The sequence below is a fragment of the Panicum hallii genome, chromosome 6 (assembly GCF_002211085.1).
Source record: "Panicum hallii strain FIL2 chromosome 6, PHallii_v3.1, whole genome shotgun sequence".
Taxonomy (NCBI): domain Eukaryota; kingdom Viridiplantae; phylum Streptophyta; class Magnoliopsida; order Poales; family Poaceae; genus Panicum; species Panicum hallii.
In genome coordinates, this window is record NC_038047.1 from 32,975,070 (window position 1) to 33,118,726 (window position 143,657).

The window sequence follows — 143,657 nt, forward strand, 5'->3', positions numbered from 1 at the left end:
GCCCTCGGGGGGCACGGCACTGGTGAACTTGAACGATGCCATCGAGTTCGCCGGTGGATCTTCGATGCGCACCCCTACCTGGCGCGCAAGCTGTCGGTGTTTTACCGCCTGCCCACCGAGGGATATACCCGAGCTGGTAAGTTTTAGGTAGGGTGTCGCCGAGATCAGGAACTTGAAGGTGCAAGCAACACAAGGTTTAGACAGGTTTGGGCCGCGAGATACGTAATACCCTACGTCCTGTTTGGTGGTTTGTATTGCCTTGGATGTTGATGTGTTTTGAGGGGGTCCTTGCCCGCCCTTATATATCTGGGAGGACAGGGTTACATGAATCCTAGTCCGACACTAGCCTAGGAATCGTACTCGAGTACAACTTGAGTAGCTTCCTTCTGTATCGGCTAGTTCTACTTCGCATGCGAGTAGAGTACAATATAAATAAGGTATAGGACATGTCCTATCCCCTAATCCTGTATGAACTACGTTATGTATCCAGTCCCATAGTTCCGGGTCTGACACATAGTGCTTCCCCGTGGAAATTTACTATACCCTGAAATACTCCAAGGTGAAGTGCTACAACGGTGATTCTGTGCGCTTGCGCAATATCAATTCTATTGGGCATAAGAAACGCCAACAATGAGGCAGGCATTAATGTAGATGACAAGGAGCCAACAGAGCTAATATATTGGGATAGGAACAACCCAGTTATGAGTGTTTGCACAGTGTATCCTAGTATGTTTGATTTCAGACTAGCAGTTAGACAACATGCTATAGTTCATGAGTTTTAACTTGGGACAGAAAAATCTGACAAAACAAGATTCAAGGGATTTTGCAAAGCCACTGGATGTCTATGGATAATTAGAGCTAGGACTCAAGCTGATGGTTGTGTGAGGGTGCGTTTGCTAACTAACTTATTCATTTCATAACTAACTTTCATATATTTTATGCAATGTCTGAACTCACCTTATGCAAATCCAAATAAACTCAAATACTCACAATTGTGGTTCTAGGGGCAGAGTGGTGGGCACAATGGCAAATCAAGCCTGGATTGCTGAGAGGTCCATTGCATTGCTGAAGGGAAAGCTTGGGCCGGGAGCCAAGGATGTAAAGGAAGCATTGGAGGACAAGTACTAGACAAAGATCAATTATCAGATAGTTTGGTATGGTAGATAGAGGGTAGAAGACTAATTATTTGGTAAGTGGGATGATTCGTTTGATTGGTTGTACAGGTTTAAGACAAAGGTTGAGTTGAGATCCCCTGGTAGTGTAGTTAATATTGACACAGTTAGGATTGGGGATATGGAGCATTTTTGCAAATTATTTTGTGGGCGGTTGCAGGCCATATATTAGTATAGATTCCACTACACTCAATGATCAATGGAATGATCACATGCCTGCAGCACTAGCTTTAGAAGGCCACAATTGGATGTTCCATCTAGCTTTTGGCATTTTTGACTCAGAGACAAAGGAAATTAGATTTGGTTCATTGAGCAGCTAGGGAAGGCTATAGGGGTACTTCTAAGGTTGGCAATATGTGCGGATGCTTGCAAGGGATTAGAAGCTGCAGTCAAGCAAGTGTTTCCCTGGACAGAACAAAGAGAGCATTTTAGGCATTTGATGGAGAACATAAAGAAGTTCACAGGAGATGTTTATGCTTCAAACATGTGGCCTGCAGCAGCTAGATCCTACTCCCCTAGAAAACACAAGAATTTTCTAAATAAGGTGTTTGCAGCTAGCCCTGAAGTGGAGAAATGGCTCCAAGACTATCACAACCTTTTATGGGCCACATCAATGTTCTTGACTGATATCAAATGTGACTATATTAACAACAATTTGGCTGACTCATGGAATGCTTGGATAAAAGAATTTAAAGATTTGCCACTTCACTATGTGGTAGATGTTGTAAGAGAGAATGGTGCGGTCATGTTTGAGAAGAGGAGAAGGATATCTAGAGCTCTGCATGGAGTCATCCCGCTAGCTGTGATACATCAGTTGAATGCTTCCTCAAAAGGCATAGGACACTTAAGAGTCACCAAGGGCCTTCCATATCAAGCTGAGGTCACTGAGATTTACAAACATGAGGAAGTAAGAAGGCATATTGTTTATCTGAATGAACAAAATTGTACTTCCATGGAATGGCAGGTTATAGGTAAACCTTGCCCATATGCCTTGGTTGTGATCACTTGTGAAAGGCAACCTGAATATGATAAGTATTCGTACAAGGCTTATTCAGTGCTAAGGTTCAAACAAGCATATGAAGTTGGATGGCCAAACATTACAGACAGGAACCAATGGCCAGAAGACCAAAAGGGTTTCAAAGTGTATACTCGTGAAGCTAATAAGAGAGGAGTTGGTAGAAATAGGAAAAACAGGATACCCTCATACTTGGAAACGATAGGCAAAGCTACAAGACACATCAATGTGATGGTTGTGGTGAAAAAGGACATAGGAAAGGAAATTGGAGGTGTGGGCTAACTAGGACAAAAAAGGAAGAGGACTGAAACAAAATCTGGAAGGAAGAAGGCCAGGAAAGATAATATAGATGAAGTTCAGTTTATAGGATCAACTCCAGGACTCTCAGCTTCTCAGGACTACAGCAGTAGCCAGAGAAGAAGCAGCAGCAGGAAGGGAAGCAACTCAAGCAGCAGCAGCTGAATCAGTGGAAGCAGGTCAACCACCACCACCAGCGGCATCTGAATCAGCAGCAACATCAACCACTAAGAGGTACTAACTAATTTTTTTTCTTCTTTTGAAAATTAAGGCATAAAACCATACTGAATCATGTCTCATTGTTCAGGAGACTTGCTTTTAGAAGGTGGTTGACTTGCTTTAGAAGCACCACCTGACCTCCAGTTAGAGGCACCAATACCTTTGGAGGTCCAGGTTCCAAAGAAGTTAACACCAAGAAAGAAGCAGCTGGCCTCTAAGGCTAAGAAGGCATCACCCAAGAAGTTGCAGAAGCCTTGAACAAGACTCGCAGTCATATTAGGCCAAATTTATTGCATCATGATGTAGTGGCCATGTTTATTTTGTCATGATGCTAAGAATAATGTGATGTAATGGCCAAAAACATTGCCTGTGATGGCCTTTTACTATGTCCCGCTATGGCCAATATTATTTTGACGACATGTATGTCAGGTCCGGGGCCACGGGACTGTATATATGGCGAATATATTCTAGCATAAGGGATGGGATATGGCCCACACCCTACACCACTTGTAACTACTCGTACAGAAGTAGGACTAGTCGGAACAGAAGGAAACTACACGAGTAGTACTCGGGTAGGACTCCTAAGCTAGTATTTGGCTAGAACTTCCATATAACCCTGTACCCCCAGACTATATAAGGGTGGGCAGAGACCCTCTCCAAATATTACATCACCTAAGGTAATACAAACCACCACACAGGACGTAGGGTATTACGCATACTGCGGTCTGAACCTGTCTAAAGTTTCGTATTCCTTGCACCTTCGAGTTCCTGATCTCAGTGATACCCCACCTACAATCTACCACCTCAGGATTATCCCTCAGTGGGTTTGGAGGTTAAACACCGACAACTGGCATGCTAGGTAGGGGTGTTCATCGAGCATCCACCAGAGAACTCGATGGCATTTTTCGACTTCACCAGCGCTGAGCTCGACGAGGGCACAACTTTCATCTTCGCCTTGTGAGTCTGCGTCGCTGACGGCGTGGGTAGCTTTCATCGGCACCTCATCAATGAGACGAAGCTTGAGGCATCTGTGGCAAGCCAACGTAGCGGCCTCGATGAGTTCATCGACGATCTCGATGAGACGCTGCTCCCTGATCTCGCTAGGGAGATCGAGGAGGAGTCAGTTTTCAACGTGACTTCAACTCGTGCTGCACCCGGACTCCTCAGATCAGATATGATTCAGTCTGAGGATCTGTGTACCCTATTCCCTTTCGGGCTACGCAACACGGCCACTGTTTATCAGAAGGCCATGCGATTCGAGACCCTCTTCGCATTGGAGGAGGACTTGGATCGCCTACTCAAGATCGGAGACGACCGCTCTAACTATTACACGGAAGCTACCAGCAAGGATCATGCTACAACTACTTCGACTTCATGAGGACGCTCGGTGACCCACCAACGACTAATTCAACTACTCGTCTCGACTACAAAACTAGTCGGGAGTAGACTTACACCGTCAATGACTAATCGGAAGCGACTTCGACTAGTCGGGCTTCATCAACAAACCGTCGCGGCTCCATCGATGAGCGCTACGGCTTCATCGACAAATCGCCCATGAATCAAGCTAAGTCATGCTTTAATATTTTTCTAAATATTTTTTTATATCTCTAGATATTAACCATGTGCCACCGCGGCCATACCATAATTGCATTCCTGACTACTCATGCAGCTCCGGGCTTGTAGTTAGGACTACACCTAACGGGTGTATAATATGCGCTCCACGAGCGTTCTCTTTTTTCACGCAGCACCGACTGCTGTATTTTTCTCTTAATGGTGGCTAAAATACCCGGGTAGCACACGCTTTAATCCGTGAGACCTCGACTCTTATGTATGCCTATATTCCTACGCGTGCATGCGACCATGCTCCCTGCACTATGGGCTACGGCTATTAGGAATCAGGTGCTTAAACGTAATAGGCTACCTACCCGGGGAAATTATGTGGCCTAGTAAGAGCGTGCTAGCGGCGACTCGGCTGATCTCCAGGCTCGGGGGCTGGCGCCGCCGACCATGTGGCATATCTCCTTTGACTCGGCTGGTACCTACGCTACTCGATGTACCTTCGGTGGCTCGTCTAGCTCACATGCTCGGGGGCTAAGCGCAACAAGGCACTCGGCGTACCTTCGGCGGCTTGTCTAGCCCCCGTGCTCGGGGGCTGGGTGCAATAGGGCACTCAGCGTGCTTTTGGTGGCTCATCTAGCCATGAACAATTGTATGGACAATGTTTCCCATTATGTCATTCAGTGAATCACTGCAACCTTCTTGGAGTTCATTAGTTCAAACAAAAGATAGTTTTGCATTCATCATGCTCACAAAACCAATTACATGGTTCACATCTTGAGCTCCACTAAAAGCTAACAGCTAACACAACAAACTAACACTCCACCAAACGCTAACAACTAACACAACCTCGATTTTGTTCTACTTCAACACATAACCAACTAACACACCACCTAAAGCTACAGCCAACAATATCAGAAGCCTCACAGCCTTGGTCAAGTTCTCCAGCCTTGCATCCATGTCTTTGCTCAGCAACATGCTAGCGGGATTCGAAATGTGATCAAGCTCCATGCTCTACAGTTCTTCCTCAACCTCCAACTTATTTTCGAAATCAAACAACCGAACAAACTTACCCTCCACTAAATCATCTAGATATTGCCTTTGCCACCTATAGTACCCGCAGCTCTGTGACACCTGTTCAAACAACCACAAGCTAGCCAAGCATTCAAAACCTAGAATCCAAATGCCTAGGTCAAATAACAAATAAAAGCAAAAAACCACTCATCCATGGATTATCCCTTAGGCATTTGATGAACACCTGGTTGTAGTTCTCGTTCTCCTTTGAACGAAGCTCAAGCTCCCTAGCCATCTTGCACATTGGGCACTGGATCAAGCGTAAGCCCATCTCCAATCCGATAGCGGAGGACTCTCCCGCATGCGACATTCCCGGCCGGTGGCCGGCCCGCAGCGAGCAGTAGACAGGGGGAGAGGATGGAGCTCGGGTGAGAGAGGGGTGCAAGAGGTGGTTCGAAGGAGGAGTCGGGCCTTAAAAGGATAAGAAAGGGGTACGGAGGTCTTTTCTCGTGCTCTCCTCACGCTGGTGGGGTGACTTGGCATGCCACGTCCGCAAAATTGACAAATAATTGTACTCACGCAAAGAGGAGATGGATTGCTGAGGGATTCATTCACAGGAAAAGCGGAAAGACCAGGTATGAACTAGGAGAGAGGTGCTTCAATGAGCTTATCAATATGAGTTTGATCCAACCATCACATATAAGTAAGTCTGGAGAGGTGGAGTTTTGTCAAGTCCATGACACCATTCTTGATTTCATTGTCTGCATGTCTGTTGAACATGGTGTCCCAAATGCACCTTTTAAGCATATGGAATTCATCATTTTAAGCATCTATATTTGCTTAAATAAAAAAAAGCAAAACTGGTGCAACTATTTTGGTGACTATTTTCTACCATATACACAATCTATGTTGTGGCAATGATCCTTGAACCGTTTTTGCGCACAAGAATAGAGTTGAAAACACTAGCAGAGACTTCTGTCGCATTAATTGTAGAATGGTCCAATTTATGATCAAATATCACCTTGATTAAAAAAATTGCAAAAAAAATATTTTATGCTATAAAATTTACTATTATAATAAATTCTGAAAATACATGATCAAATCATGTTGGGCATGACTAATGTTTTTGCAATAGAATGTTTCCAAACTCGTACTGGATGAGATTAAAAAAATCTAATATGGAAACAAGGTAGATATCGATAATATCATTAGGAGGCTCACGGCACCACTGCAATTGAAGCTCTATCCCAACCAAAGTGCCGATCTCATTCCTGACACTACCACGGAGTACCACATATGCACCTCAAAGCACCTCGGCTCAAACTTCTAATAGCTACTATTAAAAGGAACAAAATCCACATATCCCCTTTTGTCAATATTTCGTCCTTTGTTGACGAAAAGCATACATGTTAATCTACTCATTAGTTTATCAAGACTTCAAGTTGATGGCTATTTACAACACAATGGGTATAAAAAAAATGACATTTCTACACAAGTTTTTTTTTTAGAGTTTCAGGGCCAAGCCCCAGCCTTAACTGAATAGAAAAGACCGTTTAAGCGGTTTACAACACTGAGAGTATTAAGAGAGCGTCAGCTCACATAACCAGCAAGAAACTTCTACTTTTCTATTACAAGGGTATTTCACCCTGAGCAGCACATCAGTTCTCGGTAGTGGTCTGAGCTCCCAGGCAAGCGCGCTTGATCTCCACTCTTCAGCGGTCCAGGGGGAGTCGTTGCTGAACAGTGGTGCCCACTTCTTCAGCCAGCGATTCTCCCTGGGTTTTTTGCCTAGCTTCTCAGCCTGGACAGCTTCATCTCCCACTCTTGTTGGTGAGATTTTGGACAGAGGATCTCCCAGTTCTGGAGCAAGGAGACAATCCTCTGCAGAACATCTGTTACACTTCTCCAGCGGCCATTCTCTGTACAGAACAGACAAGAGCTATCCTCAACATGTTTTCTTTTAGCTACATTGTCTCTAGTAAGGACTTTGTTCTGGGACAAAAGCCAAATGAAAAAAGTTGATCTTGGGAGGTATTTTCAAGCTCCACACGGCTGGCAGATAAACTGGCCTGATCCCTCTGAAGTTAACAATCTTATATAAGGATTGAGAGGAGTAAGTACCATTAGAGGTAAATCTCCACACCATCTCATCAGGGTTACCAGTGAAAGTAATGGTGGAGGCTAGCCGAATAACCTCTTCTCATTGTCTAAACAGGGTATTACCCAAAATTCTCCTATAGGTACATCTAAGATTCTGACCATCCCAAAGTTCATGAACAGTTTTATTTTTTTAATTCACCAGCACATAGGAATTGAATAGCGAGACTAGAGCTACCAAGCCAGATGTCTTCCTAGAACTTGACCTTCCTACCATCACCTATTTTCCATCTAAACCCCATCTTTGCAGCTTTTGCTGCCCACATCACACCTTTAAAAAACTGAGAGGCTCCCCTATTAGAGCTATAGAAAATATTGGGGGTTCATAGTATCATATTTGAAGTCGATTATTTGTTTCCACAACTTACCATCATCCTGCTGGTACCTTCTAATCCAAGAACCTAGTAAACAAATATTAAGATCTCTCAAGTCTGGAACTCTTAATCCACCATATTCCTTACACATGCTAATACTCCCCCAAAATTTGTGATTGTTTTTAGAGTCATTCCACAGGCAGTTTGCCATGTGGGTAATGAGCATTTTGATAGCCCACTTAGGGAATTTAATAAAGGAAAGCAGGTAAACTGGGATGGAGGCTAGGCAAGTTTTAATGAGAACAAGCTTTCCTGCATGGGACAACAGTCTCCCCCTCCATTCCGCAATTCTTGAGAGGATCTTGTCTACTAGGGTCTGAATATCAGGTCTTGTCAGTTTCTCAAAGTGCAAAGGCACACCCAGGTATTTTAGCGGAAAGCTACCAATGGGACATCCAAACAGATGGGCTATCCTATTCCCCTCCTCTTCATCTAGATTCATGGGAATGATTTCACTCTTGTGAAAAATTAATCCTCATGCCGGAGATTTGTTCAAAGCAAGCTAGCGTGCATTTGAGATTTCTTAGGCAATTGTCATCTACACTAGAGAAGAGGATTGTATCATCTGCATATTGCAGAGAGATCACCCATGATTCTACAAAGTCGACCCTTAATCAACCCCCCATCAGCTACTTTGATCAGCATCCTAGTCAGCACATCCCCTACTAGGTTGAAAAGAATAGGTGATAAAGGGTCTCCCTGCTTGAGCCCTTTACCAGTCTTAAAGAAGCTACTACTATCCTGGCCATTCAAGGTTACACCTACTGAGCCCCCTCTAACAACAGACTCAATCAACCTGATCCATATATGGTGGAAACCCCTAGAAGCTAGGATTTCGAAGAGAAAATCTAGATTTACCCTATCATACGCTTTTTCGTAGTCTAGTTTGAGCACCACTCCTGGTTGGTTACTCTTATGAACACCATGCACTATTTCATTAGCCACCACTACACTCTCCAGAATGTATCTCAGTCTAATAAAAGCACTTTGGTTGGGGGAGATCAACCTGTGGGCCAATGTACCTAGTCTAATGGTTAGCACTTTGGTGAAGATTTTAAAACTACAATTACAGAGACTAATGGGTCTGAATTTCTTCATATCACTAGCTCCTATCTTTTTGGGAATGAGGGTTAGGAGGGCACCTATATAAATCTAGAGTTCCAGTATGAAAATCATTAAACATTCTAACAATGTCATCCTTAACTAGGTCCCAGAACTTCTGATAGAATAAAAAAGGAATCCCATCAGGAACCAGGAGCTCCCTCAGGGTAACAGCTCCAAATTGCATCTCTTATCTCCTTCTCAGAGAAAGGAGCGGTTAAGAAATCATTTTCCTCACTAGTTACTTTATCATCCTCATCCCAAAAGGAACCAGCTAGCCTAATACCCCCCTATCTTCCTTGCAGAAGAGGTTCTTATAAAAAATCAACAGCTATCTTTAACATGCCTACATCATCCTCCCTTATTCCTAGAGGCCCCATTAACATATCTACTCTTTTCTTTCTGCTATGCTGGTTAGCTACAGCCTGGAAGTAGGCGGTGTTCCTGTCTCCCTCAAGAATGTCTCTCTCTAGATCTCTATCTGCTCTTAATTTCCTCGAACGCCCAAATTTCATTCAACTTGTTTGTTACTACTTTTAATATCTCTTTCTCTATCGAGGTGAGGTCAGAAAGCTCGGCTTTCCTATCTAGAGAATTAAACTCCTCAGCAAGACTAACCTTTTGTTTATTCATCTTAGCTACATTGGAGGCCCAGCCTCTGGTCAACCTTCTGAAGGTTCTCATCCTAAACTGCCAAATATCCAAACTATTGGTTTCACTACAAGGGATGGACCAAGCTTTTTGAACTACAGCTTTAAAGCTATCTTTTCTAGCCACCACTTCTCGAACCTGAAATTTTTCTTACCGAAACTCATGTTAATCCCTGCATCTAGCAGAAGAGCATTATGGTCGCTGGGGATTCTACTCAGCGATCATAATGAGAATCCCAGTCTGTAGAGACAAACACTATCTATTTTGGCTCTAATGAGATCATCTTGGTTGTTAGTCCAAGTGAACACTCTATTATTAGTTGGGTTTAGCTCTATTAGCCCCCATTTACCTACCCACTCATTAAAAGCATCAGCCAATCTGTGATATATGACACCATTACTCTTATCTTGCGTAAATCTAACCAAATTAAAGTCTCCACCAATCAGGGATGAGCCACTCCATCCTTCCATGACAGAGTGAAGTTCATCTATAAATCTTTGTTTGCCCTCCTCATAAGGGCTTCCATAAACAGCAATGAATCTCCAGCTAAAGTTAGACTTCTTCTCTAGAACCAAAATAGACAAAAAGTACTCACCTGCTGCTCCTCTAGTTATACAAAAGATATCTGAGTTAAAACCTATCAGAATTCCACCAGCCGAGCCAGTGGTTGGGAGAAATTCCCAAGTAAAAGGAGTATTTCCTGTAAAGGATCTAAGCAGACCATGATTCCTACGAAGTCAACATGATTACTTCTAATTTTATCAACTAAAGCGGGGATTCTTGCTATCTTGCCCAGTCCTCTGATATTCCAAAGGAGACCTATCATTTAATTTTCTTTTTTGTTTTTTCCTAACAGCTACCTTATTCCACTCATCTACTTATCTTTCTCCCTACAACAGGAACTTTGATTTTACTAAGACTATCAGAAGGGGTAACAACGTCTTCTCCTTGTTCCTCAACATCAGCTACCCCAACAGGGCAATGGGATCTACTATTACCACTACAGGACTGGATGAAACTTTCACATCTATTTCTATCAAGCTCCTGTATCATATTAATCACATCAGATTGCTCCTGCTGGCAATTGATGTCTACACCTATCACAGAAGCTACAACAGATATCTCAGGATTAGATAAAACTGTAGAAACATAGCTTTTCATACCTTTTGGTTCCTCCAGGTTTACTTTTCTCTTCAAGGCTTGAGCTTTCTCAGCAGCAATCCTACCATCATCTATCACCCTTTTGCTTTTCCTCTGAGCTTGGATTGGGATCCACTTATTTTCTGGGCCACCACCTTTGACATTCCTGCCCTTGGCATTGTCTTCAGCGCCCTCTGTGACTTCCACTGCCCCCCATCATGCTGAGAGAATCTTCCAACCTGGGTGTTTTCATCCACAAAGGCGTTGACATATGACCATTCTTCGGGCAATGTGGATGTTCTTCCTCTGGTTCATCTAACTGTACAGGCTCTTCTAAGTCAGACTCATCTTCTTCTAAGTCCATGGCTTGGAGTAGGTTAACACAGAGCTGACCCTCCTGTTTGTTTAATCCAACCTCATACCAGTTGTTCTTTTCATAGGTCAACAAAGCTTGCTTGATAGACTGAGCTTGTTTTGAGCCACTCCCACTTGCTTTAGAGGTTCCTGCACCACTGCTCTTGCCGGATGGGTATGTTTTACCACCACCCGCTTTGTCTTTTTTCCCATGTTGTCATCGAGCTCTTCACCCAGCAGGTCATCTTCCTCAACGCCATCAGCTTGATCATCCCTGTCACCATCCTCTCCATCTTCATCAGGTTTGCCACCATCTTTACCGTCATCATCCTTGGGGCCACCATCTTCAAAATCTTTTGTGGTGTACCTGATAGAGTATAACTCATCACTGAATTCAAACACTCTCTTCAAGAGAATTTTTATTGGTTCTTATCAGACCCGGGGCCACGGGACTGCGCACATGGCGTACATGTTCTAGAATAAAGGGGTGGGACATGGCCCACACCCTACACCAATTATGACTAATCGAACAGGAGTAGAACTAGTCGGAACAGAAGGAACCTACCCGAGTAGTACTTGCGTAGGACTCCTAAGCTTGTATTTGGCTAGGACTTTCATGTAACACTGTCCCGCCAGACTATATAAGGGCGGGTAGGGACCCCCTCAAAAAGATACATCATCTAAGGCAATATAAACCACCACGCAAGACGTAGGGTATTACGCTCTCGGCGGCCTGAACTGGTCTAAAATTTCATGTTTCTTGCACCTTCGAGTTCCTGATCTCGGCGACACCCCACCTACAATATACCACCTCAAGGGTATCCCTTGGTGGGCTTGGAGGTTAAACACCGACAGCTGGCGCGCCAGGTAGGAGTGTTCATCGAGCATCCACCGGAGAATTCGATGGCATCTTTCCACTTCACCAGCGCTGTGCTTGACGAGGGCACAACCTTCATTTTTGGCTCTTGGATTTGCATCGCCAACAGGTTGGGTGGCTTCAACATCCATCTAGCTAACTCCAGGGAGTCAGAGACACTTGCAGCAGCTCAACACAGCGATCTTGATGAGTTCGTCGACAACCTCGATGAGACGCTGCTTCCTGACCTAGCCAGGGAGATCGAGGAGGAGTCCCCTGTCGACGCAACTTCGACTCATGCTGTACCAGGACTTCTCGAGTCGGATTCAATCCGATTAGAGGAAGATCTTATTGGACTCCTATTCGGGCTATGCAATGCGGCTTCTGTCTACCAGGAGTTCATTCAATCCGAGTTCCTCTCCGCATTGGAAAAGGACTTGGATAATCTACTCAAGCTCAAAGACGCGGGAGCCATCGCCTGTTGGGAGGCCCCCGTTTTCGACAAGTACTCTGACTCGGATGATGACTCTGAAACCTTTCCAGGTTGTCATGAGCCTGACTATAACCTCAATGCCACAGGGCCGGTTTGTGTACTTGAAGGGCATGGAGCCCTCTGAGCTACTCGAATACGACTCCCGCCTTGTGGCCTTCACACAAGAACTGCCTTTTTAGGAAGGCAAGCCCCTCGCTCCCATCATCGAGGAGGGAGAGGGCAGGACAGTGTGACATTCAGGTACTTAGGATTAAAACAAACTAGATTCTAGTATAAAGTGTGTGTGTTTGATCTTTTGTATGTATGCTAAAACTTTAATGCAAAGGCAAAAGGATCTTTTTATAATTTTGGAAAATTTAGGTCCTTTGGTGTAAAATGGGTGAGAATGGGAGGTAAAAATCAAAACATGTGAAGGTTGTTTTGCAAAAAGGTCAGAACTTACTTTTAAACCACAAATAGAGGTGAAACTACCCTAAGGATTCAAGTGGAGTGTAGATTTTAAATAGGATTTCTGTGAAGTTTGAAATTTTGCCAAGTTTTAAGTTAGATTCAAATCCTTAACTCTTTTGAAACTGAACCTTAAAGCAAAGTTGTAGATCTTGCTGAGCTCTACACTTTTACTTTTGAGCACATTTTCATTTGAGCTATGGTTTGAATGTTAACCTGACTTTACAATGGAGTCCCTGCACTTTTGAAAAATTGCAGCTAGGTCCCCATCATCTACCTCCAGCTCCCTCCTCTCTCTGTTTCTCTCTGCGCCGACCTCGCCGCCCTCGCCGGTTGATTTCCCGAGCTCCAGCTGCCCCGCGTCGCTCTTCCCTGCGCCACGTGCCGCTCCAGCACCGCGCCCGCCGCTCCCCACCCCGCGCTGGGCCTCTCCCTGCTCCTCCACGTCGCGCCGCCGCCGCCCGAGCCGCCACGCGCGCCGCCGAGCTTGCCAGCACCTGCTCTCGCTCGCCGTGCCTCCTCCTCGACTTGAAGCATGTCCCTGAGCATCCTGTGACCTCACTCTTGCCTTCACGCACTCACATTTCCGTTGCCTTTCTTCTTCCCGAGCGCGACGCCTTGCCGGAGCTCCGCCGTAGCTCCTGCTCACCGTCGTCAGCCGCCTCTGCCGCCTCCCACCCCCGATCCAATGCTCCAGTAGCACTGCCGCCGCCCACTGATGCTCACAAGCCCACCCAATTTCACTCTCCCACGCTAGAACAGCCGAACCACCGCGCCGGTGAGCTCGAGCTCCGCCGCCGCTCGGTCTCGCCGTCGTCCCGACGCTCCGCCGCCTCTCAGCCCCTACCAAGCACACCATCAGCACCACATCATCGCGAGGAAGCTTCCTAGTTACTTCCCCGCCGCCCTCTGGCACTCCGGCCACCAGAATGCCATCGCCATCCCTCGGAGTCCCGCCGTCCGCCCCTGTTCGCCGTCGACTCGCCGTCTCAGCCCCTCTCGTCCTCAACACCGGCCACCCCCGTGACCGCCGTGAGCTCCTGAACCTTTTTCCCACTTCCCCCTCACCGCCGATGAGCCCCCTCACCGGAATTTGGTCGCCACCAATCGGTTTCTCTGTGTAGCCCGGCCAAGGACCCAATTGCAAGGATTTAAAACTTTCCAGGGGCCTTTCTGTGGAAAAATCAGTACCCCCCATTTCAAATCAGCCAACTTTGAAAATCCATAGGAAATTGTAGAAAAATCCAAAAATTGTCAAACCAGTTTTATTGTGCTCCAGAAGTTTAGATCTACAACTTTGGTTATTAGGATCTGGTTTGAAATCAAATGCTTTATGAGTTACTTTAAAGTTTAGCAAAAAGGTATCTTGAGTATAACTTTTGCATGCTAGCTCTATTGCTTGTGATTTTTGGTATGTAGTCTGTTTAGGGTATGAGTAAGTTTTTGTGCAAATCTCATTTGTAGTACTAAACCCTATCTTGAAATAGATTAAACTTATGCAAATCAAGCTTGAATTGGTTAAAATTTATTCCAGCATGTTACTGAGGTTTTCATGCTTAGATCTTTTTACCATGTGATGTTCTATAGTTGAGTAGTTCATAATAAATCTTTCAAGAATTTATGGCACTGTTTTGCCTAAGGTTTAAATTTAAACTTGAACTTTAAACTTAATTCAAATACTTAGTTTCTGTTTTCAAAAATTATGAAAAATTCATAGTAAACTCCTCTGTTAGAAATAAGACTACCCACAAAAATTCAAAACCATAGCCTTTGTGAATTTCAAAATAAAAATCAACCTTGTTAACCTAATTCAATTAATTCCATTAATTACGATAATTGAATCAAACTGCAAATAGTAGGCTTGAATTCAAATTTCTTGTTTTATGAAATTGAGTATATCAATTTGTTAGATTGCAACTTTATCGTGAAGTAGAATTCTTAACTCAAGAACCATCTAATTCATATCACTGCATATTATGTAGAGTCAGCAACACTCGACGACGGAGTCTACGACCTAGTCCCGGAACCCGAGCAAGGGTTTTCTGAAGCCCAGGTGAACGTCATCAAGGATTTAACTAAAGCCCCGAGCGAAGGTTCGGAAGTCCTTGACATCCCTGACCCCAGCCCCGCTCAAGAAGGCAAGCCCCGATGCATAACCCAGTATTTCAAATTATTACACTTATAGAGTTTATTATTTATATATCTATATTATGCATTAAGTCTAGGAGTTGAAATGGAACCCTAGATGCATGAATCCTAATAACCAATGTATTGAGCCTGAGTCCATATCGAATAGATGCTCTGCTAATAGGACCGGCAGAAATCGAGTGATTTCCTATCACTCGCGCGGTATAGGAGTTGAATGTTTACTATTCTGCAATCACTATAAGGATAATGGACGGGGTCATGTGCAGTATCATGACATGAATGGTTACCCCATCTGTGTTGATAAAAGTTGATAAGGTCGCAGTGTGTGGTAGCTGTGGTTAAGCGTTTGAAAGTACTAGCCACATGCCGTGAAATATGGAAAGCGGTAAGCCTAGTAACCAATCGGCCCAAGGAGTGGACATACCTCCCACCACTCGTAATTTGGTTTTTTGCACACGCACCGACGTGCAGGAATACATTCCGCATAGTGGACAGGAGTACGTGTGACACCCTAGGTGTCAAATAGATCAAACTAATAGAAATAATGTTTGGTGTGTGTGAAATTGTGTGAAAATCTAATAAAGTTATGAGAAGAAGGGTATTTGTGTAAATTTATGAAAATACAAACCCTTTTATGTAAAATTAATTGGAGTATAAAGTAACTTTCCAAAATTTACCAAGGGTCAAAGTGAAAAAGGTGAATGTCATCATGACCAGCCTTAAATGCTTACAAATAAGCCCAAGAGTTCATAAAAATTACTTTATTAAAACAAAACTTATGTAAAGTTTGATTTGAGTGTAATTTGGTAAAGTAACACAGTGTGCTTTAGGTTTCTGAACTTAAGCCCTAAAGCAAAGTTATAGGTTTTGAAAAGTTCTACAACTTTCATTTTGACCATTTTCTCATTAGAGCTCTGGATCAGTGGGGAATTTCTGTTTATAGTGAAGTCCCTGAGGTTTTTGCAATTTCCAACTAAGTCCCTCGGACCTCCTCCTCTCTTCTTCCTCCTCTGGCAACTCCTCTGCTTCGCCCGCTGCTCCTCTGCCGCCGGTGTCAGCGCCGCTTCCCCGGCCATGTGCTGCGTCTCGGCCGCTCCCCGGCGCCACCTCCAGCTCCTAGCTGCTCCACGCGTCGACCCCAACCCGAGCGCCGCTCTAGCTTTCCCTCCCTGGCCTTCTCGCGCGCATGCCACGCCGTTCTGCGGCTCTGCCGCCGCCAGCTCGCCGTCACCGTGGCATTGCTCGTGCACGCCCCCTCGCCCTCTCTTCTCTGGTTCAAGAGTACCACTGGCTTCCCCTCTTTCCATTCCATCCTTGCTCCTGCTCTCTTCTTGCCCAGGACCCCGAACACCACCGCCGCCATCTCCTCCAACTCCGGCACCCTTCTGCTTGCCGTGGGCAGCCCACTGCAGCTCTCCCCGCACCACCACAACCCCTTAGGACGTTTCCCCGTACACCACTAACGCTCACCAGCCACTTACTAAGGCCGGACCTCCACCGGAGCTACCTCACCGCCGTTCGCCCTTTCGCCGGTAAGCTTTTGCCGCCGTCGAGCTCTTGTCTCCGCCCCTCCTCCGCCCAATTCAGCTACTCCAATAGTTTCCCCACATCTTCCTGCAGCTGTTGAGCCCAAGCTTTGCCCTCCTCCTCGCCGGGAACCTCCTCGCCGACGAGCGCCCCTCCACTGCCGCCTCAGCCACCGTGGGAAAGCTCCTTCCGGTCATCTCCTCCTCTTCCCAAGACCTCCAAAAGGTGTGCCTTGACCTCCTGGTGCTCGCTAACCACTCCTCCTCCCATCCCCATTTTTTCCCTCGCCGGAATTTGGCTGGCAACCTCACGGCCCTTCTTCCCCGACGAGCCAAGGGCATCCCTGTAAGGATTTCAAAAGTTCTAAGGGCGTCCTTGTAAATTTCAAAGCCCTCCAATTCAAAAGCTGTGAACTTCAAAAATTCATAGAAACTCATAGAAAATTCAGAAAAATTCCAAACCAGTTTTGTTGGAATCCTTGTTTTAAATTCGACTACTTTTGTGTAATGAACTTGAGCTATATATGTATATTTTCTGTTGTAGATTAAATGCTAGAAAATAAGTGTTTTATTTGTATCTCATGTTGTAGACATGTGTTACAGCTGAAATTTGGAACTTAGATTGTATGTGCGATATATAGCTCTGTGTAAAAAGTTCGAGTACTTTACTATTCATTTGCTTAGATTTCGAGTACTTTTTGTTATATGTTGATGAAATGCTTAGATTTTTAATTAAGGGTGTTTCTGTTGATGTTTGTATTTGAAAGTTTTACCATAACTTCCTTTTTGGATGTGTAATCCATGGTAAAAATATTAGGATTAATAAAAGGTCATACCCCAAGTTATGAATTTTTGGTTTGTTTTTAAAGATAATTCTTTATACTAGCTTTTATTCCTGGAAAATTATGAAAATATTCTAAGATGTTGTTCCTAAGTAGTGTAGCATAACTACAAAATTTCAACCTATGATTAGGTGTAAAATAAGTAAAATAAATAAAACTTGATTAGTAGATCTATATTAAATAATAACTTAGGGTTTTTCAAGGAGATTAGCTAGTTAATTAAATAAAAATGTTAAGTGTAATTAATTTAGTAGTCAACCATGTTACTTCATGTAGTTAACTAAATGTTTGGGGTAGATGACCCTGTTGCTTAATGTAACTAAGTAAATTATTTAATACTCGATAAATGACTGCCCAGTAAGGGGCAATTGTGTTGTTTGCTATTATATGATGATATGTTCTTGGTTTGTAATTCTGTCATGAAGTAGAATGACAATCTACGCATTTTCTTAATTGCATCTTTTTCATCACATGTAGACTCGACGTTTCTTGCCGACGGTGATTATCAGATCTTTCCGGAGTCCGAAAAAGAAGTCTCTGAAGACGCCGGGAATATCGTCGGAGAATCAACTGAAGCCCCGAATCCGAGTTCGGAAGAAATTATTAACATTTCTGACCCCAGCCCCGCCAGTGAAGGCAAGCCCCGGACATAAACCCACTATCTTATTTACACTGCAATTTACCTTTATATACATAATTGTGCATTAAGTTCTTAGGAGTTGTCTGGAAACCGTAGATGCATCTCCCTAGGAACCAATATACTGAATATTAGAAACTGAGTCCGACTAGTGCTATGCTAATAGGACTGGTAGAAGTCGAGTGATTTCCTGTCACTCGCGCGATATAGGAATTGATTGATTACAATTCTGCAATCACTATAAGGATGACGGACGGGGCTGTGTATAGTATCTTGGAAAGAAATGGTACCCCGTCTGTGTTGATGAATTTGGTTAAGGTCGCAGTGTGTGGTAGTGGCAGTTAAGCGTTTGAAAGTACTAGCCACATGCCGCGAAATATGGTAAGTGGTAAGCCTAGTAACCAATCGGCCCGGCAAGTGGACTCGTCCCCCACCACTCGACTTTTATTTATGTTTACACACACCGACTGTGAGAGTATGTTCTGCAAAGCAGACAGGCATACGGTCATGTAGTCACGCTACAGACGTATGTCCTGCACATTGGATGTGTGTATGGTCCAGCAGTCGCTTGTGGTGGCTTTGTTCCACGACCCGGAATGAAAGGCAAACGGTTGCTTCGGAACGACCTGTTGGTGTTCCAAGCGTGTGAGTTAGGTTTACCTTGCAAGGGTTGAAATTCGATTCTGAATCGTCCGTTTCTCACGAAGATTGAGACTGCTTAACTCTTTTGCCACAGAGTAATAAGAGTAATGTTGTTGATGAGAAATACTGGTGTATGTTTAAAAGACTCTACCTTGCTTGAGTAGTTACAGGTGCTTACTTAGAATGGTTAAAAAAACTAGAATCTGAAAGCTAAAATATGAAAGTAAGGACCTACTCTTTATTGCTTTACAGCTGAAACAAAACCCAAAAACCCTTACAAAGCCTTCATGGTCTAGTTATAGGCTATGTATACCCAAATTTCCGGGTAAGCCTTGCTGAGTATTAGAGTACTCAGCCTTGCTATATGTGTTTATTTCAGGTAATGTCTCTGAAGACCTTACTTACCCCATGCCTTGGCCTTATGCTTTGCCTGATGGTTGGTCCGTGGAGTGGGATCCGTCCCCGGCCAACCCCGATCATAACGAGTGATGTTATGCCATGGCTTAGCATGACGTCCTTACTGGCGACGTGTATAGTTATCGTACTTTAAATTCCGCTGCTAGAACTTGAACTTTAAAACTGGTTTGTAATAATAACTCCTAGTTTGAACCTTTGCTGTTTCTGCAAACTTTGTAATAACGTTGCTAAGTGTGGAACTTTGTATTACTTGTGGAAACTTGTGTAAAATAATTTCCCTGTGATGTAAAATATGATGGTGACTGTATCTTTGGACTCACCTTCGTGTGAGATAACCTTATTTGATCCTGTATCGGTGGTTTATCGGGACGCTACCCGACAGACCAAGGGATTATACCGTTTGAAGTACGTTGGAGCCCTCTAGAGTGGACTCGCGTGCTTGAGCCGGTATAATTCAGGTTGGTTCTGCCACAGTACGGTCATGTAGTCATGCTACAGACGTACATCCTGCACATTGGATGTGCGTATAGTCCTACAGTCGCTTGTGGTGGCCCTGATCCACGAGTCGGAATGAAAGGCAAACGGTTACTTCGGAACAATCATTGGATGTTCCAAGCGTGTGAGTTAGGTTTACCCTTGCAAGGTTATGAAACTCAATTCAGAATCATCCGTTTCTTGCGGAGATTGAGACTGCTTATTCCTTCTACCACATAGAGTAAGAACAGTAACGATTGTTGGAGTAATCTAGATGGATGCTAATCTCTACCTTGCTTGTCTAGTATAGGTGCTTACCTAGAATGGTTAATGAAACTAGAATCTGAAAGCTAAAATATGAAAGTTAGATCATACTCTTTGTTGCTTTTCAGTAAAAAGAAAACCAGAACTTCTCAATCCTCCATGGTCTAGTTTTGGGCTAAATATACCCAATCTCGGTTAAGTCTTGCTGAGTATTAGCATACTCAGTATTGCTAGTCTGTTTTTCAGGTATGGCCTGTGAGAACCAAATGGTTAGTCCAGCCTGGCCATTCTCTGTTCCGTTTGGCTGGTCCGTGGAATGGGGTCCGTCCCCAGCTAGCAATGACCCTCCGGAATGACGCCATGTTTCGGGCTGAGCGTGGTGTCAACCTTTGCGATGTGTAGTCGCGATGTTAATAACTTTCTTCCGCTATGACTCTGGGCAAGCTGCTTAACTTGTTGTTTTAAACAATGTTTGTATAAAATTTACTTTAAGTTCGAAACCGTTTTGTAATAATGTTTAATTACCTGGTGGTCTAAAAGCTTGTGAGCTGTGGTGTGATTGTAAACTCGCCTTTGTGCGAGGTAAACCTACTTCGATCCTGTTGAACCGTGGTTGTATCGGGCGGAGACCCGACAGATCAATGGGTTGTTCCATTTGAAGTGCGTTGAGTTAATATCGTCTGTATAGCGATGACTAGCGCACTTGAGCCGGAATAATTCAAGTGGATTGGTTCTGCCACAGACAGTACTCATTGACTATAGCTCCAGCAGAGAGTTTTCCCCATAACGGCATGTCTACATGGCCTCCCTCCACAAGCATGATGATGATGGCGAACCTGGAAGAGAGTACGATGACTAACTACTCGCAGATGTCTCCACCGACGAGTGCAGGGTGGACGCTGCTCAAGATGAAGATGAGGAGCATAGAAGAATCTGGAGGATCAAGAATGCCAAACATGCCAAGCATAGGTGGAACGCAGAAGCCCGCGCATGGAACCCACCTCACCGCAGAAACCTCAACGGTGCCTTCGCTGCAGCCGACGATCGCCAATACAACACACCAATCGGTAACATCGCTGAAGCAGCTTTATTAATTTAGCGGTTACCCTAAAACCCAAAGACCGAGAGGCTCCTGCATCTGGCGCAGCGCACCATCATTCAACTGGACCAACGGGACACCATGCCATCGCTGCAGCGCACACGCTCAAGATCGGAGCGTCCCGCGAGCTCCATCCCCCAGGTTAGTCGTACCCGAGGAGGAGGACCCAACCCTCGAGGGAATGACAACCCCCACCACAACCAAGACAATCGGGGTGGCCACGGACACCAGCATGCCCAGCAATCCGCACACGGCTATGCTGACCAAGAAGTCCAACAGCCTCCACGACAGTCAGGCAACCACCAGGTCGAAGGCCCCAACCCGGCGATCATTCTGCGGGAGGCCACGGCTACCATGGAAACCTCCGCGACTTGCCTATAGTTGACCTAAGGCAGAAGATCAACGAAGGCCGTGATGCTCGAGATATCATCGACTTGAGACACCGCGAGCACGCCGCTAATCCATGCGATGTCGATGACTGTGATCGCTTCCCAGCTTTCACTCGCAACATCACCTCCCGCAACTGCCCAAGGGAGTTCAGGTCAGTCGGCATCACCAAGTATGATGGCAAACAAGACCCACGTCAGTGGATTCGTTGCTACTCCACCAGCATTGAAGTGTCAAGCGGCTCCAACACGACCAAGGTTATCTACTTCCAGATGGCGTTGGAATCCGCACCGCTCACCTGGCTCGAAAGCCTCAAATCAGACTCCATCGACTCCTGGGAGGACCTGAAGAAAACCTTCATTGACAACTTCTCGGGCTCCATGCTCCGCGTAGGTACTCGTCATGAGTTGTCACAAGTCAAGCAGGAGGAGAACTAGTCCCTGAGGTCCTACACCAGGCACTTCTTCGAGATCCGCACCACCATCGCCAACATCACCGATGACATCATCCACTGCTGCCAAAATGGCCTCACTCGAAGAACATCTACCACAACTTCGGCCGCAACCACTCCAAGATTGTGATGGAGCTCCGCAACATGATGCAGCGATGGGCCGACCCAGAGGACGAGTAGAACGAGTGCTTCCCCAAGCGCAACAACGGCAACCGCTCTGACAAAAGCCAGCGGAACTACTCGGAACCCTCCTGAAAGCGCAAGCCAAACCATGAAGTCACGGCTGTAGAGTGCAACTCGCATGCCAAGAAGTTGGGAAACCAGCAGCATCAATTTGAGAAAATCTTGCATAAGCAATGCCCGATGCACCCAAAGTCCAAGCACACACTCTTCCAGTGCATCAGCCTCCGCAAGTGTCTCATCGCACCTCTCCCTAATTAGGATGAAAAGGGGAAGGATAAGGATGATGAGGAGGGAGACAAGTCGGGGGCCTAGGGATATCAAGATCCCAAGAACGTCCTCAATGTTATCTTCGGCGGCGACGGCGGCTTCCCAACCAAATGTGCGCAGAAGCTTACTCTGCGTGAGATCTTATCTCTCAAGCCAGCCATACAACAACCCTTGAGATACGGCGAGGTCCCAATTTCTTTCTCTCGAAAGGATCAGTGGACTAGCTTCTTCGAGCCGGGAAAATTCCTGCTTGTTCTAGATCCTGTAGTGGCCAGCTCACAGCTCACCCGAGTACTCATCGACGGCGGGAGCAGCCTCAACCAACTCTTCGCGAGTACTTTGAAGAAGATGGGGCTGGACATCTCCAAGATCCTCACCCCAAGCAAGGCTCTGTTCTACGGCATCGTTGAAGGAAACACGGTTACACCGATTGGTTCGGTAACACTACCAATTACCTTTGGGACAAAAGAAAACTACCGTATGGAGTACATCAAGTTCGAGGTGGAAAACTTCGAGTCCTCGTATCATGCCATCCTCGGCAGACCTGCTCTGGCCAAATTCACGGCCGTACCCCATTACATCTACGTGGTCCTCAAGATGCTAGGCAAGACAGGGGTCCTTACCTTCCGTGGTGACTTGAAGAAGTCCTACGTCTGCCATCAAGAGGCAATCGAGTACGCCTCAACTACACGCGTACCAGAACCTTCATCTGAAGGATTCACGACCGCATAGTAGCTCTCCCAGTTGGAGATGGTGATTCCAGCTATACCTCCATAGAAGAAGTTGGGCTAGTCGATGGTAAAGCCCAACACCAACAATGTCGGTGTGAAAACCATCCAACTGCAGGAGGGCGACTCGTCTAAGACGGCACTCATCAATGCCGGGCTGGATGGCAAATAGGAATTCATTCTCGTGGACTCCCTTAGGGCTAATCAAGATATATTTGCGTGGAAACCAGTAGATATGCTAGGGGTGGCCAAGGAGTTGATTGAGCATTGCCTAAAAGTCGATCTGAAAGCGACCCCCAAGAAGCAACGACTACGCCGGTTCTCCCCGACATGAATCCAGATCCCCAAGGTTTGGAAAAAAGGATCCAAAGAATCATGGAATGCAATATATGACGATAAAGATTTGATGGTTAAGATAGGTAAATTGGTTCAGAAATTCAAAAACTGCTTTTTTCGGAATGAATTCCCTAAAAAAATGGTTAAACAAATAACTTCTCCAAAAAGTGCCCTAAATTACCGCTCAAATCAAACATTTTTCTTTGAGTCAATGGCTAGATAAGACCTCTGGGTTAAAAATTTGAAGAAACCCTTATTTCTAGATAAAATCTCTAAAATAATGGTTAAACAATTATCTTCCTGAGATAAATCTTGAAAAGCCTCTTAAATCAGGTTTGTTCTGAGTAGTTTTGCAGCATCCAGCCTCCAAGCATGAGAGCTTAAATGATCTGCCATAAGCACGGTAAGTGCCCTGTCGAGCCTAGCCCCCAAGCATGGGAGCTAGAGGAGTTGAGGTTGCTGACAATGCGTAAAACTAGTCAAGAACTAGTAAACACAGTGTAATGGGAGCAAGGCCCCTTCAGTAAACTACACATAGTACTAGTCGAGAACTAGTAAACAGAGTAGTACTGGAAGTATGGGAGCGAGTTCCCTTCAATAAACTGCACGTAGTACTAGTCGAGAACTAGTAAATGGAGTAGTACTGGAAGTATGGGAGTGAATCCCCTTCAGTAAACTCCACGTAGTACTAGTCAAGAACTAGTAAATATAGTAGTACTGTAAGTATGGGAGTGAGTCCCCGTCGGTAAACTCCAAATAGTACTAGTCGCGAACTAGCAAACGGAGTAAATGGAGTAGTACTTGAAGTATGGGAGTGAGTCCCCTTCAGTAAACTCCATGTAGTACTAGTCGAGAACTAGTAAACGGAGTAGTACTGAAAGTTTGGGAGCGATTAAACTCCATGTAGTACTAGTCAAGAACTAGTAAACAGAGTAGTACCGGAAGTATGGGAGTGAGTTCCCTTCAGTAAACTACACGTAGTACTAGTCGAGAACTAGTAAATGGAGTGTTAATGGAAGTATGGGAGCAAGTCCCTTCAGTAAACTGCACATAGTACTAGTTGAGAACTAGTAAACAAAGTAGTACTGGAAGTGTAGGAGTGATGCCCCTTCAGTAAACTGCATGTAGTACTAGTCGTGAATCAGTAAACAGAGTAATAATAGAAGTATGGGAGCGATGCCCCTTGAGTAAACTACACATAGTACTAGTCGTAAACCAATAAACGAAGTAGTATTGGAAGTGTGTGAGCGATGCCCCGTTAGTAACCATGCTGCGCTGCAGCTGACAACTCAGGATACAAGTTGGCTAAGGGTGAAAACGGTGTAGATGCTCGATATTCCAGGAGTTTGGGACCTCCTGGCCATCAGGGTACTGTAAGCGATACGATCGTGGTCCTGTAACCTTGAGCACGATGAAGGGTCCCTCCCATCGTGAATTAAGCTTGTGCAGCCCGGTCTCATCCTGGATGCGGCGAAGGACCATACCACCAACATTGAAAGATCGTTGTCGAACATTTCGGTCATGGTAACGACAGACGTCTTGTAAGTAGCGGGCCAACTGGAGCAAAACATTGCATTTGACTTCTTCTGCCGAATCAAGTTTGAGATGTCTTGCATCATTATCCTCGCCTTCCTTGTACATCTCCAGTTGAAGAGATTTCCACATGACATCAGCCGGTAGTATAGCTTCGGACCCGTAGACGAGGAAGAAAGGTGACTGCCCTATGGCTTTGCTTGGTTGTGTATGAAGCCCCCAGACTACTGATAAGATCTCATTGATCCACTTGCCACTCTTTTTGCTATTCTCATCGTAGAGTCTTTTCTTCAGGCCATCAAGGATCATGCCATTGGCACGCTCAACCTAGCCGTTGGCCCGCGGATGAGCCACTGAAACATACTTGACCTCAATAGCACTGCGTTCGTAGAAAATCCAAAAACTGATGCGTGTGGAAATTGGATCCCAGATCCGTGATGATAGTGTTGGGAAAGCCGAATTGGTGCAAGATGTCACAAATGAAGCTAACCACTCAATCTGCAGAGAGCTTTGTAATTGGCTTGTACTCGATCCACTTCATGAACTTGTTGATGGCTACCAACACGTGGGTAAAACCTCTAGATGCAATTGTCAAGGGCTCTATCATGTCCAAGCCCCAAATTGGAAATGGCCATGAAGGTAGTATGGTAATGAGATTGTGGGCCAGGACGTGGGGCTGCTTGCTAAAGAACTGGCAGTTTGTGCACTGGCGAACGAGTGCTTCGGCGTCTACCAAAGTAGTCGGCCACTAGAACCCGGATCTGAATGCTTTCCCAACTAGCGTGCGAGAAGCAGCATGGTTTTCGCAAGCGCCTTCATGAATCTCCTGGAGTATTTCTCCGCCTTCCTCCGTGCGGACACACGTCATGAGTATGCCTGATGCTAATCCACGCTTGTATAATTTGTCCCCGACTAGAACGTACCCTTTGCTACGCCTTAGGATGTGTCCAGCCTCATCGCTTTTTGGGTCAACACCGGGGGGTAGTTTGTACTCCTTTATGAAGTCGAGAAATGTCACCCAATAGTCAACCTCAATCATCAAGACCTCTCAGTCGGGTTCTATTGGACCCTGAGTGATGGTGTTTTGATCTGGTGTCTTGATGGATGGGTGATGCAACTCGCGGATGAAAAGCTCCTGGTGGGATGTGAGCTCGATCAGAACCCAGCTTTGAAAGCACATCCGCTCCCACATTGTTTGTCACACCCTAAAAAACTTAATTTTAGGATGTGAATGTCTTTTACAATGTGTTCATATATCAATAGGATTTTTTGAGAATTTTAAAGATTTTCCTAGCAATTATTCTATTTATCCTAGAGCTAGATCCATTTTTATTTGGAAGGCTCTAAAATTCTTTTTCATAAGTCCCAAATATTTTATTTGGAATCCTCGTGTCCCAAATTACCTCCCGAGTTTCCTTGGAAATTTTTGGGATTCTTCCAGAAATAGTTTTCGTGGGTTAAAATATTTATTTGGACTTTTCTAGATTTATTTTAAGCTTAAAAATATGTTCTGGAAAATATTTCTATTTTGATTTTCATCGTAGCTGGACCGAGCCGTATCTTTCTTGTATATCCTTTTAACCTTATCCTCTCCGAATCTTAGGATGTCCCATCGAGCTCCCGATTCTCTAACCTTTCTCCCCGATCAAGTCATGCTTAAAAACGACGCCTCGTGGCTCGTCTTCAGTGTTTTTTCGACGAATGTTCGATCACCGTCAGCTCCGACGGCTCGGCCTGATTTCCCTCTTTGATATTTTCATGTTTTCGAATAGCCCATTCCTGTTTAACCAGTTCGGTCAGCGCGTTTTCACGTTCGGTCCTTACCTAAACCTGTTTCAGCCCATAACCAAACTCGCTCCGCCATTCTTGTTTCCTCTTTCCGTTACCTCTTCTATCCTCTCTTTGCTCATTAAATTGTGGGACCTGCTGGTCAGCCCAATCTCGTCTCCCGTGGGCCATCGGGACTCAAGAATGAGTCCCAGCCTGAAGCGTCGCCGTGTCCTTCTCCTCGTCCGAGTTTGAGCCAAGCCCGATATCTCCAGGTCTATTTAAACATGCCCTGCACCTTTCCTTCCCCGTAGCCTCTGCATCGCGTCCCTGCTGCACACGTAGCCGGCCCTAGCCTCCCCCATGACTCCCTGCTGCTTGCACCCCTGCGACCTCTTTCTAAATCGCCCCGAGTTCCTGCAGCCAGTCGCTCCATTCCCCTGATCCTTCTCTATGACATCACAGCCCCACCTGTCATTTCCTTTTCCCCTTTTTCATTTTCTGTTCTGTTCAGGCCCAACCCGTGCACAGGGAGAACTCGGACTCCCCGCACAGCACCCCTATAAAGGGCGAGCCAAAACCCTCAGGCCACAGCATGACCTCCTGCTTGTAATCTTTTTCCTATGCAACGCCGCCGCATCCTTCTCCTCGAGTCCCCGCTGCCGCGCATCATCTTCGCGTGCGCTCCTGCAGTACCGCTGCCCATGGCCTCCCCGAGCGCCTAGGCCCCTCCCATTCTTCTCCTCCAGGCGCCTGAACCCCTGCCCTACCACCGTCCCTAGCTTCCTCCTGTTACCGTGCAACATCGCCGCGACGCACCTACCCAGGACGCCGCCGCCCCTGAGCCATGGGCACCACCAGGAGGACCGCAGCCATCGCGCCCTTCTCCTCCTACACCGAGCTCCGCGCCCTCCTACCTTCTGCCCAACACCATGCCCTTGCTGTGCACGAATAGCAGGCCGGCCCTGCCCGAGCTCGTGCACCACAGGATGCTGCCGTCCCTGCCCGTGCTGCATACTCCTGTTGCCGCGCCACAGGATGCCGCCGGCCTTGCCCAGCACCCTGCGCCCCCCTGTCAAGCCTGCAGTGCCGCCGACACACAGCAGGAGCGCTGCCACCATAAATAGAAGCCCAGAACAGATGAACAGAACAGCCGCCGCATCTTCCTCCGCAAAATTCGATCACCACGATGCGTCCCCGCGGTAAGTAGGTATGGAATGGAATCCCCTCATCATCCTTTTTCATTTGCCCCGCTTCCCGCAATCTCCCGTGCTCGAAATCGACGGCAATTTGAGGAACAGTGGCCGCCACCACCATTGTTGTTTTGTTCCAAGCTTTTCATGATTTAGTCCCTGGAAGATTCTGTAATTACTGCGTAAATTTCTGTGTCTTGCGAAATTTGCAGAAAACCCCCTAGATCTATTACATCTTCTCAATCCAGCCCCACCATAGAATTTTTCAGATCTAACCCTGAACTTTTCTGCAAGCACTATTTTCTGAGTCTAGTATTTCTTTTCTGCTAACCCCTAAAGCTATAGTTAACTACATATAGGTCCCTGCAGCACTGTTTCATGCGTAGTTTCTGCTTTAGATCCGTTTCGATCCGTTCTTTTGCGTTAGTCTTCTAAAACCCTAAGCTATCAATTAGTAGTACTATTGTACCATAATTCCTATTTTTAAAATTAGATATCAATTTGATTTGAATAATATCCTCTCATCTAGTTTTCCGAAATAGAATCCAATTAAGTCTTTGCTCCGATTTTCATAATTAATGTTAATTGGATTAATACAACTTAAATGTGTTTGTAATTTAATTTGTTTACTGCAACACGAATCATAAAGTTTGACGTTTAGATGCTCTCACCGGTTTCTTTCTAATTAATTGTTTAGTTCAGATAATTGGTACATAGACAATTATATGTAAAATTTGATTAAGTTGTACCTTGCCTTTATAAATGCAAACATATTATGAGTTAATACTAATTAGAGATATTCTCTTTTATATCTTTTACATCAGTTTTCTAAATTAAAATAAATGAAAGCCTATAGTTCTTTTATTTCTTTTATAATATAAATCTTTCGATAGCTGTATCTTTTAAACCCTAGCTCCGTTTTCCGCGTTCCTTTCGCTCTCGTGACCGTAGCAACGAGCCTTATCCTTTTGTATGCTCTTTCAAAGCTTTCCTTTTGTTTGGCGTACCCGTTCTTAGTTATTCTTATTTGTTTGCTTGCTTGTATGATTTTGGCCCAATGCTTGTGTGACGTTAGAAGGAGCGTGATCCAAGAGTTTTGAAGATTTAGAGTTTCAAGAACAAGAGTTGAAGACTCTGAGCAGCTATTCTCTAAAAGAAAGGCAAGTGTTTCCTTGATCATGCTTTTGTCCTAATAATTATAATAAATATAACATTTCCTTTATATGCATGCATGTGTCCTAATTTTGATGGATCCTAATTAAGGATATTCCTAGTCTTTATGATCATCCCTTGTCAACCTGGGTTTTACCTTTATTGTTGGTAGCTATTGCTTAGTTGCTATAACTGGTTATGGTTCGGGAATAATATATAACCCTGATGATAGCGATGATGATGCTACACATGTTTTATCCATGTTCATGCTCTTTGTGTTGTTAATCACAAGATTATATGTTTAATCGGAACATCAAGAACCACCCAGGAAAATAGTGCAACCACAATACTATATGGCTTTGGTCTTGGCTAATTAATTAGAGACTCTAGTTTATGATAATCTTATCGAAAGGGCAAGAGGGGTTGCATCGTCGGGGTATAGCTCGGTCCTCTTGAGGGTATGATATGGTCCTGGTTAAGGCGTCTGGCTCATTAGGGAGAGTTATGACCGCTTTGACTTGAAACCTTAGCGGATTGTCATAAGTTAGGGAATCTTTGTAAAGGCCTCATAGTGAATCCCTTGCCACTCACCTCGGAAGTGTTTAAGAGGCTAGCTACCTCGGGCAAATTGGGAGACACGAATTGTGGGTAAAGTGTACAACCTCTGCAGAGTGAAAACTGATATATCAGCCGTGCTCACGGTTAAGAGCGGCTTGGACCCTCACATGATTAATTAAACTTGAAGATGAATTAAATCGTGGACCATGGTTATGGTTATGGTTATGGTTATCGTGGACCATGTTTATGGTTATGGCTATCGTGGACCATGTTAATGGTTGTGGTTATGCTTATGCTATATCTCTTCTATTTCTTTTAAAGTGGGTTTTGGTATGAACTTATATCTTAGTAATCAGGTGCTAATAAAACTTGACCAATTAAAATTGCTTATCGCAGTAAGCTAGTCAGCCATTCCTTGATCTTGGCCTTCATGTCATATAATTCCCAATACTTGCTGAGTACCAACCATAAGTGTACTCATACTTATTATAATTACTGCTCAAAGGAGAAAGTGGTGTGAAGCTTTTTGAAGATAATGCTGAGTTCTAGGCTTGCACAACCCCCGGTCGATTGCCTGTGAAGTTTGGAGTCTTCATTTCCAGGATAAGCTGTATAACTCTGATAATCTTTATAGTCTTTTAATTCTCTTTTCGTAATACTGTTGCTGATTATTCACTGATGAAGTCACTACATGTATGGAACTTGATCCTGGCATACATATAGTTATGCATTCGGTTTGTCCTTTAAAAACCGGGTGTGACATTGTTGTCGCGAATCACATGATGAATTTCTAGGCTCGAGAACTTGTTCTCGAGCTTTCATATTTCTACGATGTACGTGTCCATGGTGTCCTTGTTGATACCCCACTCTTTGTTGACTTGTTGGATCACCAGCAAGGAGTCACCGTAAACAAGTAGCCGCTTGATGTCCAGAGAGACTGCTAGGCGTAGCTCATGCAGTAGTGCCTCGTACTTAGCTTTGTTGTTTGAGACCTCATAGTATTTGGAATACATATTTGAGTTGTTCTTCTTTTGGACTGATGAAGAGTACTCCTATGCCACCGCCTCCGAGCTTGATTGAGCCGTCGAAGTATATCACCCAATGCTCTGGCAGGTTGGCTGGGGCTTCCACTTGGTTTTCCCGCCATTCTGCCATAAAGTTGACTAGTGCCTACGACTTGATGGTCATTTGAGGCTTGAAGTCGAGAGTAAGAGCCTCCAGTTCGAGATGCGCCTAGTGGCGTCCCGATTGTTGAGAATATCCGCCAATAGGAAATCAGTGATCACCGAGTTGTTGTATGCGTCGAAATAGTGGCGAATCTTCCTCGAGGTGATGAGTATAGCGTAGAGTAGTTTCTAAATTGTTGGGTAATGAACCTTGGATTCTGAAAGAACTTCGCTGACAAAGTAGACTGGCCACTGCACATCGAAGGCATGGCTATCCTCCTGGTGTTCCACCACGATTGCCGTGCTGATGACGTGAGTAGTCGCGGTGATGTAGAGTAATAGGTTCTCGCTTGGTTGTGGAGCCGTCAAGATGGGGGGTGACTGCAGGTGATGCTTGAGATTTTCTAACGTCTGCTTCACCTCCTCGGTCCATTGAAACTTGTCATGTCATTTGAGCAATTTGAAGAAGGGTAATCCCCGTTCTCCAAGTTGCGAGATAAATCTATTCAGGGCCACCATACAGCCTATGTGCTTCTGGACATCCTTGATCATCCGTCGGGCATCCAAGTCTGTAATGGCAGTGATCTTCTGTGGGTTAGCTTTAATTCCTCAGTGACTAACGATGAACCCGAGTAGTTTCCCTTGTGATACACCGAAGACACACTTGGTTGGGTTGAGCTTCCACCAAAATTTGCGTAAGCTGTTGAAGGTTTCCTCGAGATTACGGATGAACTCGTCGTGGGCTCTGGTCTTGATGACCACGTCATCCATGTAGGCTTCAACATTGCGATGTAGCTGATCAGCAAGGCATAATTGGATAGCCGGCTGATAGGTGGCTATTGCGTTCTTCAACCGAAGGACATAGTTGTGTAGGCATATGCTCCAAAAGGGGTGATGAATGCAATCTTGATTTGATCTTCTTCCTTGAGAGCAATTTGATGGTAACCCAAGTAGCAATCAAGGAAAGAAAGCAAGACGCAGCCAGCCATAGAGTCAATGACTTGGTTGATGCATGGGAGCGCGAAGGGATCCTTCGGGCAGTGTTTGTTGAGATCAGTGTAATCCACACACATCCTCCATTCATTATTATTCTTTTTCAGAACTAATACAGGGTTGACTAACCACTCGGGGTGGTAGACTTCTTTAATGAAACCAGCCGTGAGTAGTTTTGCTAACTTGTTCTTGATGGCCTCATTCTTGTTTGGGCGAAGCGCTGTAGTCGCTGCTTCTTCGGAGTGGCTTTAGGGTCGACTTTTAGGCAATGCTCAATCAACTCCTTGGGCAGGCCCGGCATATCCGCTGGTTTCCACACGAATATGTCATAGTTGGCCTGAAGGAAGCTAATGAGTGCGCTTTCCTATTTGTCATTCAAGCCACCTCCAATCAAAGCAGTCTTGGACGAGTCGCTTTTTTGCAGCTAGATGGCCTTGATGCCGACGTTGCTAGGGTTGGGTTTTACCATGGACTGGCTAGGCCTCTGATTAGAGATCTCCATCTCTAAGTCCGTGAGCTTTTGCGCAGCTGTGAAGACTTCCGCGGAAGGTTCTGGCATCCGTGATGTCACAGCATACTCGATCACCTCTTGGTCGCAGTCATACGACTTCTTCAAGTCGCCACGGAATGTGAGTATGCCTGCTTTGCCTGGCATCTTGAGTAGTAAGTAGACGTAGTGAGGCACGACCATGAATTTGGCCAAAGCTGGTCTGCCGAGGATGGCGTGGTATGACGACTCGAAGTCAGCCACCTCAAACTTGATGTACTCCGTGCGGTAGTTATCTTTCATCCTAAAGGTGACTAGCAGGACCACTGAACTAAGTGATGTAGCCACATTTTTCAGGACGATGCCGTAGAATGGAGCTCTGCTAGGATAAGCATCTTGGAGATGTTCAACCCCATCTTCTTCAATGTACTCGCAAAGAGTAGGTTGAGGCCGCTCCCGCCGTCGATGAGTACTCGAGTCAACTGTGAGCCTGCCACGATAAGATCTAGGACGAGCGGGAATTTTCTTGGCTCAGAGAAGCTGGTCCACTGATCATCCCTAGAGAAGGAGATCAGGACCTCGCTGCATCTCAGAGGTTTCTTTATGGTGGGCTCGACAAAGAGGATTTCACGCAGGATCAACTTTTTCACGCGCTTCGAGTGGAAGCCACCGTCTTCGCCGAAGATGACATTGATGACATTCTTCGGGTCTTGGAAATCTTGATCCCCCCAACTTGTCACCTTTGTCTTCATCGTCCTGATCCTTCCACTTTACATCTTGAGGAAGGAGTGGAGCGTTGAATGATTTGCGGAGGCTGACACACTCGAAGAGCGTTTGCTGTGACTTCGGGTGCATCGGGCATCGTTTGTGCAGGACTTTCTCAAGCTGTGCTTGATTGCTCCCCAACTTCTTGCCCCGCCGATTGGGCCCAACGGCCGCGACTTCTTGGTCTAGCTTGCGTTTTCAGAGATTCCCCAAGTTGTTCCGCTGGCCCTTGTTGAAGTGGTTGTTGCTATTGCTCTACTTGTCATTGTTGCGCTTAGGGATGCGATCGTTGTCCTCATCCTTCTGGTCAGCCCACCGTGCCATCATATCGCGCAGCTCCACGGCAGTGGTCGGGCAGTTGCGTTCGAAATTGTGGTATGTGTGTGTCAGACCCAGGGCCATGGGACTATGTACATAACGTAGTTTAAACAGGCTTAAGAGATTAAGTCCATCTTATCTCTTATTTATCTCATTTATCTCTTATTTATCTCCTATGAATAGGAGATAAAGCTAGTCGGTACAGAGGGAATCTACTGGAGATATATTCTGGTACGATTCCTTGGCTAGTATCGGTTAGGATTCATGTAACCCTGACCTCCCGAATATATAAGGTGGGACAGGGACCCCCTCAAAACAGATGATCCTAAGATCATTCTACACTCAAGGCAATACAAATCACCACACAGGATGTAGGGTATTACGCACCTTGCGGCGCGAACCTGTCTAAGTTTTGTGTTCCTTGAACCTTCGAGTTCCTGATCTTGGTGTCTCCTCACCTAAAACTTACCACCTTGGGCATATCCCTCGGTGGGCAGCCGGTTAAACAGCGACAACTGGCATGCCAAGTAGGGGAGCGCATCGAAGATCCACCAGCAAACTCGATGGCATCTTTCCAGTTCACCAGAAGGCCGTGCTGGCGCCCACCGTGGGGCACCTTGACTTCACAAGGACGATCGGCGGCCCACCACCGACTACTTTGACTACTCGCCTCGACTTGAAAACTAGTCGGAATCGACTCCGACTAGTCAAGCTTCATCAACAAATCATCACAGCTCGATCAACAAGCTCCACGGCTTCATCGACATTCGTCCACGAATCAAGCTAAGTGACTTATACCTTTTCCGACTTGTTTTTCCCAGGATCGGCTACCTTTTTGGGTACGCCTCTCGATGGGCATGAAACCCTCGGGGGCTACACCATGATCGGCTACCTTTTTGGGTACGCCTCTCGACGGGTATGAAACCCTCGGGGGCTACACCATGATCGACTACTTATCTGTCTACGTCTCTCGACGGGCATTGAAACCCTCCAGAGCTACACTTCGTCGACTACTTTTGCGCACTGCGCATCCTCTTTGTCGCATGACGACTACTTTCTGCTCGTTGTCTCCTCTTAACGGTCGCTAATCTACTCGAGTAGCACATATCTTAATCCGTGAAACCTCGGCTCTTTTGTCACACCTAACGCCTCTACGCGTACACGAGACAAAGATCTCATACACGCTATGAGCAACGGCTAAAACAAGACCAGGTGCTTAAACGTAATAGGTGGACTGCTCGGGAGATTTAAATGGCCTAAAAAAGAGCTCGACACAGCAATTTTTATACTGAATAAATTTTGGTGTCTTCATATTATTACTGAGTACTACTCGGTATCTTTGCATTATGCTACATAATGTATGCATTGTCTTTTTTAGATCAAGCTTCGGCAACAACTCTCCAGGCAGCACGGCGTGCCATCACAGCTCCACTAGTCCCTAGGCTCGGGGGCTAGGCGATGTACACTACTCAACATGGCTCCTTCGGCTCTCCTGGCTCGTAAGCTCGGGGGCTGGACGCCGCAAAACTACTCGAAGATGACTCATATGAAGACAGAGAGTGCAGAAGAAACTCTAAGTCACCGCGCGGTTAAATAAACTAGCGGGAGGCTCAATTTGATTGTGCAGAAGGTGAAGAGTTTTTCTCGGAATTTCAGAGTAACACCAATGCCACGGTTCTTGGATCCTTATTTCCAAACCTGAGAGATTTGGATTCAAGGCTCGGGGGCTGCGGGATACGTGGCATCGAGTACTTATTTTTTCGAATCTATTTGAAAAAGTAAGTAAGGAGGATTCAAGTTTAATGCGACCCTCAGCCTGATTCTCCGATTCAACCTAAGGCTCGGGGGCTACTCCATATGGAGTGCGATTTTTCAATCGCACACCATATCAAGGATATAATTCGGGGCATGAGCACCTCATAGCTTCGATATAGCCAAGTAAGTATTCGAAGAAGAACTTCAGGATGGAGCTTCAGAAGAAGCCGAAGACTACTTCAAAAGTACTCGAGAAGCCTGCAGTACTCAGCTACGAAGAGCTCGGGGGCTTGTCAGACCCGGGGCCACGGGACTGTGTACATAACGTAGTTTAAACAGGCTTAAGAGATTAAGTCCGTCTTATCTCTTATTTATCTCATTTATCTCTTATTTATCTCGTATGAATAGGAGATAAAGCTAGTCGGTACAGAGGGAATCTACTGGAGATATGTTCTAGTACGATTCTTTGGCTAGTATCAGTTAGGATTCATGTAACCCTGACCTCCCGGATATATAAGGGGGGGACAGGGACCCCCTCAAAACAGATGATCCTAAGATCATTCTACACCCAAGGCAATATAAATCACCACACGGGACGTAGGGTATTACGCACCTTGCGGCCTGAACTTGTCTAAGTTTTGTGTTCCTTGCACCTCCGAGTTCCTGATCTTGGCGTCTCCTCACCTAAAACTTACCACCTTGGGCATATCCCTCAGTGGGCAGCCGGTTAAACACCAACAGTGTGCTTTGAGAAGAGGCTGTTCTGGAAGTAGCGGATGACGTCTCCATCGGTAATGTTAGCGATGGTGGCTTGCGTCTTGAAGAAACACCGAGTGTAGGACCTTAGGGTCTCATTCAGCTCCTACTTAACCTAGGACAGATCATGACGAGTACCTGCTCAGATCATGGATCCCTGGAAGTTGTCGATGAAGGCCCTCTTGAGGTCCTCCCAGGAGTTGATGGAGTTTGGTTTAAGGCTTTCGAGCCAAGTGAGGGTTGCGGATTCCAAGGCAACTAGGAAGTAGAGCGCCTTGGTGGAGTTGGATCCGCCAAATACCTCGATGGCGGCGGAGTAGCAACAAATCCACTGGCGGGGGTCTTGCTTGCCGTCGTACTTGGGGATTCCGACTGGTTTGAAGTCCTTGGGGTAAGATTTCTAGGTGATGTTGGAGGTGAACGCGGGGAAGCGGTCACTATCATTAGCGTCGGGATACTTGTCAGGTTGGTCCCTTCTCCTTGCCTCTATGAGGCGCCGCACATCTCGGCCGTCGTTGATCTTCTGCCTTAGATCAATTGTAGGGGCGTTCTGGAGTCTGGCCTCGGGTGGAGCTTCGCCTTGAGGCCTTGCATTGTGCCAGTTGTGGGGTGGGCATATCGATTGTTGCACCTCTTGTTCGACATGGCCACGCGTGGACTGCTAGCCCTGGGGATTGCCGTGGCCGACTGGATTGTCCTGGTTGTGATGGCGATTATCGTTCACCCGATATCCGGGACATCCTCCAGGGGTGCGACTAATCTATGCAAAGTCACCATGACGCTCAGATCTCCAGAGCATGTTCCAAGTTGAGGACATTGGGTGTTGCCCATCGAGTTGCATGAGCGCGCGCTGGGTTAGATATTGCAGCCTTTATATCTAGGGGTTGTTGAGCTAGAAGTGCTGCTTCTGCAATGGCGCCGATCGGTGTGCGATACTCCCAATCTGCAGCTGCTGCGAAAGCGTTGTTGAGGTTCCTTTGGTATATTGGGTTGTGTGCGTGGTTTTCCATGTTCCGCCTACGCTTGGCACGCTTGGCGTTCTTTGACCGTCGGATCCTTCTGTACTCCTCGTTGTCGTCCTGAGGGGCATCCGCCTTACGCTCGTCAGCAGACACGTCTGCGAGTAGTTCGGCGTCGTACTCAGGACCCAGCTTGTTGTCATCCGCATTGCGAAGGGAAGCCATGTAGACTTGATGATCTGGTGAGCTCTCAGCAGTATGGCTGTACTAGATTAGCTCTGTGCTACCCTCTCCCTCTTCAGAGATGCGAGAGAGGGGTTTGCCTTCCTGAAAAGGCAGTTTCTGCGTGAAGGCCACAAGGCAGGAGTCGTATTCGAGTAGCTCAGAGGGTTCTAAGCCCTTCCAGTACACGAACCGGCCTTGTGGCGTAGACGTTACGGTCAAACCAGGTGACTACCCGAAAATGATTCGGGGTTGTCATCTAAGTCCGAGTTGTTGTCGAAAACAGGGGCCTCTAGACAGGCGGTGGCTCTCTCGTCTCCAAGTTTGAGTAGACGATCTAAGTCCTCCTCCAAGTCAGACAGGGACTCAGACCGTGCGACCTCCTCGTTGACCGAAGCAGAATTGCCTAAGTCTGATCCGAGAAGTCCTGCTGCAGCATGAGTTGAAGTCGCATCAAAAACGGACATCCTCTCGGTCTCCCCGGCGAGATCGGGGAGTAACAACTCATCGAGGTTGTCAACGAACTCGTCGAGGTCGCTGCATCGACTTGCTGCAAAGGCCTCCGGCTTTCTGGAGTTGGCTAGGTGGCCGCTGAAACCACCCGAGCCATTGGCAACGTAGATCCAGGAGCCGAAGACGAACGTTGTGCCCTCATCGAGCACGGTGCTAGTGAAGCTGAAAGATGCCATCGGGTTCTTCGGTGGATGCTCGATGAACACCCCTACCTGGCGCGCCAGCTGTCGGTGTTGTACCGCTACGCCCACTAAGGGATACGCCCAAGGTGGTGAGTTTGTAGGTAGGATGTCGCCGAGATCAGGAACTCGAAAGTGCAAGTAACACAAAGTTTAGATAGGTTCGGGCCGCCGAGAGCGTAATACCCTACGTCCTGTGTGTGGTTTGTATTGCCTTAGTCGGTGATCGGGGTGATCTTGTTTGGAGGGGATCCCTTCCCGCCCTTATATAGTTTGCGAGGATAGGGTTACATAGAAATACTAGCCGGATACGAGCTCAGAAGTCCTACCCGAGTACTTTTTGGGTAGTTTCCTTATGTTCCGACTAGTTCTACTACGGTATAAGTAGTTACAATTGGTGTAGGGTGTGGGCCATACCCATCCCCTATCCTAGAATATGTACGCCATGTGCGCAGTCCCATGGCCCCGGGTCTGCACGCGTGCTTCTGCGATGGAGTGACGGTCGGCAGCCGCGGTGCAGACGCGAAAGGCGAGGGAATGGTTGCCGGCGTGCAGGCAGTGCGGTGCAGGCGTGCGGGGCCGAGGTAGCGGCGGTCAGCATGGAAGCGGCCAGCCGGAGGTGGGGTGCCAAGCAGAGCCAGCTCAGGGGCAGGCGGGTGGCGCAGGGACAAGCAGAGACCGGAGGCAGGACGCGAGCCGGGCTAGGGTGAGCGGTCAGCAAGCGCAGGCGAGCGGCGGCCATGGACGACGCAAGCGAGCGGGTGGCCAGTGCAGGCGAGCGGGGCCGCGGACGAGTTCCTGCAGAAGCAGACCAGGGGCGGGCGGCTGGCGCTCAAGTGAGCTTGAAACTCCTCCATCCACCCTCCGATATGATGTGAGGAAAGGATAAGGCTCATGAATAAAAAAAATAAAAAGAAAAATAAAAGAGGATGACAAATGGACCCCACAAATGATAGGTGGGCTCCAAAAATAACGGTTTCTAAGGTGGTGAAAAGATCATCCAACCCACACTTCTCAACCCCTAAACCAAACAGAAAATAGGGATGCACCCATTCCTTTCAATCAAACATGAGATGGATTCATCCTAACCAAGAAAAGTAGGATGGAGCCAACCCATCCTCTTTGGTCCCTAAACCAATTACATGCTTAAAGCGACAACTCCACATGTCCATACAATGCGGGGTTCCCATATCGTGGAGTTGTACATATATGAATAACAAATTTGAGTAACACATTTGACTAGAACATGTCTTTGTGCTTTTCTTAATTCATTGTTAATTTGGCGTTATCCGCATGAGTTGCTCCCTTATCAAGAAAGTCAAACTTAGTCACTACTAGAGAGCACCTCAAGTGTGAAGCTACTAACTCTCATCCAGTTGGTTATGGAATCAGCCAATGGGCCTCATGATTGATATGGGCGGTGGATCGGTTCAAATGGCCTATGCTATCTCTGCAAATGCAGTTGGAAATGCTCCATGCGTTCTTGATGGGACGGATCCCTACTTTACAAAGGAGTACCACAAAGGAAAAGATTACAACATATATGTTCACAGGTTTATCTCCACATGAGTAACAATGAAAAGCAATTAATTGCTTTTGTTATAGTGAATGATCATTCATTCGGTAAAGAACCAGAATGATCATCCAGCACATTATTTTTCTTGCAGTTACTTGCGCTTCGGTTGTTATGCAGCCCGTGCAGAGATTTTGAAAGCAAAGAATGGACCATTCAGCTACTGCGTGCAACGTGGATTTAGTGGTACGAATCAAAGATGTTGATGACATAAGTATAGACGCTCCCTTTAAATTTTCAAAAATCATGAGCATCATGCATAATTAGGTTTTTCCCTTTGCTTATCTTTTTTCCATTTCGTGAAAGTAAATACACTTACAATGGGCAGAGCTATGATGCAACTGCTACACAAGAAGAAAAAACAGTGTATGTATAGTTGGCCATTCGGGCCGCCCAGCACGGCCCGGCCCCCCGATTAGGCCCAGCACGATTGGCCCGATTACTTATTCGTGCCAGGCCAGGCCAGCCCACGTGCCGAGGCCTCAGCCCAGGCACGGCATGGAGGACTTTTAGCCATGCTGGGCCAGCCCGATGGCCCGATTAGCCCAAGCAGGCCCATGGCACGAGACGGTTGGCTGCGCTGCCGCGCAGCAAGCGGAGGGGAGGCCGGACGCGGGCTGCATCGCCGATCATCCGTGCGGGGAGGGGAGGAAGTGCCGCTGGCCGCGCTGCTGGCGGGGAGGGGAGGAGGTGCTGCTGCAGGCCGCGCTGCCATGGGGAGGAGGGGAGGAGATGCCACCGCGCGAGGAGGGGAGCAGGTGCCGCCGGCCGCGCCGCTGGCGGGAGGGGAGGAGGTGTTGGTGCGGGCCGCGCTGCCGCGGGAGAGCAGGACGCGCCGCCGTGGGGAGAGCAGGCCATGGGGGAGGGGAGGAGATGCCGGCTGCCGCCGCACAGGATGGAAAGCGGTCGGGCGGCACCACAGTGGGGTGGAGGGGAGCAGGTGGGGTGGGAGTTAGGGTTCCGAGGATAAAAATATGTGTATATATGTGGGCTCGTGGTGGAGTTTCATTTGGTGGGCTGAAATTATAGGCCCTATCGGGCTAGGTTAGTTAACCGCACCGGGCTGGGCCGGCCCACATGCCGAGACTTTGGGCCAGGCACGGCAGAGGCTCGAATCGGGCTGGCCTGAACCCGATTAACTTCATGTCGAGCTAGGCCCGTGCCGGGCCAAATAGCCTCGGGCCAGATGGAAAACTATAAGTGTATGCCAAGTGCAAGAAGGAATTAGTAAGGAAGGCACTAAATATTAATGCCCCATGCAATTGAAGAACAACAGTTTCGATGGAGTGTGGAATGGGGCCGGGGTGGTGGTGCTGGTCAGTATAACCTATATGTTAGAGATCCAGCTTCCACTATGTTGCTACCGAGGTTGTAACTTCTAGTTTTGAAGCAATTTGGAATCTTTTCTCATTTGTCACATGCAAGTAACAATTGGAATTTTCTCTCTAAAGGTCGGGATCATCAATAATAATATATAAAACCCCCAGCGCAAAGGCGACCCCTGCAGCATTCGGAGATTCAACAGAGAAGGTTTGCCAATTGAGCGTCGAAGAACTCAAAGCAGCACATCCCAATGCCAAGGATGTCGATATTCCGTACCTATATATTCATGGATCTCACCTACCAGTACACGTTACTAGCTCGTGGATGGCCTTGGTAAGTATATTAGACTGGTGATGAATATATTGTTAACCTAGCAGCATTACTGACCTGTATCACATACGCCCAGTCATTGATGACTGAACCGACTGAGATGACGCTTTCCGAGCCGTCTCTGATGTGCATAGTAGTGGAACATCACATTTTGAAAATGATAATTTTGGATATGGAAAAAAAAGTAATTGTAGCAACGAGTATTTGGGACAGTATTATTTATGTTCGACAACCAACAGCACCGACAAAAAACAAGAGAAGGAGCGCATAACAATTCGATGCTAAGGCATTGCGTAACCTGTATGGATGGTTGTGTGAACTGCAGGTGTCGGTCCAACAAAAGAGAGCACGCTGGTGGATGAGGCGGTGAAGCATGGAGAGCACTACGTTGAAGCCGCATGGCCTCTCGGTGATGCTATCGAGGCCGCCTTGTCTCCCAAAAAGGGGCTTGCAGGTGCATGGTTTGCCTGAATTATCTTCATTGTGACGTGATCGATCTCTACATTGCTCTATGTGAGTTAGCCTTAATTTGTCACACGAAGAAACAACGTTTGCGCCTTAATTCCACGGCTGTATTGTTATCCTAAGATTCTCAAGTCTCTAATAATAAAGCAATTTTTTGAGTAACATTTCACTCCCATACCATTAAAGAATAAATGGCACTAGGATGTTTGAAAGAGTCGAATTGATCTAGAAGTCTGATGGGTTAGTTTGGCTCAAATTTAAACTGAATTTATTGCATTTGAATCTCAACCTGTCTTTTTCGGACATATATTTTGTTTCTGCGAGGATTTTTAGGACATATATTGACTGGACAGGATGGTTAGAAGAAGTACACGCACACGTACCTTCCTGACTGAAAAATGGCTTTGTACAGAAAAAAAAATCCAGAAGTGAGAACGATAAAAAAAAATCCCACATGTATGAAAAATAGACTTGCCCAAGCACCTCCATCATTCGGAAGGGACAAGGACAGCACGCTGAGGCCGAACTGGTCCTCTTTACACGGCTGCGTCTGCTAAGCCAGGTTGACCGCCCGGGTCCTCTGTGGTCGCGGTCACCACCACCTTGTCACAGCAACTGGCCGTGCCATTGAGGAAGGAAAGAAGTTAATTGGTGCCCCCCTGCCGAAGTTGCCAAGATCATGCCACAATCACTGAACCTTGATGATAACCGCCACCACCTGCTCATCCGGCCGGGCTAGCGCTTTGCGCAGATCATGCATCTTGTAGGCATAATCAACAGCACTAGTGCATGCTAGGCGTGGACCTATGGCCCGGTCTCGCTATCGCCTGATCCAAAAACGGACTCTCCTATTTTTTAGGGAATTTTTTCTTGAGGTCATTGAGTGGGACAGAGTTGAGAATCATGTAGCAGGCAAAAAGAAAGGGGGAGGCATGCTTCCAAGTAATGATCACCTCAACATTTCACTCTAGGATGTTCATGATGCCCTGAGCACTAAGCCTTACTGACACTCGTGCTGGTTCAGAAACTAAGTCATCAATAGGTGCCAAAACATAAACAAGAAGAAGCGGCAGTAAACGGTATTCATCAACTGCATATGTCATTCCAAAACAGAGTATAGAAGTGTTTTCTGGGTTTTGCTATTTATGATTGTCTGAAAAAGGGAAAATCGAAGTCAATAAAGAAAAGGACACACAAAAAAATGAATGATGTGGTTTATAGCAGCAGCTATCCTACCATACCATCGTCAAGAAGCCAAGCACAGCCAGTACGAGGACGGCAGGCGCCGGGACTCCGGCCGTGTCCGCCGCCCGTGAGATCGCCCTGCTTAACGGCGTCCCGTCGCCGCTACCGTCACCGGAGCTGGATGGGCCGCCGGCGGGCGCCGGAGCGCTCGCCGCAGCCCCGTCGGAGAGGACGAGCTTGCCCTTGGAAGCGAGGTTGTCGGGGTCCATGGCGTGCATGTCGGGCGCTCCCCTGGTCACGGAGGACCCGACCTGCCACACGTGGTTCACCACCTTCTTAACCCCCTTGTTGTCCAGCCGCAGCGTCGCGTACAGCCGGACCTTCCCGCCGCCACCAACGTCGGCAGCGAGGCCGGTGGCCGGGAACGCGATGGGCGTCGGGGCTACGCCGAGCGGCGCGTAGCCGGTGATGTTGTAGGTCCTGACGACGGCCTGCACGGATGAGTTGGCGGTGCCGCCCGCGAGCGCCACAAGCGCCTGCGCGCCCACCATGCCGGTGCCGGCGGGGTTGATGCCCCACGCCACCCACCCGCCGGGCGCAGCCGGCGCGGCCACGAACGCCAGCGACAGCGAGGGCCCGGACGCGTCGTAGGTCCAGTGCAGCGACGCGCCGAGGTAGGGAAGGTCCTCGCACGTCACGTAACTCCTCCCGGACGGGAAGTCCTCGCCGGCGCACGAGGACATGGCCGCCGGCAGGGCCGCGACGAGCAGGAGCAGCGCGAGCCGGTGCGGCGCCGTTGAAGCCATGTACAATTGGAGACGAAGCTTTCACTCCTCCGTCTGCCGCCGCCGATGCTCTGTTTTGGTGTGGACGACTTATGATAGGGAGTGGAGTAGTGGACTAAGCTTAATTATTTTCTGGGAGGTGGATGAATAATTTGATTGACTTTGGGGTGACGAAGGTGTGGCGACAAAAATAGGAACACGAGTGAGGATTCGATCGCAGCAGTTGGACCTTGTAAATTCCTATCAAGAATTAATGGTTGATTCATGTGGAGGAGATATGGCCAAATTGGCAAATTTCCATGGAAAACCAACCGGGACATTGACACAAAGCTCAAAAAAGAACAGATGATGCGCGCTGCATCGTTGTAGTGGATGTAGAAATCAGCGTGTCCTCTCAACGACAGGCTGAGAAGAGAAGACGAATTGTCTGCTTTGATGGATACTACTTCCGTTGTTCCAAATTATAGGTGCTTTTAGCTTTTTCTAATGCATAAATTTTGTTATGCAATTAGATATACACTATATCTAGATATATAATAAAATCTAGAAAAGCTAAAACGATCTGTAATTTTGAATGGAGAGCGTATGTGCCGACGAGTTGTTGAAAACATGAGTATTACATTGAAGACACTTTTGACCTACACTCCTACTTTCCAAATTTATCTTCGTTATTAATATATCGGTTCCTAGTTCATTACATGGAATATTGTGACATATCGGATTTATGATTAAAATGGTCAAAACATATGCTGCGCACAGAAATGTTTCTCCAATTAATAAAACCAGGACTTGATCGATTAGAAAGATCTCAGGACAAACAGAGTCATGGTGAGGCGACAAGATGTAATAAATAATACAAAATGAGGGTACATTACTTAGTTAGATTTCCTATATTTGATCATGTCCATCCGAGTTCGAGTATCTACTCGTGATGAGTGGTTATGTTATTAGCTAATTATTCTTTGTGTGTGTTAACAGTGAGGTACCATTTGCAGTTATTTCATCAATCTCAACATCTATCAGAAATCGGAAGCACTCATGGGTTAGGGTACCCATAGATTCACGTAAAGGATGCACACAATACCCTATGAGAACCTCAAAAAGACTAGGCTAGTAGAGCTTGAGCCTGGTGATGAACACATCACATGCATCTCGTTGTATACTGACACATACTCTAATGTTGAAAGAATATGGTAGTTAAGAACATACATGCCTGAGTAAAGGGCTCGAATTGAGATAAATGTATTTCATCGTAAGAAACACTTAACTTTTTAGGTAAAGAACAAACCAGTCTCTATACCCATATGGTGGATATATACAACCAAGGGTTACAGGACCTCCTAGACTCTAAACCTCAAATAGGGGTCTCAAAAATATAAGAAAAAGAAACTCTAAAATAAAGAAAGAAATTTAGAAGACTAAGCTTCAATTTTTTTCTCTGTTCACATTTCATCCTTGTAAAGTCTTTACGCAGTAGCAAACTATCACCTCTCATCTTTTTAGAATCTTGAAGTCCGAAACGTCCATTGCTGTGGAGTAACAAAGCTAAACTAAAGGAACTCCAAGGCGACGCTCCAAGAAAAAAAATAACATCGAAACGTCGTCGCTGCCTCATCCGACATGCCAGAAATGGGTTTTTACCCGAAGATCCATGACAAAAAAACAAAATATTAATAAATCATTATAATTTAGAAATGTCAAATTTTTCTAGAGGTTAATCTGGATAGCTGTCTCTGTCACCCCGTTGGTAGCCACCTCAATTACACTGTGTTTAAAAATGACGTGAGTAAATAAAGGCAGAAAACAAGTTGGAAAAAAATCCAAACACATCAGTTACCTCATCATAAATGGCATAAATCAAAATACTTAGCATACAATAATATATTAAAAATAATTTAAATGAATAATCTAATCTTCATTCTTCAATTAAAGATGTCATATTGGTTTGATTATATTTCTGAATTTCAAGAGTGTAATTGTGTAGGTAGAATAAATAATATTTCAAAGATGAGCAAAACCAGGATCATGTTTCCTGGCCTTCTCCCAAGATCAAGGACGTGAACTAATAAGCATGAACACTGGTTAAGTCCTGCATGGGGGAAACAAAAGAGAAAGAGCAACAGTTCTAAACAATGCTATCTAAATATTAACTATTAAGGTTATGGACAGAAAAGCAGGTTTATGAGAATATATTGGCGATCATCCTTGTAGCTCCAACATATGTTAAATTTACGAAACGGACAGCAGAATTGAACATACTAGTGAAGCAGATTTAAAATACGTCCCATGTTTACGGTAACCTGTGTTCAGAGAAATAGACGTCTAACTTAATTGCAGAAATAATGTGGTGGCCAGAATGATGAGCATTGTTTTTCAGTACTGAGGCTACACTAATTGTGAACTGAGAAGTAGAATAGTCAGAAATAAGCTCACGAGCACAAATGCACGAGATTACTTATCTATAAATACTGCAGTAACAAAAAAATGATTGACATAGTTTTCTGACTGTGAGTTACAAGAATTAAATTCTTGATAAGTGATAGTTTTAATCCATGAATTTACTGAAAAATATCTACGAGGTTCAGCCATAGTTTGAGATTTTAGATTGGTGCTACTAAGAATCCAGATCTAGATAAATCAACCACAACTATAGAACCAGGTGAAATCAACTACAAAAGTATGCAGCCTGCTTGTAACAAGTTATGCAACCTACATCAATCTATATTTGAATGAATCAAACAAAACTATGGATGCAGTGACCCCTAAACCAATTGCAATCGGAAGACTAGACCAATTGTAACTGTACGAATCTAACTGCAACTAGAACTAAACCAGTTGCAACTGTACGAATCTAACTGCAACCGGGACTAAACCAGTTGCAATTGGTTCACATCCAATTACATTTGGTTGAAACTAGATATGATGAGTTGCAACTCCAAGATGAAACCAATCACAACTTGGGTGGACGCACTCTGTATACAAAATACACCCTAGTGCCTTGTAGATATACAGTATATACATATATGAAAGAGAGAAAAAACATCCAAACTACGTTGAGACATGTGGGGCTTGGGTTCTTGTTTATAATCAAGCTACCCTAAGATTCTTGATGGCTGTTAGAAAAAGACCCGTCGGGATATTAATACCAAAGAGCTTTAATCTTATCATCTTAATTATCAAACACCTTGCAACGAAGAATATTGGAATACAAATTAAACAACGTTACTGATTCTGAAAAACGTTAACAAACACTTTAGTAATAATGGGAAAATAAAGAACTATTTGTTTCTGTTGTTCAGACCATACTGCGAAAGAACCATATGCTTTTTTACATTATACTAGATGGTTGTCCTCATTTTTAGTAACATGAGTAGTTTGCTGTGTTTTTATCATGCAGGCTTCGATAAAACATCAGCTAATATGCATATAGCAGATACATTTTTGTCAGCATTTGCAATATGGTTTCCATCGTTTGGTGTTTGGGTTTGACAATGGGAGTTAAGCAGCATCATTACTACTTTGCCCTTGCCCCTATTTACTTGCATTTTTCCAACCAAAACAACACAAGCAGCGCATTTCTTCTTCTTCTCTAGCCTGAGTTAACAGGGGCTACTTATAATGAAATGACCAAATTTGATGGTAACAGAACAATGGTAAAAAAACAAGAAAAATGTCCATATTGCTGGATCAGTTATTTTGGATAATGAAGTGATAAAGCAAATGTTAATTTGATGAATCCAAAATCTCCCAACATATACTATCATTGTTGATATAAATTTTCTAAGCATCCTTCAATTTCCTTTTTGCTGCATCAAGATCAGGTTTAACAAATATGACTTCGTAACCATCCTTCATTTTAAGAAAAAAGATTTGTATCATCAGGATCGCGACCAATGACGCGAACAGTCATTACAACTTGATCATCATCAAGTTTTTAGTAGATTCTTGATCAGTTCAAACAACTTGCCATCACAATTTACGATTGCGTGACATGTTATGATGTGAATAGTCATCACAACTTGATCAATAACTGAGCTAAAATTTGGGTTAATTGCGAATAACCTGCATAAACACGATCTGCATGCCTTACACTAATAGCACATGAAAATAATTCTGCATGGCACTAAACACTTATATACATTAAACAGTCCTTACTTTTGCTGTTATTCAGTTAAACTGACACTAGCAGACGCTTAAACTTGATTGGTTCACTTAAATCAAATGTCATGCGTCTACAAAATATCAGGACCCCCCTGGAAAGATATCGGTGGGAATTCCTCCCGTCAACTCCCTTTCCCATCCCAATGTAACTCGCAATCTCATGAAACAAACAAGAAACTTTAATTTGAATCTCCGCTTAAACTAACTCTCATTCTCTCTCATCAATCCCCACAACCAAACGAGCCATAGGACTCTGAATCTTTGCAAGTGACCTGCAACTTGAAAGAGCATGATGGCTACTTGTTCCTCTGACCGAGCTATATATGAACGTTGTTTCTCAACAATCGACTGGCCGCAAGCAGTCATTCTAAGCTCTTTGTTTTTCAAGTAAACCAATGTGTTAATTGCTTAGGGAGTACAATACAATTGCGCAATAAAAGTGGGCGCTTGCCTCAACCTAAATGCAGCATAAACAATGCTCGCTCCAAACGGATTTGCTCAAATTTTATTATCTCACTCATCTCCACATTCTGCAAGAGCTGCATCCGCACCTTCACCTCCTGGATCACCAAACCAATTTTCGATCCATCGACACCTCACTTACAGAGGGCACGCACTACTCTGCAAGCACAATCTGATCCCTCAACGTACGCTGGAGCCTATCTGCTTCAGCTGGACCTGCACAACGGGACAGCATCTGCCAGGGCACGCCCAGAAACGGTACGGTGCTGTCTCGTGCAAGAAAACACCAACACCACCCTGACGCCCCTGACCCGTTTGCTCCAATAAAGCAGCCGTTCTAATCCAATCTGCTCTCCGGCTGCAAATTAATTGTTGTCAGCAACCGTTGTAAAAAAGAATGAGCCCAAGTCTATCGTCTTTGCTAGTTTCTATCTCTTATGACAAGTAAAAAAAGCCCAGGTCTCGGCGCCTAGGACTCTAGGCGACTCGAGGGGGTCTTAGGCGATTAGGGTTTCTACGCTTCTCTTCCTTCCTCACCCTGGCTGTCTCCGATCTTCCCATCCTGGCCGAGATCTGAGACAGCTTCCACATCCCTAGTGCACCCGGTGTCCACTAAAATCTGCTGTGCAGCCATAACCTTCTTTTGCTAGCCATAAACCCTAGTCGTCAACGTCAAGTGTGTGGTCCTGACTAGGCGAGATGGAGGACATGGAAGGCATGCTGAGGAGGATGAGGCTGTCGGAGGCGAAGAAGAAGGGGATCCGGATAGGAGAACGTGATGATCATGGCAAGGGAAAGGAGATGAAATTGCAGGCGATAGGGAAACTGTTGACAGAAAAACTGGTGTCGGCGGACGTGGTGGAGCAGGCGTTGGGGAGAGTTTGGTGCCCGACCAAGGGCATGGAAGTGAAGGCGCTGGGGGAGAATCACTTCTTGTTCACTTTTCTTCAGGATTCAGGGAAACGCAAGGCAATGGAGGAGGGTCCGTGGATGGTGGCGAGGGACGTGATGGTACGGTGGTGTCTGAGTTTGATGGATCAAAAACCCTAGATGAGATCGATTTCTCGTTCATCCCGATCTGGGTGCGTGTGATGAAATTACCTTTGGGGATGCTGGATAGGGAGACGGCGGAGATCATAGGAGATGAGATTGGGGTTTTCATGGACATGGATTTGGAGGATAATCACTCGGATGTGGGATGCTTCTTGAGGTGAAAGTTCATCTGGATATTAGACAGCCACTGACAGTAACGGTGGATGAGAAGGATCGGTGGTGTCCAGTGGCGTACGAATTTCTGCCTGATTTTTGCTATGTATGTGGTATAATTGGGCACATTGATAAATCTTGTGAGAAGAAGGTGGCGAAGGGTGAGCTGCCGCAGTTTGACAAGAAGCTCAGATATATCCCACAGAAGCAACGTGGCGACTGAGGGACGAGCCGTTCCTCTGAAAATCGAAGCTTTTGGAGATTGGGTTCTAGGGGGGATGGTGTGAACAGATGGGGTTCTGGTCGTACTGGAAGTGACGCCCCATCCTGGCGTAGGAGCACGCAGAGTACGGGTGAGGGGAAGAGAGGAGGGCAAGGAGAAGAAGATGATGTCACCATCCCGGTTAAATTGGGACAGAATCTGAAAGGGGGTGCTGAAAAAATTAAAAAGATTATGAATTTGGAGGTGAATGTGGTGCAGAAGGATCCAAAGGAGCCGATTTCCAATGCAGAAGAAGGAGAAGGGGTGGAGGGAGATTCTCCCGGTAACAGGATGATTGTCGATCATCAGGACGGAGGGGGAATGAAGCTTTGAATGAGGTAAGGAAAAATAAAGGCGAGAAGGTGGAAAAAAGAAGAACGTATAAGAAAATTCAGAGAGAGGGGACCAAAAATGGAGGGGTGGTGCAGGAAGGAAAAAGAGTGAATTCCCTCGATGCTATTGAAAATTGTATGAATCCCTTCAGTGCTATTAAAATTCTTAGATTCCCACTGAATGCCACTAGATAAAATTTGAAATCCCTCCTATACCATTTCGGTTAGCTCAGTTAGGAAAGGGTTAACTGGCGAGTAATATAGCTATTTTGCCCTGCTCCGCATGCTGTAGGTCCTGTTCTCTGCTCGCTGCTTCTAGAGCCACCGCCAGCCCACCATTTTCCGCTGTTTCTTCACGCTCGGCTCCACACCAGCTGAGAATAACGACCCACGGGATGCTGCGAGGACACAAGGTTCGCTCTAGTGTTGGTTGCTTAGGCGGCAGCGTCGCGAAGAACTTCATGGCGCTTAATGGCCAGCAGCTCTAACTCTTCCGTTTCCAACATCAAATCCTCAATTTGAGTTGCAACTACACATGCAATTGGTTGAAATTGACAACTGCGTTGAGGCTTATTGACTCCTTGCTTGCTTGCTGCACGCGTTCAAGCCCCTGCGTCATGCTGTACCACGTCGCGCGCGGGGGAGCAAGAGGCGCTGGATTGCTGGAAGCCGGCCGCGCGGCACAACAGCTGAGCAGCGGCGGAGCGCGTCGCACAGAACCAAGCCCGGGGGGCGCCGTCGCCCGATGCCACTCCGGCATGCATCAAAGGTTGCTGCCACTGCGCCCCGCCCGGTGCGCTCGCCGCCGCTGTGCATGGAGGCCAGCCTATGCGCATGCATGGCAAGCAAGCAAGCGAGAGCCCGTGCTTGGAAGCAAGCATGCTGCAGGCAGCATGAGCTTGCTGCAGCAGCTCGCCCGTAGGAGTGAAGTCAGCCGAAAGTTGAAATTGAAGTCGCCGTCGAGCAGGTGCTTATGCTTGACGGTGTTTAGTTGTGGACCCATATAATCAGTGGAACAAAACTAACGGCGATGGCATTGAAGGGAACATGAATTTCAAACAATGGCAGTCAAGGGAAATGAAAATTTTTGATGGCACCGAGGGGATCAATACAACTTTCAATGGCATTGAGGAAATTCACTTAAGGAAAAAAGGCAAAGAAGAGGGAATTGGAGCAGGAGGTGGAAGCTGCAGCAAAGGAGACAAAAAGAAAATTAGAAAAGAAGGAAGCGAGACCGTGGCAACACCAAACATGAATGAAGCGGGGCTGATGGATCAGCCCTGCAGTGACCAATGAAAATAATAGCTTGGAAATGCCGGGAGTTGGGAAACCACCCGACAGTTCGGGGCCTTCTGGGTCTCTAGAGGGCGGAGCAGGCAGATGTTCTTTTTTTTTTTGTCCGAGAGAAGAATGGACGAGAAGGGAATGCAAAAGTTCAGGTGGATGCTCGAGCTACCGAATATGCTAGTGCATGAGGGGGAAGGAAAAGGGTAGAGGGGGATTACAGTATTGTGGAGTAGGGGAGTTGACGTGAGCCTCAAGCACATGTCGAAGTACTACATCTACGTTGATGTGAAAGGTGCTTATTAGATATGTATAGCATTAACCAACTATATGTTGCAGTTGACTTATAACTCAAGTATGTACATGGCTATATATATTATATGAAAGTCACCCCCCAATTATGGGTGTGCAGTGTTCCCCAATCTCTCTACATGGTATCACGAGTTCAGGTTAAAACCATAATTCTTCCGCTGCCCTAACTCTCCTCCCCTCGCGCCGCGAATCCCCGTTGCACACCCACCATCGCCGCGTGCCTGCCTGCGCGCGCCCTGCAACGCCGCCTCGCAACGCCTGCCCTCGTGCGTCCGCAGCCCCAGCGTCGTGCGTCTTCCGCACGGGCGCAACCCCCCTGCTGCTTTGCCCGGCAGATCGCATCTAGGACCGGCCGTGCACGTCTCCCATTGATCTCATCTACTGATCAACCACGTGCCCCTCTACGCCGCTCGTATCTGCAGATCGTCGTACTCCCTCACCATGTTGACTTCCTCGACACTATCATCCACGACCTTGTCATCTTTGTCCTCGTCATTGACCGCCGACTCCTCCGGGCACATCTTCATCAACCCCTACGCCACAATCGCCTTCAAGTCGCATGTCCCCATGACTCTCGACTTGGCAACTCTGAACTACACGAAGTGGTCTTCGTTCTTCAGCATCATGTGCGGCAAGTTCGGCTAGATGTCGCACATCGACGGTTCGGAGCCCCGCACCGACCCCCCCCCCCCCCCCCGGCACAGGTGATATGCTGCCTCCGTAGCTAGCTGTATGGCTCAGTCTCTGATAGCATCCTCGACCACACTATGGAGCCCAACCAGACTGCACGTTACCTTTGGCTGGCCATCGAGGCCATCGAGAATCTCTTCCTGAGTCATGAGTTTCACTCAATGACCCAGGGAGACCTCTCCATCACCGAGTACTGCCATCGGATGAAGACTGCCGCCGATGACGTTGGCCACCCCGTCCCCGAGACCACCCTCATCCTCAACCTACTCCGCGGACTCAACAAGCGCTTCAGCACCACCGGCGACCACATCGCAGGGCTTCCGAACAATACTTTCGCTATGGCACGGGACCAGCTCGTTCTGAAAGAGCTGCGCCTTGCCAACGAAGAGAAAGTTTTGGCCTCCACCACCCTGATCGCCGCTGGCTCTTCTGCGGATCTACCAGCTGTCGCTCCACGTCGACTCCCTCTGACGGTAGCACCTCTGGTGGCTAGCAACCATGCTCCGACAGCAACAGGCGCAACTGGCGTAGCGGGAACTAGCAGCCCAGCACCTTCGGGGCCCCGGCCCAGCCACCTCGTGGCCCATCTCCAGCAACCGGCCTCCCAGCGGCTAGCCCATGGCTTTGTTTGAATCCATGGACCGGCCAGCAGAGGGCCAACACGGCCTGGGGTGGCACTGGCGGCACGGGCTAGCGCGGCCAAGCCCCCGGCCTCCTGGGTCCACACCCGCAGGCCCATACTGCCTTCGCGCCAGCCCAGTTCTCCCTGCTGCATCTTGGGACCAAGCAGGCCTGATTGCCGCACCACAGCAGATGGCACTGCAGGCCGGCTCTCTCTGGGTGGTTGATTTCGGAGCTTCCTCGCACATGTCTTCAACGGATGGTATACTCCACTCTCGCCTCCCCTCCTCGCATGCATCTACTACTGTAGGCAATGGTACAAATATTCCCATCACATCTCAAGGCCACTCCACCTTGCATACCCCTACGTCTGATTTTATCCTAAACAATGTCCTTGTTGTTCTGTCTATCATTAGAAATCTTCTTTCTATTAGACAGTTCACTCGTGATAATAGTTGTTCCATTGAATTTGACACTTTTAGTTTTTCTGTCAAGGACCTCAAGACCTGACATGTGATTCTTCATTGCAATAGCGATGGAGACCTCCACATGTTACCATCCACCACCACCCCTGCCACTCCACAGGCTCACCTCGTCATGTCTGCTTCCCTCTGGCACCAACGTCTTGGCCATCCCGGGCATGCTGACCTAGATAGTTTAAAACATTTGAATTCTATCTCTTGTAATAAAGTATCCCGCTCCATTTGCCATTCTTGTCAGCTTGGCAAACATGCGCGTCTACCCTTTAGCTCTTCGGTCTCGAACACTAGTGCTCCTTTTGAGATTGTTCATTGCGATGTTTGGACTTCACCTGCTCCTAGTATTTCTGGCTATTCATACTATCTTGTCATTCTTGATGACTTCACACATAATTGTTGGACGTTTCCTCTTAAGTGCAAATTGGAAGTTCACCAGCTCATGGTTGACTTCATCTCTTTTGCTAACACTCAGTCCCGGGCTCAAACTCGGTCGAGACAAATGTAAAAGATGAATGAGGGTATCTGTAGTAGTGTACCTACACACTTTAATTTACACTTTTACAGGAATAAGCATCGGTATAGGAGTTGGAAGTGCAGCAGGATTTATGATTCTGGTTTTCGTTGTGATCTTTGTGGCCCAAAGGTTTAAACATAAGAGGCAGATAATGTTGAAAAATAAGTTTTTCAAGCAAAATCGTGGACAATTATTACAACAATTGGTATCCCCAAGGGCAGACATTGCAGAAAGGATGATCATACCAATAGATGAGCTTGCAAAGGCAACAAAAACTTTGACAAAGCTCGTGAACTTGGAGGTGGTGGCCATGGTACTGTATACAAAGGAATTTTATAGACCTACATGCTATAGCTATCAAGAAGTCCAAGATAACCACCCAGAAAGAAATAGATGAGTTTGTAAATGAAGTAACCATTCTCTCACAGATCAATCATAGGAATGTAGTAAACCTTCTTGGATGTTGCAGCTAGAGACAGAAGTCCCATTGTTGGTTTATGAGTTTATTTCTAATGGAACCCTTTATGATCATCTTCATTTTGAAGGTCCCAAGTCACTACCGTGGGTAACTAGGTTAAGGGTTGCAACAGAAATTGCTGGTGCTCTTGCCTATCTTCACTCGTCAGTTTCAATTCCAATAATACATAGAGATATCAAGTCTAGTAACATACTTCTTGACGATACTATGACATCGAGGGTCTCGGGTTTTGGAGCTTCAAGGTACATACCAATGGATAAAACAGGATTAACAACAATGGTTCAAGGAACAGTAGGATACTTGGATCCTATATAGTTTTACACAGGTCACCTCACTGAGAAAAGTGATGTATATAGCTTTGGTGTCATTATTGTAGAATTGCTAACCAGGAAGAAACCTTTTTCATATTTCTTCTCCAATGGAGATGGCCTTGTTTCCCATTTTGTCAAGTTGCTTGCTGAGCAGAATCTGGTACAAATATTTTGGAGAAGAAGTAGATGGACTCCACCTTACTTTGTAACATTAGGATAGGGAGCATGTGAGAAGGACTGGAGAAGAGCCGGACTTGTCGGCCTCTCTTCTACCTTGTACCTCGATACGTACGAATCTTTTGAGTAAGTACCTGAGTTTATCTAAGTGCTAAAGTTCTTGGTAAAGTTATTCTTTTATTTTTATTCATTTAGGGTATCATCATCCGTTCTTGTAGCTGATACTCCTGTAGGGGGCCCTTGATAAAGACAGGATAACCCTACGCGACGCTAGAGTAGTAATCGACGGTATAAACATGGTGTTTAGGCCCTAGATTACTTTTGTTTGCCTCGAGCCCCACAGTGTTGTAGGGGTAGGCGGCAGGTGGTGATAGCCCTATCCGTCCGCCATGTTCCGGCGTGGTTTGTGCATCCCCCACGTTCGGGTTTCGGCATAGAGCTGTTGGCCGAAGTCACTTGGCAGATCAGGTGTGAGCCGGTGCCCAAAGTAAACGAATAGCATAGCAGTATAGTGTATCCTTCCTCAACCCTTTCCTTAGATAAACCACGGTACCCAAGACCACTATATCTCTTGTTCTTCAAGGTAAACTAGCTAGAAAACCGTTGCACCTCCATTTCCTGAGAAAATATGATGCCCTGAATACTTTATCGATGAAGTGCTACAGTGGTATATCCATGTGCTTGCGGATTTATTCGTAATTGTTAAGAAATACCAACAAATATTTAGTATTAAATTAGCATGAAGTTGCGAGGAAATGTAACTAATATCTAGAGGAAGAAAGGGAGTTGCTTTTGTTGCGGTAGATGTTGGTCGTAGACCATGACCCTAGCTCCGGCTTTTTCATGACATCTCAGCTATAAAATGTTGAAGAAAATGAGTTGTCAGTTATTCCGTATGAGATACTTGTGTTGCTGAAGGTTTTTGCCTATCACTATCATCTATAGTGATCTCCATTTTATGAAATGGAGTGCCTAATTCATAGTTGCTCCTAAGCGATTCAAATGGGTACCATCTGGTAAGTTGTAAAGTAAACAGAACAATCCTACTATAGATTGTTGCTGTCAAATTGATCACCGTAATTACTGCTCCAAATAATGATGATGTATTGAGTCTCACTTAATATGGGAAGCTCTAAGCATTGTAGGAGAAAGAAATCACTACAGCTGCCGAAGGGGAAGAGTTCCTGAGATTTTTGGAGCTGAGCGACTCGAGTAACGCGCCGTGGGAATGGAAAATTTTTCTAAGATTAATGGTGCCACATGACAGCTCGAGACTGGAGTAACTCAGCGCATATTCTAGAAGGACCTGGAACTGGAATTGAATCCTTGCGATAGCTTTCTTGGCATCCGATTAAACAAGTTGGTCAGATATGGACTAATGTGCACTCGATTTCGGTCTGATAGCAGGGCCAGGTTTCGTCTTTTAAAGATGCTAGAATAGTAAAGGTACTAACCAAGCAATAAACTGGCCTCATCTTCTCACAACCAGGATCATACTTCCTATTTGTCGAAGACACATGATGATTGATGAGGACTGAATAAATGAATGTCTTCTTATTTGATAAGCCAATGTACCAAACAAAAAAGTGTTAAATTTAAACAATACAATAATTCTATTATGCTTAACAAACAATGTAGGAAAAATTGAAGAGTAGATCAAAACTCAGAAGATGGAACATGTAAATGCAGCAGCGCGTCATAAGGGAAAAGCAAGCTGCGTGCCAGCCGAACATTATTTAAAAAAACGAAAAAAAAAGACACTGCAAGCCGAAAGGGACAGTATGGCTGGCCCCTGCTGACCGGCTGTGCTCCTGTGCTGATGGTTCGTTGCCCTTTTTATTGCAGCTCCAAACACTGTATGGGCTTCATTCCAGTCTTCCAGACTTTTTTTTTATAAGCTTCATTCCTGACTTGTATGGGCGTTAGTGGGTCTTTTCTTTTTTTTCTATAACTAGCTTAACTTAATTACAGGATTTGGGGGCCTGTGCACGCTGGTGCCCACCCTGCTCCTGCCTACGTACGGCCCTGGTCACAATGCCAATGGAACCAAGGTCCTATTTGGATGAGGTTGTGCATTTTGAAAATCTAGATTTTAGATGGAATTTTCAAAATCTGAACGGTACTTTTTGGATCTCTGGCCGTTTCTTCCTTTCCGCCCATACAACCAGTCAGGAATCAATGAAGCCCACACACCGCATGTTCACCCATAAAAGCAAAGGTATAAAAGAGATGAATTTTCAAAAATCTGGATTATGGATAGAATGTGAATGGTGATTTTGAAAATCAAGATTTTAGATGATTTTTCAAAATCTTCGTACCACCTTGACTGGTGAGCTATCCATGCCAACGATGAATGCTTTAGCGCAGCATTTACCTCATGTTTTAATCAAAACTTTGCAAAAATCTTCATAGTACCGTGACAGGTGAGCTATCCGTGTCGCTAACTAGAAGCTTTATTTAGCTCATGTTTTAATCAAAACGCATTCTTGTGGGACCCTAGACTTGCTAGTCAGAGACCCAGAAGCCAGAATCCTATCATAGCACAGGAGAAACAAAAAGCAGTGTTCCGCGAGCTAGGCCGGCTGGCTGTTGTGCGACGACGGAGACAGAATAAGAACAGCAGGGTAAGCACATGAGACGGTGGCTATCTCGCGGGAGTGTTCACTGGTCAGTTTGACCACTGGTAGTCTGGTTGGCTACTTCAATGGAGGAACCTAGAGGCTGGTCGGAAAGTCCAGGGAATTTTCGGGTGAGGTTTTGGTTTTTAGTAGAATACATTTCAAGGGCCCCTTTAATTTGCTTGTTCCTGGAGACTTAGATTTTCTTTAATTTTCAGCCTGGAGTTGGGTTTTGACTGTTACGTGGCCAAGCCCTCTCATGAATCAACATTATTTTATTTATTTATCATGATTATCTAGTGTTTAGAAAAATATAATTGGGATGCTTTTTCTTTGGATTTGTTTTGTGATAAGGTCAGTTCACTACCGGATTTGGATTTGTAGCATTTTAATTTCCAAAAAATATATAAAATTTATCAGGTGCATCAATAGGTGATAACTGAAGAGCTACATGACTAAAGTAGTGGAAGAAATGCATCCGAGAAAGAATTTAACAATTTAATACAGTAACACATAAACCCATTTATAGTGCAACGAGATACGTGCCCTCGCGCAAATAATGCTGCGAGTAACACGACGATGTACATAATTTCTGTTTCAACATGATAACATCACTAAAGATCTCATGTACGATACTCACAGAGAAACTAGACCGCGAGAACAGCAGCCTGGCATTCCGCATGCACAGGAGTCAGGAAACGGCGGTGTTCTCAAAGGAGACCAAAGAGCATTGGCTTTCTTCTACTAGTTAGGCTTGTTGCAAAATTCTTGGAATTTTGGTTTGCCTTGGATTGTAGTACAATAATACATTTTTCTAGTTGAAGCTATCCGAGAGTCACGGATGGTTCACTGCTAGAAGTAATTTAGATTCTTATGGGCCTAGAGTTCGGTTTTTAGCATTTTCATGGTCGGGGCATCTTCGCAAAATTAACATAATTTATACTTCTTAGTTATTCTAGTTTTCAAGAAAATTTTAACCAGGATATACTTTTCTTTGGATTTGATCCGTGATGCAGTGTTAAGGAAAAAGTTAATTTTACTACCCTCACCAATCCACTTTGTCGGCTGCTTAGCCTCTGAGCAAAATCAATGATGAATCTAACTATATAAGTCAATTTAAAATTTTGGATGCCGCACTGTAAACTTGTAGTGAAAATATGACTCAATTCATAGTACAATGCGATTGGAACCCTCGCGCAACTGCACCGAGTTTAGATAATCTCATTTTATTTCAATGTGATATGTAATAACGTTCCTACATACAGATCACATGTAATAAAATACTCTCACGTACTAAAAGAAAAAAAAAGACAGGAACATTGTAAGGCTGCGGAGATCGAGCAGCTCATCAGACATGCATGGACCAAAACTTTCAGTTTACCGGCCGGGCGAAACGATCGAGCCATGGAGAGAAGTCGAAGTCGATCATATCTCCTTGGGTATGGCCGTGAGGGGGTTGACGAGAGACAGCACCACCCCACACTTCTCCTTCATGTCGATCCCGCTCTCTCTGACCTCGGCTGGGAGCTCCCACTCGAAGCGATGGATCAGCGTGCCAAGGATCAGCGGTATCAGCTTCTGCGCGAGCGGCATCCCGGGGCAGATGCGGCGGCCGAGGCCGAACGGGATCATCTCGAAGTCCTGGCCCAGGTAGCTCCTGGTCTCGCCGCCGAGGAACCTCTCCGGGACGAACCTGTCGGCGTCCGGCCACGCGGCGGCGCTCCGGTTGATCGCCCACGCGTTCAGGATCACGTTGGTGCCCTTGGGGATCCGGTAGCCGTTCACCTCGATGTCGACCTCCGCCTTGCGGGGCACCAGCGGCACCACCATCCGTAGGCGGAGGATCTCCTTGACGACGGCCTGGAGGTACGGCAGCCGGGCGATGTCGGACTCCTCCATCAGCGGCTTGTCGCCGAGGACGCTGGTGAGCTCCTCCCTGACCTTGCGCATCACGTCCGGGTTCTGGAGCAGGTCCACCATGCCCCACTCGATGAGAGCCGCCGTCGTGCTCGCTCCGGCGCCGTACAAATCGGAGAGGAGGACTCTCATGACGTCATGGCTGAGCAGGGACCCCTCCTGCTTCCACTCGCCCTCCTCCTTGTCGAGGACCGTGTCGAGCACGTCGTTCTTGCGCGGCTCCCCGGCGTCGCGGCTGCGGCGGCGCAGGGCGACCTGCTCGTCGAAGTGGCGGTACATGATGGTGAGGAGGTTGGTCATCCGGCGGCGCAGGCCCTGGAGGTCGAGGGCGGTGAGTGGCGGGAACACGTCGGAGACGTTGGCCGTGCCGAGCATCCCGACGATCTCCTCGATGAGGTCCCGGAACACGGCCCGCTCCTTGGCCTCGAGGTCCGTGGAGTAGAGCACGCTCAGCAGCAGGCTCAGGATGTTGTCGAGCACGGCGTGCCGGAACACCACCGGGGTGCCGCGTGCCGCGTGGCCGGACACGTCCCGGTGGAGCGCCTCCACGATCTTGGTCTGCAGCTGCGCGCCGGCGCCCGAGGAGATCCGGCGCGGCGCGAGCATCTCGGCGGCGGCGAACTTGCGGAGCGCGCGCCACTTGCCGTCCTGGCTCGGGAGCGCGAAGATGGTGTGCGCGCTGTGGCCCATGGCGCTGAGCACGTCGAGGCTCGGGAGCCCCGCGATGCCGTCGGCCTTCTTGCCGCCCTCCCCGGCGTGGAAGACCGCGCGGAGCGCCTCCGGCGTGGAGATGATCACGTGCGGCACCATGCCGAAGCGGAGGCACATCAGGCCGCCGTAGCGCTCGGACAGGCGCAGGAAGGTCCGGTGCTGCTGCCCGTCCTCGCCGAGGTCGAGGAGGTCGCCGACGAGCGGCTTCGGCGGCCAGGGGCCCGGGGGGAGGCGCCGCCGAGCATCGCGGAGCAGCTGGAAGATGTACAGGGAGAAGAGGCCGACGACGAGCCACCCCAGGCACTCGACGACGAAGGAGGCCATCTTGCAGCTATCTAGCTGCTCGATCGATCTCTAGCTGGAAGAAGAAGAAGAAGCAGAAGCTTGGGAGTGAGTTGGGGCATACACTGCTCTGACACGTATTTATAGGGCAAGTAAATGCACCACGTGGAGGAGCTGCCTGTGTTATCTTAGGCAACTACCTGGAGGGTCTCTTCTGATCACTTGGAGGCCGCCCCGCCGCCATAGGAAGTCTTGGAGGCCATATGAAAAGCTATAAAAGTCTGTGTGTAAATAAAAATAATGCAGCAGCTTATCATGGACGTACGGAGGAAAGTTGTTGGAGTCCAAGCCGGCATGGGTCAGGATAGAAAAGTCCTTACGCATTGAGCCAAGTGTATCAACATGTACGCGATCAACGCAAGGCACGACCGCACGAGGAGAAAAGAAACAAGGCGACCAATAAGTTAGCAGGCAGAATTATTTACCTCAAAGAAAGAAATTCAGTAAAAAAGTAACAGTGCAAGGAGTAGGTCACAAGACATGCAAAAGTTTGTACATATGGAAGATTGAAAAAGTGTTTTAAGTATGAAAAGTAAGTAACTAACTTAAAGTGTGAAAAAGGAATTATTTACATTATGCGGTCTTCAAAGCATAAATAAATTGTCTGTGTCAAAAATTTTGTAAAGGGCTTGTTCGGATGGCAGCCTGGCCTGAGGGCTCTCTCCTGGGCAGGCGCATCTAGCCCCAGGCATCGAACGCCTGGGAGCACTGCCTGGTGCATGCAAGTTTCCTAAGTTGCAAAGTCGCAATCCAAAAAAAATCCTAAATTACACTTGGAAAATGAAACCATTTGCATGTGCCAATTACAATTTATTTATCTAAGTACTAACTTATTTAGGTTTACAAATATTCTTTTATGCAAACAGAATTCTTTAAAAATCATTCTTTTTAAAAAGTGATAACCATTTCCTTGGCGTTTGGATTCTTCACTAATTCTAGAAATTGGCAGTTGTGCATAGGTGTGTTTAAAACTCGAATCAATTTGTGCTGAAGCAAAAACACTTTATTATGGGCCCATGTGAAATTGTTTTATTGAGTTCTGTACTACACTATTTGCATGTCATCACACTCCATTCAATATAAGCCTTGGGTTACATCACGTCATTACCACATCACCTAGAACTAATAGCATTCATTCCAACGTTGAAAACTTAATGGTTTTAATAATTGAGAGTGGAAAAGTACACACTTTAGACAATGTTTGGGCACAAATTCAGAAAAAAGCCATCAAATGAATGAAGGATCTGAGGTCAAGCTGTATTGGTCTGAGGAATAAGTCTGTCCATAAATCATATACCCTCCAAATATATAAATAAAAGGTAGCAGACAGAATTAGTCAGCGGGTTTATTGAACCAAAAATCAGGAAAGACCATTGAATGATTGGCTAACCCAACCTATTGTATTGAGGTGGCTTCTAAGGTAACCGGTGCTGTTGTTGGCGTCGTTTTTAGTGAAACATAAAAGACACGCACGTATGTTCAGTGCAGATATGTGTAATGGTAGCTAGCTCAGTGGGCTAGGTACTTAGTCCAGCAAGCAGTATGACTAGTGTTCTAACTTTTAAATAGCAGGCTATAACGGAGCAATAGCGGTTTATAACAACTGCTACCACAACAATTTTGCACTAAATAGCGGATTATAGCGGCCAAGCAGTACCCTCCGCTAAATACTATATAGCCCACTATTAAAATTGGGTATGACCCATGCCTACTCTCGATGATTGGTATTTATTCACCGTGTTTTTTCGCATGGTTTCATCTATTGGGGATTGGCTAAGCCAACTTTTACAGGAGTGGACTCATGAAGTCTATGATAGAGAACATTCCAGCGGTCAGCGGATTATTAGGTGTAGATTTGATACGAAACTCTGGAGAGAGGTACACTCACAGTGTGGTGCCAGTGCCATGGATTTGGCTGGAAATTTTCATGCACTTCTCTATGGCAGGGATTGCATTGCAGGGTGTGCCAGGAGAACACAGTTGCTGCAGGAGCAGTAGAGCATTAGATATTTGTCCTCTATGACAGAGTGTAGACCATGCTGCATTTTGTTTATGCTCTTAATGGACTTGGACGCTTGCGATCCTATTCGTCCACCGACGACCATTACAATAAGTTATCCAAAATGTTCAGCGCTGGCCAATTCTAAGTCAGAGCTTACGGTAAACTAATAACGATCAACGTGACATCCCACATAAAAAAAAGAAGAAAATTATAATAGATATTTGAGATAGGTTGCAGGAGTAGCTAGCATTATTTGTTCAGGCAAGTTTGACTGCGGATGTTTGCTTATTCAATGTTCATCCGCGTGTAGGATGGTTCCTCGGTCAGAGCAAAGGGCTCATACTTGGATGTGAATAGACAATGGAAACAGCAACGAGGTAGCTATGATTGTCCAGCCATCTCGATCATATCTTGGATATATATGAATAGGACATAAAAGGACGCAGAGCTAGCCACGGTTTTCTCGGTCAAACTCGGTTGGTGGAGACTATATATGTCGCTATCAGATCATACTGTTAGAACAGAAAGGTCGGAGCTCTATTGTTTACACACGCGATGAATTGAAGCATGCATAGAGGGAAAAAGGCCACATAGCGACAATACATGCATACTAATTCAGAGTCCAATTTCTCCTTAAGAAAAACAGCATCAGAAAATTTTACTACAGGTTATTACCATTGACCGTAAATTGCTAAGAATAAAATGATCCTTGTCTTCAATTCCCTATCCTGTCATATTAGAGGCGATGCCATTAGCATTTCTTACATAACTCTTCAGGTTACTGGGCTACTCGCTGCTGCACATGCACCATTACAGATTTACAGGACATGGATTCAGGAGGATAGCGTTCCTTTTGCTATCGTCTTGGTCGTCCCCCAGCTAGAGGTTTGGAATTTCTTGCCGCTGTTGAGGAACACAAGGCTCGGCCGGTTCCCACGAAGGAACCAGTCGAGAGAATTCTTTAATCTTTTGCTGTCCTCGCAAAGGCTAAGTTTCTCACTCACCTCAGACATCAAATCATTTGTTAAAACATGCATGCAGCATGCCGGCTGAAAATAAATCATTATGTTTCAGCAAATGTTTGAGAAAAAGAAATCACAAATGAAGACCTACCAGTCCCGACGCAGACCGTCGAAACAGTCCACCGGCTGCTCCTGCCGTAGTCAGGTCTCACCCGGGCAGCTAGCTCGCTGTGGACGTGACGTGAAGGTTCGACCGCGCCTACCACGGAGCCCACATGCCGCGTCTCCACAGCAGGAAACAAATCTGAACTTCTTGTCTCCACAAGTCGGCTTACCGGATCGGACAAATAGTAAGCCGCTGCCGCTTTCATTGAACAATTGACGCAGCTGGTGAAAGGGCACAGGCATACATCGATCTCTACACGGAAAAAAAAAGTACTGGACTTGCTATGTGTGATAACTTATCGTCCCTAATCCTGCAGTACTGGCTCGAGCACGTTCGTTCGTTCCCTTGTGCAGTATTCGGGTATACCTTTGGGTACGAAGTTTCCTCCCTTGTGAACGCGAACTCACAAATAGGGATGGCAAGTAGCCCGTGCATGAGTAAGGCTAGAACTGAGAAAAATTGACCCGGAAAAAATTTGACGAGGGAGACAGGAGGGGCCTTGTTAGGCTGTTGTTTGTTGGGAACTTTAGCCAATCAGCCAATATCCCGGCCTTTCAGGGTACCCGAGAAAATGGAACGAAGTAGCAAAAATATCTTCGGTCACCTAGGACTATATAGGGCACGTACATCAAATATAACAAAGAGAGAGGCAGCAGTTTGTACAAGTACATAACTGGCAAGAAGAGCAACAACTGAGTAATGCTGGACGGCAGTGCAAACCTTATTGCCCGGCACTTGCATTATTTCCCAGTACCCTCACCGCAGGAAGCATTGTATTTGGGAGAAGCTAAGACAAGAGCATCTTGCTATATGCGAATTTTTGGCTGTAAAGAGGTAGCTTTTCCCTTCAAGTATTTGAGAATTCCAATAAGCCAAAATAGATTTGCCAATAGAGATTGGAATCAAATTGAGGAGAGAATTCAGAAGAAACTAAGTTGTTGGAAAGGGAAATTACTCTCAACGGGTGGCAGATTGGTACCGATAAACTCCATTTTGTCTAGCCTGCCTCTATACACGGTGTCCTTTTTTAAAATTCCTAAAGGAATACTAAGGAAGTTAGACTACTACAGGTCTAGAATTTATTGGCAGTGATGGGTACAAAAAGAAATACAGGTTGGCTAAGTGGAGCATCCTTTGCTTACCAAAGTGTGTGGGGGGTCTAGAGATAATAAACCTGAACATTCATTGGGTCTTGAAGCTACTGAATGAGGATGGTGTGTGGCAGCAAATTCTCAAAAGAAAGTACTTGAGGAATAGCACTTTGGCTCAAGTAAGTAAGAAATCTGGGGATTCCTAATTTTGGGGAGGGCTGCTAGAAGCCAGGGATCATCTTCTTACCAGGGGCAAGTTTGTGGTAAAAAAATGGTGAGAAAATAAGGTTTTGGGAAGATTGGTGGATTGGTCATGAACCTGTTTCCTGATCTGTACAATATTTCAAGGAAAAATCAGACTGTGGCTAGTGCATTAAGTACTAGACCTCTGAATATCTCCTTTAGAAGGGCTCTGAGAGGGGACAAACTTAGGATGTGGTTTGATCTAGTTACTCTGGTCCTCGATGTGAGTTTGGGGAAGCTGAAGATAGTTGGGTATGGTCACTGGGCATAAAATCTACTTATTCAGTAAAAGCCATGTATAATGACATGATGTTGTCTGGTAGGGTGCCTAAGAGACATATTTTTTGGAAACTGAAATTACCGCTTAAGATTAAAATCTTTCTTTGGTACCTAGAGAAAGGGTGATACTCACAAAGGATAATTTGATCAAGAGAAACTGGAAGGGGAAGGGTAGGTGCTGTTTCTGTTATTCTAATGGAACTATACAACATCTTTTTTTTGACTGCCATATAGCAAAATTTGTATGGAATTCTCTGTTCTATACGTTCGGAATTCTGGAATTCAGTCCCCTTCTAATATTTCAGAACTGTTGGTTCCTGGCTTGAGGGTTTTCCTCACAAGTTCATAAATAAAACAAGTGTTAGTTGATGCTGTAGTTTTATGCTGGACTATTTGGCTAACTAGAAATGATAAGTTTTTAGTAGAACTATGCCTAACTCGTACCTGCAGATCGTCTTCAGGAGGATATACTGGGCGAGAATTTGGTCGTTGTTATCTAAAGAGGAAACGAGGGAGTTTCTGAAGAAGATGTGCAGGCGCTTGGAAGGTGTACTGCTGGATTTTGGCGCATCTGGCGTGTGGAATTGCAGGAGGCGATTGGGGGGTTAACCTGGTTGATCTTCAGTTGGAGGTTTAGGCTAGTCCTTGCTCTGCTGGTTGTGTTTGATGTTTAAAACTGTTTTGGTTGCAGTCTGCGTACTGCGTCTATGTTGGCCGTAGACACTCACCCGTGAGCGGTTGGAGGCCGGGATATTCCTTTATCTAAAAAAAGAAGCATTGTATATAGCCACAGGCATAATTGTCGCATAGTAGCATGGAATTGTTCAACACCTCGAAGCCCATGGAATTGGCCACATTTTTCTTCCATGGGCAACACCTCCAACATGTAGAACTAGCTGGAAGCACTGCAGGTTTCGAGCTGCCTGAGGAACCCAAGGGTGGCACATCCTTGGCATTCTCGGGCAGCGGGGCGGTGGAGGAGGAGATCGGCTCAAACTCGGCCTTCCATCCGGCGATGCATTGCTCCCCCTCCTTCCCCGGAACAGGGGCGAACGGGAAGTTGACATGGTAGGGATCAAACATCTCCTTCAACTCACCGCGAATGACTTCATTCGTATCCGATGCACTGGCCCGGCTCAACCTTCTCAATCTTCTGAACCGATTCCTTCACAAAGTGATGGAATGCTGCAGTTAACAGGGAGTAACAGGAGGGTCAGACATATGCTCTCAGTTACATGTCATTGGAAACACCTCTGAATCATTTGTGGTTATTGACTGACAAGGTAGTTAACTGCTACTGTAACACAACTGTGTTATGTGTATTCACTCACTGAATGTTACATGTGAAAACACATAACCCATGTACTGAAACCTTACCAGGTCCTAGCCTGAAGATGCTGAGGCTGCCCGGGCTGCCATCGCCTTCGAGGTACTCTGCGCCGGCAAGCATCGATCTCGGGGTTCACCTTGCTCACAATCTCATTGCTGGTGAACATCGCCCATGCCTGGCTTGCAGGGATGTTCAGCTGGACCTCACCCTCCAGGCTCTTCATCCTTTCTGCTCTCAGTGACACTCACCTGATGAATGTTAGCCTAGCTGCCACTTGCTATTTCGCTGCTCTGCCTGCATTCTGTTGTGTCATTAGCCTGCTCTTTTATAGTAGCACCTGATCTGAGCTGCCATTTGGTGATCGCAGCGGTCAGAGGGCTGTTCGTCCTGTAATATTGAAATGTGCCCTAGATAAGGATGGCCACATTGGGGGGTGGAAAACGAGAGCTTCTTACTGAAGAAGCTTTATTCTCCACCATGTCCAAAGGCTACTGTGAAGAAACCTAGTATAAACAATGCTGGCTTTGACAAGGAAAATGACTCCTGGTGGTGGTCCTTGCCTAAGTGGTTCATGTGATTTAAGACATCGAGCTGTTTTGTGGAAACAAAAGGATCTACGGAATCTAGTAATCCAATTTTTTACCAAACATCATGAATGCTTTGTTACAACCTCTGCCCAAGAGAAAAAAAAAATTGTGACAAGAATAACACAAATACATATGAATCTCTTGACCAAATCTAGCATTGTTGCAATCATATCTGTAGTCCTAGATATGAAAGACAATAATTAATTCACGGAATGTTTTCTAATGTGGTTTTATGATTTAATATAGTCTTATTTGTGCCAACACTTCTCTGCTCCATGGTCTTATTTGTGCCAAAACTTCTCTGCTCAATGTATGATGATCTAAAAGCTATATTTTTTTTGCTTCATGACCTTCCTACTCTGCTTGAAAAATTAAACTTTACATATTTTCCATGTGAACAATCTTCAAGCTCAAACATGCAAAGAAAGTTGCTTGTTAAAATCCATTATGGAATTGTTAGATATCAAGACAGAATCAAATCTTGGTGCAATATTATGAAACATAAAGGAAAATCCAACAATAAGAAAGGAGCAATAAATATATGTTCTGACCTTACTTTAAATAGGCATCAGCACTGACATCAATCCAATTTATCATTGTACTACGGCTGGTCGCCCTGACATTTGTCAAAGTCCAGCTGATCTAGATAAATAGATTTATTACCTCCTTGCAGATGAATGTTCCATGTACAATTTTTAAATAGAATATTTCTCCATTTTTATTTACATGTCATATTAGTTTTATCCTAAATCAAACTTAACCAACTTTGACCAAATTTATTAAAAAAAATATAACATCTACAATACCAAATTTGTTTCATTGAATCCACCATAAAATATATTTTAATAGTATATTTGGTAGTATAAGATTTTATATTTTTCTATAAACTTGGTCAATGTTAAACAAACTTGACTTAGAACAAACTTAATGTGATATGCAAAAAAAAAATTCTAAACCTAGTGTGACATGTAAAAAAACAAAGAGTATGTTTGACTGCAGAAATTAAGAATGCAGGACCAAAACAAAGAGTATGTTTGACTGCAGACATTAAGAATGCAGGACCTCCTGGTGATGAACCATTGTAAATAGAAAGGGAATGGAGGCCCTTTCCAAACGTCCTTTTTATTTACTTTTATATGTTTTTTGAAACTTTTATGAAAGCAAGAACAGATCCAAAGTTCATTACTCCTATAAAACACACAAAAACGATGATCCTGCCCAAACTTGCTGCTTCTAACATGCAATTGGTGCAAGCCAAGCACTAGGGATGGCAACGGGTAAAACCCGTGCGGATATTAACTTTGTATATCCGTATCCGCGAACCGAAATCCGCACCCGCGCCCGCGCCCGCGCCCGCAACCCGCCACGGGCACGAAACCACGCCCGTATCCGCTATCCGCGGATACCCGCGTACCCGCGGGCATGCCCGTGTACCCGCAAATTTTAGAAAATCAAGCACATATTATATTTCAATAGCAAGTAAACATCATATATTTAACGGGATAAATAAATCTAAGCAAATAAATAAACTAGTCCCATACATGAATACATGATATATCACACATTAACAGAAACAAACGCATACAACCATACAAGAGTCCGTGTTCAAAATCATTATTACGTAAAAGTCCAATTGAGCCAAGCAAATGCCATCCCTCATTAGTCGGAATCACCAGTGCTGATGCAAGAATCTGCCTTCATTTCTTCTTGAATGTCTTCAAGACATGTCCAGAAGCTGTTGACCCTTCCATCACCGTCATCTACAAACAAGTTTCACATATATTAGTAGCTACAGTTTGCACGTCTTGTATTAAAAATACATTCTAGAGTACTACCTTTAAAAGTATGACGAAGCCAACTTTGACCACACATCAAAGCCTCCAACATTTTAGGAGTAAGACGACTGCGATGCTCACTCAAAACCCTTCCACTAGTGCTAAAAGCTGATTCAGAAGCTACTGTTGTGATTGGAATAGCTAAGATGTCACGAGCAATTTGCCTCAAAATGGGGTACCGAGTCCCCTCCAACTTCCACCAACCAAGGATATCAAAATATTCATTCTCATCATGAGGAAGAGTTTCTTCATCCAAATAGCGATCTAGCTCATTCTTACTTCTAACAAAGCTAGTAGTATTTTTATTTGCAGTAAGGATTTTAAAAATAGACAACACACCAGCTGCATCAACTGAAGAACTAGCACCACTAGATGATGTACTAACAAAGTCTTGTTCTTTAACATGGTATTGTTTCATCAAATCAGATAGCAATTCATGGGCCTCTGTCACATAAATTTCAGCATGTTCTTCACCAAAAAGGGCAATATAGCAAGCATGTAACATTGTCATCTTAAGACGTGGATCAAGAATGACAGCAACAGCCATAAGACCATGTATATCAGTCCAATACTTGTCATACTTTTCTATCATGGCAGCAGACATTTCTCTAATTGTTTCATACTCATCATGCTCCCAAGATTTGATCTTAAGTTTAATCTCACATACTTTTGGGAAAAAAAGGTTGGCTGTCACATATTTAGTCCCAGAAAACAACTCAGTGAGGTCATAGAATAATTCTAATTTCTCACAAACTATACTAGCAAATATCCAATCATTTGGTGGTGGACAAACATAGTTCCTATCAAGCTCATCCAAGCGTTCAAAAATCTTCCTATAGGGTATAGCAATTCTAAGCATGATATAGGTTGAGTTCCATCTAGTTTTGCAATCTAGTTGCAACTTCTTGACCAATTCAACATTTTCATCTAAAGCTGTTTTCTCAAACTTTTCATACCTCTTTGGTGTAGCAACCCAATAAGCAATACTGTCTCGGATATTTGAAACGGCACTTCCAATGATGTCCATGCCATCTTTGACGATGAGGTTGAGAATATGTGCGCAGCACCGCATATGCAGCCATTTACCTCTCAAAAGCATATTAGCTGCACCAAGTCTTGTCTCCATTAAGCCAATCATACTATCATTGGTGCTGCAATTGTCAAGAGTCACGGTTGATACCCTCCGATCAATATCCCAGCTCTGGAGGCACTTGTGTAATGCATCACAAATAACTTCAGCGGTATGGGGGCACGGCACATACATAAACCTACATATAACAAAGCAATAGTTCATATATAAAGTTTATAATTTATAGAAATTTGAAAGCTGAACAGCAAGCAACAATTTATGAAAAAAACATAATCACCTCAAAATGCAGCTTTTAAGCGTCCATGAGTCATCAATAAAATGTCCAGTCACAGCCATATAGCCTCTTTTTTGATTATCAGCTGTCCAAAGATCAGTTGTAACAGCAACACGGCAATTGGTCCTTTGCAAGAATATTCTAGCTTTCCTTTTCTCACCCTCATAGAAATGTATTATGTCCCTTCTAATAGTATTTCTAGTACCCATTTTAAACAAAGGTTGCAGGGCACTAACAAACTTACGAAAACCATGGTGGTCAACAATGGACAGTGGGTACTCATGCAATATGATCATGGAATAAAGAGCTTTCCTAGCTACTTCTTGATCAAACGTATAGTTTTCTACAGTAATTGCCCCTTTTTCAGTGGTTCCAAACCGCAAATTACTTTGAATTTTATCTCCTGGCTTCTTATTATTCAAAGGACAAGATTTCAGATGGGTTTTCAGATGGGTTGTACCATTCCTTGATACGGCTGAAAGTTTCTTGCCACAATGATTGCATTTGGCCTTCCATTCTCCATCAACACAAACTTGTTCGAAGTCATTCCACACTTTAGAATAAAGTTTCCTCCTTTTACCAGGAGCAGCAATAGCTTCTTCCTCCCCATCCGAAATGTGCACAACATTATCTTCTGTTGTATCAGCCGCAGCCACTACAGTACCTGATGCTTGGGATCCTGGAACTTGGGAGCTACTAGGAGCACTAGCCATTGAAACTGTAGAACAATTAACATGTTCTTAAGTTAAATATCTAGAGAATAAATAGCTAGAGAATAATGGTACATGATCTTAAATTAAATAGCTAGAGAATAAAGATACAAGTACACAACTTTAATCATGATTCAATGATGGGACAAAATGCTCTTTACAGCTATAGTTTCAGGTTTGAAGCATTACAGAAGTAGTTTACAGCTATAGTTACAGAAGTAATTAAAGCATTACTTTGAGATCTCATTTTGATGGGACAATTCTGAATGATGCTCTTTACGGTTAATTTACAGCTATAGTATATATTTCATCAAATACAAAATTCAGATGGTATTGAATATGAATCCAAGGAATTCAGATAGCAATATCATAGAGAAACCGCAACCACCGACCCACACCGCCACACGACGAAGTGACCAAACGACCACCACAACAAAAAAACCACCAACGAGACCACCACGGCTCCAGCAACCAAGAGACACCCTGCACATTGAAACACCCTGTTAGTAATTAAATTATGTCGATACTATCATTTTCTTTATGATGTCTAATTGTCCAATGTTTTTTATGGTTCTTTTTAGTGTCGACAAATAAGTTTCTTCTTCTGAAGAAATTCATATAACTTCTTCTGAACTTTGCAGTAATCGGAAATCAATGGAGCTCATGCATGTTTGGTTAGAGGTGGTGCCTTTTGACCAATTGACCTGTAGATTACCATGCCCCTATATGCTACATAGCTGCGTTGTTGCAGGATAGCAGATCAAATGATAGAATTTCAAGCAGATGTAGATTGCTTTGATTATATTTGGTGGTATTGCCTTGCAAATTACTGAGTTCCTGCTGCTGTAACCTGATTGTTATTGAATAGCAGTGTAAACTGGTAAAATTTTACCTAATGTAGTTCAGATTCGAGAATTTTCTACATTCTACAATTTGTGGCCTGTTAATTAGGTGTCACTCCTAAGACATGCACTTCAAAAACATGGTAATTAGCCTCAAAAAATAGGATAGCTCAACACAAGAAACACATGTGCAGGCAATACAATTATACAACATGGGCACATGGCACAATGGGCAACATGAGCAACCAAACAGGATCAGGAGTTCAGGACATCAACATTACCAAACCGGCACGGCGCGGGCGGGGATGGAGACGGCCGGGGATGGGGACGGCGGCGGACGGCTGCACGGCGCGGGCTGGGATAGGGACGGCCGGGGATGGGGAGTTGGAGACGGCCGGCGGCGGTGGCGGGAATGGGGTCGGCGGCACGGCGCGGGCGGGGATGGAGACGGCCGGGGATGGGGACGGCCGGCGGCGGGGGGATGGGGACGGCGCGGGCGGGGATCGGGGCGGGCGGCGGCAGCAGGGATGGGGACGGTGGCGGTGGGGATGGGCACGGCGCGGGCGGGGTCGAGGGGATGGGGACAGGCGGCGGCGGCGGGGATGGGCAATGGCGGCGGACGGCGGCACCGCGCGGCGGCGGGGATGGGCGACGGCGCTGGCCGCTGGGTGGGGTGGCGCCGTGGCCGTGGGTCGTGGCGGGCCGCGGGCTGGTGCCTGGTGGAGTGGTGGTGGTGGAGCGGCGGCTGGGAGCCTGGGAGAGATGGGGAGTTGGGGACGGGATCACGGGAATCAGATGAAACTCTAGAATTGTTGTGTATATATATAACCATGCGGGCCCACATGTCAGCGGGTGTGGCGGGTTTGCGGGTTCGGGTATCAAATTTTCAAACCCGTTAGAAAATATCCGTCGGGTTTAGAGCTGTACCCGCGCCCGTACCCGCGGGCACAAATCCAAACCCGTACCCGTGCCCATCGGGTTTGGTATCCGCGGGTACGCGGATATTTCGTACCCGTTGCCATCCCTACCAAGCACCATATTTAGAATTTTTTTCCGGAGCAGACACAAGCATCACATCCATCATTGTGAGATGTGAATCCCGATGAACCCTGCTAAGAGTTGGAGATAATATTGGAAAGAAAAAATACTCGAGCAGTTCCCCAAAATCTCTCCCTTTCACCTAATAAATTAGATTATCCCAATATTTCACCCCAACTCCCCTTAAATAAAGGGAGAATTTTAGCTCTCCTAGTGTTAGTTGTATTAGAATGATGTTATGGGAAAACTGTAAAAGTATCTATTGGAAATTGTTTATTGGGGAACTACCGGAGGAGATGCTCTAACGCTCTAACGGACAGAAGATAGCTTTTGTCACGACAGTTCATTGCAGATTCTCCTGATTAGGTTCTGAACATCTGTTTAGCAACTGTCACATCCACTTATATTACATGACCGCAGTACTTAAATCTAGCATTCTTCGTCGGCATCACATGTTTCCTAGCACACATGCTAGGATCAATTACAGTTGCTATAGTCAAGTACCGGTCACCATCTTCAGGCTTACACACACCTAGGGAAGTGGGTTTCACCAACATAACCTCCAGCCATCGCCCTCTGGACATTTTTCTCAAACTTCTTCGGGTCGTCACGAAGAACAGCTGCTGCCTCATGGTTCAGGGGGTCCTCGTCATTAGGTTGCTGCAACATGATATCGGGATTAGCAACTAAGACCACACGATGAAGCAAAATAGTACAATTAGCTTCTGGCCCATAAGACAAGTGTGGGTGAAATAATATCAAGAAGGTATAATACAGTCAAGGTAATAAATCATATAAGTGAAAACGCAAACCAGCTTTCAAAATGATGCATCGTAAGATAATTCACGAGTAGAAATCACAGTAACTCACCGAGAAAAGAAGATTCAAGCCATACACAATGGTGTTGATGTTCAGGACAGGCTTCCAATCTTCACGCAGAATGTTCAGACAGACATTTCCCTCCAAGTCAATATTGGGATGGTAAACCTTATATGTTATACAAATACAAAATTAGGACAAAGAACTGTTACAACTTAGACTTGTGGGAAGGTACAAGCAGGAACTAAGAGGTGAAATATCAATAGAAATAGCCTAGTTACCTTAGTCTTGCACTTGACTTTGGGAGGTTCATGAGGGTAAACTGGAGGAACTTGGAAGGTAAACACAAATTTACCACCCCTGAGAAAAGAATTTGCGCGTTAGATTTACAAGACTAATTAAGGTTATATAGCATCCATACTGAAGCTGGAGAAAAAAAATAGTTTAGAACCGAACAAAAGAAGTAGTCCTGAGTTCACCTACCAAAATGCTGCTTCAAATTTCGAGTCATGCTAATCTAAGGATCAAACATCCTCCAACCCAACAAAAAACAAACCGACAACAAGCACGCATAAGGGATCCTCAGTTTGCTTTGGCAGGAAACTAGGAATGCTTTGCTACTATAGGCAAAAATAGGAAATGTTGTGACAAGGCAAAAGATTTACATATAGGGCGGATTCAGATCTATCACAATTGAATGTTTGGTTGAAATCTGTGTGCAAAATTAAGATCAAATGGGTAGAGGATTTCTTAATTTCCTTTTTTTCTCGAATTCACAGGAGATCCACGCATTATTGCATTAAGGAGAAAGTACTTCGAATACAACCCATACTCTAATCCAAAGAAGTATCAGATCATCCTTGCCATTTGGAAAAGACATTATATGAGGAAATTATATCAGATGCGAATCCACAGAACCACTTACACATAGTATCCTTCATCAGGCTTAATAGTGGTCTCAAAGTTCATCAGATCATCCTTGCCATTCGGAAAAGAGATCTTGGTGGTCTTGGGAAGGTTGAGTTCAGCAATATCTGGTATAAAAAAAACAATGTAAAGTGACAGTAGTTAACATAGTACAACAGTGCACAGCACGGTAGGTAAGGATCACATGATAAGCTAAGAAGAACAAAAAGAAAATGAAAACCTTCAGCCATGCAGAACCACATAGCCATCATGTATGTAGGAACAAATCAGACACAAAATGAAGTGCAGAACAAGATTGCGTCCAAGATAACAAACCTTTATGGAGCCGCAATTCCCCTGGACTTTGCTTCTTGGCAGCAGGTTTTCCGTTTGCAGTTGCGGCATCATCCTTCTTCTGGCCCTTAATCTTAAAAAGATTTATCATTTTCCCTACAAAAGAAACTAATCAGTTGTGACAGTCCACAGCATAAATAAGCATGCATCCACTTCATCTTGATTCTCCTATAACTGCCAGGTATTATAATCGATGTGTAGAAATCATAACTCATGCATCATATGTTAGCGGTTCCAAGGTTAGTGAAGCATTATTCTTGAATTATATCATTCGTATCTTTTACAATGCACAGAAATAGTAAAATAGCTTCCCCTAAAATGTGAACTTAAATAAATGAAACTTAACTCAGGTGAAACCTGACATATGCAAGTGTTATTCAACACACACAAAATCTTTTTATGTATCTAAATGGATTTGCAGAGACCATCTACCCCTGAACAAAATTGTGTCTTCATCAGTTCATCATGATCAGTAAGTGAGGTGCAGCCACGCAACTATGCAGGGCCGGCTCAGATAAATCAATGCTCAACAATAAATACAACAGATAACAAGCCCTGTCAACTCACACACAAAGCCCTACTTCACAAGCTAACAAACACCACTTTTAGCTCACTCCTAACAATTGTTCTTTCACCATATTGTTCTCCTTCAGCTCAACCCAAGCTTTTTTCCCCCTATCAAGATGGCTGACACTTGCAACATGATCACTGCAGACACAAATCATCCATCACATTTACTGCAAGTAATATTTCTGAATACACTAAAAGGTGACAATCTGCGATTTCTAAAGGTCCAACAAATCTTTGGAAAATCAAGCGCCTGGCCTTCTAAAGCCCAGAACCCACCCAGGAATCCAATCCAGCAACCGCGACAAAAACACACTCTACGCTACGCTACATCGGACCCAACGCGGGGCATGAGGATTCAATCGAACAACCCCTAATCTGCTTTTGGTGGAGAGGGGAATTCAACTGTGTAACCTTCTTCCACGCCCAGTGCCCCCCGACCCCAACAAACACGAATCCGCCACCGCAGACAGGACGGATCGGGGCGCCCACACGAGAACCAAAGATTCGCGCCCGGCGAGCGCTCGCAGCGAACAAACAACAATTCGCGCCCGCGCAAAAAGAAAAGGGAAAAAAACAAACAAAACCAATCATACGAGCAGGATAAGGTAGGTTTTCCTCACCTCGGGATCGATCGACGCCCGGAAGAGTCTCCGCCGAGGGGAGCGAGAAGGAACCCCTGGGGGTCAGGCGGGCGCGCGTGTACGTGGTCGGCGGCGAGGAGGCCCGGCGGAGGGGATTAGCAGAAGGAAAGGCCGGGGCTTTGGACTCGGGGTTGCGGGGCGGCTATTTATGATGACGGTGGTGATGTCGCTTTTGGCCTTTTCGTTTTCGAATTCGAATACGGGTGAGGTTCTGAGGTGAAAGTTCCGTTCCACTTCCACCAGGCCAGCTTTAGGTTTACTTGCCGAGCCCGTCTACGTTTGTTTTGTTTTTTGCAAACTACTAGTTTGAGTCTCTTTTTCTTCCCCTTTTCAAAAACCTCTGGAGCAATTGTGCCGTGTTATAAATCGCCGTCTGTTTTCTGAGGGTTTTTTTTTGAAAGGCTGTTTTCCGATACTGACAGGGTGCAAAAATACAGATGAATCTAGGTGAGTTTTGGCACATGTATTAAATCTTCCATAGGATTGCTTCGTAGCTAGCGTGCAACCACACATGAATATTTCACTGTGTATACTTTCTCAGCCTACCATATAGTCTCTATAAACATACACATGCTGCTCCCATAGCAGCTTTCATGATGAACTTAGAGGAGCTTAGCCAAGTAGCATTTCTTTTATTGTAAAGAAATTGTTTTAGCCTGACTCTGTGAGTGTGAAGTGATTCTCTAAAATTAACAAAGAAGTTATAAGTTGAAAAGGTAACATTTTGTTATTCACTTTCTAGTCAGAATGATCAGACTCGCCCACTATTACTAAAGAAAAAGATCTGCCATAGCATTAATACAAAGAATCATTTTTAGATATAGAATCACTTTTCAGTTATCACAGCGAATCATAAAGCAGGAGGAGCTCTACCATTCAAGCCTTTGATTTTTTGTTTAAATTTCCTGCAATATCACCCTCCTCCAAGCCACACTCCTCATCTTCCCTCAATCTCTTTTCTCAAATTGGAGGGGGCTGCTAGGAGCTTGTCGACTAGAGTTAGAACTAGGGTTTTGATTACAAGCGGTTCAAGGTTGGATAAGAAAGAGGATGATGTAGAAAGATGGCCATGGACAACAAGTATAAATGCGGTTGCGGACAACGATAAAAGATGATTGGAATACTACCACAAACCATCATTTAGCCATTGTTAGAGGCGAGGAAATTGTGGAGGCGTTAATAGAGCTCGGGACATAAATGGCAATGACGTTGCTGTAAGGCATGGGCAGTAGTGGAGATAAGGGTGAACCGGTGAAACTTTTTTTCTACGTTGTTGGAATGCACGCTATACTTAGGCCAATCTCAATATAGTTTCATAAGAGTTTTATGGGCTTTAAATTCTAGGACACATCAACAATTCTCTACTTGGTAGGCTCATTACAAGGAGAGAGAAGACGAGAGTTTCATCCCTGTGAAATATAGCGGGTTTGGTTACCAAATTTTATGAAACACAATGAAAAGCGTACTGAGAATGTTATGCATCTTACAGTAGCTTAAAAAACATTGCATCTTACATTTGATCACAACATCATGCAAGATTAGGCAACATTTGAGTTGCTTATTGAAGTACTAGGTACTTTTTTTTGTTGGAATATTTTTCGCCTCTGATCAGTGATCACTACACTTTTCTCTCTCCCAGAAGACCAGAAACATCTGGGGCTGGTTATGCCAACGGGTAGTCGGGGTGGCGCTGAAGTACAATTATACTGTACCTTCCATGTCTATCACACGCGTATAAATTTCTTGTGCCATTCTTTCGTATACTCAGCTTCTACTAGTTGGGTGACTATACTTCTTGACTTCGTCGTTCTCTCGATGTGGCCAGAATCTCTAAAATTCTCAATTTATTCCATAGCAAAATATAGTCAAAAGTTTTCAGAAAGACAGGTTCGAACAATTTTCTTATTCTTTTATTCAATGAATTGACCTTTCTTGGGGAACAAAAGAAGGAATTTGTACCAGCCAGGAGAAGAGTATCCCTACCTATGTAGCAAGGTATACGTATATATGTACCATCAACTCTTCCTCGAGGCTCATGCAAAAATTCAAAATTTGATCACCAGCTCTCAATCTTCTTGTTATTTGAATGCTTTTTCTTTCACAGTTCTGTGGGTGTTTTGGAGGGCTAGGTTACCATACTACATGTAGAAGTGGTAGAGAAATGAGAATCTTATTCCCTTCTCTTTCATCCCCATGCAACACGCATAAAGTGCAGAAAAGAAATTATTCTGAACATGAGGACAAGTGGACTCTCTGATCATTCATACAAGATATGGGCCCTACAACTCAAGAACTGTCAAAAATATAATCAATGAAATCAATGCTCTATTTCTCAGGTGCAGCGATGCTCAAATTAACAATAGATTGTGCAAGAGCATTCTCTGGACAGAATATTTCTTTTCATCACTACTTGTTATAAGCACACTCTTTTTCCAATTCTGCAAGATCGAGCCTCCAGTCGTTACTATAAATGTGAGCACAATCCTCACCTCAAATTTAGGTCAGTCTGGTGTGGGGCTGATGGCCCACTATAGCCCAATCGCAAAGGAGCAAAGTATCCCAGACTTCCTATCAGATCGTGTCATCAAAATGGGAAGTTGGATGCTGTTCCATATTGGATGAACCAAATGAATGTAGCTAATATCTTTTATAGCCACGCTATCACTAATGTTTATGGTACTACGTAAATCTAAGTCAGGTTGCCTATTTTGCTACAGCAGTGTAAAGTGAAGAGCATTTGAAGGATAATTCTCAATGCTTTGCCACATCCATGGTTCTGAACCTGCAAGGATAATTCCATCAGAGTGGGAAAAATCAGATGGGAGAAGATTGATATCAGAAAATGTGCCAAATTTAGAAACTGCAACACCTAAAATCTAAACAGGGCCTGCTGCCACTTATAGGACACAGTTAAATGCAGAATGTTTGATTGCAATTGCTTCTGGGCAGTCAAATAATCTTGGGAGGAATTTACAAGAGAACAATATAGGTAGCACATGAATTTTCCATCGAGCTGGATTTTTAGACAATACAAAAATTGTGAAGCACTCAAAGTTCCTTACCAGACATTCAATAATAATTAACTCCAGCTAAATACAAAATTGGGTGTTTTATGCTTTGGAAAATTATTTATTTGGAGGCCATAAATGAATTTCTTTTATCAAAGCCACAAAATTACTCAAACAAATGGTCAAATGATAATAACAAATTTGGGACTTTTTGATGACAGTAGAAAATAGCACAGCATGATTTTGTACAGAACTATTCCCTTACCAGGTATAAAGGTGCTGAGTAATACCATAGCGTAATCAACTGTCCCAATCCATACACGGCAGCCTTGCTGAAGCTGGGAATACAATCAGAATGCCTTTCCTTTTCTGATACCACAGATTAGTAAGTATTCTTTTTTTGTTTAATCTGGAGTATGGAGACAGAATTCTTGAACAGATATCCTGAATCTAGAGATGTAATTCTTGGACAGAATATCCGGAGTGGTCAACACTACAAGAATGAATAGTTGTATTCAGCACAAGAAGCTGATGGATTCATGTAAGGAAAAAGAAAAAGAAGGTTTATAAGCAACACCTACTTCTTTATCAATGTTGAAATCTTCAAGATATCTTTGGTACCACATAAGTGATATCAAACAAATTGAACACCATCAATTCAGAAGGTCAACTGTGTGTATTTACTGTACGTAATACTGTTCAGGCATGGTCAAAGACAAAATCTTTTGTTTGGTCCACTTATATCAGTTGTATTCACCAATAATCTTCACAGGAGCACTTTCCACCCTTAAACTTATGCAAACAATTTGAATCCTTGATCAGTATTTGCCGCTCGTATTTTTCTGAAACAAGCTTGGCAAATGTGTGGCAATGGCGACACATCCTTACATTTTTTATTACCCGTATGCTTCTGAAAGGAGGGGAATTTGAAATTGCAAGAGCAATTGCTAGCTTCTCACAATGTATTGCAGATAATTCTTCCTTCTCTTCTTCAACATCTGGAGTCCCGTTACTGGTATTCAGCATTGAGATTCCGATCTGAACCATAATAGATTTCAGTTCAGCTACTGTATGCTCTAACACAAAATTATCACCAGTTGAGAACAAATAGACCTTGTTCTCAATTTCAACTGAACAGCTATCAACCTCTTCCAACTCTCTTCCTTTGTTGAATACTATCATGTGTGGTACATCAACAGACTTTCCAGCCAGATCCTGCAGATTATAAATCAGCCTTTGAATTCTAGGGTCACTGGGCTCAATCGAAACCAGCTCTCTTGCTGCCAGGTTTGCCAGCCTTACATTTCCATGAATTGTTGCAGCACTAAGCAATGCCTCCCAGACTGCTAAACTGGGTATGAGTGGCATCTCATCAATAAGCTCATATGCTTCTTCTAATCTCCCTGAGCGGCCAAGAATATCAACCATAGCTGCATAATGATCTACATCTGGAGCAATGTTGTAATCATGCGTCATGTTGTAAAATATTTCTTCCGCTTCAGATACCTTGCCCTTGAGGCCATAGGCCTTGATTATGGCAGTCAAGGTTGTATTATCTGGCAACACACCTTCTTGTTTCATTTGACAGAAGCGATCCAATGCTTCACTTGGAGAACCATGCAGCAAGTGTGCAAGAATGATACAATTCCAAGTAATAATGTTTCTTGATGAGTGCCTATCAAAAACAGCACAAGCACCAGCAAGATCGCCGGATTTTGAATAGGCATTGATGAGTGCATTTGCAATTTTAGCATCAATTTCTAAATTGTGGTGAAAAATGCAGGCATGGATCTCCCGTACTTTCCAAAATGCAACTAAGTTTGCAAATGCTGGAATGATACTTAGGATTGTAATATAATCTGGTCGCACCAGAAGTGCTTGCATCTGCCGGAATATTCTTACGGCTCTATCAAAATGACCATTATGCACTGAACCCGCAATGAGTATGTTCCAAGAAGCTGTATCCCTTTTTACTCCACAGCTTTCCATCATCTGGAATAGTTCAAAGGCTCTCTCGTCATCCCCATTTCGTATGTATCCTGAGATCATTATATTCCAGGTAATCACATTGCGCCGAACACCAAGGCTCTCCATCTTACAGAAAAGCTCATATGCTTTGCCACAATAGCCTGCTTGTGCATACCCTGCAACCATTGAATTCCAGGAGAAGATATCCTTCTCGGGTATCTCGTTAAATATTCTCTTGGCCGCAACAATTTCTCCACACTTTGCATACATGTCAACCAAGGAGTTCCCTGAGAGCACATTGTTTACACTCCCAACCTTAATTGCATGGCAATGGAGCTCCATTCCCTGATTCAGTAACCTCAAACTTGCACAAGCTGAGATGGCACTTGCAATTGTCATACCATTTGGTTCGACTCCAGCAAGACGCATCCGGATGAAACACTGAAGTGCCTCATCCCCCCTATCACTGTGGACAAACCCAGACACAAGGCTAGTCCAGGTGACAACATCTGGAGCAACTCCAGACTCCTCCATCTGCTCCAGCAGCTCCATGGCCACATCAAGATCCCCAGACCTCGCATAGCTCGAAATCAATGTATTCCATGTGACAACCCCGGGCTCTGTACCTTCATGCCTCATATCATGGAGCAGCCTCCGCGCCTCCTCCCACTCACTGGACCGGCAACACCCAAAAATCATCGAGTTCCATGTGCCCAAGTCCCGCTGCCCCATCTTCTCAAACACCCTACGCGCGCGCCCCAATTCTCCGCACTTCACGTACATCGCCAGCACCGAGTTACCGACTGGCACATCCCTCGTTCTCTCCATGAACCCTTTCCTAATAGCCAAGGAATGCATCGCCATCCCGAGCTCCAAGTCCTCGGTGTATGCACATGCCTGTAAAATCCGGGTGATCAAGAATCTGTCCGGGATGACCCCTTCCCTGACCATTGTCACTGCGAGCGCACTGACATCGCTGTACATGCCCCTGATAGCATAGGCCCCGATCATGGCCGACCAGGCGAGCAGATCCCTGCGCGCCATTCCGTCGAAAACCTTGCGGGCGTCGACCAGGCGCCCGGCGCGGGAGTGCATCGTGATGAGCTTCGTATCCGAGACAATCCGGGGCTCGCTACGAAGCGAAGGACCAGGCGGCGGGTGGGTTCTTGGCTCTTGGGAGGGGGGCCGGGTGCTGTGGCGAGGGGCTTGGAAGCTGCTTCTTGATTCTTGGAATGGAAGCGCGAGAGGAGGAGCTTGCGCGACCGCCATGATGGGTTCTTGGATGCGGCCATGGCGGGGCCTGGAGGCGGGTAGGGGCGGGAATTGGTGGGGCCTGGGGAGGATGTGGGGGAGGGGAGCCAGGAGGAGCTCCATGGGAGGGGGAAGGAGGAGAGGAGAGGTTCTTGGGAGGGTTGGGTTTTTGCATGTTATCCTCTTGTTTTTCTTTGTCGTTTTCTGTTTTTCCGATTTTTCCAGCAGAGTCACATTGGCCTAAACGCTTTGCCCTTAAAACGTGAAATTTTTCTTTCACAGAGGGGGTAAATGGTAAAATGGTAAATGCGTGTTCTAAAAATAGTCAATGCTATTAAAAATAGCTCCCCGATCAACATATATAAGCATTTATGATTATTTATGTATAATTTTTAAACATTGGCCAATAATATATATTAATAAACTATTTTAAATAAAATGAGTTACATATTAGGATAGTGGGTTTAATCTAGTAACATCATTTTGACCTTATCAATCTTTACGATTTCCTTAGTGCTCCATCCATCCCAAATTAGTCATCTTAATTTTTAATATATAAATTTTGCTATATATATCTAGATATATAATAAAAATAAATGAAAACAAGTAATAATTTGGGACAAAGGAAGTACTGAAATTGAAAATGAAAAATATTTAACTTAGAATGCATCTAAAAGTACTTATATTTAAGGGGGTAGGGATTGCCAAAATCTCTCTTGAAAATTTTGATTACAAGGTAAAATTCGGTTGATTTCTTTTAATTTTGATGCACACACCCATTGCATACACATATTACAATATTGCTACTGACAAATATTGTTTGGTGCAGCCAGACCAAACGCATGCTCAGCTCCAAATCCTTGCTGCGCGAGCTTTGCGTGAGGTATTTTCAGCAGACAATTTCTCAGTCATGATATTTTCAGATTTATAGAGGGTATAAAGTGCGAATTAATTCTTCGAAAAGAAAAGGTACCTAATCAGTTGAACTAACAAAATTCGACAGTCTAGCACCAAAATAATTTCCATACATTATGTTGGTCATTATACATGCTGAAACGGAAGCAGCAACTAGAAAACTGCATACAAGCTTCACTTAATTTCTGTCCACAAGCTTCCGATAACTAAAATATGCGAAACAAACACAACCAAGTTAGATTTCCAGGGGGTTCGTCCTTTCTTCCAAGAAACCAGTGAAGACCTTGCTTGAAGCCTAGTTCAATTCATTGGTTGCCAACATTACGGCCACTATATCCTCTGCCTCGCCTCTGCTGCTGCTGAACACGTCGCTGCTGGTTGAACTGATGCCCAGGGGCAGGATTTGCCTGCTGCTGTGGCACGGTCCTCATGCGTTGCGCCTTCATTTGTGCAAAGAGCGCATCCATTGTCCTTGGTGCTGCCTGGTTCTGCGTCTCTTTGGCCTACAAATAGATAAAGGGCATATTAAGTAATCAGCTGCTGTGACAACACAAGGATAAGAATAATTCAACAAACATTAAACAAGTCAGTTTCATGTAGCAAATTGCAAAAACAAATATGAATCCAAGGATGCACTAGTCATGCAAGTTCCCAGGTCCTGAAACTAGTATGGCTGGTTATGAAGAGGCATTGGGATAATACTACTAGGAAAAGATGGATAAAACTATGTAAAAAAAACTATAATCAATATACATAGGAACATATCACTGAAGTAAAAAGAACTAAATTACAATAGAAATGGTTATCCAAGAGGAGTCACCAAATTGATAAACGATGTGATTATCATCATCTACATCTTAAGTCGATCATGCATCAGCTACAACACACTGGGTAACAATTTACTTTCCCAAGTCAGTTTATCTTATTTACTCTGCTCCAAGGTCAAAATTTGACATAGCCCATACCTTGCCATTCTGAAAAGCATCACCTACAGGCCTCCTCTGCACTAAGGTACTCGTACTGCACCAAAATTAAAACATTAGAGTCATGAGCAGGAGTGCTCAAGTACCAAGAATGATATGCAACGGAGGATGACAACTATTGTTTTCCGAGCATGTATGCTGTTAACTCACCATAACCACTCAAGACAAGGATATACTTTTAAGGCAAGTCAGGGTGTACATACCATACCATAAGTGAAATAAAATCAAACATAAATAAGAAAATGATCATTGCAAATATACAGTGCATCCTCTTGGTTTAAGGCCCTCGACATTCTAGACTGTTTACTTCCACCCAAACTTGAACGCACAAGGTTCAACAATGTCCCAAAGTTGACACAATTTATTGATTGATCGGATCGATAAAACCATTCATCCAGAACCAACAAGGCCACATATGGAATCAATGAAAATAGATTCCATCAGTTGATCTTGAAAAGATAGCATCCATACAGCTCAGCATAGGGAGAACTCTAACAAGACAAATCACGAGATACCATGATTTACTCTTATCCAGTTGAAAAGCAGGCAGGCGTTGCAAATATCTTTGTGGGAACCGGTGAACACTGGGAAGTATATAGCACTTGATGATAGCGTGTGATCAAAATTGGCATGCTGCTACAGATACGGCCAACTTGAATAAGATGAAGCAGCAGAATTTACTCCCCAGATGCATACCACAAATTGGCTTGTGAGCAGCACTACCCTATTCACACTGCATTCATGCAAACAAATAAACACTGAGCAACTGGGCCAGGGAGCAGGTCAAACCAGTTCCATCTCAGGCATACAACTTCCCAGCATCTGGATGACCAGTGGCATAAGATGCTAGTGATTATCACATCTCCTTTCCTACCAAAGTCGACAAACAAAACTAAGGTACCCTCGCAAACAGTTAATGCCAGTCTCCAAAAAAATAGCATTCGTCCAGCAGCTATAGCATGAATTGCATTGCAAATTTGCAATGTCTGGAAGCAGCAGATACATATCCAGGGTGTTCCAGCAGGTTCACAAATTTAACCAGCTCAATCATAGTACAGGCAATTGCCATAACTTTTAGCGAAGCTTTAATGCTCTTAAGTACCATGCAATGAACTATGATCTGCCCAGATTACTTCAACTTCTATTCACCGTATATTTGTAGCAGTTCAACCAAGAAGACAGGCCTTGTGCCACAATATTTGACATTGATTGTTCTTTAAACTTGTATGTGTGTATACCAACGGTATACCAATAGCAGGGAAGTTAAGGCAGTTCCATGCAAACATCAGCATCATAATCATTCTTGGCCAATATAACCCAAGGTGAATGAGTCAACAAATATAACAAGCCCTTGAATGAAGTAAACCTTCTCAAAAGCATTAAGAAAACCATTGTTTACCTGTCCATAACAATTTATTGAGATGAAAACATGGCTAGAAAAGGAACAAGAAAACAACATAGTGATTTGTTGTTACCTTGGCTTGTTCCATCTGCCAGCCTTGTTGCGCATTGGCATGGCAGCAGCCTTCTTTGCAGCCTGCTTTGTGACAGGGAACTGATTTCCACCAAGATTTGACCTCCTTTGTGCAAGAACACCCTAAACACCCACAAGGGAACATTAGAAAATGCAATGTGAAACAAGCTGGAAGACACAATCTAGACTGGCATTGCAACATACTTGTCTAATGGTCGATCTAGATTCCATAAACCGTTGGACCTTGGCATTCCCTTGACTAGAGTTGCCATTCTGGAATGGGCGTTTTTTGATCTGTATAAAAATGAAGGGTAATTAATAAACTTCCACATGGAACACAAATGCAACAGAGTACTCCAATAAGTTAATATGTTTACCGGCTGTCTAGGGGGTTTCTTGCCTCCAGGATTCTTTTTCTTTGACATCTTGATTATATCCTCTGCATAAGCAAAGAAAATATCTGAGGTAAATCAACCCTGAAATATGAATTAATGTAGATAAACAAGAAAAAAATGGTGAAATAGCATACCCAAAGTCATGTCCATCTTTTTCTCGGTAAAAGCAATAGCTTCAGCTGTGAGGGGTAGTGAGTCCATCTCTATATAAACAAATGATATAATTAGAGTTAGAAAACCCTATCACGATTCGGAACAGAAACTATAACAATCTGACACAATATACAGCATGCAACTTAACTAAATAGGTAAGCTTAACACCAGCAAAATTAAGCTTCCAAAAGTTAAACAAAGAGTGGTAATTCCCAGCCAAATAGTCACTTCCAATCCAATTAAAAAGATGCAACAACACAACAGTAGAATTTTTTAAAAGCAAATCCAGCTTCAGTAATTTTAAATACAGACACAACCATAACCGGAATGGCAATGCCCTCATACATGACAACAGCAATTGATAAGGTACGAATGAGAAACAAAACTGAGATAAACAAACACCATAGATCCTTTTTGTCCAAATCTGAACTATGCTCCGAAGGGAAATTTATTGGGAAGGACACCCGACTAAACTAATTACAATACCAAAACCAGGTGCCAACTGCTAGCTTCTAGTTAATTATTTGCCGGAGCGAAAGCTCTAGGGAGTCTGTTTGCTCAGATAGTTAACAGGGTAGCTTGGTAGTCTCTTTAGCCCGGGCACGAATGGAAAAAAAAAACTAACCCCCACCATGGAATCGCCATGTAATTTGGACAGTTTCTATCTTTTTAATACAATGATACACAGTTCTCCTGCATGTTCGAGAAAATAAAAAGCCTAAATAGCCCCTTCTTATGCACAACAACAGTGAAACCAACAAGTTTGCAGGGCAGAACATGCTCTCCAAAACTTAAGAACTAAGTGATACAGACAAAGGAGCAAATATATCTATTCATTCTAAACCTATGCGATTTGCCAACGAAGTGATACAGAACCAAGTGTGGCTGCCTAAGTTTAGCTGTTCACCCAACGTATGCCTCCGGTGCTGTGGCGCGCCTAAGGCTGCGGCGCGTTAGGCAGATAACCAAACACACCTTAAACACGTCGGGCAGCAACAACCGAGTGCGCCCACGCGACCCTACGCCGCAAAGCCCCCCCCCCCCCCTCCCCACGCGGCCAGGCGCCGCCGAGGACCCGTCGATTCGAGAAAGGGGGGAGGGGGAGGGAGGACGGAGCTTACCGGATCCGAGCGGCGGTGCGACAGGGTGGCCGCGCGGCTGCGGCGAGCGATCCCGCGAGGCGCGGTGGGCGGGCGAGCGGGCGGGCGGCCTAGGGCTCGGCGGCCGGAGCGGCCAGCGCGTCGCGGGGAGCTGATGGCGCCGGCCGGATTCGTATGGCCGCGATGAGGTGGAGGTGGAGGTGGAGGTGGGGATTTTTCGTCGAGGAAAGCGTGTGGCTTGTGCCTGGGTGGATATACGCTGCGGCGGTTTGGTTGTGCTGTGCTGATCCCCGAGCTGGACTGGTATTTGTTTAGCTTGGTGGGCCGGGCTGGCTTAGAACTCCACCGTGGTTGTTTAATTACGGAAATGCCGTGCTGGCTAGCAGCCCAAGCACTCTTGTGGGCCGAGGCCGAGCTGTGCACTACCGCAGAGATGAGGAGGGATTTTGTCGAGTTTTTTCTGGAAAAGGTTTAAAAAAAATTAAATTCGAAAAAGAGGTGCCGATTCACAAATGTTTGAAAAATGGGTACCTCCCGCCCGATCAACGGACGGATGGCGTGGGGCCGGGGACCTCCTGCTCATCCAACGGGCGGGAGGTGCCAAAACTTTTTCCGGACCCCTCCCGAGAGCCTCTTCGCGAATAAGAAACTTTTCTTATTCGCGAAGACGCCCCTGAGGTATCCCGCCCGCCCAACGGGCGGGAGGTGCCCTCTTTCTTATTTTTTGTTGGAATTTATGTTTTACAAACTATTTAAAATTCATACTTTTTCAAATACAAGATTTATTTGTGGCAGAACCGCCTGAATTATTCCGGCTCAAATGCGCTAGTCATCGCTATACAGCCGATACTAACTCAACGCACTTCAAACGGAACAACCTATTGGTCTATCGGGTCTCCGCCCGATGCAACCACGGTTCAACACGATCGAAGCAGGTTTACCTCATACGAAGGCGAGTTTACAATCACACAACAGCTCACCAACTTTTAATCCATAGAATATTAAACATTATTACAAACCGTTTCAATCTTAAAGTAATATACAAACATTGTTTAAGACGACAAGCTAAACAACTTGTTCAGGTTCACAGCGGAAGAAAATTTACGCACGACTGCACACATCACGGAGGTTGACACCACGTTCAGCCCGAAACCTGGCGTCATTCCGGAGGGTCACTGCCAGCCGGGGATGGATCCCATTCCACAGACCAGCCAAACGGAACAGAGGTTGGCCATGCAGAACTATCCGTGGGGTTCTCAAGGGTCATACGTGAAAAATTCACTAGCAAGACTGAGTATACTAATACTCAGCAAGACTTACCCGGGATTAGGGTATACTTTGCCCATAACTAGACTCATGAAGGCTTGAAATGGTTCTGGGTTTAATTTCAGCTGAAAAGCAACAAAGAGTATAATCTATTTTCATATTTTAGCTTTCACATTCTAGTCTCATTAACCATTCTAGATAAGTACCTATTCTAGATAAACAAGGTAGAGATTAACATCCATCCAGATTATTCCATAATGATTACTGTTCTTACTCTATGTGGCAGAAGGAATAAGCAGTCTCAATCTCCGCGAGAAACGGACGATTCTGAATCGAATTTCAACCTAACTCACACGCTTGGAACATCCAACGATAGTTCCGAAGCAACCGTTTGCCTTTCATTCCGACTCGTGGAATAGGGCCACCACAAGCGATTGTAGGACCGTACGCACACCAATTGTGCAGGACATACGTCTGTAGCGCGACTATATGACCGTATTCCTGTCCGCTGCGCGGACGTACTCCCGCACATCGGTGCCTGAGAAAAACCAAATTACGAGTGGTGGGAGGTATGTCCACTCCTCGGGCCGATTGGTTACTAGGCTTACCGCTTTACCATATTTCGCGGCATGTGGCTAGTACTTTCAAACGCTTAGCCACCACTACCACACACTGCGACCTTATCAACTTTTATCAACACAAACGGGGTAACCTTCCGAGTCATAATACTACACATGACCCCGTCCACCATCCTTATAGTGATTGCAGAATAGTAAACATTCAACTCCTATGTCGCGCGAGTGACAGGAAATCACCCGACTTCTGCCGGTCCTATTAGTAGAGCATCTATTCGATATGGACTCAGGCACAGTATATAGGTTCCTAGTACCAATGCATCTAGGGTTCCATTTCAACTCCCAGACTTAATGCAAGATATAGTATATACATATAGGATTGCATAAATGAAGTAATTTGAAATACAGAGTTATGCACCGGGGCTTGCCTTCTTGAGTGGGGTTGGGGTCAGGAGTCTCAGAGACTTCCGAACTTTGGTTCGGGGCTTCAGTTAATATCTCGGCGATGCTCGAAGGATCTTCAGAATATCCAAGCTCGGGTCCCTGAACTAGCTCGTAGATTCCATCGTCGAGTGTTGCTGACTCTACATGATATGCAATGATTTAAGTGAGATGGTGCTTGAGTTAAAGATTTTATTTCACGATAAAGTTACAATCCAACAAATTAACAAACATAAACTAATGAAACAAGGGCGGTTTAGTTCTACTATTGGTATTTAATGCCTTGTCATATTAATGGAATTACTTTTAAAGTAATTGGACAAGTTTGATTTTCATTTTAAAAATCATAAAGGTTCTGACCTTGAAATTTTGTGGGTAAGCTTATTTTCAACAATTAAGTTTATTGTGATTTTTTCATAATTTTCTGAAAATAGAAACTAAAGCATTTGAATTTAAATTTAAATTTCAAGTTTAAATTCAAATCCTAAGCAGTCAGAACTATAAATTCTTGAAAATTTAATTATGAACTAATTATCAACCAAATAGGTTATGGTAAAAAGATCTAAACAGAAAAGCTTCAGGAACATGCTTAATTAAATTCAAACCACTTCAATTTGATTTGCAAAAGTTTAAAAGAACTTAAAATAAAAAACAGTACTAATCATGGAATTTTTACACAAGCTTGCTTATGACCTAAAGAGGCTATACACCAAAAATCACAAGAAAATAAGCTGGTATGGAAAAGTTATACACTAGATATTCTTTTTCTAAACTTTGAAATAACTCTGAAAACATTGGGTTTCAAACCAAACTCTACTAATAAAAGTTGTAGAATCTGATTTCTAGTTTCCAACAAAACTGGTTTGATAATTTTTGGAGTTTTCTACAAATTCTTATGGATTTTACAAATTGGCAGCTTTGCCCATATGAAATAACAAAGAAGTTCACAGAGAGGCCCTCGTGTTTTTGCACAAGGGCCCTTAGAACAGGAAAAGAATTTGCAAATGTGCCCTCGCCAGCTCTCGAAGGCGGCCGGCCGGTCTGTCCGGCACGTTCTCGCCGGTGGCGAGGTCTCCGATGGGGAAGGACAGGCCTAGCATGACCTACGGGACAAGTGGTGCCTGTTGGTGGGTGATGTGCTCGAGGAAACTAGGGAGGAGCACGGCTGGCGGCAAGGAGTGGCGGCGGCCGTGACGGCGTGCTTACGTTCCCGGCGAGGGGCCGGCGGACATAGGCAAAGGGGGCGTGCATGAGCATCGTGGAAGAGAGAGGGTGCGATTCCCATACCCAATTTGGTCGGGGGTGGGGCGGAAGGGGATTGTCGACGGTGAGGTGGACCTCGGGCTTCTCCGGCGAGCAGTGGCGCGGGATCGCGTCGATTCCGGCCAGGGGAAGGCGGAGGCTCGACCAAGGCGGGTTGGATGGCGGGCGGGAAAGGAGAGGAAGCTCCTGGGCGCTGGGATTTGGGCGGGAGGGAGCGGCCGCGGAGTATTCCGGCGAGCGCTCGGTGGTCGTCTTAGTGGTCGCGAGGAAGAAGAAAGGTAAAACAGCGGGAAGGATAGGGCTCGGATCAGGCTTTACAGGGGAGCATTGCTTTGTAGAAGAGAGGGAGAGAGAGAGCAGACGCGCTGCTGGCTCAGGTCGACGGGCGGCACCGATGCCCTCGGGCATGCGTGGCGGCCGCTCGGCACCGGCGGCTCGACGTGGTAGGGCGAGGGGGAGCCAGCAGAGGCAGCGCGGGCGGTGGGAGGAGCAGCCAGGCGACACGTAGAACGGGAGAGAGCGGCGCTGGGGCAGCAGAGCCTCGGGAGAACGGCCGGCGAGGGCGGCGGGGGCGGCGCAGAGAAGAAACAGAGGAGTCGGGGCTGGAGGAGGAAGATGAGGACTGATTCGTGATTCTCCAAAAGTGCAGGGACCTCACTGTAATGTCTTGGTAACTTTCTAACCAGAGCTCAAATGGAAATGGACCCAAAATAAAAAGTGTAGGGTTTAACAAAACCTACAACTTTTCTTTAAGGTTCAGTTTCAAAAGAATTAAGGATTTACAAGTAAGTTAGTTGGGCAAAAGTTAAATTTCAAAAATAACTCTTTTTAACTACCACACTCAAAATGAATCCTAGAGGTAGTTTCACTTCTATCTATGGTTTAAAAGCAAGTTCTTGCATTTTTTCAAAACAACCCAAGCAGAACATGATTTTACCTCTCATTCTTGCACATTTGCACAAAAGAACCTTTATTAAATTATAATTATATAAATAACCCTTTTCCCTTATCCTTTAAATTTTTAAACACTCTTTCACAATATTTTGCACACAACTTCATACTAAAATCTAGTGTGTGTCAATACCAAGTACTTGAGTGTCACATTATTCGCCATACTCTTTTGTATACATAAAAAATTTTAGTTCAATTTTATGAAGAAGATTACGGTATCTAAAACTCGTACGAAGATAGTTAAGCGATAACATTTTGCAACGTAGAATCCAAATATTACGATAGTACGATACATCAAGTCATTAAAAATAAAATAGTATAATAAAAAACAGTTTAAATATACAAATACGAAGTCACAATTACAATTACAAACACACATAATGATCTATTAAAAGTTACTGCGGCAAATATTATAAATACACATAATGGTCTGTTAAAATTACAAATACATATCCAGGTCTAATACAAACTCAACGCGGCAAATATTACACATGAGCAAACAATGTTCAAATAAAATTACAACTAAACGATGCCTGATGTTATAGTAACACTCGATCGGCGACGTCTCCCACTCCTTGATGCAACCGGAGGTCTTCCATCTGTAGCATCACCTGTAGGGCCAGCATCAGCAGAACTAGGCCCAGCATCATTGTTCGGACAACGTTTATATGCGTGTCCAATCTGGTTACATGCACTGCAGCGTTGTATCATCGTACGGAGCTCTGACTCATCCATATCATTACGAATACGCCGTGTCTGACGGTGCCCTCTCTTAACCCGAGCTGTTCTCGGGTCTAGAATATAGATCACATGATTCGCTGCCTCAGTGAACGCTCCAACCATACAGAACCCATAGATCTTATACTGCCAGGTGCTGGCAATTATCTCCTTTCTGAAGTAATGGGAAACATATATATATTGACAAGATGTTCAATATCCGCACAAGCAGCCATTACATAAGAACAAGGTATATGCAGCAACTTTGGCCTCATGCATGAGCAACAACAAGTAGCATCAACCTTGAGGATGCACTCCTTTACAGGAGTCTGACGTCTCATGCCACGTCGTGCTCTTTCTCTGGGAGCTACCACAAACTTGAGCTCCTGTGTACCGCCGTACATGGTGTAGCTGGCCGCTAGCTGCCTTCTTAGTCATATAATCTATCATCATGCTCCCAAAATATCTATTAGGATCTTGCATGTATGCCTAATTTTTAGTGAACCGATCCCTAAAGTAATCGGTACACCCGTGGATGATGAATTCCACAATTGCAACCAGTGGAAGCCCACGAACACCTCGCATCACCCAATTGTAAACTTCGATGAAGTTGGTGGTTATTATGCCGTACCTTGCACCATCGGTATCGTAAAGCAACATCCACTTCTCCTTCGGTTCATTCTCAATCCATTCAAGAAAAGGTTTTCACCGCTGACCCAGACCTTCTCTGAGTACGTGCAGTATCTGTTGGCAAAGGACACAAAGCTTCTGCTTCGTTCTGCGCAGTTCTGGTTTTTGTTGCATCCTCGCTTCTTTTCTTCCCGGTCAGTTCATCAAGTTTCTGCCACTGCTTGTTAAATTTTCGTTGATTTGTTTCCTTGCATAGCCTTTTGAATATATCCATAAGGTGCTTGTTCTTGAATTGCCTGAAAAAGTTTGCACCGATATGTCTCATGCACCACCTACTGCGAACATCACGCCACTTGAGCAGCTCTCCGGTCTCCACACACCCCTCCAGCAAATCTAGTATGCCCTTAGTACGCCGGCGTGACGATCATGTAGCATGCACACATCTTCCCTATCCTGAACGACTGCAAGCTTAACCCGTTCCAGGAACCAGTACCAACTGTCTGTGTTCTCGCTCTCAACAAAAGCAAAAGCAACCGAAAGCAATTGATTGTTTCCATCCACTGCAATGGCTGTCAGCATTTGCAATCTATACTTTCTTGTGAGAAAGGTCCCATCGACGCACAGGATAGGCCGGCAGTACTGGAATGCGTTAATGCATGGACCCAGGCTGAAAAAGGCCCACTGCAATATGAAGGGCGGATCTTATCCTATATCTAGATTTTTCAGGTCATCATAGCTTCCAGGATTTCTCTGACAAATGACGGCCAACAATCGAGAAATATTATCATATGCAGCCTCGAACGTCCCAAACCTCATCTCTAACACCTTCTGTTTTGCACTCCACGCCTTCCCGTATGAGATGGTATACTTATACTTCTTCTGAATATGCCTGATAATAGACTTTGGTTCAAATGACAGGTTGTCTACTATCATCCCGTACATCTCGTTTGTAATGTGTTGCGATGTAAGGTTGCGATGGGACTTCTGCACGCCCGGCAAATGACAAGTGTGCTGAGTGACAATTGAGCATTCCCAATAATCTTTCCATTTGTCCTTATAGGCATGCACCCGCCACAGACAACCCTCCTTCACACATACCACATCGTACTTACGAGACTTGCACTCGACTGTTTTGAACTCTCGCATAAGAGAGAGACCAACACTTAACAGCTTCCTTCACCTCATCAATTGAGTGGTACCTCGCACCCTGGACAATTTCATTCTCCTTGCAATCACAAGGCATGCTGAGTCCCTCATCTACGACAAGATGACTGAAGTCGCTGCTTACCCATTCTTCAGGCACATCCTCATCATCATTAGACGAATCGGCATTCATTGCTTCATCCAATTCACGTTCTTCGTCTCGTAGCTGTTCAACAATACGGGGTATGTTCTTCCCCTCATCAGCCACACATTGAGGTGCTGTGGTCCCACCTGCTTCAATGTTTGGCTCCTCAACTTTTTCATCAATATTTTTATCCCCCGCAGCAGCTTCGATGTTTATCAAATGCTTCTGGTGCACACTGACAAGGAGTACCAGTGGCCATTACCAATGATTTGCATTTTGCAGATAACTTAACCAGTCCTTGTTGATTGCAAGTGGCATCAGCTCCCAGATCAAAGCGTGAGTGGTACGATTTATGACGCACTGAACACTCAAAGTGTGTGTCTACTGATTAATCCTTAATCCGCTCATTAACTAGTTGCATAGGGATTCAAATGTCCTCTCGTGCGGTCTGGTAATTCCTCTGACCGTACAGTTGAATTCACTTAAATCTACCCCATTCGGCCCATAAATCATATTTCCTTCTCCGTAATATATACTGAAAGTACCCTTCTCGAAAGACATATCTGTCAATCATTAATAAACTAGTTATACTATATATTAATACACAACGACCCTAAGTTTCAGCGATTTCCAGATTATATTTTTCAGATTCTAAACTATTTACAATATAAATTATACTAAAAATTAATTAAAAATACTAAAACTATTCAAAATATAACTACCCTAACAAATATTTCCTAGATTATAGTTATTTTCAAATAATTATACGACTAGAACGAGAATATACCTCCAAACCAACGTGTGAACAGGGTTTCGCCGCTTCCTCTTCTCTCTTCCTCTTTTCTCTTTCTTTTTTCCTAATTTTTGCTGAATAAAATAGGAATTTAGGGGCAGGTGGGGGTTTATATAGCGGGGGTGGGGGAGGGGGGGCGGTGGGGGGGACCTGTTGGGCGGGAGGGATGCCCCCGCAGCCGCGTTAGGACCCTCTTTGTGAATAATAAAAGTATTCGCGAAGAGGCCCTCAGGAGGGGGCCCGGAAAAAGTTTTGGAACCTCCCGCCCGTTGGATGGGCGGGAAGTCTCCGGCCCCACGCCTCGCGGGAGGTACCCATTTTTCGAAAATTTGCTGAACGACATCTTTTTTTCGAATTTAATTTTTCAACCTTTTTCAAAAAAAATTCGGATTTTGTCACCACATGGGCTGGATCGTGAAGGAGCTGTGCCTACCTATCATCCGATTGATTACGTGTTTAGTTTTCACTCACTTTTTTTGCACCAATTGAAAAATGACACGTCACAAGTAGGAAAATTAGAAATCTGATTGATACGGCCAGATTTTTCAATCAAATAAGCATCACAAAAAAACTGAATGAGAACAAAGAAGAGACTCACACAGATTTTCCCAAGCAATTAAATAAAAAACCGATTCAAAATATACACAAGAATCAACAGAATGAAAAACTGATTAAGAAACTGACAGAAAAGAAAAAACAAAGAAACCGCATATCTGATAACCTGAAACCTTCAGAACTGAGCAAGATATTCCAGATTCATAATTTCAAATTACAAGTATATAGTAAGTTTTGTTCTGCAGTTTATCTAATCAATCATTCTATAAAAAAAACATCCACTATCCAGCCGTCAGCTCTTGCACCATATCCCTCTCCCCTAGCGCCCTCCTAGGTCATTTGACTTCTCCCGCGACTACAAATCGACTACAAGAGAAGAAATTGAAAATGCGATCCATGTGGATCAGCGACAAGTTGATCAACTAACATCGTAACCCTCTGATTTGCGCTAGGTATGCACAAGATCTCCATTGCTCCGGCGAGCCCTTGGTCCAATCGCTATCTGGTTCCCGTGGAGATAAGCACTGATATGAGCAGAGATTCCAGGGAAGTGATCTACTTAGATTTAGGGCCTAACATATCAGTTAGAGTTCGGAGCACAATCCATTCCTACACCACTGAAGGAGAGGAATAGGAGCTGGTTGTGCTCTTTAGCTTCTCCTCTAGTCCTGTCAAGCCAAACTACTTGGACGAAGATGATGCGCCATCGCCTGGGGCATGAGCTAGGACGTCGCTACGGTAGCCTCAGGGGCAAATACGGGGCCTCGTCGGCTTCGTGGACCAGGTGACAACCTCGTTATCTATTTGGGCCAAACAAAGTAACAAAATCGGCCCATAAATGAATCAGCAAATGACAACAGCACTTCCCATTCCCCACACGGCACAAATCTCGAAATGATCCCACCCGCAGAAATTTATGTGAAAGTATTAAACAAAATCTTCCTTTCTAGTCTAGAAATTCCTGCATTTTAGTGGCTAGTGTGATTTCTTCATAGAGCATTTCAATTTGTGTGAGTATTTTCATACACATGGCTATGATGAGGAGTAAAAAGTGCAAAAGGGGTGTGGTGAGGCGAGCGCGGGCGTTCTACTTTTGCTTGCTTCAACTAGTGGAGAACAACTCTAATCTTTAAGTTGCCCACACCATAATAAGTTGCCCACAACGGTGTGGGACTAAAATTCCACACCATAATAAGTTGCCCACAAAATAAACAAGAATGGCTGAGCCTTTGTGGGATTCACCATGAATTTATGTGGGCCAAAAGCATAAAACTAACAATCCCCCCACCAGATCTAGAGAATTTGCCCAAAAGTACCAATGCATAATAGTTTCTTTATGAAGACAATTTAAGATTGAACATCCGCTTTAAACTACTAACTACACTCATCCAACATAGTGAAAGCCTCAACCTGGGTTAGCTCGTTTCCCTCTCTCCCATCCACTGACCCGCTTCCCTTCTTCCCGCACTTGCACTCGCCCTAGAAGTATGCAATTCATGTTGAATCCTATCTAGCGAATGTTGACGCGTGACTCCTGTTGGTGCACCAAAAAAAACATTACAAAGTCGCATGTATTGGCAACACTAAATCATGGTTCCACTTATGGCTCATCTCGAGGGATAGTGAACATGTTGTAAGTTATGATATAGCTGAACAAGAGATAAGTTCGGCTTTATGACTCATCTCGAGGGATGGTGAACATATTATAAGTCATGATATAGTTGAACAAGAGATAAGTTCGGCTTTATGACTCATCTCTGAGGGATGGTGAACATGTTATAAATCATGATATAGTTGAACAAGAGATAAGTTTGGCTAGAGGGCAAGTTGATATCAAAGTTCTTGGTTCTAAGAGAGCCAAATTGATCAGTTTTGGAACCGGCTTGACCATGTTTGCTAGAAATTCTAGTGAAATAAAAAATTTCAGATCGAGGAACAAGGTGATGAGGAAGGAATCAAGCTTTGACGAGTTATTATGTAGATATCAAAAGATAGCCGAGCAAAAGCAAAGTAATCAGCTCGAAGGAACCAATGGAGGAATTCTTCATCACCAAAAATAGAGAAATATCAACATAAATGGTGGCCATCTCATCGGTGTATTCATCATTTACTCCACCCAATGCATGTGCATGGAGTACATATTCATGTATAGTTGATCCTAACTCATAGTTTTGTTATAGTGCTTGGTTGTCATATTGTGAAAATATCCTACTTATTCTTCAGCAAGGAACCATAACTTATATGATCAGCCACCATGGCTTCATCAAGATCTCTGTTATTGAATATGCTTTGAAATGTGGAAGATAAAATTGTTTGCTGATACAAAGCCACATTTTGTTATAATCAATAGTTTTCTTATTTCGGTTACATTGGCATGCATAATGAGTTTAGAGAATACATATGTGGCTAGTCGTTCTTAAGGCAATTTGGGTCTAGAAGATTTTTTTTTTGACAGGAGCTATGCCAAGAAATGGAGGGGGGAGAGCATATGTTGACAACCAAAATTAGCATGATTATAAAAACCGGTCTGACCGGTTTAGATGACTTTTTCAAAATACAAATTTGACTTCACCATTGAGTAGCCTTCATCAATACGATCAAAACGCATATATAGAACATCCAATTCAAAGTCGGATGAGAGTCAACTTCAGGAAAAGAGAACCTGAAAAAGCCGATCAGACCGGTTTAATAGGATGGTCAGACCGGCTTAGCTATGTAATCCAAGTTAGAAGTTATATTTTGATATGAGATTTGTATGAGTTTCAACATCTAATGAGGTAAGACTTCCCCTCCGTATAAATATAAAGAGTCACAGCCGATAGAAGGTATCCAATCAATCCATCAATCTATCTTTTTATCGTTTTCAACTTTTATCTTTTTTACCCTACTTTTCCAACCCTATATGCTGTTCTTCTCTTGTTCCATAGGGTGAGGAGTCCTAGCTGGCCTGATGCGTCTGCCCCGATGGGATCTCTCCAGGACGAGTATTCGTTGGATCTTGGTCGGGTTCCCCGCTGAAACCAGCCCGATCGGGTTGCAAAGCCGGTCTCACCTTAGTCAACGCATGTAATAGAAACATCGTCTCTCAATTTGTTATTCTTTTCCAGCCCGGAGAAAATCCCTCTCAACTCAATCGATCGCCGTGTTCTCGCCGCTGCAGCCACGTGGATGCTTCTCCTCGTGCTCGCCTGTGTCTCGTCCATTATCCATACCTTTTATTTTGTCGAGAGGAGTTATTACATGCAACAAGGGTTGTGTATCATTTGATGAATGAAGATCAAGAAGGAAACACAATGTCGCCAAACAAAAAAAGATTAATTCAGTAATTCCTATTTTTCTAGCCCAAAGCCAAAGGAAAACGTGCACATATTCATACGTGTTCTTAATTTACCGTGCATGCCAAATAAAGAAGAGAGCAGATCTCAAAAGGAGAAAAAAGAAATAGGAAAACAGGGCAGATAGGACACATAGAAACATTAGCTCTCAACCTGCCCTTTCCCTTCCAATAGAAGAATTATTGCAAACACTACCTTCTTCCATCTCTTTTGATCGATCCCCTTTCAGCTCGATCTGATGTTGTGCACTTTCAAGCTGAGGAGCCTCCTCTTCCTCTGGCGAGCTCTGACGCTGGCGCTGGTCTCGTTCATCTCCCATTTCCTCTGGTGATCGATCCGTCTCCGGGAAACGCCTTGAATTTGGTTATTAATTAGCCGCTGGGATTAGCTAGCTAGGGTCCTCGGTTCTTGTCATGCATCTTCGTCGACGATGGGATCAAGGGACTACTACGAGATCCTCAACGTCGGCCGTGACGCCACCGACGACAACCTCCGCAGGGCCTACCGCCGGCTGGCCATGCGATGGCACCCCGACAAGAACCCCGGCGGCAAGGCCGACGCCGAGGCCAGGTTCAAGGAGATCACCGAGGCATACAACGTTCGTACGCGCAAATCGATTCCAATCCAATCCTTGCTCATCATTCTAACATGAAGGAGTAATTGATCGATCCTTTCTGCTCCCATGGTTGGATTGGATGATGATCATCAGGTGCTCACCGACGCGGACAAGAGGGCGGTGTACGACCAGTACGGGGAGGAGGGCCTCCGCGGGGAGGTGCCGCAGCCCGGCGGTGGCCGCGGCAGCGACGACATCTTCGCCGAGTTCTTTGGGAGCACGCCCTTCACGTACTGCAACACGGGAGGCGGCAGCGGCGGCGGCAACGCTCGCGGCGGGAGGCAGCCCCCGCCGCCTCCGGCGTGGGACGGCGGGTTCGGCCGGTCGTACCGCCGCAGCCAGGGTGGTGGCGGTGGCGCCGCGCCCTCGATGGCGCCGCCACCGCCGCCGGTGGAGAGCAGGCTGGCGTGCACCCTGGAGGAGCTCTACGTGGGCGTCACCAAGAAGATGAGGATCTCCCGGAACGTCGTGGACGCCACCGGGTAAAAATTCCCATCAATTTGCTTTCTCCTTCCATATGTTCAAAAAAGTAGGGAAAAAACAAGATTTTCGATCTCGTGAAAGCTAAAATGGCTCCTAAATTGAATTGAAACCTGCGTGTGAGCACATACAGGAGGATGAAGACGGAGTCGGAGGTGCTGTCGATCGAGGTGAAGCCCGGGTGGAAGAAGGGCACCAAGATCACGTTCCCGGGCAAGGGCCACCAGCAGTGGAACCAGCTCCCCGCCGACCTGGTCTTCGTGGTCGACGAGAAGCCCCACCCCGTGTACCGGCGCGACGGCAACGACCTGGTGGCCGAGGTCCGGGTGACGCTCGCCGAGGCGCTGGGCGGCACGGTGGTCGTCCTCGCCGCGCTCGACGGCCGCGAGCTGGCCGTGGACGTGGGCGGCGGCGAGGAGGACGACGCCCCCGTGGTGCGCCCCGGGTACGAGCTGGTGGTGCCGGCGGAGGGCATGCCCATCGCGCGCGAGCCCGGGCGCCGCGGCAGCCTCCGGATCCGGTTCGACGTCGCGTTCCCGGAGCGGCTCACGCGCCGGCAGCGCGCGCAGATTAAGCGTGTCCTCGAGGCCGGCCGCTAGCTAGCTACCCGCCGGTCACCTCGCCGACGGCCAGCGGGCCATATGCTGCGGCGCTGCTTGGTTGTGCTACCCATGCACCTCATGTGGAACTAGTTTGTAAAGGAGATGATGCTCATAGATAGGTCAGGCAGCACGCTCACCATTGTACTACTAGCTAGTAGCTAATCGAGACATTTCTTTCCTCGTTGAGGTTCCTGCCATGCATGTGTGTTCGCCAATGGCCTCACCAACCCATCCATCCTCTAAGCCTGCTTGACTAAGGCGTCGTTCGGTTTTCTCGGAACGGGCCGTTTTTGGGGGCCGTTCCGGGTGGAACGGAGCAGCCTGTATTGAAAACCGGAGCGTTCTGGCCAGGATCGAAACCTGGTCCGGCCGCTGCCGAACGAAGCCTAACTTAGATCCTTGTTCAGTTAATCCCCTCACTAGGAGAATTAATGCCTCTCAAGACTCAATCCTCTTCTATTCCTCCAACGTAAGGTCAGCTGAACAAGGTCCAAAGAGGAATTTTTTCACCGAGAAGTCCCGCAACTTCCACTGCCATCGACTGTAAGAGCAACTCCAAAAGCACCTCTATCTCACCTCTAATACCTTATTTAGGGAGAAAATTGAAAAAAATAGAAGTCCAACAGTTCCCCCAAACCTCCCCCAGACTATTCGCGATGCGAATCCCCTCCGACTCGCCGTGCATATCTTCGCGACACGCCTCCACCCCCAATCACCCTGCAACCTCCTTTCCCGCGCACGAGGGATCCATTCCTGCGATCTTTTCCGCCGCGCGCGCCACTTTGTGGGAGCCAACAAGCTTTTCCTCTGCTGCGGCGGCGGCGGCAGCGGCGGCGGCTCTAGGGGCGGCACATGCAGCCACCATGGCAACCTGCTCCGGTCCGGCATGGGCAAGTAAGGCGCGGCGGCGGGATGCTTCAACGGCGCGTGCTGTCCGTCGGCGGCCAGCACCCTCAGTGGCCTAGCGGCGAGCACATCCCTCAATGGAACGGCGGCGGCAGGAATTTGGAGAGGTCCAGCGGCAACGATCTCGACCTGCCCGGTGGTGGTGACATGCGAGGTGATTTGCTAGCGAGAGGACAACCCCGTCCTCTGATTGCAGCCCTTGCCGGCGACGATTTGGACTCCCTGTCGGCGATGCCGTACCCATCCAGTGACAACCCCTCTGCTGCCTTCGAACAAGAGGCCAACGGTAACCCATTTGTGAATGGTATGGATCATAGGCTCTTGAACTCAATTCCATGTGAGATGAGATGGACTTCTTGTGCTGTGTAGTCAATAATACTTGGCTTTGCTTTGCCCATACAAGGGTTTTGTATTGATTGAACATAATGTGGCATAACCTAGCATTAGTGATCTGCAATGGGAAGAAATATTGTGTAGGCTTTTTATTTGTGCCTAGGTGCTAGAAACTTCATACCTGTATGGATAACCTGATGGGAAAAATTTGTTCAAGAAAGTATCTGACAGTGCTTTCTTCATGCTACCTTGTGACAATGCATACATATCCATGCTGCATTTAAGCTTTTACTGAAAACTTATCACTGAGTAAATACTTACAGGAAATGGATATTTTTCCAACATGATGATGGTTGAAACCAATCTATGTGATTTTGATAATTATGGCAACACCTATGCTGGCCAACGGTCATAGGCAATGCAAGTTGGTCCAGCAGCCCCCTCCGCGAGACCAAACCATAAGTGTCGGTGTTTTACAACCAAGCCTACCGAGGGATACCCCCAAGATGATAAGTTGTAGGTGAGCTGTCGTCAAGATCAGAAATTCGAAGGTGCAAGGAACACAAAGATTCAGATAGGTTCGGACCGTAAGGAGCGTAATACATGTTAGACCCCGGACCACGGGACTGTGTACATAACGTAGTTTAAAGAGTTTTAAGAGATTAAGTCCGTCTTATCTCTTATTTACCTCGTTTATCTCTTATTTATCCCGTTTAAATAAGAGATAAAGCTAACCGATACAGAAGGAATCTACTCGAGATATGTTCTGATACGATTCCTTGGCTAGTATCAGTTAGGATTCATGTAACCCTGACCTCCTGGATATATAAGGGAGGACAGGGACCCTCTCAAAACAAGATCATCAGATCATTCTACACCAAAGGCAATATAAACCACCACACAGGACGTAGGGTATTACGCGCCTCGTGGCCCGAACCTGTCTAAGTTTTGTGTTCCTTGCACCTTCGAGTTCCTGATCTCGGCGTCTCCTCACCTAAAAAAACTTACCACCTTGGGTATACCCCTCGGTGGGCAGCCAGTAAAACACCGACAGCTGGCGCGCCAGGTAGGGGAGCGCGTCGTAGATCCACCGGCGAGCTCGATGGCATCTTTCCAATTCACGAGGTCAGTTCCCTCTCAGGGCACGACATTTGTTTTTGGCTCGTGGGTCTGCATGCAGATGGTGTGGGCAATTTCTGTCGATTCCTCATCGACATGAAGCCAAAGACTCCCACGGCGGGTCTTCGCAGCGACATCGACAAGTTCGTTGATGACCTCGATGACTTGTCGATCCATGCTTCTGTTGTAAAGATCGAGGTGGAGTCAGCTCCCGGCGCGACTTCATCCGGTGCTGCGGTAACTTCCCTTGGGTTGGACTCGTTCAAATCTAAGGATTCGCGTAGCCGATCCCAACTCGGTTCATGCAATTTGGCCACTGATCTTCAGGAGGCCGACATCTCCGAGTCACTCTACGCGTTAGAGAAGGACCTGGATTCTTTGCTCCAACTTGGAGGGCCCGAAGCCACCGCATGTCGGGGGGCTTCGGGTTATTTTTGCGCCAGTAATCTAATGATCACCTCCACACCGGAGGGGCGTTTCATACATTGGAGGGGCATGAAGCTCTCCGATCTACTCGAGGCTGAGGATTGACTTGTGGCCCACCTCGAGCCTTTGCCTTTCCAGGAAGGCAAGCCATTGGCCACCTGGCAGAGGAGTCGATTGAACTAGTCGACGCGAGCTCTGATGAGCTCGTCTCCCGCCAGGTGCTAATGGCGGAAGAAGACGAGGACGATGGCGGTTTTCGCATCGTCGAATTTGATGCGGTCTCGGAAGATGAGGCCACAGCCAACGCCGGCGACAAGAACGACGCCGATCGTGAGGCACAGAGGGCCAGGAACAGGGCCCGCACAATCCGGCGGAGGAGGGTCAACGAGCGCAGGCGATCTATGCATCGCGAGCTTGACCCTGAATTTGCCGCTGTAAGCGAACGGGGCTTCAGGACCCCGGTGGCCAACATCGCTAGGGTTACGGCCATACTCGAGCGCAGTAACGATCCGAATGTGCGCGAAGCACTTCTTTACGCACAGAGGGTCTGGATCCAGCTGGATTAGCAAAACCCGGCATCTACTATCACGAAGGAGCGCGTGGGCGAGAGTCGGAGCCAGGCTCACAGCCGAACGGCTGGCGGTAGCCCTCGAGCTCAGCCCAGCCACAACAACGATAACGCTCGCGGGAGTCAGGCCCCTGGCGGGAGGCAGCAGCCACCTCCAGGGGGTAACCCGTGACAGGCCAATCATCGACCTCCTCCAGAAGACCTGCGCCAGCACATTAATGAAGGCCGTGATGCGCGGTCCGTGATCAACTCCAGGCGCAAGGTTCGCGAAGAAGTCAAGACTGAAGGTACTGACTGCAGCAACCGTTTCCCAGCTTTCTCCGCGTGGTTCAGCAGTTACAAATACCCTGAGGGCTTCAAGCTGATCAGCATCACCAAGTTCGACGGCAAGTAGGCTCCTCAGCAATGGCTACGTTGCTACTCCACGGCCATTGAAGTCGCATGGGGCTCCAACATCACCAAGATCGTCTACTTTCCGATGGCTTTGGACCCTGCGCCGCTCACATGGGTGGAGAGCCTCAGCAGCAACTCGATCGACTCCTGGGAACGGCTCAAGAAGGTCTTCATCGACAACTTTCAGGGAGTGATCGCTCGTGCAGGTACTCATCACGATCTTGCTCAGTGTAAACAGGAACATAACGAGCTCCTGCGGTCCTACACACATCGCTTCTTCGACGTTCGCGCTACCATCGTGAACATCTCAGAGGACGACATCATTGACTGCTTCTACAATGGCATCACCGACCCAGGCATCTACAGAGACTTCGGGCAGAATAGGCCAAAAACTGTTGCGGGCCTTCGTGACATGATGCACGATTGGTCCGAACAGGAGGAGAAGATGCGGGAGCGGTTCCCGCGGCGCCAAGATAGCAATCTGAGGCGTCCAAATGACAACCGCAATGACAAAGGTCAGCGGGACTATTCGGGTCCACCCCAAAAGCGCAGGCTAGATGATCTCATCGCAACTATGGATCGTCCCTCGCGAGGCAAGAAGTCGACGATGCAGGAGGAGTTCGAGAAGCTCCTGCAAAAGAAATGCCCATGGCACCCAGATGCCAATCAAGCGGCCATCGACTGTTACCACTTCCAGAGGACATTCAGTAACTCCGGTGGTGGTAAGAAGAACAAGAAACCTGCAGACAAGGAACCCGAGGATGACGACCAAGAGGACCAAGGGCGCAACACGAAGTTCCAGGATGCTTCGAAGACCATCAACGTCATCTTCGGGGGAGATGGAGACTTCGGCTCCAGGCGGGACCAGAAGCTGCTTCTCTGGGAGATCATGTCCATCGAGCTGGCGGTACCACGGCCACTCCATTGGTCGGAGGTCCCCATCTCGTTCTCCCGCGACGATCAGTGGACGAGCTTCTCGGAGCCCGGCAAGTTCCCCCTGGTCCTGGATCCAGTGGTGGCAGAGATCAGGCTCACCAAGGTGCTCATTGATGGTGCTCATCGACAAGCACTTCTTTACGTGCAGAGAGCCTGGATCCAGCTGGATCAGCAAAACCCGGTGTCTACCATCCGGGAGGAGCGCGTGGGTGAGAGTCGGAGCCAGGCCCACAGCCGAATGGCTGGCGGATGCCCTCGACCTTAGCCCAACCACAACAACGACAACGCTCGCGGGAGTCAGGTCCCTGGCGGGAGGCAGCAGCCACTTCCAGGGGGTAACCCGCGGCAGGCCAATCATCGGCCTCTTCGAGAAGACTGCGCCAGCATATTAATGAAGTTCGCGATGCGCGGTCTGTGATCGATTCCAGGCGCAAGGTTCGCGAAGAAGTCGAGACTGAAGGAACTGACTGCAGTGATCGCTTCCCAGCTTTCTCTGCACGGTTCAGCAGCTACAAGTACCCTGAGGGTTTCAAGCCAATCGGCATCACCAAGTACGACGGCAAGCAGGCTCCTCAGCAGTGGCTGCGTTGCTACTCCACGGCCATCGAGGTCGCAGGGGGCTCGAACATCACCAAGGTTGTCTACTTCCCGATGGCCTTGGACCCTGCGCCACTCACGTGGCTAGAGAGCCTCAGCAACAATTCCATCGACTCCTGGGAGCGGCTCAAGAAGGTCTTCATCGACAACTTACAGGGAGCGATTGCTCGCGCAGGTACTCGTCACGATCTTGCTCAGTGTAAACAGGAACGTAATGAGCTCCTGCGGTCCTACACCCGTTGCTTCTTCGATGACCGCGCCACCATCGCGAACATCTCAGAGGACGACATCATCGACTGATTCTACAACGGCATCACCGACCCAGGCATCTACAGGGATTTTGGGCGGAACAGGCCGAAGACTGTTGCGAGCCTTCGTGATATGTTGCACGATTGGTCCGAACAGGAGGAGAAGATGCGGGAGCGATTCCCACGGCGCCAAGATAGCAATCTGAGATGCCCAAACGACAACCGCAATGACAAAGGCCAGCGGGATTGTTCGGGTCCACCCCGAAAGCGCAAGCCAGATGATCTCATCGCGGCTATGGATCGTCCCTCGCGGGGCAAGAAGTCAACGACGCAGGAGGAGTTCGAGAAGCTCCTGCAGAAGAAGTGCCCATGGCATCCAGGTGCCAATCACGCGGCCATCGATTTCTACCACCTCCGGAGGATGTTCAGCAACTCCGGTGGTGGCAGGAAGAATAAGAAGCCTGCAGACAAAGAACCCGAGGATGACGACCAAGAGGACAAAGGGTGCAACCCCAAGTTCCAGGATGCTTCAAAGACCGTCAACGTCATCTTTGAGGGATGGGGATTTCGGCTCCAGGCGGGATCAGAAGCTGCTTCTCCGGGAGATCATGTCCGTCGAGCCGGCAGTATCACGACCACTCCGTTGGTCGGAGGTCCCCATCTCGTTCTCCCGCGATGATCAGTGGACAAGCTTTTCGGAGCCCGGCAAGTTTCCTCTGGTTCTGGATCCCGTGGTGGCTGAGGTCAGGCTCACCAAGGTGCTCATCGACGGTGGGAGCAGTCTCAGCCTCATCTTCGCCAGTACTCTGAGGAAGATGGGCCTGGACTTCAAGGATATGCTGGTTCCGAGCAAGTCCCCTTTCTACGGCATCGTCCCAGGTAACGCGGCACACCCACTTAGTATGGTAGTTCTCCCAGTCACCTTCGGCACGAGGGAGAATTATCGCACTGAGTTCATTAAATTCGAGGTGGCCAACTTCAAATCTTCTTATCATGCAATATTGGGTCGCCCGGCACTTGCCAAGTTTATGGCAGTGCCACATTACATCTATCTGCTTCTTAATATGCCAGGACTAAGTGGAGTACTTGCTCTACGAGGCGACTTGAAGAAGTCGTATGATTGCAATCAGGAGGCGATCCAGTACGCTTCGACTACTCGTGTGCCAGATGCTTCAGGGGAAGTACTCGTGGCCGCACAGTAGCTCTCCCAGTCCGGGTTGGAGATTCCCTCGAGAAAGGCCAGCAAGTCAAGCATCCAGTCGACTGACGACGTGGCCCTCAAGACGATCCAGCTCCAGGAGGGTGATTCATCTAAGACCGCCGTCATCGGCGCGGGCTTAGGTGACAAATAGGAACTCGCGCTCATCAGCTTCCTTCGGGCTAACCGAGAAATATTCGCGTGGAAACTAGCGGACATGACAGGGGTGCCCAGGGAGCTCATCGAGCATAGCTTGAGTGTACACCCGCAGGCCGTGCCCAAAAAGCAACGCCTGCGAAGGTTTGCCCACGATAAGCGTGAGGCCATCAAAGGGGAGATGGCTAAACTCCTCGCGGCTGAGTTCATTAAAGAAGTAATCCATCCAGAGTGGGTAGCTAATCTTGTCCTTGTACGAAAAAAGAATAATGAATGGAGGATGTGTGTTGATTACACCAATCTCAACAAGCATTTTCCAAAAGATCACTTTGGGCTGCCACGCATTTACCAAGTTGTCGACTCGACTGCTGGTTGTATCCTTCTTTGCTTCTTTGATTGTTATTCAGGATATCATCAGATTGCGCTCATGGAGGAGGACCAGATCAAGACCGTGTTCATCACCCCGTATGGGACATACGCTTACAAAACTATGTCCTTCAGGTTGAAAAACGCAGGAGCAACCTACCAGCGTGCGATCCAGATGTGCTTCGCGGATCAGTTGCATCGGAACGTTGAGGCCTACGTGGATGATGTGGTCATCAAGACCAGGGATTCTGATGATTTGATCACAGATTTGGAAGAAACATTCAGCAGTCTGCGCAGATTTCGGTGGAAGCTCAACCCAACCAAGTACATTTTTGGAGTACCTTCAGGGAAATTGCTCGGGTTCATCGTCAGCAACCGGGGCATTGAGGCCAACCCTGTAAAGATTTTGGCCATCACTGATATGGGGGCTCCGGCCACAATCAAGGATGTGCAGAAATTAACAGGTTGCATGGCAGCCCTGAACAGGTTCATCTCCCGACTCGGAGAGTGGACTACCCTTCTTCAAGCTCTTGAAACACCAAGATAAGTACCAATGGACAGAGGAGGCCGAGCGGGCTCTGCAAGATCTGAAACACCACCTTCAGTCTCCTCCGATCCTTACAGCACCATTGCCGGGGGAAGATCTACTACTTTACATTGTGGCAACAACTCATGTTGTCAGCAGTGCTATTGTAGTCGAGCGAGGTGAGGAAGGCCATGCATTTGGAGTGCAGAGGCCTGTCTACTTCGTCAGCGAAGTACTCTCCGAATCCAAGGTACGGTACCCGGCCGTCCAGAAGCTTTTATATGCAATTCTAATCGCATCAAGAAAGCTGCGCTATTATTTCGATGAATACAAGATCACTGTGATTACGGATTTCCCGTTGGCGGATATTCTTCATAATCAAGACGCCACGGGGCGTATATCAATGTGGACAGTGGAACTGGGGGCTTTGTCAATCGACTTCAAGCCACGCACTGCAATCAGGTCTCAAGCCTTAGTCGATTTTATGGCTGAGTGGAGGGAGAATCAAATTCCAACTCCAGTCGACAAGCCAGAGCACTGGACCATGTACTTTGATGGGTCCCTCAAGCTCGACGGTGGCTGCGCCGGAGTTCTGCTTATTTCTCCACGGGGCGAACAATTGAAGTACGTCCTTCAGATCCTGTGGGAGGTATCCAACAATGAAGCCGAGTATGAAGCCTTGCTTCACGGGCTTTGTTTGGCGATATCACTAGGGATCAAGCGACTACTTGTGTATGGCGACTCTCTTCTTGTCGTTCAGCAAGTCAACAAAGAGTGGGACTGCAACAAGGAGATGATGGACGCCTACGTACAGGAAGTGCGCAAGTTGGAAAACAAATTTTCCGGCCTGGAGGTTCATCACGTGCTACGGGAGCACAATGTTGGCACAGATACTTTGTCCAAGTTGGGGTCAACACGTGCTCAGGTTCCACTGGGAGTCTTTGTCCAGGAACTCAAGCAGCCATCCATCAGGTCTTTGCCACAGGTAACCACCGATGTGGGTCCTCAACAACCCGATCGGGAGGTTATGGCGCTGGGTGAGGACTGGAGAGAGGTTTTTATCGACTTCATCCGGGACCAAAGGCTACCGGCAGGAATTGATGCAAAGAGCACAGAGGCAGCACGTGTCATGCGCAGAAGTAAGGGCTTTGTCCTAGTCGACAGCAAGCTCTATCGGCGCGGCGCCCGGTCAGGTGTCCTCATGAAGTGCGTCACAAAAGAAGATGGCTACAACATACTGCGGGAGATACACGAAGGTGTTTGCAGCAACCACGCAGCTTTAAGAACGCTGGTGGGGAAAGCGTACATGGCCGGTTTCTGGTGGCCCACCGCAGTATCGGACGTGGAGGATCTGGTGCGCAGATGCCAAAACTGTCAATTCTTCGGCAAGCAGTCTCATGTCCTAGCCCATAGCCTCGTCACCATACCGCCATCCTGGCCCTTTGCTTGCTGGAGCCTTGACATGATTGGCCCTTCACAATGGCGCCAGGCGGTTTCACCCATGTGTTGGTGGCTATCGACAAGTTTACCAAGTGGATCGAGTACAAGCCGATAGCCAAGCTCACACCAGATTGGGTTGTTGATTTCATCTCCAATATCTTGCATCGCTTCGGCTTCCCGAATACCATCATCACGGACTTGGGATCAAATTTCACGGCCAACCAGTTCTGGGAGTTCTGTGAGAATGATGCATCGAGGTTAAATATGTCTCTGTTGCACACCCAAGGGCCAATGAACAAGTCAAAAGGGCGAACGACATGATCATTGACGGCCTCGAGAAGAGACTCTATGATGAAAACAGCAAGAAGGGCGGCAAATGGATACACGAGTTGCCACATGTCATCTGGGGGCTTCGAACTCAGTCGTCCAAAGCCACAGGACAAACTCCGTTCTTTCTCGTGTACGGATCTGAAGCTATCTTGCCGGCCAATATCATGTGGAAATCTCCAAGGGTTGAAATGTACAATGAAGACGAGGCGGACGAGGCGAGGCAATTAGAGCTCGATTCTGTTGAAGAGGCTCGCTGCACCGCTCTTGTTCAGTCAGCCCAATACCTGCAGGGGATCCGGCGATATCTGTGGCAGAACCGCCTAAATTATTCTGGCTCAAGTGCGCTAATGATCACCTTACAACTGCTATTATCTTAACGCACTTCAAACGGAACAATCCATTGGTCTGTCGGGTCTCCGCCCGATACAACCACGGTTCAACAGGATCGAAGCAGGTTTACCTCGCACGAAGGCGAGTTTACAATCATAGAATAGCTCATCAACTTTTAATTTACAGATAATCAAATATTATTACAAACCAGGGTTAAGCTCAAGTAAACTTATTCCAATAGCGTTCAAATTGACAAGCGGAACGGCTTGTCCAAACTCACAGCAAAAAGAAAAGTTTATGCGACTACACTCGTCGCGAAGGTAGACACCATGCTTAGCCCAAGGCCTGGTGTCACTCCGGAGGGTCGCTGCCAGCCGGGGACGGGTCCCACTCCACAGACCAGCCAAAAGGAACGGACGTTGGCCACACAGGGTTGTCCGTGGGGTTCTCGAAGGTTATACCTGAAACAGAGCCTAGCAAGTCTGAGTATTCTAATACTCAGCAAGACTTACCCGGGTTTGGGTATACTTTAGCCCGTAACTAGACTCATGAAGGCATTATAAAGGTTCTGGGTTTATTTTTAGCTGAAAAGCAACAAATAGTATAAGCTACTTTCAAGTTTTAGCTTTCAGATTCTATCTTGATTAGCCATTCTAGGTAAGCACCTATACTAAACAAGCAAGATAGAGATTATCATCCATCAAGATTATTCCATCAACAATTACACTTTTTACTCGATGTGGCAGAAGGGATAAGCAGTCTCATTCATCGTGAGAGGCGGACGATTTCTGAATAGAGATTCAACCTTGCAAGGTAAACCTAACACACACGCTTGGAACATCCAGAGATTGTTCCTAAGCAACTGTTTGCCTTTCATTCCGGGTCGTGGATCAGGCCACGACAAGCGACTTGCAGGACCGTACGCACACCAATTGTGCAGGACATACATCTGTAGCGCGACTACTAAACCCGTATTCCTGTCTGTCATGCAGAACGTACTCCCACAGGTCGGTGCGTGAGAAAAACCAAATTAATCAAGTGGTGGAAGGTATGTCCACTTGCCGGGCCGATCGGTTACTGGGCTTACCGCTTTACCATATTTCATGGTATGTGGCTAGTACTGTTCAAACGCTTAGCCACCACTACCACACATATCGACCTTATCAGCTTTTATCAAAACAGACAGGGTAAAACCTCAGGTCATGATACAGCACATGACCCTGTCCGTCATCCTTATAGTGGTTGCAGAATTGTAAACAAGCAACTCCTATATCGCGCGAGTGACAGGAAATCACTCGACTTTTACCGGCCCTATTTAGCAGAGCATCTAAACGGTATGGACTCAGGTACAATACATTGGTTTCCTAAGATCTTATGCAACTAGGGTTGCATCTCAACTCCTAGACGTAATGCAAGATATATAATATAATAATGAAATTGTAATAACTTGAAATATTGGGATGTGCACCGGGGCTTGCCTTCTTGAGTGGGATTAGGGGCAGAAGTGTCAGAGGCTTCCGAACTTTGGTTCAGGGCTTCAATTAGTTCCTCGATGGCTTGTATTGGGTCTTCAGAAAACCCTTGGTCTTGTCCTAAGACCAACTCGTAATCTCCGTCGTCAAGCGTCGTTGATTCTATATGAGATGCAATAAAATAAATGAAATTTATATTCAAGATCTTATGTTACGACTAAGTTGCAAGCTAAACAAGTCAACACATAAGAGTATGGTAAAAAGATCTTAACCAATTAGGTTTAAAGAGCTTACTTAACTACCCTTAAAACATTTTAAAATTTGAAATGTTCAAACTTAAAAGAACTTTATATTATCAAACAAAGTTAAGCGTAAAACCTTAATATAAGATCACATAAGACTTCAAGCAATTTCATCCCAAAAATCATAAGTAACCAAGTTAAGGTGTATTAGTTACACACAAGAATACCCTTTGAATTTAGACTTGAAAAAGACATAAAAGAATTTAGTTTCACACTAAACCTTACTAACAAAAGTTGTAGGGTTGAAAATCTAGTTTCTAACGAAACTAGTTTTGCAATTTTTGCATTTTTCTACAATTTATACAGAATTAAACATGTTTCAGCTAAAGAAAAGCAATCTAATAAAAGCCTTTTGCAGAAAACCCCCTCGGAACCCTCTTTCCCTTGCACATATATCCCTCCTTCTTTGCTTTCTCTTACAGGTGGGACCTTCGGCTTCTTCTCCCTTTCCCCCTTCCTTTGCTCACGGCCACAGGCCGAGCGCCGGGGTAGCGCAGTGTCCCGCTCCCGCCAGCGATCCTGTGCCCGAGCGACCCCAGTTGCACGGTGTCCCTCATGCGCAGACCGGCACCGAGCATCCCCATTCCACCCCTTCTTCCCTAACCTCCCTGTAAATGCGGAACACCATGGCCGGCGGCAAGGCCCGGCTCGGCCACGGTGGCCGGGGATACAAGGACCACGGGGCTCCTAATTGGGCGGCCAGGGAGCATCACCAACGCCCCCTGAGCAAGTTCCAACCGTAGCTACGCCTCGAGATGGCCGGAGCCCGCGGCTCGACGGCGGCGCCCCATGGCCGCGGCTCGGCCATGGCGGGAGGGCGCGTTCCGGCCATCCAGGCCTTGGAGCAGGCGCAAAACTACCCTTACCACGATCTAACACCCACCCTTGTCCCCCCAAACCACCAGAGAAGACCCAAGGGGTCGAGAGGGGGCTGCCCACCGGAGCCGGTCGGTGGCGGCGCTTGGAACCGAAACAGAACGCCAAATTCCGGTGAGGGTAGGAGCGAGGATGGCCTGGGAAGGGAAAGGATGGATAGCAGATGGGATCACACAGCTCTGGGCATAAGCAATTGAAGTGGGGCCAAAGAACGGCGGCGAGAGCTCGTCGGAGGTGCGTGGCGGCCATGCGGGAGGTGTGTGCCGATGTGGCGGGGCACGGGATGGCCAGCAAGGGTAGTGCAGGCACTGGGAGGAGGAACGGGCGACGCGTGGAGAGGACGAGCAGGAGGTGGAGGCGGCGCACTGCACGGCGGCGGCCGGGGGAGGAACTGTGGCGGCGGCAGAGCAGAGCAGGGGAGCAGAAGGGGCTTAGGGGAAGAAGATGAGAGGGAAAAACAGTTAAGGACCCAAGTGTAAAAACTGAAAGATCCAAGGGCCTCTCTGTAAAGCAAAAATTCCCGTTGATTTAAAGCTCAAGTGAAAAAGTGCCCAAAATCAAAGTTGTAGAGTTTTTCAAACTCTACAAAAATGCTTTAGGGCTCAAGTTCAAAAACTCAAAGTTTACAGCTTTATAAAGTAGGTTTTGCAAAAAGGTAAAATTTGAATTACCTTGGTCCTTACCAAGGTGAATTTGATCAAATTTTGAATACATTTGCAAAAGTTTATGGAAAGTCATGATGACTTACATTCTTACATATTAGTCCTCAAATAAACACACAAGTTACTTTTATACAGCATTTACCTTACATAAAAGCCCTGTAGTTTTTGTTCTAATTACACATAGATCCCTACCTTTCTACCACAAACCCATTGTTCTTAGGATTTGACCTCCCTTTTTCACTTTTCCCCATTACAAAGATAATAATCAAACACTTAGCATAATTTTTCTCCTAGGTTCTAGTGCTACCTTCTATTTAACTCAAGTAACACTTAAGAGCCTATATTTTATAGAAATTACAGATATACCCCTAGCCCTTTGTACTACCCACCCATTCCTTAGCAAGCATACAAATAAGCATACATATGCAGTATCAAAACCTAGTGTCACTGCCCTCTAAGTACCTGGATGTCACAATATCATGATCGCAACGTGAGGGAATGATCTTTCAGCATCGGTGACTTGGTCCTACGTCGCATTCAGGACGAATCCGTCCTACACAAGCTCAACTCAAGGTGTGAGGGTCCGTTCGTCGTCAAGCAAGTTACAAGACCAGGGTCATATCGACTACAATGTCCCGAGGGTCAAGACGTTCCGAACTCTTGGAACATTCAGAACCTGCGCAAGTTTTACCCATGAGAAGACGTCCGGAGATAGCTGAATCTCCGGGGGCTTTGGCGGTCTCCTTTTCTCGAATCAATTTGGAGGCTACGTGCTACAAGATTTGGGTTGTAAATTTCTCTGTGAACATACGGAGGCTACGGCCACGTGTATCATCTATATAAATCGAGTTCCTATCATGAATGTTACGGAGGCTCCGGCCACGTTCATATCTTATCGACTTCATGTTTCGACGGAAGCCTTGGCTCCGTTCATATCTTCTACGAATCGACTTCCGCCGCGACCTTGGATGGTTGCTCGCGACAGTAGTCGCATTTATCCCAACAAGATCAATCCGTTCGCCTGGGTTATACCCAGTTTGTTGGATGGGCTCGCATGATGAGCTACTTCAACTACATCCTGAGTCGTTGTACTCAGGGTAGTTTCATTTTTTGCCAAAAGCACGACAGACCCGCGGCGATGCCCGCATTCGCTCCGAACAAGTTCGATCCGTCTGTCTAGTTCCTACCTAACTTGTGGAGCGCGCTCACATGAGGAGCGACCTCGACTACATCCAGAGTCGTTGCACTCCGGGTAGCTTCATTTTTTCTCTGCCTTAAGCACGGCAGTCCCGCGACGATGCTCGCGTTCTTTCCTAATAGGTTAGGCCAGCCCGATCGGGTTACGGCTAACTTATTGGATGAGTTCCTACTTTGAGCTATGGCTACTTCCAGGGTCGCTGCACCTAGGGTAGTGTCTACTACTTAGCCTCTAGGCCTGGATGACAATTCAGCCAAGGCACGCACAAGTGGTGACATCAAATAAAATATATACACAAGGAAGTAAGTACTTGTTTTTTACACCCTAATCCTGCAGTACACTTTGGACTATCTGTTCTGCTACAGGACGGGCTTCTTGGAGGTATTGGTCGAATTGGTCCTCGGTGCAATCTGCAGCCATGCCCTGAGCAAATATCTCTAGTTGCGCCTCCAACAAAAAGGACTTCACGAAGGCGAGGGCGTGGCTGACACACGCCACCGGGGCTTTTGAGAGGAATTTGACCACCTTCTGCTGGGCTTCATGAAGTCGGTCTAGCAGGGGCCATGGACTTGCTTCGCCTCCTTCTGGGGGATCCATCATGTCCATTAGTGCCTGGGCGGCCCCCCTGAGGTCCTCCAGCTCCTTTTGTCGCTGCTCATCCTTCTCGCCCAGCGTCTTGACTTGTTGAAGGCAGTCGACGAACTGTTGTTCAGTGTCACCGATCACCTTCTGCAGTCTCTCGACGTCATCTGTACGGTGATATAGCACATTCTTCATGTCAGTAAGCAGCTCCTCTTTGTATTTTAAGATTTTCCTAAGCTCTGCGGTGAAGATATTTTCAGTGTCCAAAGAAGCCTTTTAAAGGGAAAGTGCCCGAGGCAAGTGAATGGCTTACCTTGGTGTGCCTTCTTCTGATCTTTGAGCTGCTCTTGGTGCGTTTTCCTTTCTACCTCGAGTTGTTCTCGGGGTTCGGAGTTGGCTTTTCTTGAGATAGCAGTTCTTCGTCTTTTCGTCGGAGATGCATTTTTCCAGGGCGGCGAGCTCTTGGTGACCACCCACAACGGTTTTCAGCTTTTCTAATTTTTTCTGGGAGTGGGTGATCACATTCTGCATAAGGAGGGGGATTCAGATAAGCAACTCGACAGTGTTCACCAGCAGGAAAGTACTCAGGTCTTACCAGGGCAAAGTCATACGCCTTGTTGAAGTTCTCTATGTTGTTGTCTGTCAGCATCGGATCATCCACCAGGTCGGTGGCGATGACATCCTGATACCCGAACCCGGTCATTAGCAGTTCGTCAGATCTCCTTGAGGTTCCTGCAGCTCCTTCAGGTGGTGGCTGCTGGGCATCTGAAAATTAGGGTATTTTCAGCATGGAATGCCTGTTTCTGGGCAGCTAGCCGCGGGCGGTCAGACGCTTACCTGTGCCATCTGTAGGAGCAGCAACAGGGGCATCGACTTGTTCCTTGCCACCGGGTCTGGCTTCGCCTTGTTGGAGCTCGGCAGGCAGCAAGTCAGGCAGCGTCGCATCCGCCTCGAGGGCTGGCTCCACGGGCATCGACCCACCAGAGGCTGATGGCTCGGGGGCTGGGTCGGCTGTGGCCGGCCCTGTGCCTGAAGACTCTGCTCGGGTTGACGACTCGGGGGTTGGGGTAGTCATGGCTGGTTTCAGCTGGAGCCTCACGGCGCTTGCAGCCCTGATGAAGTCGAGTTCGTTATCGCACAAGCCGAAAGGAGCATAATGTTTATTGTGCAAGCAGACGCAAACTTATAGTGCAGACTTCTTTTTGATGGCTTTCTTCACTCGTAAGGCCAGTCGCGGGGTTTTTGTTGCTGGCGGTGGGGTTTCACCAGCCAGTGGCGCGGTCCCCGCCATGGCGATGGTGTCGACCGTGGTGGCAGATGGAGCTGTCCCCGTTTCCTCGGGCTCGGTCCTGGGTGAAGAGGCGGAAGGACTACAAGTGGATACTGTCAGCACGTAACAATACCTATGTTCAGCAATGTCAACAAAACAACAAACCAGCACCTGGAAGATTCGATTTCTTGTGCCTTTTGCTTGCGCACTACCTGACGACCCTGTGGCACCAGAGGCAGATCTCCAGTCAACTCCACGGCTGGTCCGGAGGAGTTGTCCCTCATCGCCTCCCCTTCAGCTTCCAGGGGGCTCTCGTCCTCCGTGGACTTGCTGCTGTGCAGAGCTTGGGCTATGCGAGCCCTCTTTGCTGCAACAGCGGCGCTGGGGAGGAGGTGGTCTGGTCGAGGGATGTCGGGTTGTGGCGGGTAGCTGCGGTACAATTCCGTGTGTCCCTGCGGAAGGTTCTCAGTTAATAATGGCATAATAGAGGTTGTTCCCAATAAAAAGTAGTCGAATACTCACCGGTTTGGGTGGACTTCGTGCGGAAAACAATTCAGGCACGTAAGGCATGGCGTCCATGTCCAGCAGCACCCGTTTGACTTGGAGGAGTGCGGCGTCATCTGACAATTCCTCTGCGCACATACGAGACGGGTCTTCAGCGCCTGTGTACTCGTATCCAAGTTTGTGGCGCTGTTGGATCGGCTGGACGCGGTGTTTGAAAAATGAAAACATGACGGATGCACCAATCACTCCCGTCATCTTATGTGCCTCTATGATGTCTAACAGTTCCTCGACTTGATCCATGTCTCCCCTGGAAAGTTCAAGATTCCACTCCGGCCTCACTACAGGTGGATTGTTTGATTTTGCTGGGAGTTGGGGGGCATGATTTTCGATATAGAACCAGTGATTTTTCCACCCGAGAAGGTTGGAGGGGAATTTGTATGATAGATACTTGTCGCCGGCCTGCTGACGCAGTTGGATGCTGGCGCCCCCTACAACGGAAAGATTCTTCGAGGTGGGTTGTGGTTTGACGCGGAAGAGGAAGCGGAAAAGATTCGAGTGGGGTTTGATTCCGAGGAAGGCTTCACAGAAATGGATAAAAATCGAAATGTGGCAAATGGAGTTGGGGTTGAGGTGATGCAGCTCAAGCCCGTAATAATAAAGAAGGCCACGGAAGAAAGAACAAGAGGGGAGGGCCAAACCCCGTTCGGCAAAATGGTAAAATGTGACGATTTCGTCAATATTTTCCATGGGGAAAGGTTCGCGGAATGAGGGGCGCCAATTGACAAGATTCTTGTCCTGCAGCAACCCCTCAGAGACAAGTCTATTAAGATCATTGAGGGAACACTTATTGTGTGCCCATTCCCCGGTCGCCGGCTGGGCCTCCTTCTTCTTCCCTTCTGCCTCTGATTTCTTGGGTGCCATCTCTGGATCCGCTTGCCACGAGTTGCTCGGGGGCTGCGGGGAGAGGGGCGGGGAGATCTGGGGGGGTTGGGATTTCTCCGGGAGGATGACGGCAGAGCGCGGTTCTATTTGGGGATTTTTGTGGCTCTTGGCAAACTGCAGATTGGAAGCACAGTCTTTTCTCACTGTTGCCGCGGGGTGAAATAACCAGCGGTTGGGGAAAGTTTACTGTTTCGAAGATGAAGAGTCATTTTTGGGAATATTCCGAAGATGAGGGGTTATTTTGTGGACTGTTTGGATTAAATATTCGATTAATCATTTTTCAGGGTTAATTGGCCCGAAAAAAGGGGTTTTTCGAATTCGTGATCTAACTTCCATCATTTGTACCATCACATTGGTAATTTACTGTGTCAACATTTTTAGCCTGCATGCCATGATTTTTGGATCCTTATCTCCAATTTTGAGGGATTTGGATTCAAGGTTCGGGGGCTGCGGGGTACGTGGCATCGACTACTCATTTTTTCAAATTTGTTTGAAAAAGTGAGTAAGGAGGATTCAAGACTAAAGTGACCCTCAGCCTGATTCTTTGATTCAACCTAAGGCTCGGGGGCTACTCCATATGGAGTGTGATTTTTCAATCGCACACCATATCAGAAATAAAATTTGGGGCATGAGCACCTCATAGCTTCGATGCAACCAAGTAAGTACTCGAAGAAGGACTTCAAAACGGGGCTCCAAAAGAAGCCGAAGACTACTTCGAAAGTACTCGATAAGCCTGTAGTACTCAGCTACAAAGAGCTCGGGGGCTTGTCAGACCCGGGGCCACGGGACTATGTACATAATGTAGTTTAAAGAGGTTTAAGAGATTAAGTCTGTCTTATCTCTTATTTATCTCGTTTATCTCTTATTTATCCCGTTTAAGTAGGAGATAGAGCTAACCGATACAGAAGGAATCTACCCGAGACATGTTCTGGTACGATTCCTTAGCTGGTGTTGGTTAGTATCTTTGTAACCCTGACCTCCCGGATATATAAGGGAGGTCAGAGACCCCTCTCAAAACAATATCTCTAGATCAATCTACACCAAAAGCAATACAAACCACCATACAAGACGTAGGATATTACGCACTTAGCGGCCCGAACCTGTCTAAGCTTTGTGTTCCTTGCACCTTCGAGTTCCTGATCTCGGCGTCTCCTCACCAAAACTTACCACCTTGGGTATATCCCTCGGTGGGCAGCTGGTAAAACACCGACAGAGTGGTCTCAACCTCATCTTCGCCAGCACTCTGAGGAAGATGGGTCTGGACCTCACGGGCATGCTGGTTCCGAGCAAATCCCCCTTCTATAGCATCGTCCCAGGTAACGCGGCACACCCACTTGGTACGGTAGTTCTTCCAGTCACCTTCGGCACGAGGGAAAACTACCACACCAAGTTCATCAAATTCGAAGTGGCTAACTTCGAATCTTCTTATCATGCTATATTGGGTTGTCCGGCACTCGCTAAGTTCATGGCAGTGCCATATTATGTTTATCTGCTTCTCAAGATGTTAGGACTAAGTGGAATACTTACTCTTGGAGGCGACTTGAAGAAGTCGTATGATTGCAATCAGGAGGCGATCCAGTATGTTTCGATTACTCGTGTGCCAGATGCTTCAGGGGAAGTACTAGCGGCCGCGCAGCAGCTCTCCTAGTCCGAGCTGGAGATCCCATCGAGAAAGGCCAGCAAGTCGAGTATCCAGTCGACTGACGACGTGGCCCTCAAGACGATCCAGCTCCAGGAGGGTGACTCATCTAAGACCGCCGTCATCGGCGCAGGCTTAGGTGAGAAATAGGAACTCACGCTCGTCAGTTTCCTTCGGGCTAACTGAGACATATTCGCATGGAAACCAGCGGATATGCTAGGGGTGCCCAGGGAGCTGATCGAGCATAGTCTGAATGTACACCCAAAGGCTGTGCCCAAAAAGCAACGCTTGTGGAGGTTTGCTCATGACAAGCGTGAGGCAATCAAACGGGAAATAGCTAAACTCCTCGCGGCTGGATTCATTAAAGAAGTAATCCATCCAGAGTGGGTAGCTAATCCTGTTCTTGTAAAGAAAAAGAATAACAAATGGAGAATGTGCGTTGATTACACCGATCTCAACAAGCATTGTCCGAAGGATCACTTTGGGCTACCGTGCATTGATCAAGTCGTCGACTCGACGGCGGGATGTGTGCTTCTCTATTTCCTTGATTGTTATTCGGGTTATCACCAGATTGCGCTCAAGGAGGAAGATCAAATCAAGACCGTGTTCATCACCCTGTACGGGACATATGCTTACAAGACTATGTCCTTCGGTTGAAAAATGCGGGAGCTACCTATCAGCGTGCAATCTAGATGTGCTTTGCTGATCAGCTGCATCGGAACGTTGAAGCCTACGTGGATGACGTAGTCATCAAGACCAGGAATTCCGACGACTTGATCGCAGACTTGGAAGAAACGTTCAGCAGCCTGCGCAGATTTCGGTGGAAGCTGAACCCAACCAAATGCATTTTCGGAGTACCATCAGGGAAATTGCTTGGGTTTATCATCAGCAATCGGGGAATTGAGGCCAATCCTATGCAGATCATGGCCATCACTGATATGGAGGCTCCGGCCACAATCAAAGATGTGCAGAAACTAACAGGATGCATGGCAGCCCTGAACAGGTTCATCTCCCGACTCGGGGAGAGAGGACTACCCTTCTTCAAGCTCCTGAAGCGCCCAGATAAGTTCCAATGGACGGAGGAGGCCGAGCAGGCCCTGCAAGATCTGAAACATCACCTTCAGTCTCCGCCGGTCCTTACAGCACCACTGCCGGGGGAAGATCTACTACTCTACATTGCGGCAACAACTCATGTTGTCAGTAGTGCTATTGTAGTCGAGCGAGGTGAGGAAGGCCATGCATTTGGAGTGTAGAGGCCTGTATATTTCGTCAGCGAGATACTCTCCGAATCCAAGGTACGGTACCCGGCAGTTCGGAAACTTTTATATGCAGTTCTGATTGCCTCCAGAAAGTTGCGCCATTATTTCGATGAGTACAAGATCATTGTGATTACGGATTTCCCTTTGGCGGATATTCTTCATAATCAAGATGCCACTGGGCGTATATCAAAGTGGACAGTGGAACTGGGGGCTTTGTCTATCGACTTCAAGCCACGCACTGCAATCAAGTCTCAAGCTCTAGTCGATTTCATGGCTGAGTGGAGAGAGAATCAAATTCCAACCCCAGTCGACAAGCCAGAGCATTGGACCATGTATTTCGATGGATCTCTCAAGCTCGACGGCGGCGGCGCTGGAGTCCTATTTATTTCTCCACGGGGCGAACAGTTGAAGTATGTCCTTCAGATCCTTTGAGAGGTATCCAACAATGAAGCCGAGCATGAAGCCTTGCTTCACGGGCTACGTTTGTATATGGCGATTCTCTTCTTGTCATTCAGCAAGTCAACAAAGAGTGGGACTGCAACAAGAAGACGATGGACGCTTATGTACAGGAAGTGCGTAAGCTGGAGAATAAATTTTCCGGCCTGAAAATTCATCATGTGGTACGGGAACACAACGTTGGCGCGGACATACTGTCCAAGCTAGGATCCACCCGTGTTTAGGTTCCAACGGGAGTTTTTGTCCAGGAGCTGAAACAGCTATCCATTAAGTCCTCACCTCAGGTAACCACTGATAATGGCCTTCACCAGCCTGATCGGGAGGTTATGATGCTTGGGGAGGACTGGAGAGAGGCTGCGGGGAGATCTGGGGGATTGGGATTTCTTTGGGAGGATGAAGGCGGAGCGCGGCTCTATTTGGAGATTTTGGCGACTCTTGGCAGATTGCAGATTGAAAGCACAGTTTTTACTCGGAGTTACTGCGGGGTTAAATAACTAGCGGCTGGGAACAGTTCTACTATTTTGAAGTTGAAGAGTCATTTCGCGGAATATTTGGAAGTTGAGAGGTCATTTGGTGGATTGTTTAGATAAAATATTCGTTTAACCATTTTTTCAGCGTTCATAGTCCCGAAAAAAGGGGGTTTTTCGAATGTCTAATCTAAATTCCATCATTTGTACCATCACATCAGTTTTTGACCAAATGGACATTTTTACACCGCATGCCAAGACCTTTGGATCCTTATTTCCAAACCTCAGAGATTTGGATTCAAAGCTCGGGGGCTGCAGGATACGTGGCATCGACTACTTATTTTTTCGAATTTATTTTGAAAAAGTAAGTAAGGAAGATTCAAGATTGCGACCCTCAGCCTGATTCTTTGATTCAACCTAAGGCTCGGGGGCTACTCCATATGGAGTGCGATTTTTCAATCGCACACCATATCTAAAATATAATTCGGGGCATGAGCACCTCATAGCTTCGATGCAGCCAAGAAAGTACTCAAAAAAGGACTTCAAAATAGAGCTTTAAAAGAGGCCGAAGACTACTTCGAAAGTACTCGAGAAGCTTGCAGTGCTCAGCTACGAAGAGCTCGGGGGCTTGTCAGACCCGGGGCCACGGGACTGTGTACATAACGTAGTTTAAAGAGGTTTAAGAGATTAAATCCGTCTTATCTCTTATTTACCTCGTTTATCTCTTATTTAAAGCTAACCGGTACAGAAGAAATCTACTCGAGATATGTTCTGGTACGATTCCTTAGCTAGTATTAGTTAGGATTCATGTAACCCTGACCTCCCGGATATATAAGGGAGGACAGGTACCCTCTCTCAAAACAAGATCATCAGATCATTCTACACCAAAGGCAATACAAACCACCACACAGGACGTAGGGTATTACGCGCCTCGCGGCCCGAACCTGTCTAAGTTTTATATTCCTTGCACCTTCGAGTTCCTGATCTCGGCGTCTCCTCACCTAAAACTTACCACCTTGGGTATACCCCTCGGTGGGCAGCCGGTAAAACACCGACAATACCCTACATCTTGTGTGGCGGTTTGTATTGTCTTAGATGATTGTGTTTTGGAGGGGGTTCTTGCCCGCCCTTATATAGTCTAGGGGGATAGGATTGCAGATATCTTAGCCAGATACGAGTTTAGGAGTCCTATCCGAGTGCTACTCGGGTAGTTTCTTTCTGTTCCGATTAGTCCTATTCATGTCCGAGTAGCTTACAAGAGACATAAGGTATAGGACATGCCCCATCTCTTATTTTAGAGTATTCTATGCCATGTGTGCAATCCCGTGATCCCAAATATGATAATAAGAGATCAAAGAATTTTAGTGACCACGAAGATGAGGTTTTGGTTTCAGGGTGGCTGAATATAAGTTTGGATCCGGTCGTAGGCAAAGATCAAAAAGGTGGTAGGTATTGGTCTCGTATCTGTGAGTACTTCCATGAACACAAGACGTGCTCTCATGCACCCGTGTGAGACTACACAAAAATATGTGAACAAATTCTGTGGATGTCTAACACGGATTGAGTTAAGACGTCAGAGTCGTACTACAATGCAAGATAAGGTACTTACTCACTTGTCTAACACGGATTTGTTTCGACTATTTAATTTTTATATCTCATAAATGGATATCCCTTGGATGTTGGTGTGTGGAGGTTGCAGAGGCATGTGCTTTGTACAAGTCCAAAGACGAAATAGCAAAGCATTTCAGTTCATGCATTGCTGGAATAAGCTGAGAACACAACCAAAATGGCTTGCTAAAGTTGATGAATTGGCTGTTGCTAAAACATCTAACAAGAAGCAGAAGACAAGCTCTACTACTTATCCGAGTGCAACTTTACCAAGTGAAATAGGACAAGGTGCCATTGAAGGCTAGAGGCTAATGCATTGACAAGGCTAATTGGTAAGAAGAAGGCAAAAGCAGCATTGCTGCAAGAGAAGAAAAAAAAGTGTGGCAACAACCTTAGAAAATATGTGGGCACAGAAGAAAGAAACTGATGGCGAGAAAGAGCTAAAGAAAGATGAGAGGTTCAACAGAGCATTTGCACTTGAACAGGATCGAGTTGCAAACGAAAAACTACTTAAGGTGAGGAGTCAGGAGGTCCAGTTAAAGAAAAAGAGGGATGAAGAGAGGATTATGACCATGGACCTTACTGCTATGCCAGATGAGCAAAAGAAATACTACATGTGCTTGCGGGCTGAGATCATGAGCGAGTACTTAGTTAGAATTCGATTCTTCTAAATAGTATTAGTAGCTACTGTGATGTTGTTTCCCATATGGTACTGTGTGATGTTGGAATTTAATTAGTATTTGAATCTTCTAAAGAGTACTAGTAGCTACTGAGATGCTATTGTCAAACTATGAATTCTATCAAGCTATTATTATTCAGAACGGCTTGGTGCCTGTAATGTGAAACAAATAGCAGTTCTCATATGAATAATATTGTCTCAAGTACAAATATATAAATTTATAACGTAGCTATAATTATTGAAAGTAGCAAATAAATATAAACTATAGGTAATCATTTGTAGAGGTTTGGATGCTGTTGCCACAGGTGCTCAATGGGGTCATCTTGAAGTTGATTGTGAATTTCTTTGTCCTTTATATTCTTGTAATTTTTAATAAACTCCTAAAGTTTAGGTGTCTCATCGTGAGAAGTCTTCACCTTTTCTCCCACTCCATCATAACTTAAATCATCTTCCTCATCGCGCTCATCCTCAACTATCATGTTGTGCATAATGACACTAGCCCTCATGATTTGTCCGAGGGTGTCTTCATCCCAAAATCGAGCTAGCCCCCTAACGATAGCCAAACGAGCCTGTAGAACCCCAAACGCTCGTTCCACATCCTTCCTACAAGCTTCTTGGGCAGTTGCAAAATATTTCTTCTTGTTACCTTGTGGTTCAGGTATGGTCTTTGCAAATGTGGTCCACGAGAGATATATGCCATCAGCAAGATAATAACCCATTGCATATTCGTTGTTATTAATGGTATAATTCACCTCTGGAGCTTGACCTTCAGCTAGCATAAAGAAGACCGGTGCAAAACGTTGATGTCGTTGTGTGAACCAGGCATCCCAAAGAAAAGCATGCCAAATCCAAAGATCTCCATCAGCAACAGCTTCAAGTATAATTGTAGGCTCATGCACATGCCCAGTATACATGCATTGCCATGCTGAAGGATAATTTTTCCACCTCTGATGCATACAAACAATCGACCCAAGTATATGAAAACCTCTACTCTCTCCCATTGCAAGTAATCTAGCAGTATCATCTTCATTAGGTAATCTCAAGTACACATCTCCAAAAACCTCCACAACAGCATTGATAAACCTTCTCGGTCTCTAAATAGCAGTACTCTCACTAATACGGACATAATCATCTGTAGCATCACCTGCTACTCCATAAGTTAACATCCGAAATGCTGCAGTGATCAGAGGCGAAACCACTGTTAGACTGATCCTGGTGCACAGCTCAAGGGGCTCACATGTTTTTCCAGGATTATATGGCGAATATAAGCTTGGTTAGTGGGAAAAATAGAAGTTTATCCTGGTGCCGGTGCACCAGGGACGCCCAACATGGCGTCGCCCCTAGCAGTGATCTTTTGCGGACTAGAAAGGTCAAGTATACCGGCAACATTTCTTTTCTGCATGAAATATTGATCATGTTGTTCTACGGCATTCCATATACATACAAACAGTGTACGCCTCGTTCAAAAACCTGTAATTCAAAAGTAATAAGACACATGTATATGGATTTATAAAAAATGGTCCAAATAAATCTATTGTTTACGTACCTTCGTCTAAAATAACTATGTCCGTACGTAAGATCATCTGAAAAATAATCTTGATACAACCTATGATGCCCTACCTGTCCGTCCGTCTCGCCGAAGTACTCGATGCCCTAGGATAGAACCACGATGTTTTGTTTCATCATCAGACTCATCCGTATTCATGGCCACATTAGTAACAGAGAGGAGGAAATCATCATCATCACCATCTGACGACGAATCCATCACCAGTTGCATAGAAAGGCTTCGTCGACTCATAGCGGAATCCGTTTACCTACTCCAATTGGAGTTGGAGATAGACGTGAGCTCCTGGCGGCGTGAAAATTCCGTGCGCGGGGGCGACGTGACCTCTGGCGGCGGCGCTGGAGATCGCGAGGGGCAGGTGCTGCCTGTACGACGGAACAGGCCCCCATTTTTTAGGGGCCCCAACGTCCAGCACCTTAGTTGGTTTCAGTTCAGCTTAGCACCTGCTTCTTGCTAGAAAAACAAACAAGGTATCGTAGAGTGGTAAATTTACTATCTCTACCGATTACTTATCTATTATGTAATGTTGTGGTAGCTAGCCCTGATTAAAAATTTTCTATGTTAGCATAGCTTGCTGCTTGCTGGAAGTGGAATGCTGCACTCCTGCACCTGACAAGTGACAAAAAGTTTAAAACCGACCTCACAAGAGAAAAAAATAATTTCCTTTTCTTCAATTTCAATTCTACCGAGTCCTTCGTATAATGGTGCATTTGTACACTCTTAATAGTTCTATTTTCCTCTTGAGGTAGTCCTCATTTTAGAGTTTGGTGCAGGGCCTCCGATTCTGCCGGCACGGCCCTGACGGTAGTGATACTTCAGCGGTGAAGCAAGACACTGAAGCAATCTTCACATCCAACCACTCAACCACCTGTGATGAGGTGTGCATGTTTCGCTTTCACGCATTGCAAGGTGAAAGCGATGGTAGTGTCAATTCACCAAGGAAGCCATCCAAGGTGCAGGCAAGGCCAAAAAAGTCCAGGAAAAAAAATCACATTTCAGTACTCAAAGCGTTGACTCATTTTTGAGAGCCCATAATAAGAAATAAGGAAATAATGAAAGCTGAACTCATTGGCTATGAGCTGCGTATCTTTTATTATATTAAAACTCCCTGCCGTTTCTTCGCACCAGGAGCGGCCACGTCGGCAGCGGCCGCATCCCGTGCCGACGCGTGCCTGCGCGCTGGCTCCCGTGGATGGCCGCCCCGGAGCCAGCGATTTCGCAAAAAAGCCCTCGCGTTTAGTGGGAATTGTGCTTTCCTCCTGGAGGCGCAGACCCAATCCGCATCTCTCTCTCCCGTTGCCCCTCGATTCCGCATCGCCGCCGGCGCCGCTGCCGCTCCGCGCGCCACTCGCACGCCGGCGCCGTTGTCCCGTCCGCGTCCCCGCCACGCCGCCGGTGTCCGCCTCCGCGCCCTCTCTCACGCAGGCGTTTTTCTGCTCCACCCCGCCTGCCGCTCCCCATTGCCCCTCGATTCCGCACGGCCGCCGCCGGCGCTGCCGCTCCGCGCGCCGCTCGCACGCCGGCGCCGTCTTCCCGTCCGCGCCCCCGCCACGTCGCCGGTGCCCGCCTCCGCGCCCTCTCTCCCGCGGATGTTTCTGCTCCACCCCCGCCTGCGGCTCCCCTTCGGTTGTACCTCCCAGATCCTGGTCCTGGCACAGCGGCTGCCGCCGCCGCTGCACGCGCTGCTCCCGCGCCGCCGCAGCCGTCCCATCCGCGCGTTCCCGTCCCGCCGCCGATGCCCACCTCCGCTGCCCCTCACGCCGATGTTGGTGGCCTCCGAGCCGTGTTGATCTCCGGCGGCGGGTAACACTGTGCAGGTTGCACGCGGTCCCATCTGCAGCGGCCGTACGCAGGCGTGGATGGTCGGAGCAAGGGGTCGGCTTCACCGGTGATTAGGTCAGGAGGATGGGTAGCGTGCCTAATCACCTCGGCTACTTCCTGTTACGGGTTCCATCGGCGTAGTTGGTAGCCCGCCGCCCATTCCTCCCGTACGCGCGCCCTTGCTGTGCAGTGGCTTCGGTGACGCCTGCACAGTTCCCCTTTGGAGCTGTTCCCAACCCTCCTCCTTTATCTACCTGTTCTGAGGGCTGCTTTCCTCCTCTCCCTCCCTCCATTGCTTGCCTCCTTAACCGTCCCGTGGCCTGTTTCTGTAGTTTCAAGGAAACTCCTTTTCGCCATTGCCATTTTCTTGCTGTATCCAGGTTCGATGCCTCGGAACGTTGCAACCCCTTCTGTTTTGCAGTGTTCGTTCTGGTTCTTCTCATGATTTGCTGATATGTTGTTGCAATTTGTAGCCCTGGTGCCACTGAATCATGGTGTAGGTGACATAGCCTGCCTGGACACACTGGAGTCTTTGTCTCCTTGCTTTTATACCAGGTAGGTTCCTGCTCGCCCTTATCATGCTAAATGGGCGATTGTGGTCTGGGTTGTCTCTTATTCTTAGATGTGGTCCTCTTTTTCGGTATTTTCCATGTGCGTAGAGAGCAGCAGCATCATCAGCTTCTCGAAAGGGAGTTTGAATATTATTGGTTACTTGTTAGGGAGCACGGTTTATTCTGGTTCTAGCGCTTATCTTACATGTGTAGCCACACTATGGTTTTTTTATCCGTATATTCGATGTATTGGTTATCTTGAGTCTCTCAAGTGTTGCCTTCTTGATGGACTGTAACACAGATGATGTTCTATTTATGTTCAAACATGTTATGTTGTATCTGCTTGCTGATTTATGTATAATAAAGGGACTCTTGAATGATTAGTAAAATATATTTGTGATGACTGAATGCATTGGTTCTATTTACACGTTGTCTTTTGATCTGTGACTGCTTACAATATACTAGGTGGGCTGTTATCCAAATGTGTGAGGTTAGTTACATTTCTTGATGAACTCACACATGTAATTTGTTGTCTTCGAAAGATGCAATGAAATCTAATTTAAATACAGATGTTTTCTTCTGAGCTTGTGGCTTCTCTGTTGCGCATTGTTATTTTTTTGGTAGGCCTGGTACAATGGCAGTGGCATCGGTCACGTGAAGCTGTAGAGAACAACGTGATCTGCACGTACAAGCAGGTTAGACGAATCAGCTATGTTGGTAAGATAACCAAATGCTTCCTCTTTGCAAATGCTTCCCGGTTTAGTCCTTTTTTTTAGAATTGTATGCCTGGCATTTGGATAGGCAGAGCATAAAGGGGCCAAAAAGTAGATAGATTGCGCTGCACCATGCTGCTGTTAGAAGATGCTAGGGACAGGCTTGTCTGCCGCCGCTAACCCCATGCATGCATGCTTTGTGCATGAGCAGGAACTAATTTTATTGATAGTTGCGACCTCCTTTCTTGATGCATGAGTTTTATTTACAGGATCTATATCTTTGTCTGTTGATCTGTCGCTTCTTACAAGCTACAAGGTGGTCTGTTATTGAAAAGGTGTGAGGTTACTTACATTTCTTGATACTATTACGTACTACATGTCCATTAACAAATGGCGCGTCTTGGATCGAAATGATAATGTAAACAAGTTTTTCTTTTGGAGACGGCGACTCCGCTCTAGTATATGTATACAGAGAAGGAGAGCCACCTTTGTACCAGCAACAGGTGGAAGAGGTCGCCATACAGTGAAAATGGCTACTTGATGATTTACTCTGCACACTCTTCGACCTTTTTACATTACATGCCATGGATATTCTAACACCTGGCTTTTAATTTCAATAGGATTTAGAAATTCCAAAACTTTTTACAACTAATTACTGATTCAGAGAAGTTTCTACAGTAATAGTACTTTCTAAATTAAATAAGAACAACCTAAGGTTAGGCCATGTCTATGTGCATTTGTGACAATTGCATAGTGCATTTCCCAATATTTTAAAATATGCTCAAGGCTTGATGCAAATCAAAATCTCTTAACTGCAAGATTAAATCGTCCAAAACCTCAAGTGAAATCATCAAAACTCTAGAACCGTATTCAGGTTTCAACACGCTTTGTCTCTCATTCTCTCTTTTCTTTAGGTTCAAATCCATCCTCACCTCATGCCCCTAAATCTTACTTGATCCTAGCTCGGTCCACTCCCTTTTCATCTCCACTTAGGCGTAATAAGTTCATCTCGCAAATTAGCCTCCATCTATGCAATTAGTTTTATAATTAATCTATATTTAATAATTCTAATTAATAACCAAATATTTGATGTGATATGGGCTAAAATTTAACCCTAGCAGCCCCTAAGTTCGGCTGCTAGAATAGCGTCACGTCACACCGTTACAGATTGCAATGCTTCACGCAGCAAAGCACAGCGATTTCCGAGTTTTGCTCTTCCGTCCACACAAGAATCAGAACAAACCAGAACATTAGTTCAAGACCAGGCATAGAGATTGGCGGCAAGAATTCGGACTTCATTCAGGTAAATAGGAACGAAAAATTATCCACTTCACGCTTGTAGAGGCATTCATCTTTACATACAACAACAACAACAACAACTTAGCCTCTTGTCTCAAGCAAATTGGGGTAGACTAGAGATGAAACCTACAAAAAATAAGAATAAGAAACACAAAAGGGCACAAGACAAAGGAAGAGTTAGGTGTTAAATAAAAAGTAACAAAGGTCAAGATTCAGGTACGTCAATTGCTAATCTCCAAGCGCTCCTATCCATACCTAATTCCTTAGCGATATTCCACTCCTTAAAGTCTCTCTTAACCGTCTCGTCCCAAGTTAGTCTAGGTCTACCTCTACCTCTCTTTACATTATCGCCCCGCTTTAAAACTCCACTACGCACCGGCGCCTCGGGAGGCCTCCGTTGTACATGTCCAAACTATCTCAACCAATATTGAATCAACTTCTCCTCGATAGGTGCCACCCCGACCCTATCTCGAATCTCTTCGTTCCGGACTCTATCCCTTCTTGTATGCCAGCAGAACCAACGCAGCATACGCATCTCTGCTACACTCAGTTGCTGGACATGTCGCCTTTTTGTAGGGCAACATTCAGCACCGTATAGCATCGCCGGGCGAATCGCCGTCCTATAGAACTTACCTTTTAGCCTCTGTGGCACCTTCTTGTCACAGAGGACGCTAGAAGCCTGCCGCCACTTTAATAAACCGGCTGAAATTCTATGCCTAACATCTTCATCAATATTTTCATCTTTCTGAAGCATTGATCCTAGATACCGAAAAGTATCCTTCTTGGCCACCACTAGACCTTCGAGGCTAACGTTCCCATCCTTATGCCTAGTCGGGCTAAAGTCGCACATCATATACTCGGTCTTGGTCCTACTCAGTCTGAACCCCCTCGACTCTAACGTGTGTCTTCACAGCTCTAACTTCATATTAACCCCTGCCCTACTCTCGTCAACTAGCACCACATCATCAGCAAAGAGCATACACCAAGAGATATCACCTTGTATGTCCCTTGTGACCTCATCCATCACCAAAGCAAATAGATAAGGGCTCAATGCTGACCCCTGATGTAGTCCTATTTTAATTGAAAAGTCACTGGTATCGCCATCACATGTTCGAACACAAGTCATCGCATCCTTGTACATATCCTTGATGAGGGTAATATACTTAGTTGGGACTTTGTATTTTTTCAAGGCCCACCACATGACGTCTCTCGGTACTTTGTCATACGCCTTCTCTAGGTCAATAAAGACCAAGTGTAAGTCCTTCTTCTCCTCTCTATATCTCCCCATCAACTGTCATACTAAGAAAATCACCTCCATGGTCGACCTCCCAGGCATGAACCCAAACTGGTTTTGGGTCACCCTTGTCAATTTTCTTAGGCGATGCTCGATAACCCTCTCCCAAAGCTTCATCGTATGGCTCATCAGCTTAATCCCCCAGTAGTTAGTACAACTTTGAACATCTCCCTTGTTCTTGAAGATCGGTACTAATATACTTCTCTTCCATTCCTTTGGCATCTTGTTTGACCGGAAAATTAGGTTAAAAAGCTTAGTTAACCATACTACCGTCCTCTCGCCCCGGCATCTCCACACCTCCTGTGACAGTTCGTGTACTTGCAATGCTAGAAATATATTTTGTTATTGTGCAATATGTGCTTGTTAGTGTAAAGCTTGCGTATGTTTGTGTGAAGCTTTTGAAAATTTAAAGTGTAAGCAAAAAGGGTATTTTTGTAAATACAGAAAAACCAGGGTTGTTTTTGCAAAATGTATTTGGAGAAGGATAATTTCAAAATAAGTGAAAGGTGGTTTTGGTAAACATGTTTTTCTTATTTTATTCCTTGTTAAAAAATATATATTTATCCAAAAATTGCATTGGAAATGCAAGTGTTGAATTGTGTAAAAATTTTGGGTAAAGTGGTAAAAATAAGGGTATTTATGTGATTTTATAAAAGTACAAGTCCTTTTATGCAAATGTTTGATTTACAAAAGTAACTTTAAAATTTACTTAGGGCTAAAGTGTAAAAGTGCAAGTCATCATGACACGTCTATCCAGTCATTATGACGAGTCTATCCCGTCATCATGACGTGTCATAAATGCTTGCATTTTGGTCCTGAATTTTATAAAATTTCATTCTTTAGGACAAACACAATTCAAATCTGACTTTTGTTCAAAGATTCACGTGTAAAAATATAAGTTTGAGTTTTCGAACTTGGGCCCTAAAGCAATGTTGTAGAGTTTGAAAAACTCTCCAACTTTCGTTTTGGACATTTCTTCATTAGAGTTTTAGATTAATGTAAAATTTATATTTTATAGAAAAGTCCCTGCAATTTTCTAGAAATGCGAATAAGTCCTTGAGAGAGTTCTACTTCTCCTTCTCTGCTCCCCCTTCCCCTGGCGCCCTTCTATTTTTTTTCCACTGTCGGCGGCTCCTTTCTCTGTCCTCCATTCTTATCCACCCGACCCCACCTCTCTCTCTCTATCCTCCACGCGGGCGGTGCTGGCGGCGCCCTGGGCCTCTTCCCTCGGGGGGCAAGCGGCGCACGGCGGGCGCTCGGGCGGAGCGCGCGGCAGGCGCGGCGCGGGCACCCGGGACCAGCGGCGCGGAGCAGGCGCGGTAGGCGGGGCGGCGCGCGAGCGGCGCGTGGTGCGGGCGGACTGGGCGCTGTGCGGGCAGACAGGCGCCAGGCAGCGCTACTGCAAGCGGACGCGGAGCGCAGCGCGGGCGGCGGGAGCCGGTGGAGCACGGGCGAGCGCGCGGGCGCGGCCCAGGCGCAGGGCGAGCGGAAGCCGGAGCGGCGGGCGCCCGGCCGGCTCGTGGGCGGGCGCGTGGCGTGGCCAGGCGGCGTGCAGGCTGGCGGGCCCAGGCAGGGAGCAGCTCGGCGCGGCAGCAGGTGCTGGTGGCGGCAGTGTGCGGAGCCGAGCGGCGTGCGGCCCGGCAAGGCGAGCGGGGACGGCTCGAGCGCTAGGATGGAGCGCGGCGCGCGTTGGACAGCTCGGTTGGCGAGCGGCGCTGGCCCGTGGGCGCGCAGGAGCGGGGCACACAGGAGCAGGCGAGAGCTGGCGCGTAGCGAGTGAGCGTGGGCGAGCGGAGGTGCGTGGCTCGGGAACAGGCACTACACTGGAACAGACGTGGCGCGAGCAGGAACGCGCAGGCACGGGTGTGAACGCGGCTCGCGCGGGAGGCGTAACGCTGACGCGTGAGTGGCACACAAGCCAAGCGGTGCTGGAGCGGTTCGCGGACGGTGCAGGAGCGAACATGAGTGACGCCGAGCGGGTCGCGCGAGCGTGCGCGCGGTGACGCATGGAAGCTGACGATGTGTGCAAGTGTTGGGCGGCCGGAGCAGAGCAGACCCATGGGCATGAGCGGGCGATGCTGGAGTGCGACGTGCCGAGCAACGGCACGCGCAGGAGGAGTAGTGATGGAAAGCTTTTGCGCGAGATGCAGGAACGCGGTAGCCGTATCGAGAACGCAGCCAAGGTGTTCGACGAAATGCTAACCGCGGGAGAAGTGAAGCTGAGCCTGCGAAGTGGGAGCGGGTCAAGGATGCGCGCGGCCGAAACGAGCGCGTGTCCAGCAGCAGGAAGAGGAGGAGCAGTTGCGCGGCGTGCAGGGCGACGACGTGCAGCGCATGACGGTTTTCAACTGGGCGAGCTCAGGCCGCGACCGAGTTGATGTGCAATGCATTGATCAGAGGCCATCGAGGAAAGGGCAACGGAAGACACGGCCCTAATGCAAGTAGACCACGGTCTTCGCGAAGGCGGAGGTGGGAGTGTAGCATGGTGAGTCGGAAGGAGAAGCGGCGAAACGAAGGCGGCGGTTTTAGCGCGGCGGTTTCGAAAGGAGCAACTGTGCGGGTGTGCTGACCGTGTCTCAGCGGCACACGCGCATGGGCAGTGAAGGCTTAACCTGTGAGTAGGAGGATCTTGAGGTTCGCGGAGGATTTGGCATAGCGAACCCATTCGGCTCCATCATCTCGTCCCAGGAGTCCACGACATCCAGCAGCACCTTTCTCTCGTCGATCGCCAAGCAAGACCACAAGTTACCACGGGGACTACCCCTTCGGCCATCTTCCACCCACGGCAACCCTTCCCGGCAAGCTTCTTCGTCAACCACGGGATCTCGTCATCATTGAGCTTTTCTCTTCGTCGATCCTGTTCGCCACGGGAATCCACTTTTTACCCGTTCTTCCTCCACATCTGAAACTACCCCAAGGTTTGCCCTGATTTACTGAATCTTCTTAATGCCGGCGATTCCTTTGCCGGAATATTGTCGTTATCTTCCTGTTATCTGTTTTCCCGGACCAGGGACTTGATTGCCATGTTTTAGAAAATTCTAGGGTGTTCTTTGTAAAATTTTCAGAACTTTCTTTATTTCAAATCGATGAGCTTCTACATTTTATAGATTTTCGTAAGAAGTTTAAAAAAGTACGAAATCAGTTTTGTTTGAAACCCTAGATCAAAATCTACAAGTTATGTGTTGTGATTTTGAGTTGAAAGTCTTTGATTTGTAATCTAGGTTAAATATTAGGAAATGAATGCTTTATTGTGTCTTTTGTGATATGCATGTGTTGTAGCTGAGTATAGATTATAAAATGTATGTTTCAAGTGGAAAAGTGTGGTAATTAGTTAATCCATCACACAAACGCTCATATCCCTACCGTCAAGACGTTATCCTCGTCTTAATTTCTGTTTCCTTAAGTTCCTTGCCGTATATAGATCCTTATCAGTCTGTGTGCATCTATTGCTTAGCTAATACATCTCGACAGTTATGCTTCAGTGTCAAGTTATCAACCCAACCACTTAGCATCCGTTTTCTTTAAGTCTATGATGTTTCTGTGTAACCACGGTCAACCGATGCTTTTCTTTTGATCTGTTCCTACCATCGATTGGTTAGCTGACACGATGATTACCTTTCTAGTATCGGCTACCGCCGATATCACTCTTTTGTTTTGTCCTACCTCGGTTGCACATAGTCGATGCATCGAAGATGCACCCACAATCTTAGGGTTCTTGCTATCGGCCGATCCAAGCCGATTTTGGTTGCTTTTCCATATCGGTCAAATACGGCCGATCGATCCTTAGTTTCCCCATCCATATCCACACACTTCTATCAGTCGATTTATCGACTGAGAGATCGGCTTTATACTTATCGGTCACATACCCTTAACCACACTCCAATCGGCTGTACGTCACTCAATAGTTGTGCTGACGTAATCGAGTCGATACAACCATACCTAGTTACTTAGAATAACACTTAAGCACATCTCAGTTAAGACACAGCTGTTTTAGGAATCATCCCTTTGCTAAGTGATCGGTGTTTTCATCGATCAATCAGGAAACCGGTGCACCTGTCAATCGACTACCCAGACCAGAGTACACAACCCTCGATCAGTAAGATTGCACAGTAGACACGCCTCTATTAGACACGACCAAAGCCTATCTATCGGCTATACCTCCGTTGTTTCCAAACGGCTCTGTTGTAACCCTCAACAAGTAGCTGATTCTAGTTAGTTGTCCCCCTAAATCTTTGTCTAGGTTTAACTCAGATCTTTTTGGTTGTTATGTGAATAGTGTGTTATATAAGTGCTGAATTGCAACTTTGTTGTGAAATAAAATAGTTTTGTGTGCACTCTTGAATGTAATGTTGCATTACATGTAGATACGACTACTTAGGCAACGGTACCTACGAGAACTCCCCGGAGCCTACGGAGGATGTTCCTGAAGTCCAAATGAACGTCACCAAGAGATTAACTGAAGCCCCGAACCAATCGGAAGATATTGACATTTCTGACTTCAGTCCCACCAGTAAATGCAAGCCCCGGACATAACCTGCTATTTTATTACCCTGCAATCTATATCTATTTACGTATTCTATGCATTAAGTTCTTAGGAATTGCTTAAAACCCTAGATGCATAAATCCTAGGAACCAATGTATTGCACCTGAGGTCATATCGACTAGATGCTCTGCTAATAGGGCCGGTAGAAGTCGGGTGATTTCCTGTCACTCGCGCGATATAGGAATTGTAATGTTTACATTCCTGTTATCACTATAAGGATGACGGACGGGAGTTTTATGAAGTATCATGGTTGATATGATACCCCGTCTGTGTTGTTGAACTTGATAAGGTCGCAGCGTGTGGTGATCGGGGTTAAGCGTTTGAAAGTACTAACCACATGCCGCGAAATATGGTAAGCGGTAAGCCTAGTAGCCAATCGGCCCGAGGAGTGGACATACCTCCCACCACTTGATCTTTATTTTATGTTCACACGCACCGACGTGTGGGAATATGTGTTGCAATGGCAACCAGGAGTACGGGTTTTGTAGTCGCGCTACAGACGTACGTCCTGCACTTTGGAAGTGCGTATGGTCCTGCAATCGCTTGTGGTGGCTCTGATCCACGAGTCGGAATGAAAGGTAAACGGTTGCTCGGAACGACCCTTTGGTGTTCCAAGCGTGTGAGTTAGGTTTACCTTGCAAGGTTAAATTCGATTCAGAATCGTCCGCTTCTCACGATGATTGAGACTGCTTAATCTCTTTGTCACATTGAGTAACAAGAGCAATGTTATGATTTTCGAAGATGATGTTTGACTAAGGATTATACCATGCTTGCTTAGTTATAGGTGCTTATCTAGAATGGATAATCATATAGAACTTGAAAGCTAAAAGTTGAAATTAAGGACCTACTCTTAGTTGCTTTTCAGCTAAAACTATACCCAGAACCCTTATAAGCCTTCATGAGTCTAGCTATGGGCTAAAGTATACCCAATTCCGGGTAAGCCTTGCTGAGTATTAGTATACTCAGCCTTTCTAGTTTTATGTTTTCAGGTAAAGCCTTTGAAGACCCTACTCTTTCCCTGTCATGGCCCTGTGCTCTTCCAGAAGATTGGTCCGAGGAATGGGATCCGTCCCCGGCCAATACTGATGATCTCGAGTGATGTCGTGCCCGGGCTTAGCATGGCATCTGTCTTGACGACGTATTGTAAATCATCGCGTATGTTTTCCGCTGCCAAAAGCCAAAACTTCAACAGTTGTACTGTTTTCTCTAAGTTTGAAATTTCGTATTACTTTTGAAAACTCTTATCATGTAATTCCTTGTGATGTAAAATATGATGGTGATTGTATCTCTGGACTCACCTTCGTGTGAGGTAACCTTATTTGATCCTGTGTATCGGTGGTTTATCGGGACGTTACCCGACAGGCCAAGGGATTATACCGTTTGAAGCACGTTGGAGCCCTCGGGATTGGACTCGCGTACTTGAGCCGGTCTAATTCAGGTTGGTTCTGCCACACCTCCATGGGGATGCCATCAGGACCCATCACTTTACCTCCCTTCATCCTCTTCACAAAGCGTCTGTTGGTATCATCAAATGAGTCATCTAACTCGAAGGTAGGACCCTTATTTTCCCCATTAAACAACTTGTCGAAGTATTCTCGCCATCTGTCCTTGATCTCCTCATCCTTCACCAGAAGTCGATTTGCCCCATCCTTGATGCATTTGATTTGGTTTATGTCTCTTGTCTTCCTCTCGCGGGTCCTAGCGATCCTATAAATGTCCTTCTCGCCTTCCTTCGTACCTAGCCTAGCCGTTGGTAAAGGTCATCAAAAGCCTGACCTTTCGCTACACTTACAGCTCGCTTTGCGGACCTCTTCGCTAATCTATAGCCCTCGATGTTGGTTGCGCTCTTGTCGAGGTGAAGGCGTTTCAAACACTCCTTCTTCTCCTTAATAGCCCTTTGCACCTCATCATTCCACCACCAAGTCTCTTTCATTTCCTGCTTGCCTCCCCTACTCACACCAAACACTTCTGAGGCCACCTTCCGAACACATGTCGCCATCTTTAGCCACGTATCATCTACATCTGCTCCTTCTTCCCAAGGCCCCTCACCTAGCATCCTCTCCTTAAACGTTTGTGCCTCTTCCCCTCTAAGCTTCCACCATTTCGTTCTCACAATCTTGGCACGTTTGTCCCGGTGGGCACGTACCCGAAAACGAAAATCCGCCACCACAAGCTTGTATTGGGGGACAACACACTCCCCAAGTATCACCTTACAATTTAAGCAGGCACGTCTATCCTCTCTCCTAGCAAGGATAAAGTCGATTTGGCTCGAATATTATCCACTATGGAAGGTCACTAGATGGGACTCCCTCTTTCTAAAGAGGGTATTCGCTAACAGCAGGTCGTAGGCCAACGCAAAATTCAAAACATCCTCCCCCTCGTTCCTACTACCATACCCGAAACCCCCATGTACTCGCTCATATCCTACATTAGTCGCACCCACATGGCCATTGAGGTCTCCTCCTATGAAGAGCTTCTCACTGATAGGCACGGTACTAACCATGCTATCAAGGTCTTCCCAAAACTGACTCTTGGAGCTCTCACTAAGACCTACCTGAGGGGTATAGGCACTGATCACATTCAGAACTAAATCTCCAATGACTAACCGCACTAGGATAATCCGGTCGTCTTGCCTCCTAACATCTACAACTCCATCCTTAAGGCTCTTATCGATCAAGATGCCTACACCATTCCTACCTGGAGTTGCCCCCGTGTACCAAAGCTTGAAGCCAGAACCCTCCACCTCCTTCGCCTTCTAGCTCTTCCATTTAGTCTCCTGCACGCATAGAATATTTACACGCCTCCTAATTGCTACATCGACTAGTTCTCTTAACTTACCTATTAAAGACCCTACATTCCAACTACCTAGACGAATCCTAGTTGGCTCGGCTAGCTTCCTTACCCTTCGCACCCGTCGAGAGAAATGCGAAAACCCTTGCTCATTTTTCACTACACCCGGACGCAGGACGCAGATGTAGCGCGCCACAGAGGCTGCGACGACCCAACCCTTACTCACGATACGACGCGCCTCTAAGGGGATGACGACCCAGCCCTTGCCCATTTAACACCACTCGGGTTCCAATGTAGCGCGTCGCTAAAAGGGTTACGCCCCAAAAAATTTGTTATAGGTTTCATTTCTATTAGAGTGGCTGATTTTTTACGTTGGTTCGCCAAACCTAACACAACCCTCCACATTTTCTCATCGCATTCATCTTTACATACACATGAAAAAATGATCTGATCTGGGGAGTAAAACGTATTCATCATGTGGCAACGGCGAGGCTAGTTCTCTCCACACATATCACAGATACAATAATAATAATAATAATAATAATAATAATAATAATAATAATAATAACCCTACACAGCTGCATTTTTCCCGTTAAACAGTAACCAATCAAACTTCATGGAGCCTAGTGCAGCTCAATTAGCAGGGAACGAATAGAATCAGCCGATACACTATGACCACATTCCTACACCACGTTTGAAAGAAGGAAAGAATAAACACCAACGTAGGAAATAGGTTTTACCCACAACAAACTGAAATTCTGCTGCCATCGACTCTATACTGTATGACCTGCCAATCCATTGATCCACATCAATCTCGGATGGTGGGTTCGCGATACACCGAATGTACAGGGAGCACACATGCCAGACCAACTCGGCTCATTGCAGGTGGCCATTGCCATTCTGCCTGGAATCAGATGATCCATACACATAGTGGCCATTCCGCTTGGGTGAGTCAGCTGATCCATACCCACAGTGTCCGTTCCGCCTGGGTGAGCCAACTGACCCGTTTGTGTGGTGACCATTCTGCCTGGGGGAATCAGCAGATCCATTTGTTTGGTGGCCGTTCTGCTTGGTGGAATCAGGCGATCCATAACCATAGGGGTTCTTGCTAGCCCAGTTCCACTGGTCGCGACACATTTCATCAATGCCATATTTTGCTCTAGAGGGGGAAAAAGGCAGTGTCAATCATATAAACACAATAAATCCATTTTTGTCCTAATGACATGCTATATCTTGTCGATTGACTTACTTCCAGTTAAGCTCCCTTTCTGCTTTAGCAGTCACTGAAAACAGTATCTCTGCATCACCAGGGCGTCTTGCACCAAAAATCAGAGGGATTTTCTACAGATGAGCAAAAATATGTCCTTATAAGCTTATCAAGGCAGTAAACCTGAGTAAACTGCATTGCAAGGTGGTAATAATCACATAGCACCTATATTGTTTAATCTGGCATACCTTCCCAGAAGCCTTCTCGAATGCTTTAACAATCTCCAGCACTGATGTACCTCTTCCAGTTCCAAGGTTATATGCTTCACACCCTGCAAGTAGACTCAAATTTGAAAATAAGATTCAAGGTAGAAATTATGCACAGACACCCATGTATCCCAAAAGTTTGGTTTTAGTGAACAAATGCAAGTTACATAAAATGGGCATTCCTCCTATGTGTTTTGTAAAAAGAAAAATATCTATCCAAACAGTATGTATAGCTGTGCCTTGTGCAAGTGTACTTTCTGTGTTTGACAAGCCTAGGGAAACAAAGAAATTGTTGGTTAAAGAAAATACAACGGACAAAAGTGTTACCAAGCAAGAATAAGTATGCAAGCAATGATGGAAAGAAATTCAACAGTTGTTTGATTTCAGGTGTTAACCTATGCTAGAGTTCTCAAAAAGCTTCTGCAATGCAGCAATATGTCCATCAGCAAGGTCAACCACATGGATGTAATCTCGGACCTGCAAAAGAAACGATAGTATGATTAATGATGTGACGATTCTATATTGAATACGAACTACAGTTGTCACAATGATATGCCTAAATAACTTATTCTAAAATCATTAACTCTAGACAAATGTAAAAAAAAAGTGGTAATTTGGATTGACTGAAGTAAGAAGCACATGAATATTGTATGTTCTATTGTTAGAACATATTCCAAAATTTTAACCAGGCTATTTCAAAGGAAAACTTGTAGGTTATATATTATTTCGGAATTCAAGTGAAAGTTGTAGGTTACACATTTTTCCAGAATTCAAGTGATATGGCGCATAGTAGAGATGATAGAAGGGAACGTCAAAGCAAGGACTCTTTGTTCCTTTTAAGGAAAATTCAGTAGCAGAAAAAAACCCTACTATAGTTTATTATATATAAGAAACGAGTGGGAGAACAATTCCTGAAAGTGCAGAGTAAAAACTATACAAAGATATAAACAGCAGGGTATCAAAGAAGGCAAAGAAAAAGGTGAAAACTATCCAACGATATATGAAGGAAAAGGTATGAGAAGTCATCATTCTGTGTGTTGAAGATCAAGTTCAGCAAAAGGTGGGTCAAGCCAATAGGAGCAAGTTGTATGAACCAAGATCTGGTCAAGTTTTTGAGGAAGGTGTGACTTTCCTCAGGTCTTATGACTCTTTGTTAGTTGTTGTATATTTATTACAGAATAGTAAATTAAGACAAAAGTTGACTACAGTTTTGTTAGGAACTACAATTAGAAAGATAGACACAGCTGCAATCAGCTGCCACAACTGATCAATGCTTTCCCCAATAGAAAATTTCAAGCTTCATTGGCAGCAGGACATACCCTAAACAAAAGTAAAGGCAATTTATCTGGTGCACATTTATAAAACTAGACATTAACAAAATAAGGTCAGAATACCAATCTGAAATGCAACTTATTAATCAAATTGAATGGCATGCAAAACAAAAGTAATTGAGCATGCCATATGCAATATAATTACCCCAGTCCCATCTCTTGTCGCATAATCATTTCCTAAAACTGTCAGAGCTTGCCTCCTTCCAACAGCAACTTGCTGAACGTAGGGCATAAGATTGTTGGGAATTCCACATGGGTCTTCACCAAGGTATCCACTAGGATGTGCACCAACCGGATTGAAGTACCTTAGTAAAATAATCTTCCATTCAGGATCTGAACGGTAGATGTCACGGCAAATATCCTCAACAACAAGCTGCAATTATTTGAATTTTTTTCAGTCAACTTAAAGAGCTCACAAACTTTAGCAGGATTTCATATTGAATGAAAAAAGGGCAGCAGACCTTCGTTTTGCCGTATGGATTGTTTGGAGTCAGAGGAAACTCTTCTGTGCAGGGTGAGTTCTTGGGTGATCCATAAACTGCAGCTGATGATGAGAACACCAACTAAAACATTTTGAAACAAAAGAAAGGAGATACAACATGTCAGTGTCAGAGACTGATATGAAAAATCAATTTGTCGGTCCAAAGCCTTACTGACCAAATGGATCTTAAAGCAAAAAGGTGCAAATATACAAGTTTATACAATCAATTAATAGCATTAAAAGGGGAAGCAGATGTTTCCTAGGCATCCATATTCATAACATTGAACATGAGGGCACGTATCATGACCCTCATTGGTATAGATACTGGGCCATATGCCCCTAATAGCTCAAAATCTAGACGCCAAAAGCTCGTCCAATGCTAAAATGGAGTAATAGAAGCTGCAATAGATAAGATGGTGCAAGTAAGGTGATTATTAATTGATTACATTCCACATCCAGTGATCGATTTGATGAATAGATTAGAATAGCAACAAACAAGCAAAGTAGTGCCGCTAGAAACTCCAACAGATTTTATTGCACAATGGGAAATAACTGTCTATGTTCACCTGAATAAAGAAACTTATGCCCAGCGAGTGCAAAGAAATGCCCACACTGGCATCTGGCCACAGCATATTCAGATTAACTACAGTTTGGACACAGCACAGAGCACACCTCAGTAATAATATGAGCTACTAAGGTGCATCAGCAACTGCAAGCCTACATAATGGAATATCTAATGTATTGGCATGATAATTAAAAAAACAATCATCCAACCCAAGCATGTGAAAAAAATCACATACAAGCTTAAGTAGTACTCTTCAATGCACAGGTTACAACAGAATTAAAATAAAAGTAAATAAAAAATGACCTAATAAGTAATCCTACATTTAAATCAAAGTAACAACCTAGCATACATCTGCAGACAAATTCAGAAAAAAGAGTGCAAATTGAAATGGTGGCTCCAGCAGAAATATAATGTGCAAAATGGTAAATACCTTCTTGCAACCATGAGCAGACATAACTTCTAGAAGATTTATTGTCCCAATGACATTGTTGTCATAATATAGCAATGGCTTCTGCACGCTTTCACCCACAGCTTTTAGTCCAGCGAAGTGGACGACAGCATCAAATCTGAAGAGCAAATTGTCTAACAATAAAAACACGCTGGATACAAATTTGCAAAAAAGAAAGGAATGCATAATGATATGAAAATGGAACAGAGTCAGTACAACAGAACAGCTGAAAAGGTGGCAATTTTACCTTGTTGAAGCAAAAACCATTTCCAGTGCTCCCTTGTCACGGAGATCAATCTGCAGAATCAAAAAAAGGTAGTAACTGTTGGAATGTCGCATTCATATCAGTGAAATTTTTACGTAGCAAAACGGTAAAACACCATATGCCATCCTGTA

General features: G+C 46.0%; 7 protein-coding genes and 4 pseudogenes across 10 annotated transcripts in view; 4 read left to right on the forward strand and 7 right to left on the reverse strand.

Moving 5' to 3' along the window:
- Positions 1–22,532: 22,532 nt before the first annotated feature.
- LOC112898212 lies at positions 22,533–22,916 on the forward strand. Its single transcript, XM_025966583.1, has one exon. It carries the CDS (start codon positions 22,533–22,535, stop codon positions 22,914–22,916), a length of 384 nt encoding a protein of 127 aa, XP_025822368.1.
- Positions 22,917–39,850: 16,934 nt separating this feature from the next.
- LOC112898213 lies at positions 39,851–41,261 on the forward strand (annotated as a pseudogene).
- Positions 41,262–41,638: 377 nt separating this feature from the next.
- On the reverse strand, positions 41,639–43,551 carry LOC112897318 (auxin-induced in root cultures protein 12-like). Its single transcript, XM_025965597.1, has 2 exons — positions 42,497–43,551; positions 41,639–42,408 (listed from the first exon to the last, which is right to left on the reverse strand). The coding sequence occupies exons 1-2, from the start codon at positions 43,244–43,246 to the stop codon at positions 42,355–42,357; spliced, it is 804 nt and encodes a 267-aa protein (XP_025821382.1). The 5' UTR covers positions 43,247–43,551; the 3' UTR covers positions 41,639–42,354.
- A 9,995-nt stretch (positions 43,552–53,546) lies between these two features.
- LOC112898214 lies at positions 53,547–54,557 on the forward strand (annotated as a pseudogene).
- Positions 54,558–58,315: 3,758 nt separating this feature from the next.
- LOC112897020 (cytochrome P450 76C2-like) lies at positions 58,316–60,163 on the reverse strand. The gene has a single exon (XM_025965183.1). It carries the CDS (start codon positions 60,082–60,084, stop codon positions 58,558–58,560), a length of 1,527 nt encoding a protein of 508 aa, XP_025820968.1. The 5' UTR covers positions 60,085–60,163; the 3' UTR covers positions 58,316–58,557.
- Positions 60,164–65,737: 5,574 nt separating this feature from the next.
- LOC112896570 lies at positions 65,738–66,398 on the reverse strand (annotated as a pseudogene).
- A 6,477-nt stretch (positions 66,399–72,875) lies between these two features.
- Positions 72,876–75,976, reverse strand: LOC112897054 (NEDD8-conjugating enzyme Ubc12-like). 2 transcript variants are annotated; one of them, XM_025965241.1, is made up of 6 exons: positions 75,821–75,976; positions 74,613–74,726; positions 74,296–74,404; positions 73,652–73,730; positions 73,422–73,538; positions 72,876–73,211 (listed from the first exon to the last, which is right to left on the reverse strand). In XM_025965241.1, exons 2-6 carry the CDS (start codon positions 74,719–74,721, stop codon positions 73,074–73,076), a joined length of 552 nt encoding a protein of 183 aa, XP_025821026.1. In that variant the 5' UTR covers positions 74,722–74,726; positions 75,821–75,976; the 3' UTR covers positions 72,876–73,073. The 2 variants fall into 2 exon arrangements, with proteins under 2 accessions (XP_025821026.1, XP_025821027.1); XM_025965242.1 differs by having other exon boundaries at positions 74,613–74,738; positions 75,821–75,953.
- A 2,100-nt stretch (positions 75,977–78,076) lies between these two features.
- LOC112897654 (pentatricopeptide repeat-containing protein At1g19720) lies at positions 78,077–82,250 on the reverse strand. The gene is made up of 3 exons (XM_025966007.1): positions 79,431–82,250; positions 79,115–79,342; positions 78,077–78,623 (listed from the first exon to the last, which is right to left on the reverse strand). Exon 1 carries the CDS (start codon positions 82,189–82,191, stop codon positions 79,603–79,605), a length of 2,589 nt encoding a protein of 862 aa, XP_025821792.1. The 5' UTR covers positions 82,192–82,250; the 3' UTR covers positions 78,077–78,623; positions 79,115–79,342; positions 79,431–79,602.
- A 792-nt stretch (positions 82,251–83,042) lies between these two features.
- On the reverse strand, positions 83,043–87,344 carry LOC112896957. Of its 3 annotated transcripts, none has more exons than XM_025965093.1 (8): positions 87,110–87,344; positions 85,970–86,038; positions 85,818–85,879; positions 85,645–85,734; positions 85,442–85,563; positions 84,756–84,836; positions 83,949–84,003; positions 83,043–83,486 (listed from the first exon to the last, which is right to left on the reverse strand). In XM_025965093.1, exons 2-8 carry the CDS (start codon positions 86,034–86,036, stop codon positions 83,289–83,291), a joined length of 675 nt encoding a protein of 224 aa, XP_025820878.1. In that variant the 5' UTR covers positions 86,037–86,038; positions 87,110–87,344; the 3' UTR covers positions 83,043–83,288. The 3 variants fall into 3 exon arrangements, with proteins under 3 accessions (XP_025820878.1, XP_025820879.1, XP_025820880.1); XM_025965094.1 differs by lacking the exon at positions 87,110–87,344 and adding an exon at positions 86,964–87,041; XM_025965095.1 differs by lacking the exon at positions 84,756–84,836 and having other exon boundaries at positions 87,110–87,334.
- Positions 87,345–99,332: 11,988 nt separating this feature from the next.
- On the forward strand, positions 99,333–100,597 carry LOC112898215 (annotated as a pseudogene).
- Positions 100,598–139,519: 38,922 nt separating this feature from the next.
- Positions 139,520–143,657, reverse strand: part of LOC112897173 (UDP-glucose 4-epimerase 2) — a 7,121-nt gene continuing 2,983 nt past the window's right edge. Inside the window, exons 2-9 of the mRNA XM_025965397.1 lie at positions 143,509–143,558; positions 143,244–143,379; positions 142,229–142,330; positions 141,913–142,140; positions 140,832–140,913; positions 140,419–140,501; positions 140,213–140,304; positions 139,520–140,122 (exon numbers count right to left, since the gene is read on the reverse strand). Coding sequence (XP_025821182.1) covers positions 139,840–140,122; positions 140,213–140,304; positions 140,419–140,501; positions 140,832–140,913; positions 141,913–142,140; positions 142,229–142,330; positions 143,244–143,379; positions 143,509–143,558 — 1,056 coding nt within the window. The 3' untranslated portion in view covers positions 139,520–139,839. The remainder of the gene's footprint in view (positions 140,123–140,212; positions 140,305–140,418; positions 140,502–140,831; positions 140,914–141,912; positions 142,141–142,228; positions 142,331–143,243; positions 143,380–143,508; positions 143,559–143,657) is intronic.

Coding starts and splice junctions, on each gene's coding strand:
- LOC112898212 (XM_025966583.1), top strand. CDS start 22,533: ATGGGGCTGGACATCTCCAAGATCCTCACCCCAAGCAAGGCTCTGTTC.
- LOC112897318 (XM_025965597.1), bottom strand. CDS start 43,246: ATGGCTTCAACGGCGCCGCACCGGCTCGCGCTGCTCCTGCTCGTCGCG. Junction 42,409..42,496: donor TGCTTGGCTTCTTGACGATG/GTATGGTAGGAT, acceptor TCCCTTTTTCAG/ACAATCATAAATAGCAAAAC.
- LOC112897020 (XM_025965183.1), bottom strand. CDS start 60,084: ATGGCCTCCTTCGTCGTCGAGTGCCTGGGGTGGCTCGTCGTCGGCCTC.
- LOC112897054 (XM_025965241.1), bottom strand. CDS start 74,721: ATGATAAATCTTTTTAAGATTAAGGGCCAGAAGAAGGATGATGCCGCA. Junction 74,405..74,612: donor GGAATTGCGGCTCCATAAAG/GTTTGTTATCTT, acceptor TTTTTATACCAG/ATATTGCTGAACTCAACCTT. Junction 73,539..73,651: donor AAGTCAAGTGCAAGACTAAG/GTAACTAGGCTA, acceptor ATAACATATAAG/GTTTACCATCCCAATATTGA.
- LOC112897654 (XM_025966007.1), bottom strand. CDS start 82,191: ATGGAGCTCCTCCTGGCTCCCCTCCCCCACATCCTCCCCAGGCCCCAC.
- LOC112896957 (XM_025965093.1), bottom strand. CDS start 86,036: ATGGACTCACTACCCCTCACAGCTGAAGCTATTGCTTTTACCGAGAAA. Junction 84,837..85,441: donor GGCAGATGGAACAAGCCAAG/GTAACAACAAAT, acceptor CGACTTTGGTAG/GAAAGGAGATGTGATAATCA. Junction 83,487..83,948: donor ATGCTTTTCAGAATGGCAAG/GTATGGGCTATG, acceptor ATCTATTTGTAG/GCCAAAGAGACGCAGAACCA.